We start from the raw sequence: 141,499 nt of genomic DNA on the forward strand, positions 1-141,499 counted from the left end.
GAGTGCTTACCGTGTGGCAGTGACTGTCAAAGCTCATGAGATGTGTTAGCTTGTTTCTTCTTCACCAACCACCCCTATGAGGTAGGTGCTATCAATATGTCCATTTTACAGATGGGGAAATTGAGGTAGACCCTGGCAGAAAGTTGGAAGGCTGGGATTTGAACCCCAGTAGCATGGCTGCAGAATCTGCAATTTAACCACAGGGCTGCACATCCAGCTTAAAGCCCACTAGTGATAGATAGCTTTCGGACTGGTTTACAGAGGCAGATTTGGGATTAGGCCTGGAGTCAATACCCAGAGCTGACACCAATGAACCCCAGAGGCCAAGCCTCCCCCAAGTCTCTGTTTCCTCCTCTGGAAAGTAGAAATGATGCCTGCCTTGGCAGTGGGGGTGAGAAATGCTGGGTGAGAAGGTTCTGGCACATGGCAGATTTTCTTTTCTTTTTTTTTTTTATTAAATATTTTATTTATTTATTCATGAGAGAGAGAGAGGCAGAGATATAGGCAGAGGGAGAAGCAGGCTCCATGCAGGGAGTCTGATGTGGGACTCGATCCTGGGTCTCCAGGACCATGCCCTGGGCTGAAGGCGGTGCTAAACCACTGAGCCATCCAGGGATTCCCCCCAGATTTTCATTAAATAATTATTATTATGACTTTGGCAGCCGAGTTGGGGAGGGGTCTGCCCAAAACTGAGACTGCAGACGACTATCTCTTCAAAGAGAAGCCCAATCTTCCTCGGCTATGGGAGCACAGGGGAGGAGGGACATCTAGTTGAAGGGATCTGGTGGCTTCAGAGGAGGCCCCATAAGTGAGTGGTTGGGACTCTGGCTTCAGAGCTCGGCTGACTTGAATTCAAGTTCCAATATCCAGCGTGTGCTCTCTGGGTGGCCTTACGGAGTTGCTTAACTTGTCTGCAAGATGAGAACACTGATAGAACTTTCCTCGAAGGGGTGTGAGAATGGGTGAGATCATTCAGGGAAAGGAGCACTGTGCACACTGGCTGGCACATAGTATGTGCTCAGTAAAATGTGGTTGCCATCAGCGGCCGTGGGAGGGGGTGGTAGAGCAGTGGCCCCCAGCAAAGGCGTCCATGTGCTAGTACCCAGAACCTGTGAGTATGTAAGGTGACATGGACAGGGGGGTTGTGCTTGCTGCTGGACTTGAGGTTGCTAGTCAGCTGACCCTGAGATGGGGAGATTATCCTGGCTTGTCAATGTGGACCCACTGTAAGGTAATAAAATTTGAGTTGTTTAAAGCTGCTAAGTTTGTGATAATTTGTTATCGCAGCAAAAGGAAGCTAATACAGGGTATAAGTTGGTGCTTGAAGACTGGCAGAATGATAACAAGCCGAGGCAGGGCTCAGATGTATGAGAAGAAACTGTACCCAACGGCCTTGAGGCTAGAAAGCACAAAGCATTTTTTAAAAAAAGATTTTGTTTATTCATTCATAAGAGACAGAAAGAGAGAGGCAGAGACAGGCAGAGGGAGAAGCAGGCTTCATGCAGGCAGCCTGACATGGGACTTGATCCCGGGTCTCCAGGATCATACCCTGGGCCGAAGGCAGATGCTCAATTGCTGAGCTCCCCAGGCGTCCCAGCACAAAGCATTTTTGAGGATGGTGGGGAAGTCTGTTTGGTTCTTTGCAAAAATGGACACAATTCTCCATCCTTGCTCATATGCCCTTTGCATTGTAACTGGGTGACTCTCCTCAACAAGAGATGGAGTCCGTCTCCCCCATGCCTCAACTGTGCGCTTGGCCCTATGGCTTGCTTTGCCAAACATCTACACATTCTGAGCCTGGGCCACAGGAGGTTTTATACACCTCTGCACTCACTCTTGTGGCTTTTGAAACCCTGCAATGACCAAGCTCAGGGGTGACAGACAGACTCTGAAATGGCTCCCAGTAATCCCCACCGCCTGAGATGGGTGCCCTGTGTAATCTGCTCCCATTGAGGGTTGGTTGGACCTAGTGCCTCACTTCTAATGAACAGAACGCAGCAAAAGAGACGTATTGGCTCTTCTGAGATTAGCTTACAAAAAGACTACGTGACTTCCACCTTGCTTTCCCTTTCTTGCTGTCTTGCTGGCTCGCTGTTGAGAGAATCCAGCTGCTGAGCTTTAAGTGCCTATGGAGGACCCCACCTGGCAAGGAAATGATGCCTCTGGCCAGCAGGTAGCGAGGACCTGAAACCTACCCAAATCCACATGAGTGAGCTTAAAAGTAGATCTGCCCTTGGAGCCTTGAGATGACAGAAGCCCTACTTGATACCTTGACTGTAGCCCTGTGACAATCCTTGAGCCAAAGATATCCAGCAAAGTGGCACTAGGCTTCCTGACCCCCAGGGACTGTGAGAAGATACCAGTTTGTTGCTTTTGGCTGCGTAATTCGTTATGCAGCTATAGATAACTAATACATCACCAGACTAGTCTGCTGGGTGATGAGTGACATGTGGCCCAGTCACTTCCTTTCACCCAGACAACCACTGGACATGGGAGTGAGGCCGTCCTAGACCGGCTAGCCCTTAGCCAAGCCCTTGGCTGCTTGCAGACATGTGGGTGGGCCAAGCCAGGATCAGCTGTGCCTGGCCCAGGGTAGCAAAAGTTCTAGCTGACCTTGGACTTGGTAGCAAGAATATACGTTGTTGTTTTAAGCCACAAAGCCTTGGGATAACTTTGTACCCAGCAGTAACTGACTGATATAATCTGTGTAGCCAGGGGTCACATGTGTAGCAGGAAATGGGGCTGGGAAGCTGTGTAAGGGCTTAAAATGCAGGGTTTTGTTGCCAGGTTAAGGCATTTGGAATCTTACCAGCAGGCAATAGGGGCAGGTTTTAGTGGGAGAATAAGATTGTGATCAGAGCTGTAGTTGGGGACATTTCTTATGGCAGGGGCCTGCATCAGGGGTAGGGGGCTCACCTAGGAGGCTGCTGTCACAAGGCAGATGAATGGTGATGGAGGCCTGAAATTGGGAAAAGGTGAGGAATGGGAGAGACCAGTAGAGGTAGGATCAGTGAAGTCTGTTCTGGATTGGGTTGGGGATAGGGCAACGGGAGAGTGCCAGTCCAGGTTTTGTTTCTGGGAGCCTGAATGGTTCATGGTGCTGTTGACAAAGATGGGGAAGTCAGCATGAGGGACAGGGAGATGCCAGCCAGGATGGATTTGAGGGTTCAGTGCTGAAGAGGCTTGGGAGATAATGATTCAAGACTGTAAAGGGAGCTTTAGCCCCTGCACAGTGTACCATCAGGTCTCGGGCAGCATAGAGAATGGCACCTTCAGACGGATAACTGAGAGAGGTGGATAGAGGCCTAATGACAAGGGCGTGTGAAGGATCTGGGCATTGCCCAGGAGTGGTGAATGAGCCTGGGCTAGCGATGGGGGGCAGCTGTTATCACCCCCTAGGATGGAGGAGTCCTCCAGGACTGGAGCAGCAACCAGAACCAGGAGAGAGTGTGTACAGAAAGGGCTGCCTTATAGGAGCCGGGCCTCCGGTAGAAGATGCAGATGATACGTGGCAACCCGGCAGGGAGGACATGGGAAGAAGCACTCCGACCACTCCTTTGTCCTGCCTGGGAGAACTTCCTGGTGTCCCCCACTAGTTGAGTCCAACCTGAGGCCAACAGCAAAGTTGTGCGTTGATGCAGCCCCTGCACACCAGCCTCCCAAGATGCGGGGGGTGGGGGGAGCAGGTGAATGGAAGATACCTAACCACCTACCAGATGAAACTTCTGCAGCTTAAGTCAATCGGTGGCCCTGTTCTGCCAAAGGAGATTTGAGGGGATATCTGCTAGGATATTCTTGGGAGAGGGTTCTTGACTTTTAGAAAGGAGAAGGAAGGAGAGCTGTTCTTCTTTATGTCTGCTGTGATGCCTAGAACTGCAGCAGCTATCCTGTCATGGTGGGGGAGCCATCCCAAGTCAAAACTAATCCATTGAGGATGGAAAAGGAAAGAGAGGGAAAGAACTGGGTCCTTGATGACTTAGTGGAACTGCTCTGAGAACCTATCAGAGGTTCTATCTCTGAGGTTCTTTCTTTTTTTTTTTCATGAAATAATAAAAGTTTTTATTATCAGAACCACTTTGAGTTGGATTTCCCATTACTTGCAGCTCAAGGTGTCCTAAAGGACAGAGCTGTTCCCGCATTATCTCTAAGCCCATGTGCAAACCCTCTTGCTTCTCAGAGCTTGCAGGCCAAGCCTTCCTCTTTCCCACTGCTGACTGCAGCAGATTCAATGCAGAATTGCAAATACTTTTTCAATCTGTGAGGAAAAGAGTCAGAAGGAGGCAATGGGCTCTGCTCTGCAGTGCTGCCCCGTTGCTACAGATGATTTCTGTTCCAGCACTGACTGCAGCAGACACATATCCGTGGAGGCAGGTGCAATAGCCTTGCAGATTGTCATAACCAGCTTCAAGTCTACATCTACTGCTTTCTAACTGTGTGACTTTGAGCAAATTAGTTAACCGGAGCCTCGGTTTTCTCACTGGAGGTGGTAAGGGTTGAATTAGATAGAAGAAGAGAACAACGAACAACCCTTACATGAATCCTAGACCTGAGAAGCTGTCCTGCAAAGACTACCACCCCTCTACCTATTCCTTTCGACTGCTGGGTTGGATGTGAGAGAGGTTGGGAAGGGTCCAAAGAGATATCGGTGAGAGAACCCAATCAAAGGAAGGATGTGAGCTCCCAGATAGCAGTGACTTGACCTGCCACACAAAAGGGCCCCCCTCCACGTGTTTGATGTCTGAATGAATGAAAGAATAAACGGGAAAAATAAGAATGAGAGGGTTAGAAAGACAGGGATTTCACCCACAGGGAGACAGACTAATGGAGGGCTTTGTCAAATTCCAAGGATCAATACCTAGGATGCAGATGAGTCAGGAGAGGCTAGGTAATGCCAGTGGTAACAACCAACCCCCTCCAATCCCAGGGGTTTTATAACAACCATGTTTATTTCTTGTTTATGTACTACACAGTGAGTTATTCAAAATCACTCAAAGATTTAGCTGAAGGAAGCTCTATGTGGACATGCTTCTATAATGATAGCAGCAAGGCCCACAAAATGTGGTAGATCCCACACTGGCTCTTAAGTCACCTTCCCAGAAGTGGTTCACTTCACATCTGCTCATATTTTATTGGCCAAAGCAAATCACATGGCCACACTTGAGTCAAACTGATGGAGAAACCCAATCCTCTGTTCCCAGAAAAGAGGACGGGCAGTGTGTCAGCAATCCTGACCCCTACCATCAGTGGTATATAGGTCAGAGGGCCCTTGGGCTGAATGCAGCTCAGATATGGCTTGTTTGGCCTGTTCGCATTTTAAATATTTTTATAAGTTTTCTAACCTATATGATATTAAGATAATGTCATAGATGAATCTGTATAATCCTGGCTAAATTTGGAAAATTGGACTCTTTGGTAATAGGGTGCCCAGGTATATTAATTAGGATTAAGTTGGGTGGATTGTAACAGGAAAACTCAAAATAACAGAAGCTAAAGTAAGATAGATATTTCTTACATGCAAGAAGCCTGGAGATAAATAGGCAACCCAGAACCGGGGCTGTGGATTTAATATTAGGGGCTCAGGCTCCTTTTCCTCTCTGCTCTGTTGTCTACAGTGTGTCACTCCCACTTGCAAAGATTGCTTCATGGTCCATGATGGCTTCTAGCCCACATGTTCATACTCTAGGCTGAGTTGGCTCTCTTTCTACTGCCTTTCCAGAATCTCTGCACAAAGCTTCTACTCACACGTTATCTGCCAGAAATAGTCATCTGGCTATACCAAGTGCAAGGGAGGATGGAGGTAGTCACGTGACTATGCTCAGGCCAAGGTAGTCTTGGGATAAAATTTGCCCAGCTGAAAATAAATCCTCATTCTACTATTAAAGAGAAAGAGCTGAGGTTGCCATAGGCACCTACGAGTCTCTGCCAGGGGTTTACAGTCCTGATTGCCTGGACCAGAAGAACAAATCCTTTGCTTACACTGGGCTCTCCCAATTTGCCACAGACCCCACCGCCCCCTAATGCTTCCTACCCCACTCAATGTCAGTTGCTATTTATCACTGGGCTTGTGCTGGCTTTATCTTTCTTAGTGGAATTAATAAGAAAAAGAAATATTCCCATGTCTCTATTAGAAATCAAAAGAGCAAAAGATATACCAACAGAGACACATGTTTCAAGCAAAATGAGAGTGGAAGCATATTTCTTTGGGGAAGAGAAAAATATTCCTAGCTATGTATCATGCAAACAAGGTGTATTGAAAAAAATCAACTTAACACTATTAAGAAACAGCTGACTTGGACAGCCCTGTGGCTCAGTGGTTTAGCGCCGCCTTCGGCCCAGAGCATGATCCTGGAGACCTGGGATCGAGTCCCATGTCAGGCTTCCTGCATGGAGCCTGCTTCTCCCTCTGCCTGTGTCTCTGCCTCTCTCTCTGTGTGTGTCTCTCATGAATAAATAAATAAAATCTTAAAAAAAAAAAAAAAAGAAAAGAAACAGCTGACTTGCTTTTGCTCACCACTCTGGCCTGGCAGGCATTTTACCGGTTGTACAGCTCCCTGGGAAGACAGTGGGCCTCAGATCTCCCTGGTTCTGCACAGCTCACCCCTCTCTCTCTGAGAGGAGAACAGCCCCATTTTGTCCAACCCCTCTCACCCTTTATTTGGAATGATGTTGCCCTTCTTTGTATTCGGGGCTTATTTTGAGCAAGTTCAAAACCGTCTTGCAAAGTTCAAGATCATTATGGCAGGCAAAAATGCAGTGAAATAGCACACCACTGTCAGTTAATTACTAAAAATCCTTTAATAGCTGACATTATTATAAATTATATACCCATTATGACAGGGACAATTGGGCTCTCTGTTTTTCTTGCCCTGCATTGGAACCCCAAACAATGCCGTCTTGTTGGGGAGAATGACCTGGGTGCACTTGGAGGCAAGTTGGGAGTTTACATGGGCTACCTATGCTGACCACAGCAGCCTGTGGGCCTCCAAAGACCTGTGGGTGGGGGTGAGGCTGCTGCCTCACAAGGCTCCAGAACCAACCCCCTGTCTCTGTTCCTACCTGCCACCCTCACTGCTATGGCCACAAGTCCCTTCCCCATGGGCCTCCCAACTCCCTCTGCCCTGTTCCCCACTCCTCTCCGTGTCTAGGCCTAGCTCAAAGAGCTCCTCCTCCCGGCAGCTTCGCCTGATTCTCCTTCCAAAGCTCCAGACACATGGTAGGCTGGTTCTCTTTTTCTTGATTGATTGATTTTTAAAAGATTTTATTTATTTGAGAGAGAAAGAGAGAGAGAGCAAGCGAGGGGAGGGGCATAGAGAGAGGGAGAGAACCTCAAGCCAATGTGCCACTGAGTGGGGACCCTGATACAGGGCTCAATCTCACGACCCCTGAGATCGCAACCTGAGTCAAAAACCAAGAGTCATACACTTAACCGACTGAGCCATCCAGGTGCCCCAGTGTTTATATTTGTCAGGTGCCCCTTACGTGCCGACTTTCATGATTTTTTACACATGTGCACATCGTGTAACCCCCCTCGCAAACCAAGATGTAGAGCTAACTCAGAAATGTTCCTGTGCATGGGAATCCCATCAGAAGCATGTAACAAATGCAGCTTCTGACCTGACCCAGAGATGCTGATTCAGTGGCCCAGGACGACAGGTTAACTGCACGGGATCTCCAGGTGGAAGGGCCCCCGCCAACCCTTGGAGAAGCCCACTCAGTGCTTTCTGGGAAGGTCCCTGGGTCTTAGGTGGGAGGCATCCTCTGGACCTTTTATGTCAGTGTGTCTGTCCAGCAAGATTCTGGGCCGGGAGTGGCACCCAAGGGTGAATCCAGGCTGGCTACGATCTAAAGCTGCACAAAAAGCTGCACTTTTTAAGAAAAGTGATGTTTGCCCCACTGCCTCTGGCAGCCACTAAGGGTTCGTGGTCTTAGATGTTGACAGGCTGAAAAGTCATCTACTAGACAAGATAGAGTGTCCCCCAGCTCCCATCCCACAGGTGGGATGCTCAGCCTCGCCCCCTGTTAGAGTTACCCGGGGAAGCTGAAAACTGAAAACTAGCCCTGGACTCCCATCAGATATTTTGATTTAATTGGTCAGAGGGTGGGGGACCAGGCTTTAGTGGCTTTAGTATTTTTTTCAAGCTCCCAGATGATCCTAATGCATAGTCGGTGCTGAAGACCCCTGAGCAGAGAGATCTGACTCAGAATTTTAAGCTGTCTTTATCTGACTGTGGTCCGTGTCCTTGAGGCCACCTTCAGGGGTCTTCCTCCATCCCGGGGACAAATCAACCAGTAATATCAGGTGATTATCAAGCACCTAATCCTCATGGCTGTGCTGCATGTTCGCAGGAAGGACGCTGAACTCAGGAAACCTTAGTGATTGCTTTCAGAGCCCTGGTGGTGAGGCTGGAGCTGTGGCTTTGCCTGGCCTGACTGTCCTGGAAGCAGTGCCTGCTTACTGACCACCAGCTATGCCTAGGGCACAGGCCCAGGGCCATCTTTATCCTTTAGGCACAGCAGATACAGGACCTAGGGGCCACAATAATTTTAAGGGACGTTTGGATGTTTTAATTTTTATTTCTTTTTTAAAGAATATTTTATTTGTTTAAGAGAGAATAAGCAGGGGTGAGGAAGGGCAGAGGGAGAGGGACAGACTCCCCACTGAAAGGGAGCCCAACACGGGGATCGATCCCAGAACCCCAGGATCACGGCCTGAGCCGAAGGCAGCCACTCAACCAACTGAGCCACCCAGGTGACCTCTTAATTTTGAGTTTTGTCTGAATTCAGAAGAAAAAAAATGATGCATAATAAATATATAACAACGAATCTAGCCTGGATTACATTTGTCTTTATACCAATACACTTGTAAAATATACTTCTTCATTTTTTTTTTTTTTAAAGGAAGAAATGACTAATGAAGGTGGAAGTGTCCAGGGCCTACGGAAGTTGGAATGCAGCTCTGCACACAGTCCTGGGCTCTGGAAGGCAGGCGTTGGCCACTGTGCCCCTCAGCCCCTTCCCCGACCGAGCATGGCTGGTGCCAGTGGGCATTGAGGCCAGAGATGTTTATCACACACCTGCTGTGTGCCATCAGGTGTGTCTCGGTCGGCCTGGGAAGAGTAGATATTACATAGAAAGGCAAGGGCAAGACAAGACAGGATGCGCTCTCCAATGGTGGTCAAGTCTTACTTTTATCTCTTCTTGGCTTTGTCATGTTGTCTGTCACTAACTAGGTCATGCCCTCTTTGGTGACAGAGTGGTTTCATATGTTGAATTCTACAGCCAACCATTTTTTGTTGATTTATTCTTTTCTTCAGCCAATGTTTACTAATATTCATAATTCAGGTTTTTAAAAAGATTTATTCATTAGAGAGAAAGAGAGCACATGTATGAGGGTGGGGGTGTGTAGGAGCAGAGGGTAAAGGAGAGAGAGAACTCAGGCAGACTCTGCGCTGAGTGTGAGCCTGATGCAGAGCACGATCCCACAACCCTGAGATCACGACCTTGAGCTGAAATCAAGAGTTGGGCACCTGGGACACCTGGGTGGCTCAGCATTTGAGCATCTGCCTTTGGCTCAGGGCTTGATCCCCAAGTCCCAGGATCGAGTCCCACATCGGGCTCCCTGCATGGAGCCTGCTTCTCCCTGTCTATGTCTCTGCCTCTCTCTCTCTCTCTCTCTATGTCTCTCATGAATAAATAAATAAATAAAATCTTAAAAAAAAAAAAAAGTCGGACACTTAACTGACTGGGCCACCCAGGTGCCCCAATTCAGTTGATTGTTTTTTTTTTTAAATACTGGATTTAATTATTTTTGAGTGGCTAATTCTGCCCATGTTGCAGAGATTCAGAAGGTACCAAAGAGGGCAAACCAAGAGGGCTAGAAGCAGGAGAAAGAGGGACATGTCTTTTGGACTGAACCTTGGCCTTGTTTAGATTTTGCACCATGTGTAAGCAATACCTATTTAATAGAATGAGTTAAAACAAGCAAGGAAGCAAACAAAATAACCAAACAGTTATGGGTTGAAAAATAATCCCCATCTCACCTGGCTTCCACCCCCAGCCAAACTCTCCAACCCCACAGACAACTGCCTTGACCCGCTTATCCTGCCTCTTTCCCAAGATAGTTTATGTGTATGCACATGAGACTTAAAAAAAAAAAAAAACGCAAATTGTAGCATACTGCCTGCATTGTTTTTTTTTTTTTAAGACTTTATTTATTCATGAGAGACAGAGAGAGAGGCAGAGATATAGGCAGAGGGAGAAGCAGGCTCCCTGGCAGGACTTGATCTCAAGACCTGAGCCTAAGGCAGACTCTCACTGAGCCACCCAGGTGCCCCTTGCCCACATTGTTGTGCATCATTTGCTATCTTGATTTTTTCATACTGAAAATGGCCTCTTTTCCACAACTGGGTGATTTCCATTATTACTTAACTAGATCCTCTACAGATAAAGTTAGGGTTGTTCAATCTCTTTCTTATAAAGTGACCTTATAGAGCATAATCCCCCACTGTAAGTTATGCATATGTAACTGTGCGTATACATCATTTCACTCCCGTGCAAGCACATCTGTATGGTATCTGTAGAAAGTGGAGCAGTAATGTCAGCAGGTGTGGGCATGGCTCTAGGGAGACAAGTTGGGACCGTTGTATCTATCAAAAATGAAATCCCCACTTCCCAGTTTCTAGCACCTCCTGGGTGCTAGATGAGGGGTCGAGAGATGAGGAGCACTCAGGCTGAGCTCTCAAGGGGCTTTCAGGTGTGGACAAATCACTCTTGGCCCAGGAAGGAGGGATGTAAAAACGCTAGGACTGTGCAAGGAAGATAGCCTTGGCCCTCTCACTGGGGAGAGAGAAAGAGAGAGAGAGAGAGAGAGAGAACGTTTGTTCAGAGAAGGAAGGTCATTCCAGGCAGAAGGATCAGCATGTGTGAAGATTGGATGTCAGAGAGCAGGACACAGGGGAACTTTGGGGCGGTTCGAGGAGCAGTCCCTCTCATGGTCAGGGTCCCTGTGGTGGGAGGGGGATGTGAGATGGGACCTGCAGCCGGCAGGGTCTAGAAGGTCCTTTTGAATGCTCTGGTCATGAGGATCCATTAAAGGGTTTTCAATCTGGGAGCCTCAGGATCAGAGAGGAATGCTAGAAGGCTCTCCCTGGCCATGGTGGTGTAGAGGAATTGCTGAACGCAGACATTTCTTTGAATAAGTTCCCAGTCCCCGAGGGGCATTACATAACTGTATGTATGTTCACAAAATACCTTTGGCCTCTAGCAAATGCCCAGTAGAAACCTGTTGAAGTAAAATGAGCCACATTGTTGTCTGTGGGTGTTGTCTCTCCAGTGAGGGTCCCTATATTCCCCTGAAGGCTGAGGGGGTGAGCCACATCCAGGAGGCCCAGGGTTAAGCCTGGGGCAACGGTCTGATGCCGTTCATCGGAAGTCTCCCTTCTCTGTCAAAAGCTCATGGGACCCCTGCATTCTATTCCTTGATATATCCTGGGTTAGCTTTAATATTAAACATGGACTATATTACAATATAAAAATAAATTTCTCCAACATATATTTTTTAAAATTTTTATTTATTTATGATAGTCACAGAGAGAGAGAGAGAGAGAGAGAGAGAGGCAGAGACACAGGCAGAGGGAGAAGCAGGCTCCATGCACCGGGAGCCCGATGTGGGATTCGATCCCGGGTCTCCAGGATCGCGCCCCGGGCCAAAGGCAGGCGCTAAACTGTTGAGCCACCCAGGGATCCCCAACATATATATTTTTTAAAGTAGGCTCCACACCCAGCTTGAAGCCCAACATGGGACTTGAATTCACAAACCTGAGATGGAGACCTGAGCTGAGATCAAGAGCTGGATGCTTAACTGACTGAGCCAACCAGAGGCCCTTTCTCCATCGTCGTTGAGTCAAATGAACTCTTTGACTTCAAGAGGCCACCACCGCCACCCACCTTGAGAAGGATGTGTGGGTTAGCTACTGGGTGGGGGTTAGCCTGCTGCCCCACAGGAAATCCACAGTCCTCACCCCGACCTCTGCACAACTGCCTCCAGCCCTCTTAACAATCGTGTGAGAGTTGCTGCACTTCACTCATTCATGCCTCCATCCGTCCATCCATTCATTCATTCTGTATTTCTGAAAGCTGGTAATGTGCAGAGCGCTGCCCTCTCCTGCATCATCCATGTGGAGCCAAATGAGAGTAGCAGCTCTAAATGCTTTGCATAGGGGATCCCTGGGTGGCGCAGTGGTTTGGTGCCTGCCTTTGGCCCAGGGCGCGATCCTGGAGACCCGGGATTGAATCCCATGTCGGGCTCCCGGTGCATGGAGCCTGCTTCTCCCTCTGCCTGTGTCTCTGCCTCTCTCTCTCTCTCTCTCTGTGACTATTATAAATAAAAAAAAAAATAAAAACAAAAACAAACAAAAACTTTAAATGCTTTGCATAATAATCTCAGTGAGTACAACAGCCCCTGTGAGACAGGTACAATCATTACAGAGGAGGAGCTGAAATTCAGCGAGCATAGGTAAAGTGACAAGGCCCTGTGTCAGGGGCAGAAACAGAATTCGAACCCAAGCAATCTGACCTCGGAGCCTGCCTTCCTACTTCCTGCACCACATCCTCTGGGCACTTGGGCTGAGACGGCCGTAAGCACTGGGAGAAGGAGCAAGGAGCTCAAGGAATCAGAACCTTGGCTGGATTCCTGGCTTCCCTGCAACTGGCCCTGTGACCTTGAGTGAGTAACCCTCCTTCCCGGGTACTGGGTAATCTCCCCAGCCATCCCTTATCCCTGCCACTTTCTGCTCTGTACTTGTGAAAGGCTGCTTGGAGAGTGGAGGGTGTGATCCATAGGGGGTTCTCTTGGTTCCCTTACACAGCCGACCTTCCTTCTCCCGGTCACTTCTCATGGTGGGCTGCTGAGTCCTACTGTGCCGCAGAACTTAATTCATCTCGTTCCCACCTCGGGCCAAGTAGGTCCACTTTATAGATGAGGAAACTGAGTCTCCCAGAGGCTAGTTTTAACAACCCTGCGCACCCAGGCTCACCCTGGTAGAGATCGACTCCGTGCTCATTTCAGCTACTATCATTTACTCAGCATTTGTTAGGTGCCAGACATAGTGCGAAGAATTTTAATCTTCTGAACTGTTTCCCAATATTTTTATTCCAGGTTTTGTCTCAGGCTTTCCATCTGGAATCTATAACCTGGGAATGAAGATGGCACCCACCTGGTTGTAGGGGTTACCAAAGGAGTTAAAAGAAGTTGCCCAAGGCCACACAGCTAAGAGGTGGCTAAACAGGATTTGAATCCAGGTCTATTGGGTTGAACAAAGTAATGGTGAAGAACCACTTCTCTACTGCCCAAGCAGAGGTTGCCTGGAGTGGCCAGAGATAAACCAGCATTTAATGCATTGGGTCTCTGGTAATGGGTCCCATAATTGTAGACAGGACCAGGAAAAAAAAATCATTTTTTTTCTGCAAGAAAGTAGTAAAAAAAGAAAAAAAAAGTAGTAAAAAAGCAAGCAAATAAACAAGCAAAAGATCCTGAAAATGGGTGAGATTGGCGATTGGTTAAATCAGTGTTCCCAGCATTGCAGGTATCCAGGTAGTCCCTGGGCTAATTTTAAGTGATGCACAAACATATTTTATGTCTTTATTTTTAAATTTATTTATTCATGAGAGACACACAGAGAGAAGCAGAGACATAACCAGAGGGAGAAGTGAGAAGCAGGTGCCCTGTGGGGAGCCTGATGTGGGACTTGATCCCAGGACCCCGGATCACAACCTGAGCCAAAGGCAGATGCTCAACCACTGAGGCACCACGTGCCCCTTATGTACTTATTTTAAAATGATAAATATAACTAGCACATTTGTGACTCTGTGGATGTTATTGCTTATGAGAAGGCCAAGTAAGAGCGAATTGATTTTTAACATTAAGTAAAGTGTCAACAGATGTGTTCACCGTTGAGATGTCCTCACACACTCAGATATATAACAGCAAATCATGGTGGTTCTATCTTCAAACCGCTGAGCCACTCAGGGATCCTCTGGTTCTATCTTCAGATCTGTTCAGGACCCAACCACCGGTCCTCAAGCCAGGGTGGTCTCCTCCGGACCACTGCAACAATTACCCACTGGTCCCTGTACCCAGCTCTGTCCCCTGCAGTCTAGTCTCAACACGGCCACTAGAGGGAGCCATCTAAAATAAGGCCGCCCATGCCCCCCCCCACCCCCTTCTCAGAACCTCCAGGGGTGCTCCACTTGCTCACCAGGACTAGCCAAAGACCTGACGATGGCCTGTGTGACCCTTCAACCTGTCCCCCCAGTATTTCTCACATAGTATCACCTCTTTGAGGGTCCTGGAGCACGCCAGGCACATTCCCACCTCCAGAACCTTGTACTTGGTGTTCTCTGTACCTAGAACATTCTTTCTCATAAGTAGTGACATAGGGGTTCCCCAGCCACCATCAAGACTTTGTTCAAATGTCACCTTCCCAGGGAAGTGTTTCCTGACCACGTTCTCTGAACCACACCTACCCTCTCTTGGTATTCCTCTCTCCTCTTCTCTGCTTTATTTTTAATGTTGGCACATTTACCTCCCAATATACCATATACCTGGTTATTTTGCTTATGGTCTGTCCTCCCACTAGACTCTATGAGCTTAGGAATTTTTTGTATTTTGTTTACAGCAGGATCCCGCGCTCATAACATGGCCTGGCACCCCATGGGAAGGATGTGTTGAACGAATAAACACAAAGTTCCACTCTTGTACATGTGCATTTTTCAAAGAGGGTCCATAGCAATCACCAAAGCCTCAGAAAGGTTGTCTACCATCTACAGGTGCCCTGACTGCCCCATTAGGGGCCATGTTGGCCAAGTAGATTTACCTTCCAAAGGAGCAGAAAATACTACTTAGCCAGTCAGGCCTACAGTTGTTCTCTCATTATGAAAGTTAATAAGTGGGGGCTTGGTCTATCCGTCACTCTCCCAGGCAAAGTGGGAGAGGACGCATCATTCACCTTGCGAATCCATCTGACTATAGCAGGAGGTTGCCCAGACTCTCTCTGCGATGCTTCTGTTCATAAGCAGTCGCCCCTAGAGCTTGCCTCTTCCCGCCACCAAGAAGCAAGTGCTGCCTTGTGTGATTTCTGCTGTTTCATGCCTTGTGCCTTCCAAGCTAATATGGAAACTTTCCAAGGGCAAAGGACCACATATTCTTTTCCAGGACCAGGTACTAAGAGGCTGAAGATTCAGCTTAAGCAGCCCCAGGTTCAAGTCCCCAGTCTGCCACATAATGGACTGTGTGACCAGAGACAAATTACTTATGCTCTCTGTTTCCTTCTCTAAAAAAACAGGTCTAGTAAGAATGATTACTTCTTCACTGTATCATTTTTTTGGGGTGGATTTGACAAGATAGTTCATATGGATGTTTGACACAGTATGATGATGAGCACGAAGCTTGGCGAAGCGAGAGATTTGAATTCAACCCACCCCACGAATTCTTACCGACTGCCTACTACAGGGCAGGTGTTGAGCTAGGGACTGGTGAGAAGGAATCGGGCAGGTGCTGTCTTGTGTGAATTACCTTCTTTGATGGCACAGGGTGTTCTCATATGGCCTGTTTCTGACTCAGTCCCTCAGCACTGCTGCAGGTGGCTGGGGCCTAATAGCTTCACTATCTCTCCCCACGTGGGGCTCATGTTCCAGAGGCAGAGAATGGACACGGAATTAGGTGGTTATGAATTGTGAGAAGGACTATAGAGAGAAAGCACCGGGTGCTTTGGGAAAATACCAGGATCATGGGAAGGGAGCAGATTTGAAGCTGAGAGGTTAGGACTTATTCTCTGTGAGTTACTTTGTGAGAGAGGTGGCTGCAGAGAGCTGAGGAGCAGCAGCTGGGGTCCCCCTTGCCTCCTCTCCTATACCCCCATGGAACTGGAGCTTGTTTTCCCCAGGGCAGTCTAGGAGGGTGCCCTTAGGCTGCAGCTCACAGCTCTGTCCTGCTGGGCCCTCCCTCACACACCCTCTAGTGGTCACTGTGCACGCCGGTGCTCTGCGGGATGGGCCCTGGAAATCCAAGGACAGTGGAACTGATGGTCACTGCCTTTCCCTTCCGGATACTACTCTGCTAAGAGGCATCTTCCTATAATGAGGCGTCTTTCTCATGTCATTTAATTTTGATAATGGCCCCAAGCGTGATTCCCAGTCCCATTTTACAGATGAGAACTCAGAGGCTCAGAGAGCCGAGGGAGGTTTAGAAAGGTCAGTACTGAACTCAGGCCTACCAGACTCTGGTTTCAGGGCTCCTTACATGGCATCCAGCAGGTACCTCATGGCACCCCACCCCTAACGTCACAGCTCTGCATGAGCAAGAGCAGAAGCCAAAATTTGAGTTCTCGCTCAGAGAAGAAGGTAGCCTTTCCTAAGAAGGTAACCCATCGCCAGCCTGCTGCCCCTGTTACTTTTGCTTCCCACATACCTGCACCATATCCCCTGCCCCCAGCTGGCTGGGTTCAAATTCTGCCTCTGCAGCAAACTAAAATCTTGTGCAAATTGAAGCCTCTATGCCTCTGTGTCCTTATCTGTAAAATCGTGGCAACAACCATACCTACCCCCAAAGTGTCAAGTTGCATTTGGGGCCTCACCCCACAATACTTTGATTCAGCAAGTCCAATGGACCACATTTTGAAAGTGACTGCCCTGGAAGGTCGTGCTTTGGCAACACAGACCCACACGCCACTTTCTAGCTGTTGGGGGTGAGCATTCATACTGGTTTATGCCGGGTCTGGTTTCAGCATTTTAGCACTCTCAACACTATCTTCACGTCAGTGGCAATTTAAATGGCGAGTTCCCGTGCCTCAGTTTCCTCATCTGTAAAATGAAAATGATAATAGAACCCATCAGGATTGTTGTGGGAATCCAATGACTGAATCCTTACAAGGCCTGAAACATTGCCTTGCCCACAGTAAGCAGTCAGTAGGCGGGAACTACGGTTGCTGCAATCCCCAGCCAAACCAGCAACTACCCTGGTAAAAGAAAATACTTTGCATTGCCTTGAGTGTCTCTTAGTATTTCCTCCCCGCCCCCCCCCCCGCCCCGCACCCACCCCGGGGGTTGAGAAATGACCCGAAAGGAAACAGGAGAGGGGCTCCTGGGTGCTGATTACGCAAGTGTTGGAGTCTCTTGCGAAAATCCATCTTGCCATTGACTTGCGATTTGCGCGCTTAACATGTACTATCTCCTGGGATCTTCACGGTCCAGTGAAGAACGCAGGGCAGGCATCGTCATTTTTTCAAACAAGAAGCTGACAGCTCTTTTGATTTGGCCAGAGCGGTTAGGGGATGGGGGTGAGGAAGCTTCTGGGCCCGGTCTTCCTTTCATGAGCACCACGCAGCGCGCACAGCACCTGGCTGCAGGTAAAAACTTAGCAAATGGTTCTGAGTCCTTCCTGCACACACCGCCCTTCCCCCCGCGCTCACGCGGACTTCGCGCCCCGCGGGGTCCTCGCAGGGCCGCACAGTGCAAGGGCCAGCCCCACACGTGGGCACCCGGGGGCGACCCGCGCGCCCGCGCCCCAGCGGCCCCCGCCGGGGCCCGGCGCCCAGCCCCGGGCCAATGAGAGTAGCGGAATTTCTTTCATTCAGTGCGGGGCCGGGCTGCTGCCCGGAAAGGGGCGGGGCGCCGCGCCGGGGGCGGGGCCGCCGCGCTTCGGGGGAGAGGGCGGTGCCCGCCCCGCGGCCGGACCAATCGGCGCCGCGCCCGGGGGGGGAGGGGGGGACCAGGCCTTTTTTCCCTCCGCGCGGGACCAATCCCGACTTTACAAGCTTGAACTTTTGCCACCCTCGGACGAGCGAGCGCGCCCGAGGAGGTACCCCGCCGCGCCGGCTCCAGGGGCAGGAGCGGCCTTAACCCTTCCCGCGCCGGGCGGCCGCTGCCGCCGCCGCGCCCCCCAGCCCCCCCAGGGCCGGGTGGGGCGGGACCCTGCCCTGCCCCCAACTCACTCGTATTTCCCTGGGGGGAGATGTCGCGGGGCGGGGGCGGGGGCGGGGGCGGGGGAAGCACGACCCCTATCCACATCCCGCTCGGGGGTGCAGAGAATCAATTTGGGGAAAGGGGAGGAGGAAGCGCCCGGCCTCGAGGGGGCCCGGGACGGCTGGCGGTCCGCCTAGCTCCGAGGGAGGGCCGGGGCGACCGCGAGGAGCCGGAGAGGAGACATTCCCCGCCTCTTACCCCACCCCCTGCAACTCCCTACCCCGGGCAAGCCCGGTGCCCCCGTGCGCCCAGCGCCCCGCGTCGCCCCCGTGGCCCGGCGCAGCGACCCCCGACTGCGCAGGGGGGTGCGGAGACCTCGTGCCATCCCGGAGGATCCCGCTACCCCAACAAATCAGCCTCCCCCCCTTCTCCCCAGGGACTCCAGCCGGGAAGGCACTCACGCACACCCTTTTTTTTTTTTTTTTTTTTTTAAATTAGCCTTCCCGGGGATGGGGGGTTTGCACCAACTCTAAAGCGCAATGCGTGTTTGCAAGTTTGCGCACACGCCAGGGAGAGGCGAAGCGCCGCGTTTGCATCCAAGCCTCAGTGGGTCCACGGAGCCCTCGCGCCGCTTGCCCGTGGTTTGTGTAACTCGCGCGCGCGCGCGCGTGTGTGTGTGTGTGTGTGTGCGCGCGCGCGGGCGTGTGCGGGTGCTCGCTCGTATCCGTGCCCGCGGCGCAACGCGGGCCCCACAGCGGGCCGTGGGCGCTGTCAGGCTCGGGGCGGGGGTGCCGGGGCGAGCGTGGGGCGGGAGCCCGGGCTCGGCCCGCCCCGGGAGCCGGCCCCTCGGAGCCTCGGGCCCTGCAATGGGACGTGTTCTCCTTTAAGAGTTAAGAAACTTGAAACCTTGTTTGCGCAACAATCAGCGCCGCGGAGCCGCCAAAGTGTCTAGACTGGCATATGATGGGAGGCAGCCAATGACTCCGCGGCGCTCCTCCGGGGGCCCTCAGTGTGCGTTTGAGGAGAACAAAAAAGAGAGAGAGCCGAGCGGGGGAGCGAGCGAGAGAGCCGAGCCGAGAGAAAGAGCCGCCGGGCGCTGCCTCGCCAGACCTCGCAGGGACCGCGGGGCCACCGGGAGGCACTTTTTGCGGAGGGGGGAGGGGGCCGACCTCTGCAGCCGCGGCGCCCCGGGCGTCCGAGCGCAGCGTGGGGCGGGCTGCGACCTCTGCCTCGGTGGATTGCATTTTTAATTAAGGATCCCCAACAGCTCTTTGGGATTTTTACAGTCTCCACTCATGTGTTGACAACCCGCGTTCAGGAGAAACTTGCTCCAAGTGCATCTAGCGCCTGGGACCTGAGACGGAGTTGGCTTTCCGTGCATGCAATTCCAGGATTTTGGTTTTTGTTTGGGGTTTCTTTTTTCTTTCTTTTTCTTTTCTTTTCCTTTTTTCTCCCCCCCCCCCTTCCTTTTTGCAGGGAGTAAGAAGGAAGCGGAGGGTATCAGCAAGCCTGCCTTTCGGCTCCTGCAGGAAGAGCCCATGTAGTTAAGCGCTTGGGTTTCCAAGGCAGGGCTGCCCCGACGCCTCGGGGGGGTTCGGCGCGGGCGCTTTGTGCTCATGGACCAGCCGCGCAACTTCTGAAGGCTCGCCGGCCCATGCGGGGTCTTTCCGGGGCGCGGCGCCGCCTGCAGTCCCCCCTCCAGCGCCGGGGCTGGAGTTGCTGAGCAGCCGGGCCGCCGGGGTCCATGTAGCCGCGGGCCCAGCGCGGACTGCGGCTCGGCGCGCGCGCGTCCCCCGCCGTCCCGGCCCGGCGAGCTCCCTCATGTTGCAGCCCTGCGGCGCCCCTTCGACGACAGGCTGTGCGCGACCTGCACGGCGCCCGGCGGCGGAGCTTCATGTGGGGCTGCGGCCCGCGCAGCCGGCGCCTCGCTGACCGAACGGACCACCGGTAACCGGAGACCGCCTGCCCCCCACCCCCGGCGCCAAAGGATATCGTATGTTCAGGTCCAAACGCTCGGGGCTGGTGCGGCGACTTTGGCGAAGTCGTGTGGTCCCCGACCGGGAGGAAGGCGGCGGCGGCGGCGGCGGCGGCGGCGGCGGCGAGGATGGGAGCTCGGGCAGCCGCGCTGAGCCGGCCCCGCGGGCACGAGAAGGCGCGGGCGGCGGCCGCTGCGAGGTCCGCCCGGTAGCCCCGCGGCGGCCCCGGGACGCGGCGGGACAGCGAGGCGCCCAGGGCGCGGGGAGGCGCCGGCGCGCAGGGGGGCCCCCGAGGCCCCTGTCCGAGCCGGGGGCCGGCGCCGGGGGCTCCCCGCGGGACGTGGCGGAGCCGGGAGGCCCGGGCTGGCTGCCCGAGAGCGACTGCGAGACGGTGACCTGCTGCCTCTTCTCGGAGCGGGACGCCGCGGGCGCGCCGCGGGACGCCGCCGAGCCCCCGCCCGGGGCGGCCCCGGAGGCGGCGGGCGGCGGGCGGAGCCGCGAAGCCCGCTCGCGGCTGCTGCTGCTCGAGCAGGAGCTCAAGACGGTCACGTACTCGCTGCTGAAGCGGCTCAAGGAGCGCTCGCTGGACACGCTGCTGGAGGCGGTGGAGTCCCGCGGCGGCGTGCCGGGCGGCTGCGTGCTGGTGCCGCGCGCCGACCTCCGCCTGGGCGGCCAGCCCGCGCCGCCGCAGCTGCTGCTCGGCCGCCTCTTCCGCTGGCCCGACCTGCAGCACGCCGTGGAGCTGAAGCCCCTGTGCGGCTGCCACAGCTTCGCCGCCGCCGCCGACGGCCCCACCGTGTGCTGCAACCCCTACCACTTCAGCCGGCTCTGCGGGCCAGGTGAGCGCGCGCGCCCGCGGGGGGGCTCCCCTCCGCGCCCCTCGCCGCGGGGAGCCCTCCGCTGCGGGACCCCGCGGGGCTGGCCGAGCTGCGGCTGCACCCCTCTGCCCCACCCCCGCCCTCCACCCGCGCGGGCTGGGCTCCCGGAGCGCGGGGGCCCGGCGCCCACCGTGGGAAGCGCGTCTCCGGCACCTTCCCGAGGCTCCTGCAAACCTAACAGGGTCCGCGTTGGCGTCCCTCCGCGGCCTCGGGGGTCTCCTGTAGGCCGTGGAGGAGGAGGGCAGGCCCGGGAGAAGCCGCACACGAGTGTCATCCAACCGCGCGCCCCCCACCCCACACCCCACGCCCGCCAGGTTTACCCCCAGCCTGTGCCCAGGCCTGTAGCATTTGGTACACCTATGCTCCTACCTATGCTGTACCTTCCTATATCCAGGTAGATACAAGTTGTGAAATTGGGCGTAGACAGTTCATGGCTAGAGTCAGAAGTGTCCATAAATTGCCACACTGGTTCCTTTGTATAGTTTGGAGCAATGCTCTCTCCGAGTGGAGACCACCTTCTTGCCCTGGTTGCTCCCAGCATCCCTTGGGTGTCAAATGTCAGCCCCCCACTCCCCCCCCCCCCCCTCCTCCCCATCATTGTCAGTTCTGTGTCCAGTCTTTCTGGAGTTGAGGGTCCTGGAGGACTGTCCCGAGGTGGAGGAGGGGAGGAAGCCAGGTATTTTATTTACCTCTGAGAACTGCCTCCCTTCTTTGTTCTCTCCCTGGGATTTCCCGCACCACACCCCACCCCCAGTCCTGCTTACCTGAGTGGGCCGGGAGTTCTGGAGCAGAGATGAGGACAGGTGGAGGCTTCTGGCCCCCCTGGAAGCGTGCAGTTCCCCTGCTCTGACCTCTGTACTGCAGGGCTCACACATTTCAGGCCGTGGCATCCTAGGCGTGTATGCACCTTAGGTGGCATTGGGGGTCCTTTGGCGGCGGTAGGGCTGCTGGAAGATTAAAGGCTGTTGGGATTGGAAGGGCTCTGAGTTCCTGTAGCTCTGTCCTCTCTGGAGAGACAGCATCCAGCCTCGTGGTGAGGACAGGGTCAGATCACAGATCTCCGGACTCCCAGTAGGGAAGGGGTGGCGGGCTCAGGATTTGTGTCGGATGTCTTGTTCACATGTGCGGTAGTGGCTGGAGGGGAAAGGAAGGTGTTTCCGTGGTTCCACTGATTGGGGTGGGGGGGCAGCTATGGGAGAAGCAGCACTGATCTGGCTCCCCTGGTTCCCACATGGTCACTCCCGGCCTTTTATTTGAGAGCTTTTGGCAGAACCTGACCCGTGGTCCATGGTAGGCTTTCTCTGCCCCTTTTTCCTCTTCCAGGCAGCTTCTCCTGGAAGTGGCTTCTTTCTCACCCATCTCTCACCCTGTCTCCTCCCTCACTCTGGGGACGGGGGTCCATCCTGTTTCTGGTTGCCTGTCCCTGGTCCTTTTTGTTGAGCGGGAGAGAATTGGTGGCACCCACGCTGCACTGTTAGCAGGCGCTGGCAGGTACTTTTCTCTCTTACCAGATCAGTCTTTCCACAAATATTTGTTGAGCACTTACTCTGTGCCAGGCACCATGCTGGGTGCTATAGCGGGGAGAGTGGAAATATGAGTAGGATCCATGCTCTTAAGAAACATAATCCCCCCCCCCCCCCCGGGGGGAGATGGGGCAGAGATGGGGGAAGAAGGGCCAGGTCATTGGGTCTGAACTCTCAGAGTGCTGTGGGATGTGTAGGTAACAGGATCCCCTCCAGGAGCTCCATAGCTCTCTCTGGAGACAGCTTTGGAGGATGGGTTGGGGAGGTGGGCAAGGAGCAGGAGGAGGAGAGAGCCAGCTGCGAGTCGAGGTGCCAGGCACGCTCAGGTGTGGGAGCATGAAGGGATGCACCCCGCCCCTGCAGGCTTAGAAGTCTACTTAGGTGGTGGTTTGAGTTTGGCACTTGGGTGGCTACAGGTTGAGGGGCGAACTGCGATGGCACAGGTCTTCCCCATGGCCCGGGTCCTAGGCTCTCTAGTAAGCCTGACCTTGGATGAGTAACCTCTGCTCACAGTCTCCCTGCTGGTTAGTGGGTGGCTCTAGGAACAGTCCCCACATCTAATTCTAGACGGAGCATCGGCACTTAATTCCCTTCCTCCTCCCGAAAGGAGGCACTGTTGCAGGGGCTGTGTCTGTCCTCCTGCCTCTTGGCCAGCCCTCTCCTCCCTCTCCCCATTCAGGCCACCCTGGAGGCAGTTGGGAGAACTGATGGTCTGGGAAGAGTTTTCAGTAGGCGCCAGGTTGACCCTCTTGCTTCATCCCCTGCCCGATGGCTTGGGCCGCTGGGACTGAGCACTGGGGAGCCCTTTGCTGCCCACCCCACCCCTGCTGCCTGGCCGCCAGCCTGGCTCCTAGAGCTGGGCGGGTGCATAGCTGGAGCTCAGCCGTGCGCATCCTGATAAGGAGACTGCTCCTTCCAGGACTCTGGGGGAAGAGGGCTGGGGCAGTGGGGCGGGCAGTCGGGCAGGCAGGCAGGCAGACAGATGACGGACAGACACACTCATGGAGAGCAGGCACATGGCTGGAGAGTACACTGGACAACCTAGCAGGCCAACCGAGGGGCGCCCACCAGTCACCCCGGTGCCCACCTGACCCCCACAGGTGCTCAGGTGGCAGGAGACCCCTTTCTGGGCAGTGCTGACCCCTGCTGCTCCCATCCATCAGCTTGCTTTGGGACTTTGGGGCCCGTTCCCTTCTCTGGGCCTCTTTTCCCATGTGTAAAGTGAAGGGGTACACAGACTCCCTGGGGTTGGATGGGCAGATTCCAGGTGAGGCAGGCCTGCCTCCCCTCCCCTGCCCTCTCTCCCACACTTGTCTCAGAAAGTAGGGGTCCTCCCTCCAGGTCAGGCTCTGTCCTGCACCTCCGCTTCCGTGGGAGTCAGACCCCCAGCTCTCCTTCCCTTTGGTGTGTCTTTCTGTCCCGGGAGAAGCCAGTTCGCTGAGCTCCGTGCCTATGTGGACGGAAATGTGGAGAAATACTTTAATCACAGTTCTAACCTGTGTTTATACAGCTCCTTTCTCCTGAAAGTATCCATTAACTTTGGAATAAATCTCCTGCTCTTTGCTCCACCACTTTTTTTTTTCTGTAATTATATTCAGTAAATTACTATTATCCAAATTGCGCCAGGGAAAGAGACAGAGCGAGAGAGAGAACTTCTAAACGACTGGAGGAGGCCGCCTAGGAAAACACAGGGTTCCCAGGCCAGGACTATAGGAATTAGAATGGGCTAAAAAGTTTTCCTTTTATTTGGCCTGGCATTATCCCTTTGAAATGAGATCAATTTCAAGTTGGGCTTCCAAGCCCCTGCCCCGCCCCTCTGGCGGCCCCTCGGCCCGCCCGCCCTGCTCCTCGGAGCTCCTCCTTGGAGGTGAGGAAGGGGTGATAATGTGCAGTTTGCCTCTTGCTGGCGCCAGCCGGCCGCGCTGTTTATCTGGCTGCCGGGGGAATCTGGGCAATTAGGCTCAGCCGGCCTTAAAGCGCCAGGAGCTCCTTTTCTGAGGCTCCCATCCCGGGCTGGAGGTTGAGCCTTCGGGTTCTGGGGAACAGAGGGGACAGGCGCTTGGGAGGCCCCCTCCCCACCTACAGCCACCCCTGGGAGGGTGGCAACTGAGAGGCCCCGGGGGAGGCCTGTGGATCCTTTCCTAAGGGAAGATGCTGGGCTGCAGAGATGGGAGTGGAAGGCATTGTCCCAAACCGAAACATTCCCAGGCACGGGGAGAGGCTGGGAACTCTTCTGGCTTTAACGTTAGGGTCTAGATCCCTAAAGGCTAAGTACCCCCCAGGGGCTCACCAGAGGCGCGTCTAGACTGAGCCGAGCTGAGCACTAACCTTCTGGTACACTCGGCCCCTGGCTGACTGCTCTTCACTTCTAAAGGAAGTTGGAGGAGATTCTTGAAGTTGATGCCTGAGGCTGGAGTGTCTGATGCCTGTCTGTCTGTCTGTCTCTCTCGTCCATGTCTTTCAGAGGGGCCCGCGAGGCTCTAGGAGCTTTCCCCTTCAAGTTTAGAGCATCTGAGTTATTACTAAAAAATCAATACAACTTCTGCAAGCACGAAGGTAGCTAGCTTCTAAGAGGGGAGTGGATAGAGTGCCTGGAGGCAGCCTGCACTCTTGTGACCTTCTGTCTCCCACTTGAGCACCCGCCTTGCCCAGCTGAGTGAGGGACCTAGGGGCTCCTCTCTCCCAGAGCAGTGGGGCCTGGGAGTGTGGCAGTGAAGTGGATGGGCCCGTTAAAGGTCACCCAGTACTGTTTGGAGCAGCATTATTCCTAACAGACCCTAATAGACCCCAAACGGAAAAAGCCCAAATGTCCAGTAGCTGCTGGCTGGCTAACCGAATGTGGTATATCCATACAACGGAATATCATCCAGCCATAAAAAGTGCCGTGAGTGCTGCTGCACAGACGAGCCTTGAAAGCATTCCACCGAGTGAAAGAAGCCAGACACAAAGGGCCACATGCTATTATGTGAACCTATTTGTGTGGACTGTCCAGAGTAGATAAACCTATAGAGACTGAGGGTAGATTTGTGGTCGCCTAGGGTTTGGGGTTTGAAGGAATAGGGACCCTCTGCTACTGGGTCAGGGCTTCTTTGGGGTGAGGGAAATGCCCAGTAATTACATGATGGTGTTGGTCTCACAACGCTGAATATATATACTAAAAACCACTGAATTGTACACTCTAAAACTGTGAGCCTTAGGGTATGTGAATGAGAACCGAGTTGTTTGAAAAAAGGTAACTCACTGCTGGTCCCCAAATGGCCTCCCCCTTTGTTTAGCAGAAGTGAGACGACATCCTCTGCCTCTCCATGTGGCCGTGGATGGGTCCTTTACCTGGGCGGACCTCAGGTACCCTGCCAGTTCAAAAGAGCTGCTGAGCCAGGTGACCGTGTGACGTTATCAATCCCTGAGCCAGGTGACCGTGTGACGTTATCAATCCCTGGGTCTGGGGGTGGGGGTTTGTAGGCCTTCATACTTTTTAACTTGCCCAGGATGGAATTTAGTATTCGGCTTCCAGCCTCTGAAGTTACTCCCCAGTTCTGTGCGAACCATCCTGCTGCAGCAAGTGGGGGCCCGGTCAGGTCCCTCCTAAAAACTCTGCAGTTCCTCACCAGCTGGCGTGATGGACGTTTCAGTACATAGGTTTGCTTTCTGCCTCATTCGCATGAGGACACACCCTGCCCAGGAGTGGCCAGGGGTGGTGGGAGACTCGGGTGGCTCCTTCAAGAGGGAGTTCAATAGCCCTTCTGCCCTCCCGCCTCCATGTTTTGGGTCCCAGATAAACAGCCCCTGGGAGAAATGACAGTGGCCTGGCTCCAGCTGCCTCTGCCCACGGCTGCCAAATTTCACTTTTGGGGGACAGATCTGGGCGGGCAGTTGTCCAGAGCTCCCCACCGCGTGTGGCCTGAGCCGCAGCCAATCAGATTTTTCAAAAGGAGCCCTAACACAGGAATTACAGGCCTTCTGATAAGTGAGTGGGAGAGTGGAAAGGGCACGAGGCCGGGGATCAGGAGACCTGGCTTCTGGCTGTAGCTCCTGGCTCTGCCACCAGTTTGCTGTGTGTCCCTGAGGGAGTCCCCTCCACTGGCCCGACCTCTGTGTTCACTGCACGGCCTCAATTCTCTTTCCCCTGTGGGGCTCTAGCCCTGCTTGCATCTTGCCTCTTGTCCTTAGAGGCTGGTCCTCACTCAAGTCTGGTCTCTAGCCCCTCCAAGGCCTGAGGACCGGTGGGCAAAGTGGCTCCTACTTGTTGTGGGGTCCCGTTTGGGTCACCCCTTTCAGCCACTAGGGCCTTGCCTTCCACACCTTTGTCTACAGAGGCCCCCAACTTTCCATTATCTTGGTTACCGTTGTCTTTGTCCGCAGATGTTTACTGAGCACTTTTGGTATACGTGATGTACTGGGTCCAGCTGGGCCGAAGGGATGTGATTCGGGGTGCCTCTTGTTGCCTGTGTCTTTGGGATGTAGAGCCAGAGTCAGGCCAGGGCCTAAATTCCAGTTCCACCATGAATGATTGGATGGGGGTTGGGTGGGGACACCAGGCAGGTCAGTTTTCTCATCTGTAAAATGGGAATAATGACCATCTTACTTACTTTCGAGAAAGGATGAAATAAGAATAGGTGCCCATAAGCCTGATTAACCACGCTGTTCCTAAGATCCAAAAGAATAAAATCACTTACAATACTTGAAGTTGAAAATGTCCAGCATGGAGAAAGACACAGGGTAGGCATTCAGCAAATGTTTGCTTCTCTCCCAGTGGCTATTCCATGATTCACTTTTCCTTCTCCCAAACTCCTGTCCACAAAAGATTCCCTGTTTCTCGACCTCAGAGCCTTGACTTTGTTGAAATAATTTCAGGCTGGAAAAGCTGGGTGGGGAAGAAGTGAAGCTGCATTGGGTGTATGGAGCAAAACAAATGTGCCTACAACTAATTGTGCCTTATTATAATTGCGAAAAACACTTATTACCCCTTGTGTCATTACTGATACCTGCCTAATAATAGTTATTACCGCTTTACTACCACTGAGAGTTTGTTTTAGTTTGCGATTTGATGGTGTTTAGTTTCATTTAGGGAAAATGAAGGGTCATTTCATTCATGCAAATTGTTACTTAGTTTAGCAAATTGTTACTTCCCCTAAAGCAAGAGGCTAAGGAATTCTTCTGAAGACAAAATATATGTTTTTAAGAAGGAGTATTTTAGGCAAATGAAAGGAAACTAAAAGAAAAACACCGTAGACAACGAAGAATCACAGAGGGTCTGAGCTGGGGGAGGCCATGGAGAGCTTGTGGTCCACCCTGTCTCTTTAGAAGGGGGAAGACTGAGGCTGAGAGCTGGCTGGAAGTGACTGGCCTAAGGTCTCCCGTCTGGGAGGGAAGCTGGGTTGACTTCCTGGGTTCTCGCCAGTCTCGCCCTCCTCCCTGCCCGAAGAATGTCACTTGTAATGCAGCTGATTTGGAAAGGAGCTCCTGCATCTCTCACACTCAGTTCTGATTAGAGCTGCCAAATTTAGCAAATAAAAGGACAGAATGCCTAGTTGAAGCTGCATTGCTGGTGAGCAGCCCATAATTTTTTAGTATAAGTATGTCCCAAATAGTGCAAGGGACATACGTACACTGAAAATTACGCCACGTATATCCAAACTTCAGATTTAACCGAGCATCCTGCGTTTTGTCAGGCAGCCCTAGCTCGGACTTGCCCTGCACCTACGTTGCATTTGTTACAATAACAACAGTTAACTGTTTGTGCAAGTACTTTTCTAGAGTACCAAGAGCCATCTTCCGTGTATCGTCTCCATCTGCCCTCCTGGCAAACCTGTGAGGTCTTTATGATTATCATCCCTATTTTAGAGCTGAGAAGGGAGACCGGCTCAGAGAAGTGAAGTAACTTGCCTGAGGTCACACAGCCAAAGGTGGCAGAGGAGGGATTAAGTCTGGGTCTGAACCTCAAGCCTGCGGCCCTTCCTGCTGGGCAGCAGAGGCGGTGGGAGACAAGAGTTTCCTGGGGGCTGGGTTTATTAGTTGAGGACACCAATAATCAAAAGCTGGCTGAACCCCCAGGTATGAAGTTCCCCTGCCCCAGCCGTGACATGTTGTGTCTCCTGTCTTCCAGAATCACCACCACCCCCCTATTCTCGGCTGTCTCCTCGCGACGAGTACAAGCCACTGGGTAAGTGTGTCCTCTTCTCAGTCCAGGGTCCCAGCCTCACTGCTGAGGGGCTGGCGGGGAGGTGGGGGCGAGCAGCAGGCCTGGCTGCCTTTGAGATGGGGCGAAGTTTTCCAAACACACCTACAGTTGGGCCAAAGCAGACCCAGGCTCTGCAGCGGGCTATTTACATCTTGAAATTCCTCCGCTCATCATTAACCTCTCTGTGACCTTTAAACATGGGCCTGCGGGAGATGAATGAGTTTTGGCTTAAGCACCTCATTGGAGATGGGTTGGTGTTTCTCCCTTTTATTCTCTCCTTCCCCCAACCCTCAGTCGGTTCTCCTTTAGCTTGTGGTCATTAGCGCTGTGACATTATAGGTGGAGCATGGTGTCACTGTTGAGAGGAGTGGTGTGTCCCGCCCCCCCCCCCCATTTTAAGCCAAGATGTTCACCTGGGAGGAAGCAACAGTGGGGACTGTGTAGGAAGCCTGTGTATTGGTGCAGAGAGCCCCTGGCATGGTCCGTCCCCAGGTGAGCTCAGTGGAGGCAGTGATGTCGCTTTAGGCAGGCCTGGTTCGGAGGCGGAATGTGTTTTCTGGAAAACGTTGTGGCTCGATGAGCAGCTCCTATCCTGGAGTAGACAAAGCATGCGGTTTTACAAGTAGCGATGGCTTGTTTTCTGGCCCTGCTGTAGCCTCCAGTGGAGGATCCCAGGGGTGGGGCGAGTCAGTTTGGCTTTACTAGTACCAGGAGAGCCACTTCGTGACCCAGGCAGTTCCCGTGGGATTCAGACTCTTCAAAGTCAGATAGCACGGCAGTGATGCTAATACATTCCACCAAGTGACCACAAGAAGTGGGTTTTGTTTTGTTTTGTTTTGGGTAAAGGCCTCTTCCCAGTAGCCTGTGTCAGCATCATCTGGGAGGTCACTTCCAAGTGTCACAGACTCTCAGGCATCCAGGCCCCCTCTGGGGAGTCAGAAGTGCCCACCGGGGCCCTTCGGGAGTTTGACCTCTTCCGTCTAGGAGGACAGAGGCTGTAGCATGACGGCCTGTGAGTCAGTGGTCTAATGATGGCGATCCCCTCATTGTTTCTCCCCATGGCTGGTCATCCCCTGGTTGGAGGAGCTTTATTTAGTTCTCCAGGGAACCAGAGAGGTCATCTGGTGGGACCCTGGCACTTCAGAGAGGAGGAATCTGGCTGAGGGATGGAGGGGGGCTCCCCAGCTAACGAGCGGCAGCGTTGAGGCAGGAACCCACGAGCAGCCCCCCTATTCAGCTAGGCCATCCCGCATCCCTCCCTCCTGGGCCTGTTTCAGCATCTCCCAAGTCAATATAATTGCAGTAGTTGCTTAGAAAATCCCTAGTTCCATTGGCGGGGCGATCCCCAAATGTTCTTAGTAAATGTAACCCCTCGGTTTAAATGTCAAGGATCAGTGCCCCAAGGAATAGGTCAGCCTGTGATAAAGCAGCAAAAATCAGGACGCCGCCTGGCCCTGCAGAGCGACCATTTGGAAATCAACAGATATCCTGGTTTTTTTTTTTTACAAATGGGACAACTGAGGCCTAGAAAGAGGAAGTGACAACTTGCCGGTGGTCATACAGCTCAGGAGTCTGCACACTCCAGCCCACCATCTGTTTTTGAATGGCTCGTGAGCTAAGGATGGTTTGTACTTTTTTAGATGGTTTAAAAAAAAAAAAGAATCAAGAGAATACTATTTCCTGATTCGTGTGAAGATTATATGACATTCCAAGTTTAGCATGCTGGAACATAGCTGTGTTCACCCATTTCCATATTGTTTCTGGCTGCTTCTATATGATAGTGACACAGTTGAGTAGCTGTAACAGAGATTGTGTGGCTCGCCAGGCTGAAAATTTTATTTACTGTGGGGCCCTTTGCAGAAAAGGTTGGTGAGTCCTGGTTTTTATGACTGATGACAGACATGGGACTCAAACCTGGACCTCCAGCTTCCAGACAGTGTCCCTCCTTGGGGTGGAGCAGTGATCAAGGTTGGGAGTGTTTTTCTCCACCAGCCACTGCGGTGCTTCTGAGGTCAGGGCTTCACTAGAAGCAGTAAATGGGAGAGTTTGGAAGAATGCACACCTGAAAGGTGGAAGCCGTTCCCACTCCCGGGACCCTCCCAAGCTGTCCATGTTGGCTCTCTAGCGGTTCCCTTAGAAATAAGGTTCAGCGTGCGATGTTGCTACTTCAAACAAAAAAGTGGCAGCAAGACTCAGGACACTGAACACTCTGGGAACATTAGATATGAAAAGCAAAACTTAAGTTCCCACTTGGGCATGGTGGGTATTATTTTTATTTTAAGGAGATTTTTCTATCTGTCCTTATTTCCCTCCTAACACGTTTTACCAGCAGATAACTTTTTTGTGCCCTGATAAATAGTCCGAGCTATTTTCTGTATTATTTTCTTTTCCTTGCATTGTTGCTTTTTCATAAACAAAAAGTCAGTTCACTTCTAAGCCTCTGTGATCACATGAGACCGAAAAACAAAATAAAACCGAGAACACCCAGTCAGCATCTGGCAAGTGGGAAACAAAAAACAAAACAAAACATAACAAAACCCCAAATTGGTTAATGTTTCATCTTCCCGTTCCCCAAACCTTGTGGTAGAAGGGGGAAAAAAAATCCTGCAGGATTGAACGGAATTCTAGCTTGCCAGGGCCTTGGCTAACGGTTTCTGTCCTAGGAATCCCCAGCTTGGAGTGGCTCTCCTGAGCCAGGTGGGACCAGCTGAGCCAGACCTGGGCTGAGCTGGGTAAGAAGGTGACAAGCTGTCAGCCTCACAGGACATGCCTTATGACTCTTTCATACGGATGACAGCCCGTGGCTGGTAGCTGAGGAAAAATTTTGCAAGTCTACCTGCCCAGAAAGGCATTGGCTTATCTGAGTAGCAGCTCAGAGAAAACGTGCAAGAGTGTTTCCTTTCCCCATCTCGGTGCCCTGCAGACAGGGGAAAACAAATTCCCCTGTGCATTATCATGCCATTTGAAGTACTTAAAATGACTTATAAAAAAATTAAAAAATAAAGAACACCTAAAAAAAAACAAAAAACAAAAAACAAAAAAAACCAGTCCAGGCATTTGAAAGTTGCTCTATGAGTAGGTTTGGATATTATGGAGTGGAGGAGGGAAGAGGGAAAAAAAGTTAATCTGGGAGCAAATGCTTGAGCCCTTAATTAGAGGGGTGTAAGCAGGATAGAGGAGGATGGCTGCTAACTTGTTAAAACAGAGCTTCCCCAGCTCCAGCAGGAGGAAGGAAGGAAGGATGGAAAGAAGGAAGGAAGGAAGCAAGCAAGCAAGAAGGAACAACTTTAAGAATTTTAATGGTTGTAATTAAGCACAGCAACTATGAATTGTTTAGGGGCTTAATTTATCCTTACCCGTGGAGGCTCCAAGTTGCTACTTGCTCAGTCCCCTGAACTTGGGTTATTTCTGTGGTCAGGGTAGTTGAGACTTTTTCAGGTGCCAAGGCTGCAGGAGTCAGCATTTTCCAGAGAAGTTCCAGGGCTGGCTGGCCTGGTCTCCTCATGGGACGAGGTTATGGAGTAGCATCAGAAAGCGGGGAGGGACATGTTACCCTTTGCAAGCACCCGCGTGCGGACACATGTGCACACGTCCGTGCCCATGTGCACGCACACACATAGACACACGCAGATGCACAAGAAGGAAGAAAAGAGAGGAGCGCGCCCCACAGCCAACTAAGTTGTCTTTCTCTTTCCTCCATAGATCTCTCTGATTCCACATTGTCTTACACTGAAACGGAGGCCACCAACTCCCTCATCACCGCCCCGGGTGAATTCTCAGGTTGGCATTTCTGTCCTTGCACGCTGCTGTGTGTTGAACTTCACAGAGGGGACGGGGGTGGGGTGGGGGGCTTGATGGAGGCCGTTTTGGATTCCTCCCTCCTCTTCTTTCCCCCTTTCCTCCCACCTCTTGAAAGGGAAGACTCATAGTCTTTGTCGCCGGCTTCGTTGGGGTTAAGGACCATCTGTACAAATGAGATCTAAAGATGGTCACTTTGAAAGTGCCTGTTTCCCCATATGTTCACCCGTTGTCTCCCCTTGGCTCTCGTGGAACAGGGGAAAGCCCAGCACAACTCTCCATCCCTCATTTTAGCATGGGGAGCCTCTTCTCCCAGCTGCTGAGATGCCACAACATGCATGTTTGTATACATTTATGATGTGGGTTTCTCCTTCTGTCTCCTCTCTGGGAAAGGCTGGACGGAGAGGGTCAGAAGAGGGGAAATGGAGCGGGTCGAATGAGCTTGGGGGAGGATCTGGCAAGTGAGGAGTTCTCCAAAGGCTGGTGGTCTCCATGCTGCTCCCTGAGCAGTGGATACTGGGCTAGGAAGCAGTGAGAACCCCAGTTTGGAGTCCCCCAACCCGCTGCAATGAAGAGGTGGCCATAGGGATCCTCACATTCCTGAGAAAACCTAAACCAAGCTTTCCTTAAGAAATGAGAGGTTGGTGGTGACTTGGGGGCGTCGGGGGCCAGGAGGGACTCTGGTGCCCAGGTCTCTGGGACCCTTTGGGAGTGTGGTGGATGGGTGTGCTATGAAGATAGCTGGGGCTCGTGGCCTGGGTCTGGGCTGCATGGCGTGACAGCCATTCGGGCCGCAGCTGCTTCCCCAAGTGGGCATGGCTGGCTCTCGGCATGAAGGCCTCTGTTTGTGTGCATCTGAGCTGTCCTTCCCCCGTGCTCGTGGCATAACAGCAACAGCAATGACATAGCTGTTTATGGAGTGTTTCCTGTGGGCCACATCCTCTGCTCAGGCCCCTGTACCTGCGTCATCTTACAATAGCAGTAAAGTGTGACCCAGGTCACATAGCAGCAGAGCTGTGCGCCACGATGCCACTGTGCTCCTGGCTGCTGTTCGTACAACGTATCCTACAAGGGCTGAATGTACCTCCAATTCCTCTGTCCTCTGTATGAAGTTCCGTCATTCTTGTCATCCCCTCCCTGTGACCATAAGGGGGACGCGATGCTGGCTGCGTGCGGCTGCCTGGCCACTTCCCCTGTCTGACCCCTTCCCCGTTCATTCTGTATTCCCCCACAACTGTAGGAGATCGAAGATTCTAGGAAAACGAGAAGCTGGAGGAGAAGGTGACTTGCCCAGGGTCACACAGTAGGGCTCGTGGCACAGCTGGTACGGCGTCCTGGTCTTCTGGGTTCCCCTTGCCTTCTGGTCTCTGGGGGCTCCTCAGATGAGGGTTCTCTTCTCTGTGCCTTTTGGCTTCTACTTGGTTATAATGCCTTTCCTTGAAAGACCTTACCAGATGAGCATAAGAAGTCAACATCTGAATCCATTCTTTTTCTTCTGTACTTGTGTGGAAGGAAGCCACATGTAATTTTGAAGCAAGAGATTTAGCAGTGTTTCTGAATGCTTGATTCTGTGCCCCTGCCAACCCTCAGAATGTATTCAATTTAGGTGGATTGCATTGGCATGGGTAGCCTGGATGGATGGGTGATTTTTTGACATCCCCTGCCCCCCACCCACCCCAGTAATGGTGGAAACTCCCATTTGCCGAGGTGCTTTAGAGCTCCAGGTATTGGGGTGTGTTCACAGATATAGTCTCTTTTGATCTCTGTCTTCCCAGAGCTTGGCCTGATGTGTGGCTCAGGCAGGAAGCAGCAGACCCCAGAGCACCTGCAAGAACCAGGAGAGAGCACCCTCTGGAGGGGCATCTCCAGGGCCCCTATGTCTGGGATGACCACCCAGTCATCCCTGAGCACTGTGATACTGGCCCGTGAGCAGACCCCTGCTGCTCCTTACTGTGGACGAGAGCTGCATGGTCCACATGAGAAAATGTGCTGCCTGGTGGCTTCAGATTCTGAGGGGCTAAGGGAACTGGGAAGGAAGTTTGGGGTTTGTGGTGTGGGGATGGGGGGATCAAATGGGGTTGCTGGGCGTTGGTCTGAGTTCGAGGTTATTTGTCTCAGGAGGTGAGTGGAGCATTCCTCACGTGGTCACCCAGGTACCTGCCAGGGATATCATGCATCTCCTCCCATTCTGGGGGCTCGCGCTGTTCAGCTTTTCCAGCTTGTTCATGCTGTGGGAATCTGAGGGCCCATGGGTTGACACTGCCCTTGCCTCCTGGGAGCTCATAGGGGTTATGATGCCATCACCCTGGAGGACAGGCCCAGGGAGGGAGGCCCTGCAGGGTGAGGAGAAGGCCCAGTGGGGTGACAGGTCTCGGGATGAAGGCAGGAGTCATCCAGCTAGGATGGAATGCAGGGCTTGCCCAAGGGCAGTGCAGGAGGTGAGGTTAGAAAGCTGACGGACAGAATGTGTTGGGCCAGGCCAGCCTGTTTGATGTTCAAGGACAGATAATAATGCTGCTGCTGACAACAGTTGACATTTATTGACACTCATTACTTAGCACTTTGCTAAGAGCTAGTCATCCTCCATTTCATTGACTCCTTATTGCAACGCAGTGAGACAGCTATGACTCCTGTGTTTTATAGGTGGGGAAACTGAGGCTCACTGCTGGGCCAGCTGCCCAAATTCCTGAATTGTAAGTGGCAGGCTCCAGGCTGGGAGCTTGAGCGGTGTGACTGCCCAGCCCTCCTGCCCTGAGGGTCCTGCCTGGCATTCCACAGCTAGGGTTCCCATCCCCTTTGCTGAGACATACCCTGCCAGGGATGGGGGAGGGGGGCACAAGGGAGTGTGATCAAAAAGATCCCGGGGACAGCCTGGCCCTGTTTTAGAACCGGGGATCGGGGTTGCAGGGGTAGCGAGAGGCCTAGAGCTCTGTGCTCCTTGTCACCACTGGACAAACCCTGCAGACTACCCAGAGGCCACAGCGGCCAGCTGCCCCAGCCCCTCTGTCTCCCTGGGTCCTGGCAGGCTGCTGCGGCTGCTGAGAGGCTGGCCCCTCACCTGAGCAGGACGTCTGCAGCCCCAGGACAGAGACCCGTCTTGTCTGCCTTACACCACGGCAGTCCAGTGCCCAGCGTGGAGCTGTCTGTTTTTATCCAGCTCCAGGGTTGCTGCTTCACTTTCTTGGCTGTTGTTGGGCCACTTTTAGGGGGTAGTGGGCATTGTGAGGCACAGTCAATAGCCAGGGCAAGGAAGGACACGTGGGTGGCAGGGTTGGGGGGATGGCAGGAGAGACTTTCTAGTTGTGGCTCTCTGCTGAGTGGTTAACAGGACACTCTCATCTGATCTGTTTATCAGCTCCTAGGTGCATGTTTCCTGCTAAACAGATGACCAAAGCTCACAGGGGACAAGTGACTCCACTAGGATTGCTCAGTGACGGGTAGACACAGAGTTTCTGCTAGATCTAAAGACTCTGACGCCCAGAGTCTTGAAGGCCTAGAAATCCCTTTTGGGGTGACTTCAGATGCTTGACACCCTGGATTCCTTGCCTAACTCAGGGCCTGGGTGCTGCCTCTGCCTATCTAAAGTCCCCTCAGGCTATCCACCCCACCCACACGCCAACCCAGGCATAACCTCTACCTTTCTCTCATTCCCTTGATTTCAGTTTAGTTTGGGGAGGACAACAAGGTTAGCTAGTTAAATTCATACTAAGGTGTGAATGGCTGATTGACAACCCGTCTGGGCAATTTGAAGGTGGACTATGCCATAATTGCAGGATAAAGGGCCACACAGGCATGGCCATTGTGAGGAGGGTTGAGGGAGGAGGGTAGGGTTCTCTTGGCTCCTGACTGCTCTAGGCTAGAAGAACAGAATGAGCACCGCACCAGGAGCATTATGCCCTGGGTGAGGAGGAGAAGCCAGATCAGGCTCTGTGTTTGGTGCTGAGTGGGCGTTGGGCCATTTAAGGACAGCCTGAAGTGCTGTGTTGCTGTAGAAGCCAGGCCTTCTTCACTCCAATGCCATGGGGCCCGGGGTGCAGCACTAGGCCAGTTCTTCAGGGACCAGTGACTCCCCTCTGGTATCCTATTGCAGTGCCTATTGGGTAACTCTTCGAATGCTTTATTGAGCACCTACTGTACACTAGATGCGGTGTAAGCTGCCAGGCACAGGGACTGAGCTGTCCCTTGCTGACCTTGGATGTGAGTACTGGTATCTTGGTCGTCAGAGCATGCTGCGTCAGTGAGAGCGAGCCCCCTCATTTTAAAGAGGGGGAGGCCCAGTGAAGGAGGGGGCTACGTGGGATCATGTGTGGGTTGGGAGCTCAGCTGCATGTGGGTGCCTTTCCTCCACCAATCAGAACGTAAGCTTCTCGAGGGCACACCGCTCATTCTCTAGGATTCCTGCATTCTGTAGATTGACGGAGTTTGGGAGCAGAGGCTCAGAGAGGTTAGAAGAGTGGCTGAGGGCCGCACTGCAGGCATAAGCAAGTATGGTCACAGCCCCGGTGGGGCTGCACTGCTCAAACACCTGCCTCCTTTCATCTCCGTGGTCTCCGGAGAGGTACCCTTTGGGGTCAGTGCGGTCGATGCCCCTTGTCAGCGTCGACGAAAGCTGGGGGAGGAGCACGTTGGCACAGTGCTGGTTCCTGCGCCTTCCTCCTTCTCGGGCCCAAGGTGCTCTCCTTGGATACTCCCATCTAATAGACTCTAGAGCTGCTTGTTCGCCAAGGTGCCCCATTCAGGTCAGGCTGTCTGTGCTGAGCCTCTGTAGCCTAATCGGCTGAAGAGCATGGGCTGTGCACCCCTGGGGCCCTGGGTTCAAGTCCCAGCTGTGCCCTTCCTTCCCTAGTTGTGGGACTTTGGTGGCAGGCACTTAACCGCTATGAGATGATGCCTGTGAATCAGCCAAGGCTTGGCACGACGGCTTATGGTAGATGTGGCCGTGACAGCGTGGCAGCTGCTGTGCTTATAGCTGGAAGCACAGATAAAAAATGACATTATCTCCATTCTCACGGTACTCAGATAGGTGAAGACATGGTAATAATAAGTGGTAGAAGAGGCAGTCTAGGGGAAGAAGAGATTAGTGATTGACCCTTGGTGTGGTAGGGAGGCAGTCCTGGAAGTCTTCCTGGAAGAGGTGATACCCAAGTTGAGTTTTATGGGATAACTAGGAGTCTACAAAAGAGACAAGGTTTGAGGGGAGTAGACGTGTTCCAGGTAGAAGAAATAGGAGGTGCCAAGGTCTGGAGGTGTGAAAACAGCTTCATGCTGAAAAAGCAAAGAATTTAGAGAGGTTAGGAAGCAAAGCCTGTGTGACAGTTAGAGCCTGGGTGACATTGCTGTCCCATGACAGTGCTCATTGCCCATAGGTCTAGGGGTGCTGTGTGCCAAGTGAGTGGTTTAGGAGGGATCGTGGAGGGTGGGGGAGTTTTAGCTGCAAAGAGGGTTTCATTTGGCTTTGGGAAGCAGGAAAGAAGTCTTACCTGGAGTTCGAGGCAGATGGTACCCTGACAGAGTTAGACTTGAACCCACATTGGTTCAAGTGGGGACAGATTCAGAGCTGGCTTTTGGATCAAGTGGTCCACACTTGCCCTGCCTACCCCGCAGGTCAGGCTCCGACCTGGAGGTGGTGGGCCAGGACTGACGCTGGACTCCCGGGTCAGGACCACCTTGCCATCTCCAATTCAGAAGTGGCCCCGGACTCCTTGCCTTCTCCCAGGGCAGGGTGGGGGAGAAGGACATTCACCTCTGAGTTCACCGTGGGCAGCATTTGGGACTTGCATCAAGCCTCTTTCATGTGTTTTTGTTTTTTTTTTAAGATTTTATTTATTTATTCATGAGATACACAGAGAAAGGGAGAGAGAGGCAGAGACACAGGCAGAGGGAGAAGAAGCAGGCTCCACGCAGGGAGCCTGATGTGGGACTCGATCCAGGGACTCCAAGATCATGCCCTGGGCCGAAGGCAGGTGCTAAACCACTGAGCCACCCAGGGATCCCTCTTTCATGTGTTTTTGTTAGTTTTGACCAACCAACCAAAGTGGGGAGGGGAAAGCTGCCTTCTCTCCTTTAAAACTCCTGGGTGTGTCACAAAAGGACCCTTCTTCCTGGGCTGTTTGTTTGGCGCTGGAGTAGAGGTGGCGACCGGTGAAGGGCAGCCGTGACAGAGGTGCCTGCAGCAGCCCTGGAGGACCAGGCAGCTGTGGAGGGGTCCGGCCAACCTGGCTTGCCAAGAAGCAGTGTAGGATGGCAAGCAGCACACTGGAGTGGCTTCCAGGCTTGGCTTTGAGCTTTATCCAGTGGTGTGATCTGGGGCAAGCACCTCACCTCTCTTGTCTCAGTTTGCTCAGCTGTATATTGGGCCATTGGGCCACTGATCTCAGGGGCTCCTTGGTAATGATGTGTTCCAGGCAGAGAGTACCTGCTCCAGGGCCACAATGGGTTGTGCATGGAACTGGGCTTCCGGCCTGCAGTAGCTTAGCTTCCCATCATTGGCCCAAAGCTACTGTGCCTGGGACAAGGCCATGCAGAGGCCATGCAGAGGCAGGGGCTCAGTGTCCTCCCGGCTTTGGAGCACTAAACCTCAGGGACTGGAGTAGGGGTCCACTTGACTGATGAAGAATCCAAGGCCCAGAGAGGGCAGCTGATGTGCCCAAGATCACATGGCTTTTATATCCTTTGGGATCCCTGACAAAGGACCCCAGGGCCAGTGTGTTTCCTGATGCTGGGCTTTGGGATGACAAGTCAAAATATTGAACATTTATTAAGAACCTACTGCAGGTGATATAAAGCAAAGAAAGCCTGGACCTTCCCCTTTAGGATCTAATGGTTTAGAAGGAAAGGTAGACAGCAAGCAAAGAATGCTGAATGATTACGTGTCCTCAGTGCTGTGGAGATGTGGGCAAGGCTCAGCACCAGCAGAGAAATGAGGGCAGGGGATGCTGTTGGGGTGGGGACGGGGTGTTCAGGGAAAGCATCAAGGAGAAAGTGATCCCGGGTTGGGTTTTGTAGGGTGGGTAGGAGTTCACCAAGAAGACAGCAGGATATAGACAGCCTGTCAGATAGAAGGAACAGCTCAGGCAGAGGCAAGGAGGTGCGCAGTAGCCTGTGTGTTCTGAATTTGTTTGTGGCTAGAATATGTGAGAGATGGGGGAATAGGGAAAGATGAATCCTAAGAGATCATCGTGAATCTGGAAGAATGGACTGGAACAGAGGGATTGTGATCATTGGGATCAGAGGAACCCCGGGATATACTCGGTCCTGAAGGGGCCCTGGACCTTGTCTGGCATCCAGCGTGGGGCTTAGCCCATAGCTGGAGGTCACTGTAGAATGAATGAAGGAAGGAAGGAAGGAATGTTTTGGTTTTGGTTTTTGGGTGTGTGTGTGTGTGTGTGTTTGTTTTCCCTCCGCCTGGGACAAAGAGATCCAGAGTGAGAGAGGACACATAAGATCCTAACACACATTTGAGAATCACAGTTAACGCAGAGGCTCTGTGCCAGGCTCTCTCTAAGTGCCATGTATGCATTCATTCGTGAATCTTCCCAACAGCTCTGTGAGGTAGCGACTTTTGTTAGCCAAATTACAGAAGTCACTGAGGCTCAGAGAGGTTATCCAGCTAGGAAACAATAGAAGTGGTGATCTGGCCCCTGCTGGGCTCCCCGCCTCTGGCACGGCTCCCCCTGCCCCCTGGAAGATGCAGGACTGACATAATTCTTGCTTCTCTTGGCACATCTGTGCCCGCGGGTACCTGAGATTTGGCATGAACAACTATCACCAGGTCCCAGAGCCGCTCGGCTCATCGGATGGTTGCCGGATGAATAAAAGAATGATGAGTGGCATGGCAGGTGGGTGGGTTTCTGAGGGGTGTTGTGGAGTCAAGGGGGCATCCTCTTCCCATCCAGGGTGGTTTGGCTCGAGCTGGAGGCAGCCAGCACCCCCCACCCCTTCCTATACCTCAAGCGGCCTGTGTCTCTGGGAGAACCAGCAGGTTTTCTGAGCAGATCTGAAATTCAGAAAATGCACTTGGTTGCATCCAGCCTAATCACAACCATCTGTATGCCGGGCTCTGTGGCTCGCCCTCCTCCTGTCCCCCTGGCACGCCTTCCCTGGGCGTCTGTAACAATCGGGAGCCGCACTCGAAAGTTTCCTTGTCAGGGTAGAGTCTTTGTTGCCAAGAGCTCCTTCTTTGATGCAGAAAATATATCCTGAAGGTACTTTGTCAGATGTTTTTATATTAAACATTCTCCCTCCATGGCCCTTGGCTGCCAAGGGAAGTGGAGATGCATCGCTCTCCTGGTTGCTCTTTGTGGAAAGAATTCCTGGTGTTTATGGGCCCTTTCCCCACACCACCCCAGTCAGGGCCTGGCACCCTCGGCCAGCGAGGGGAAGGCCTTGGGGGTGGCATCCCTGCAGAGCAGAGGCTGCCCTGGCCTGAGGGCGGGATGCTACCCTCACCCCGTGGAGGAAGCTCCTGGGTTTGGCAAAACAGAGGTCTCCTGTCTGGAGGAGGCATCAAAGCTACTGCCCCAGACTGCAAGGTGAATCATTGCCAGGACTTTAATTGATCTTTAAAGGGAGAGGTAGGAGCTCAGAGATGGGAGCCTGGAAACCATTTTAATCTCGGAGTTGTCCAGGGTTGTGCCAGCATGGGACAGAGCTGGGGAGAAGCGGCTGGGCTTTGGGCCTTCCGTGCCAGCTGGGGGAGAAGGCGGGGAGGTAGGCTCCAGCACACAGCCTGGGCTCCCAGCGGGGGCAGAGAGCACCTGTTCTAGCGCCGGCCCTGGCCCCTTGGGCTGAGTGGGCTGAAGCAGGGGCACCCAGAGGCACCTCCGTAGACAGGCTGTCTGCATCAGGAAGTCCCAGGCCGTGTCTCTCTCCCCCTCTGCCTGTCTCTGCTTACCTTCTTCTGTCCTCTCGTCCGCCGCCTTACATCTGGCACCAAGAAGATATGCTCCCCAGCTGCCGTGAGGCTGTGTGGTCTTCTGCAAAGCATGCATCTGCTCTGGGCCCTAGGGTCTGCCCAGCTAGGCTGAGGGGTGTGGAGGGTCCTTCCAACCCACCCCCAGAGTTGCAGGAAGAAGAGGGGACCCTTTATAAAGCAAGGACTCCAGGCTTCTCTCAGGGGGCAAATGCTGGGAGTAGGGTTTGGGGGGCTTGACTGTGCCCGGCTCAGGCCTGGTGTGCAGTAGGTACTGGGATTGTGTCTATGATTCACAGAAGGGCCCCCAGAGGGCTTAGAACAGAACAGGTTTCACAGGGATGCCGTGGTTTCTCCACACCCCTGGACTCACTCAGCTCATGTTGTCTGTCTCAGGCTCAAGGAAGCCCTGATTTGGGTTGGCGGAGCCCTGCTCTTTGACCTGAGAGAGGAGCCGAGGATGGCAGGGAGGGCCCGTCTCCTCCTTCCTGGCTGCTTAGCTGTGTCTTGGCTGCCCACCCTCTTCCTCATGGAGCAGAGGCCAGAGAGAGCCCCAGGGGCTTCCTTCTGAGTTTAATGGTAGTGCCACACTGGTCTGGGGGCCAGGAGACCCAGCTCCCAGTCCTGGCTCTGTCCCATATCTCTTGGTGGTCTCAAACAGCTTTGGCTTCTCCATCTGTAAAATGGGTCAGTTGGTATATTGGTCCTAGACCCTCTTTACGCATTAGAGTTCCCTGAGGAGGTTTTAAAAAGCCCAGACTCCCTTCCAGAATGGTTGGGGAGGGTCAGGCCATCAGGATTTTTAAAAATTCCCCAGGTAATTCTAATATGCAGCCAGAGCTGAGAACCCAGTTCTAGGAGCGCCTGGGGGAGCTCAGTGGGTTAAGCATTCGGCTCAGGTCACTATCCCAGGGTCCTGGGATCAAGCCCCCAGTTGGGCTCCCTGATCAGCCGGGTGTCTGCTTCTCCCTTTCCCTCTGCCCCTCCCTCTGCTTGTGCTCTCTCGCTCTCAAATAAGTAAATAAAATCTTAAAAAAAAAAAAAATGACCCCACAAAAGAACCCAGTTCTAGAGGGATCTAGAACATCCAGGCCATCTTCCCATCAAGGCAAAGCCTTTTCTATAGCAGGCCCCCAGCCTATACTTGATCACTTCTGGGGATGGCTACACATCTTAAAACGGGTGTCGTAACTTCCCGTTTTCAAGTAAGAAAACCGAGTGTGGGAGGTAGTTCCAGGGACTTGCTCAAGTCACTCAGACGTTCGCTCAGCTGCTCCTTGAGGCTGGTGTAGTTTTCGTCTTCTGCAGTCAGGTGGGTTCTCTGATGGCTCAATAAAGCTTGAGGCAGCCCCACTGCCCTCCGCGTTGCCCTGACGCCTCCCTTGGTGTGAGTAGCTTTACTAAAAGGTAAAATGGGCCACTCAGCTCTGCGCAAGCCTGCTTCTGGACCTTGAAGCAAGGTGTGGAGTGAGGTGTGTCGATGATGGGATGCTTGGGCACCCAGCAGGCAGGGATGGAAAGCTCAGGCTTTGGGGCCAGACAGACCTGCAGTGTAAATCACTTAGCCTCCCTTTTGCAGCCTTACTCCACTTCTCACAAGTGGGCACCATGGAGATCTCGTGTGTGTGGTGCCTGGTGCGTGTTTGGTGTTCCGTAGGTGATAATGAGGTGCCCCGGTGACCGAGTACCAGCATGCAGGATAGGATTGCATGAAGCAGAAGGTACCCAAGGTGGGGCCTTCTCAGGAAACAGAGCCTAATTGGAAAGATTGGGGGGAAAATCACTTCCTAGAGAGGCAGGGTAAATGTTGTTTCTTAGGGGAACAGTGGAGGCTGGGAGATAGCAGCTGCCCAGGGCAGCTGCAGGGGATGCTGGGAGTGGAGCTGGGGCGAAGGTCAGATGGAGGGTTTCACCAGGTCACAGGGAAGAGGGCACCCCAGGTCACGGGGCTGATGAGCAGAGGCCAGGTGATGTCAAGATGCTTCTCTGGGAGTGGTCCTCGCGGAGCATTCGTAAGTGAGGCCCATGGCAGGCCCTTGACATCGCTTTGGGGATGGCCAGACTTTTCTCTGTGGTGGGCCATGGCTGGGTGCCCCAGATTGATTGATGGATGGATAGACTGTATCCTTCGAGGACGGGTTTGTATGGCCCAAGAGTGTAGAGTTTTGTTTGTGTAATGTAAACTTTTTATTGGTGTATATAATATGTGCGCGGAAAACCGCATATATCACAAGTGAACGGTTTTTCCAAACGGAGCATATTTGTGTTACTGTTGCCCAGATCAAGAAACATAACGTGACCTCAAAAGCCCCCTTTCATGTGCCTTTCCAGTCATTTCCCACCCCACCGCTCGCTCCGCATGGGTAACTGAGCTCTATTCTGACTTAGAATAGGCTAATTTTCCTGTTTCTGAAGCTGGCACAAATGGAAACCTATACTAAGGGCTTTTCTTTTTTTCTTTCTTTCTTTTTTTTTTTTTTTTTAAATTGAGATATGATTGACATATAACATGGTATTGGTTTTAGGTGTGCAGCATGGTTTTTGATGTACGCATGTATTAAGAACAATCACCACGTAAATTTTGTTAACATTCCCAACCACGTAGTGACAATTTCTCTTTCTTGTGATGAGAACGTCTAAGGTCTACCCCCTTAGCTACTTTCAAATACACAATCCAGTACTGTTAACAGCGTTGTACATTATATCCCCAGGAATATTTATCTCATGACTGGAATTTTGTCCCTTTGGACCACTGCCCTCTACCCCTCTGCTTCTGGCAGTCACCAGCCCTGTGGGTTCTTCTTTAATGCAGCAGAATGTTCCTGAGGCTCATCCGTATTGTTGTGAATACCTGCGATCGCTCAGTCGTTGCTGGACTAGTATTCCATGGGCGCGTGCCATGGTTCTCCTAGGCTGATGTATCCATCTGGGTACTGATGGGCACCTGGGCAGTTTCCAGTTTTTGGCTCCTACCCATGGCGTTACAATAAGTGGACATAAGGACACATATCTAGCTGGGAGCGGAATCGCTGGGCTGGGCATTAAATGTGTGGTTAGCTTTATTCCATGCACTGCCCGGCTGTTGTTCCAAGACCATGGTGTTCAGTGAGAAATGCTTCTAGGATGAACAGTCGGTTCATTCCACCCATTTTACAGCTGAGACCGGAGAGGGGCAGTGCCTGGCCTTGGCCGCACGCCTCCCAGTGGATTCACCCTACCTCCCTGCTTCACCCCTAAGGTAGGATTTTAGCTCCCTGCCCTTTCCAAAGGCCCTGGGCGGTGCACTCTGGGAAAAACAAAAAGGAGAAAAGAGGGAAAGGAAACCAAACATTGGAAAAGAAGTGTGTTTCCAATAAACTGGGCCTTTCACCAGTAGCCAAACTATTACATTCCTGTACCCCGGGAGCAGTCGGCCGGTTTTGCCGCTCTGGGCTGTAAATCTTGCTGGGCGTTGGGCTGGGACTCTCGCATCGTCCCCCGGACACACAGACAGGCAGTGTCCTTCGGGGCCTCGGATCCTGGGGCATCGGGGTGACATGTCGTTGTTTGCGTGGTCTGGCCGTGCCCCAGGGGGGGCTCTGGCAACCGGGGAGCCTAGCCCTTCTGAGGGAGCAGTGTGTGAGTTACCGTAAGAGATTTTCTCTGCCCGCCCACCCCCTCCCTTTCTTGGGTGCTTTGATGGGTTGGAGGTGTTTATAGGCTTGATTCATGACCGAGTTACCAGGGTTTTCCACGGAAATAACTTATTAAAGGGGCCGTGCACACTGCGACATTGAAGTCTGCAGAGGGGCGCGCATCAAAGGCGGCCCTCCAGAGCCAGGCAGTTCCACTGGCCGCTGCTCAGCCCCGGCCCAGGAGGGGCAGGAGGGGGCTGGGCCTCGGCTGCAGGAAAAACACTTGGGCTTAAGAAAACACTCCCCAGACAAACCCAAATTCAGGTCCACGGAAAAAAAAAAAAAAAAGAGGGGAAAGTGAAAGCCCAGCATTCCAGGCCAGCCCTCCATCGGACCCTCCTGCCCAGATGTGGGGACATATGTGGGTACCTGGCTGACGCATGGTGCCCAGACTTCTGCTATCATGCCTGCACCTCCCCTTGGCCCCAGGCTGTTGCTTGGAAGGCAGTGCCAAGGCGCGGGCTGCCTGCTGCCTTTTGCCAGGGATGGGTGGGGGAGACGTTAGGGGTGGAGGGATCTTTGGGTTCTCCCCTTCCTGAGAGCGCCCTTCCTTTGACTTAATTACATCTGATTTGTCCTTTGAGGGCTGACTAAAAGCCTTCCTTTTCCAGGAAGCCTTCAGGGATTGGAAGGCCCACAGTGGCTTCTCTTTTTTGCTCAACTTTCAGTGGTTTTCACCTCCATACTGTTCCCTTGCAGGGAGTCGACTTTGCTTTGAGTTTATCAAACCTTGGCCCCAACCAGACTGTGTGAATGCCTTCTGGGCAGGACCTGGGTCTGCTTCTGCCCCTCGGGGTTGTAACCACGAAACCGGTGACCCTGCTGCCTGGCATAGCCTACCTCGTGCAGGAAGAAAGACATGGCTTGGAGTCGTTCCCTGAAACTCAATCCTGGTTCTTTCACCAAAATAACAATTGTAGTAGAAAGAGTAATAATAATGGCCAAAATCTGAGGGTGAAACATGTGGCAGGCACTGTACATGTTTCTTGTTCCTCATACACTTTCAGTAGATATGGCCTATTACTACGTATCCCATTTTACAGATGAGAAAACAGAGGCTCACAGGGGAGAAGTAATTTACCCAAGAACAACAAGCTAATTAGTGGCAGTGGGGTTTGAACCCAGATCTGCCTGACTCCGGAGCTTGTGTCCTTGGACAAGTCACTACCATTCTCCGGGTGGGACCACACCCTCATTCTGGCAGTGAGTTCACAGACTGCTTGGAGAAACCAGACGAGCCCTCATGAGGCTGCACAGGATTTATTTTTTGTTTTGGTTTATTGAGATACAATCTGTATACAGTAAAATGTTTTCAAAGTGTTCTAGGAATTTTGAGTTATGTAACCACTGTCACCCAGTGAAGATATAGAACATTCCCATCAGCTCCAAAAAGTTCCTTGGTGTCCTTTGTGGTCAGCTCTTACCCCAGCCCCTAGCTGCCGGAAACCCCTGATCTGATTTCTACCTCTGTAGCTTGGCCTTTTCTAGAATGTCCTACGGATTTCATCATACAACACGTAGTCTTTTGTGGTTTTTTTCTTTAACTCAGAAAAATGCTTTGAGACCCAGCCATGTTGTTTCATGGATGGACATTTGGGTTATTTCCAGTATTTTTGTCTATGAACATGTGTGTTCAGGTTCTTGTGTGAAGGAAAGTTTTTTTTTTTAAAGGTTTTATTTATTTATTCATGAGAGACAGAGAGAGAGAGAGAGGCAGAGACAGGCAGAGAGAAAGGGAGAAGCAGGCTCCATGCAGGGAGCCCGATGCGGGATTTGATCCCGGGTCCCCAGGATCAGGCCCTGGGCTGAAGGCGGCGCTACACCACTGAGCCACCCAGGGATCCCCTGAAAGAGAGTTTTCACTTCACTTGGGTAGATACCTAGGATTGGAATTGCTGGGTGTATGGTTAAAGGAATATTTAACTTCACAAAAAAACTGCTCCACTGTTTTCCCAAATGGTTGTACCATTTTGTAACCTCACCGGCAGCGTAGGAGAGCTCCAGTTACTCTACGTCCTGACCAGCGCTCGGTGGGGTCTGTCAATTTTTTTTTTTAATAATAAATTTATTTTTTATTGGTGTTCAATTTGCCAACATACAGAATAACACCCAGGGGTCTGTCAATTTTTATTTGAGTTATTCTAATAGATGTATACTGGTAGCTCTTGGAGGTATTAATTCACATTTTTCTAATGATGAATGATGTTGAACACCTTTTTCATATACTTATTTGCGATCTGTGTATCTTTGGTGAAGTGTCTGTTCAAATCTTTGCACATTTTTTTTCTGTTGGGTGGATTTCTTTCTTATTGAATTTGGAGAGGTCTTTATATATTCTGGTTCTCTGTCCTTTAAAAGATACGTGTTTTGCAAATACTTTCTCCTAGACTGTGGCTTGTCTTTTCATTTTCATAATGGAATCTTTTGAAGAACAGAAAATTTTAATTACGCTGAAGGTCCAGTTTATTAATTGTTTCTTCTCACGCTTTCTGTGCTGTATAACTCTGCCAAACCCAAGGTCAGAATGATTTTTCTCCTGGGTTTTCTTCCAAAACTTTTGTAGTTTTAGGTTTTATATTGAGGTTTTTAATCCATGATAAGTTACTTTTTGTATAAGGTGTGAGAAAAGGGCCTAGGTTCTGCATGCATGTATATGTGTGTATGGAAGTCCAATTGTTCTAGTCCCATTTTTTTTGAAAAGACTACTCTTTTTCTTTTGAGTTATGTTGACCCCTTTGTCAAAAACCAGTTGATGTTACGTGTTCTCTTTCTGGACTGTGTTGTGTTTCATTGTCTACGTTGCCTTTCCCTTTACCAATACCATGCTGTCTTCATTACTGTGGCTTCATAGTAAGTTTTGAAATAAGTAGCATGAGTCTTCTGACTTCTTTCTTTTTTTCAGAGTTGTTTTGGCTCTTCTAAACATTTGCATTTTTATATTAATTGTATGATCAGTTGTTGATTTCTACAAAAAAGGCCTGCTGGGATTTTGACTGGGATTGCGTTGAATCCGTATACTATATACATCAATTTGGGCAGAATTGACCTCTTGACAAAATTGAGTCTTCCCATCGATGAATATGGCATACCTCTAAATATATTTAGATCTTTGATTTCTCTCATCAGTGAATACAGATCTTGCCTATCATTGTTAGATTTTTACCAATGTAATTCACATTTCTTGGTACTTTTGTAAATTATAAAACATTTTCCAATTATTACTAATATATATAGAAACACAATTAGTTTTTTTTTTTAAGATTTTATTTATTTATTCATGAGAGACACAGAGAGAAAGAGAGGCAGAGACACAGGCAGAGGGAGAGGCAGGCTCCATGCAGGGAGCCTGATGTGGGACTTGATCCCAGGACTCCAGGATCACACCCTGAGCCGAAGGCAGATGCTCAATCACTGGGCCACCCAGGTGTCCCAAACACAATTGGTTTTTAAATATTGACTTTGTAAGCACAGGATTTTAATGGCTTGGGTGCTGGTATTGGGTCCCATGTTTCAGAGGAAGAGTTGCAAAATGGAGATTTTTTTTTGTTTCTCCTGGACTCTCAGGAATATCACCTCTGCCCAGTGACAGTTCCCTAATATGCTCAAGTGTGAATTTATCCTACTAAGACATGTGGCGTCTTGGATGAGTTGCCACAGCCTCAGTCTGTGAAATGGAAAGCAGTGGAGAGGACTGGATCAGATGACTTGGTCAGATCCTTTCCAGCTCTGAGCTTGACGCTCACACAAACTACAGGGTGGGAGCTTGGGAAGGGAGCTGAGTCCGGATCCTAGGGAACCCTCCCTTTATTTCACAGAACTGAGGGGGGAGGGGGTACTTGCCTGGGGTGGTCATACTGGGGCTGACACTGATGAGAGGATGGGTCTCCTGTTCCCAAATCCCAAATCCGGTCCCTCACCCCTGATTCGGATGGGAAAAAACAGCCCAGCAAGGCAGCCCAGCGGGAGGTGACTCCACAGCTGGGAGGGAGGGAGAGGCTGGGGAGGAGGCCATCAGTGCTGGCAGCCATGAGGCTGCCAGGAGCTGTGACCCTCAGAAGTGGCCAGTTCACGTTTGGCTGTTTTCAAAGTATAAAAGCACCGTGCTTGGAAATGCGGGTTTTGGCTGACCTCACCCCAAGTGTGGAGTTTAAAGGCCTTTGTAACTCTTTGGTTTGGAACCGGGTCTGGGCATGGCTGAGGAAAACACTGGAACCCATTAGCGCTCGTTCCAGTTGCTCTGCCTCTAGGAGAGGGAAGCAACCTCCTCTCCCCTTAGCACTACTGACAGCCCAGGAACCTGAAGGGTACAAGCAAGGGGAAGAGAGGAAGGGCAAGGAGGCGAGTCCTCGGCCATCGAGGACCCAGCCTGGCCTCTGTTGGATAGTGCCAGGAGCAGCTCAGCATTTAATGCCTCTTTGCCTCATTTTTCCTGGTACCTTTCTGAGTTATCCCATTTTATAGTTGAAGAAACTGAGGCTCAAAGAGGTTTCACTTCTCTACCAGACTCACTCAAGGAGCAAGTGAAGGAGCTGTGACTTGAATTCAAGTTTTCTCTGAACTCCAAAGCTGGTGGGATGGGGAGGAGCTGCTAATGGGCACAGGCTTTCTGTTGGGGTGATAGAAATGGCCTGGGACTAAATAGTGGCAAGTGTACTCAGTGCTACTGAGCTGTACATTTAAAAATGGTTAAGTGATTAATTTCATATTAAAAAAAATCTGGTGTGCCCTTTGACCCCACAGCAGGCTCGTTGGTGTGGGTGAGAGTCTGGGCCCTGGCACCTGGGCCTCCTGGTTGGTGGGACTGCCCGGGCTCCAGGCAGAAGGTCAGGCAGGGGCTTTGGCCAGCTGAGCCACAGCCGGGTTGGCTTTTGCACGCCGTCCCCCTCTTTAAGGTTAGAGAGAAACATAGACCCTGGCAGCCTCCCCAAGAGGATGCTGGGACACTGTCCCAGAGCTCTTGATCCACACAAAAGAGGTAGGACCCAGGGTGACCGTGGCTTGCTGGCCACCAAAGCCATGCCATAGTCCAGGACTGGGCTGGAGCCAGAGTGGCTGCCCTGGTGCCCGCTTGGTTGGCCTCTGGTCTCTGTCCCTTGGCACCGCTGGCAGTGATGGCTCTTTCCCCCACAAGAGCCTTCCCCTTTGGGAGGGAAATCGGGGAATGAAGTCAAAACCTAACTGCCCATGTTTTTTAGAGATGCATAATGAAGGATGTTGGGGAAATAATTTGAGGTACTTCGGCCAAAACAAACAAGCAAATCACTAAATAAAAGGGGCTACACGAAGCCATCTTGATCATTGTTGAAGCTGAGAATGAGTGCAGGTTGGGTTCTGAGAAGCAGAACCTACGATGCGGACAGACGTGGCTCATGGGGTGGGGGGCATGTTTTCGGGAGAAGGGGGTGAGGGAGGCAGGATGGGGCGGCGGCAAGGACGTGGCCTCCAGCTGGAGTCCAGCCTCAGCCTCATCCATGGGGAGCTCCAGAGCCAGGACCGCACGGCGGAGTTGGTCAAGTGGTGAGCCACGGGGTCAGCCTTCTGTTCCCACATCAGTCATTGGCTGTCAGCACGTGTGTGTACGTAAGCACGCGTGCACACACGCAGACACACACCCATGTTGGGAGGCTAATAAACACCTGACCAGGATGATTCTCCCAATAAGGGGCACCTGTGAGCCATTAATGGTCCTGACCTCCCAGTAGCCCTGGGTGGGGCAAAACCAGCACCCACTGCATGGATATATGGGAGTCTCTTGTGACTCATCCTTCTGCTTTTGGTGTATGGCTGAAAACTTTCATCATGGGGGAACAAAAAAAGAACTCCCTGCTGAAACAAGCTTCTGAGAAGCTAGGGAGAAAAAGGGAGCTCCCGCCCCTGCGTGCTGGCTTTATGCCAAGCACCTCACTGCCTTCCTTCACCTGGTGATCTCTTCAATCCCTTTGGGGTAGTCGAGACTCAGAGAAGTTAAGTAGCCCTAGGTCTAGGGCTGCCAGACTAAGCAAATAAAAACACAGGATATCCAGTTATATTTGAATTTCAGATTAACAGCAACAACACCTTTTGGTGTAAGCGTGTCCCACATTGTATCTGGGGGGGACAAGTTATCTGTCGTGTGCTTGAAATTCAAATTCTAATGGGGCGTCTTGCATTTTACCTGTCTAGGCCATGAATCTTAGGAGGTAGGAAGCTAAGATTTATACTCAGACGGGGCTGAGACTAACGCTTATGTTTTTCATCCCCAATGGGTCCAGCACTAACAAAGGATTTTCCGAGACGGCATCCTGCCCTGGCCTCATAAGGGTGCTGCTGATGGCAGAGCACATTAGAATCATTTGGTCGGCTCTGAAAAATTCTGATGCCTGGGCCCCACTCCAAATCAATGCCATCTGAGTCTCTGTTGGACACCTCTACCCCCAGTACTTTTTAAAAGCACCCCCGGTGAATCTAACATGCACCCAGGGCCGAGGATCATTGGCCTGGGTCCCCAGCTCTCCGTGTGCATGGCTGTGGAAAGGAATACACCAGACACCGAGAGGGGGCCCTCTGGTGCCTGGAAAGGACCCCAGAGCCCCTGCCCTCCCTTGGGCCCAGGAATGTGTTTGGGAGACGCAGGGAGCCCGGCCCTGTTCGTCACCTTCCCCAATTCGGCATCCTCCCACGGCTCTCTGCCACCAGCAGGCGGAAGTTCGGCCTGGCTCACAGGCCCTGCCCCAAACTGCCTGCATGCTAGGCCTTGCATGGCTCCATAGCTTTCCTCTTTTCTCAGAATGCCCTGCCGGTCTGTTTTTATTTACCTGGCCAACTCCTGTTCCTTTCAAAGGTCCAGGTCACGTAGGACATCCTCTCTGGAGCCTGCCCTAGCCCCCCACAGCAGAGCTGGTCACCCCAGCCTCCATCGGCTCATGGCAAAGACACAGTGATAGGGGTTCACTTCCTCGCAGGAATGTGCAAGGGGTCTGCTTGCCCCTCTCACTGCTAGCTGGGTGCTTGTCCCTGTCGGATGGTGGTGCTGGGTGCCGTGAGGTGCTCGGTAAATGGGTGTTGGATTGGAGGGAGGAGGAAGGATTTTGTTGAGGAGGTGGGGTCCCATCTTTCCTCATTACTCCTCTGTCCCCGGGAGGGTCCCCTCTTCCCTGGCTGACGCTTACGACCATGTGCCTGGAGCCTAGGCTCTGTGCAGCCCAAAGGTAAACAGGTTTATAATGACTCGAGGGGAAAAAAAAAGCATGTGAGCCAGGAAGTTGGGTAGTGCCAGCTGTAGGCCTGGGTAGGTGGAAAATTAGGCCCCTATGGCAAGCCCTGAGCCTTGGAGCTGGGCCCCGGCGGCCTGGGCTGAGCCTCTGCTTCCCAGAACTCCTCTGGATAAACACGGAAGGAAGTGAGGAGGGCAGCCTCCCCCCTTCTGAAGCAGGCCAGAAGGAGGCTGAGCGGCTGGGGAGGCTGGAGGGGGCCAGGACCCCACTTAGGAGAGGCCTAGGGCGCTTGCTCTTTTGGTATTAAAAGAATGGCTCTTAAAAAAAATTGTGGTAAAATACACATAACATAAAACTTATCGTTTTAACCGTTTTTAAGTGTGCAGTTCAGTGGCATCAAGTCCATTCATGTTGTTGTGCAACCGCCCCTGCCGTCCATTCGCAGAACTCTCTTCATCTTGCAGAAGGAGGATGGCTTTTTAAAGCCTCCTATTAAATTCTGTTGAAAATATAACTGAGAGATGATTTTTACAGCACTGGCCAGGGAGATGGATAAATAAAAGAGCCTCCTGCCCTCAGGGACCTCCTCTGTTGGTGTGACCCCCGTGAATATTGGGGGGGGGTGTGCATGCAGCAAGGGTCACAGCAAGCCAGGATGTTCCGAAGTAGAACAACAGCTCCCCGTTACACGGCCACCTCGCTTAGCTTCCTCTCTGTCCTCGTGTGTGTATTTTCACACCGTTGTGATGCCGTGGCATACAAGGTGACATTTTCTTTCGCTGCCTTCCTCAAGGACCATCACATGAGAATCGCTTTTCCGGGTTGCACCCCCAGGCTTCCAGATGTTTCCTGGCAGCCCTGCTTTGCCCAGGGAGTGGTTCTATGTGGGGGCTTTGGCTGCACGTGGGGCCAGAGGACAGGTTCCGATGATGAGCTGAAATGCAGAGGAAGCAGGCCCCTTCTTTTTGAGCAAGGTCCTGGACAGTGGCTGCGGGGCATGCTTAGGTGGCATCTTGGAGGCCATGCAGGTGAATCCACAGGCATCAGTCTCGTGATCCTGTATCACCCGTGGGGAGCCAAGGCCCTCATTTGGCTGCAGATGGAACCCAGATGTGGATCCCCGAAACTGGCATCCTTGAGGACACAAGAGATGGCTGGTGGATGTCTGGCATTATGTGTGCATCTTCTCGGGGTTTCAGGTTGCCACTCACAGGGCCTCCTGCAGAGAGAGCCTAACCCCGGCTGTCTGTGTCCCAGTGTGGCTCCCTGGTCCTTCACAAGGAGGCAGAGGCAGGTGGCGCTGCTTCGGGACCTGGGGAGGGGGGGGGGAGGGTGGCGGGGTGCAGCACTGAGGGCCTCTGATGAGGGAGGGGGCCGGGGAAGGCTGCCAGCGGCATCATTTTGGTTAGCTTAAAACACACCTCATGGCTTTTGTTTTTCAGAGAACATATGGCTCAGTATGGAAAATTTGGGGGAAGCATAGAAAAGTGCAAAGGGAGGCAGGGAAGGGACCATAATCCTACCCTCCAGAGAGAATCACTGTTAATATTTGGCTTATTCTGTTTAAATTTTTTTTTCTGTTAAAAAAATACAATTTTGTATCCTGCCTTTCCCCCGCAGCATTATATAAATATTTTCTTGTGTCATGAACACTCTCCATAAACATGGTTTTTCATGGCTGCGTTCTATTCCAGCCTAGGGATCTGTTAGCTCTGACTTAGCAGCTGGTAAGTTGGACCCCCTGGCCCCCCAGGTGGGAAGATGAGCCCCAGCTGTGAGGAGGGCCCTGCCCACAGGGTGGGCTGTGGCTCTTGCGCCTTGAGCTCTCTCCGGCCACTTTGGGCTGCACTGCTCCCTGCCCGGGGCCTGACCCCAGGGAGGTGGACATGCAGCATGGGTGGCATTAATCACTGCCTCCGGGGATCTCTGGGTGGCTCAGCGGTTTAGTGCCTGCCTTTGGCCCAGGGCATGATCCTGGAGTCCCAGGATCGAGTCTTCCATCGGGCTCCCCACATGGAGCCTGCTTCTCCCTCTGCCTGTGTCTCTGCCTCTCTCTCCCCCTGTATCTCATGAATAAATAGATAAAATCATAAAAAAAAAAAAAATCACTGCCTCCTTTGAGCTTCAGAAGCCCTCGGCATGAATGGTGTGGCTCTTCCAAGAAGCCTTCTCTGGTCACCCCAGTGTGGGGTGGCAAGTGGGTATCTGCCCTCCTCTCTCAAATGCTGGGAAGGAGGAGCCTTCACACACACTGCCCAGATTGTGTGCGTGCGCGTGTGTGTGTGTGCATGCGTGTGCGTGCATGTGCGTGCGTGCGTGCATGCAAGGTGAGCATCAGCCCTGCTGTGCCTGGCCTCTCCTTCCTTCACCGAGTGCTGGCTTTAGAGGAAGGCCGTGGCATTCACTAGCTGTGTGACTTTGGGCAGGTTCCATAACCCCTCTCCGAGTCTTGGCTTCTTCGTCTGTCAAATCAGAGTGATAATGCCCTGTTTGTTCGGTGGTCGTGTGAAGGAGAAGACGTAATAATATATCCCCGGTGCCTAGTGCTGTCCTAGCGAGTACGGTGGGTGCTTGATAAGTGGTGAGGGTGATTCTGGGTCCCAGCAGCTCTGAGACTGTACTGTCCTGTCGTCTCCCCTTTCACCCGCAGGAATGAGCGGCCCCATGGGGAACGGTTGACCCGAACGGCAGTTGACTTAGCCACAGTTGAGTGAACTATCTTTGCTCCCTGTTCCTCTGCCCACGCTTTGGTTGGGGAAACTGAGGCCACCCTGAAGTTCTGCCTACACTCCATGACTCTTGGCAGATCCCTTGAGGGGTGGCGTAGGAAACGTCTTTGGGGATTCAGGAACACACTGGATACATCAGTTGGTAAGCCAGGGAAATTAGCAGTAACGAGCTCATTTCGATAGCAATGAGCTGAGTCTCCCTCCAGCTGCCAGACATTTATGAGGCTGGCTGGGTGCCGGCGGCCCAAGGCCTCCAACGGCCCTCATCCCTCTGCCTTCCGGCTGGAAATAATTCGTATTTAAAAAATAACAATAATAAAAAAAAATCTCCATCTCCTCCGGCTCTCTGATTCCTTCAAGCCCAGGTGGGGAGATGGGCGTCTTTGCTCTGTGAACTCCATGCGGGGCTGTAGACAGGAAAGGTCACCTGGCTTCCCCTCCCTTATCGGCCAAAAGGTAGGGCCGCTCTACCCATCTGAGCAGAACTGCCAAGGGGCTTCGCCTGGCAGGGACCCTCTCTGCGGCAGACCCTGCTCTTAGTGAGGAGAGAGTTGTTAGGATTCCAGGAGGATCCTGCAGCAAGGGCTTTGGGTCTTTTTCCTGCTCCAGGCCTGTTTCCCCATCTGTAAAGAAAGAAGAGATTGACAGGAGGATGTGTAACTTTGAGACCCAGCCTTATATGGAAACCGGAGTTCAGGGGTTGAGAGCTTCCAGTCCTGTCGAGGAACCCTAATTACCCGGGGCATGGGTTAAATGCAGATTGCCAGACCGACTGAGTCAGAATCTCCAGGGCAGGGCTCAGCAGTATACATTTCTGGGGCAATTTTGAAAATCAATATTAAATTAAACCAGCATACAATTCACCACGTTAAAGTGTGCAATTCATTGGTCCTTGGTATATTTTCAGTGTCATGCAACATTGCCACCATGGAATTCCAGAAGGAATGTACATTTTTGAATAGGTGCCCCCAAGAGATTCTGTTGCCACCCATCCGTCTGGGTACCTCTGCAAGTGAGCATCCCTGAGGGGTTGACTTGGACCCCAGGGGTATCAGGCAGTGAGGCCACTCCCTGCTGAGAGAATCTGGTGTTCAGGACCTCTGTGAGCTAAGGTGGAAGGGTCTCTGAGAGGAGGAGGCCAGGCCAGGGGAGAGGGGGTCTTATCTCCCCACAACTTCTGAGGGGAACACAGGCTCTTCCCCCATCTCTGGTCCAGTGTACCTCATACCTTGCGAGCCAGGCAGTGCTCACTCAGATCTGGTGACTATAACTTCCAGCTTGGGATGCTGAGGGCGGCTGGAGCTGCACAGTGATGGCCCATGGGGCTCCTCCCACCCCAAGGACACCTTCTCCTCTTTCTCAGCCCACTTCTGTGGGTGTCGGCATCCTCTCACTGCCCTGATCACCCACCCCTGCTCCGGACACTCAGGGCTGAGGTCCTGGTCCGTGTGAGCCACCCACGCCACACCCATCCTCTACAAACTGCCCTCCAAGCAACTTGGGGCAGCTGGGAACTTCACCCCCTAGCTGATAGGACTTTGCAAGGGTCACAGAGTCTGGGGGTAGGGGCAAGTTCCTGTAGTTTCCACCTTGTCAGTGAAAGGGACAGGTTCTTTCCCCATGCACCCTCAGCTTCCTGTAGACGGCACAGGAGGCTCTGCTCTGGCTTAGGATGTGTCTAGTGGTCTTGGGCGGGTCACGTCCCTTCAGGCAGCGAGATCCTGCACAAGGGCCTCTGCAGCCCTGAGCTTTGTGGTCTTAAGGCTCTCTGGGGACTCAACCCATAGCCCTCTGGCTGGTTGACCCTTCTTCTGGGGAAGGGGTGGCTGGATGGCTCTATGCCCCTTGTCTGATGCCTCTCACAGCTCTCAGGGTCACAATGGGTATTTCTGACCCAGTCCACAGTCAGCACCTCTTCCTGAGCCCCCAGCCTGACTGAAGGAAGCCCCCGTGGGTCAGTAGATGTGGCCTTTGCCTCTGTCCACTGGCCTCCCTGGCCCAAGACCTGGCTTTGCTTCTGGGCTTGGGTGCTTTTACAGAGTTCCTGCCTGACTCATCTGCACTGAAATTCTCTTTCCTTGGAGCTCTGGTGGGTCTGGCAGTCCCTAGAGGCTGTGCCTCCATGGTTAGTTAGCATGTGGTGGGCTGCACTCCTGCATGACCTTTGCCTCTTTGGGCCTCAGTTTCTACATCGGACATAACTGTTCCTTTCTAGCCCTGCCCCTCCATGAATTACCCCTGCCCTGGATGCACCAGCTCCCCGGGGAAGGCCGAGTGAATGGATGGTCGTACCCACCAGCCAGAGACCCTGCAGGGCCTTATTCCCATGGGATCCTGAGAGTCCTTTGCAAGTTTGTAGTGAGAATGTAGCAGCCGGGTTTGCTTTCTTAGAAGGGTTGGTGGCTCTGTGGTAGGCCAGTTTTCTCCCAGGGTTCCAACCAATCCCCCACTCCCAGCCAATCCCACAAGGTTGACTTGGGTGGCATTCTCTTGGGGTGGCTGGTGGTAGGACTCGGATGCTGAGCAAGAGGCCTCTGGGCTGGCATGGAGTCAGTTTCTGCACCTGTAGAATGGGTCTCTCCACCTGAAAGGGCTTTTGTGAGTAGGAAATGAGATGATACCTGCTGAGACCTGAGGAGATCCTCTCTTCCTGGCCATCAACATCACTGATGTTCTCGTTATATACAGAGGAGTGAAGAGGCTCCCAAAGGCATCCAGTGGCTTGTTCATTCTGCCAGTTAGTGAAGGAGCCCGACCCACGTTTTGCCCCATTGCAATAGCACTTCCTCTTTCTTTGCTTTTTTTTTTTTTTTTTTTTTTACATAACACATGATTAACACAGCACATTTAGAAAATAAGCACGAAGGAAACACAAGTTATCCTTACCTCTACCAACCTGAAAGGAAATCATTATTTTTTAATTAGCTTGGAATACTCTTTTTCTTGTCATTCTCTTTGTTAGCAAAAGACAGGCAGCAGAAATCGGCTGTATACTATTGCCAAATGGCAAGAAGATAGCCACGCAGAGTGCATCTAGCTGTCCCTGTGACAACACCGAGAATGTCTATAATTTGGCAAATATTCTGTGTGACTTTTAAAGGGCGCTTCGTATCTGTCTCACGGTTGTGCAATACTCACCAAGACCCCAGGTCTGGACATGTAGGTTGTCGCAGAGATTTTTTTTTTTTTTTTTTAAACTATCATAAATACTGCGGCTTGGCGAGCATCCTCGTGCATATGTCTGTGTGCATCGGTGGTTATTTAGGATAAGTTCCTAGAAGTGGGGCTGCTAGGTCAAAGGCCATGCAGTTAAGGTCAGAATGCCCTCCGGAAAGGCCGTATCCGTTTTCTCCCCCAGCAGCCGTGGAAGAGAGGGCCCGGATCTTGTAACTCACAACCCTTTGCTATTTCCAAACTGTGAGCCCAGAAAGAGTTGGAAAAAAAAAAAAAAAAACAGAAAAACAAAAAAACCACTGCACTGGGAGCGACTTCCTGCCAGAGGAAGGGAGGCATTTGGTAAATAGTCCACTCCCAGTTTTTGAGTGGATGCTCTGAGGCCTGCCTTCGGGCCAGGCCACTTGGGAACCTACAGAAAAGCCGAGAGCTGCTCCGTGGTCCCATCCACTGGGCCAGGGGAGACGGTGAACACCTGAAAGGCCACCGGAGCCTGAGCCCTGGCCATGGGACAAGTTCAGGCGGAGGGCAGGGCCACGGCCGCCTGGGCCACCTCCATCCCTAGCATCTGGTCCAGTGCTTGGAAGGGACGAGACGTGCGGTGAATATTTGTCGAATCACAAACAGCAGCTTGTTACCAACGGAAGCCGGCGTGAGCTCTTTGAAGTAGGCTCTGAGTCTTGTTCACAGCTGGCTGTACTCCGCGCCTAGAACAGTGTCCGTTCTCCAGAAACACTGGCCGGGCGAACGAAGGCTCCGTGGGACAGACAAGCCCGAGAAGGTGGTGAAGGGGCAGTCCAGGTCTCCGTGAGGAAGGGGGACGAGGTGTCACTGTGCTGCTGCTCATACGCCCCTCGCCTGTCTCGTCGGTGCTAGAAGGCACTGGCCAGGGAGTCTGGTGCTGGGTTTGTGCCCCAACTCCTGTGTCCCCAGGGTAGCTGGCCACCTGTTGGAGCCTCAGTTTTCTTGAGGGACCAAACTTTGTTCTCAGGGCCTCCTGTGGCTCTTGGGCCAAGGATCTGGGCGTCTGTGGACCAGATGGAGTCAGGGAAGGGTGGCATTTGGCAAGACATCGGCCCCAGACCTCCAGTAAGATGGGAGCCCCGCAGGTGACCTCTGTCCTACCCTAGCCCTGCCCCAGCCCTCAGCAGGGCTCTCTCAGATGGCTGGTGGCCTTCCCTGAGGAGTGGGTATGGAAGTAAGGTGATCCAGCCCTTCTCCAGTGGTGTCCCTCTGTTTTGAATAAGGTGGTGGACTGTTTGAGAGAGGCCTCCTTCTCCCCCTCTCTCTTCCCTCCCTCCCTCTCTCCATCCCTCCACCTGATTCCCCACACTCCCCCTCTGCTTAGGCTAAGAGAAGCTCTTCCTCCTTTTACTTTGCCATCTTGGGCTTGTAGCCTCAAGATCTGAGTGCTGAGCCCATTTGGTTGGTGAGGACACTAAGCACCAGAAGAGCGAAGCTTGCTGCAGCACCAAGCCCCTGGTGCAGCGGTGGCCCTGGCACAGGGCAGAGAATCAACCCGGGGAGGCTGGGACTTCAGCCCAGCCTCTGCCTCCGGCTTGCCGTGTGACGAGTCCTGTTTACTCTCCGGGCCTCAGCTCATCCACAGAGCGAGAGTGGGTGTGTGGTACATGAGCTCTTGAGCTCCTTCCCACCTCTGCTTCTCTGTCTCTAGGTGAGGATCATGCGGCATCAGATGGGGAGGCCCCTTGCAGTGCCTCTGGGGCCCCGTGGCACCCCCACCCCTCCCCTGCGCCCCACTTCCTGCAGCCACTTTGGAGCCAGAGACAAAGGCCCGCTCTGGGTGGAAGGTGCGGCCAGTGGGGATGTGTGCTGGTGCCTGGCTGGCGGGTCCTGATAAGAGGCCTAGGCTCCCTGTGAATCAGCAGGAGGTGCTGGGAGCTGGGGGAAGATAGGGTACGCTGGCGCCTGTCTCTTCTGCCTCTGCGTGCCCCCTCTGGGACCTCCCCAAGCCCTCTTGGATGGTGAGAGATCCCGTGGCAAATGCCAGACCTATAGAGAGAGCCTTGTGTAACTATGGTGACTCCTGTCCCATTATGTGTTTGCAAGGCTGGGGAATGTTCTGGCCCCAACAGACTCGAGATTCAGAAGGCCGTGGGACCCTCGGGTCCTCTCCTGGCTTGCAGGACAATGTGTAGGATGGGACACGTGTGGGTTTCTGGAAGTCAAAGGTCTCCCTTCCCGGTGAGCTGTTTGTTCCACATCCTCAAGGACCCTGACTTCACCCTATTGTTCCTGCTGCTGATAGAGAGGTTCCAAGCCTCTCTCTGGGTCTGTGCTGGGGTGGGGGTAGGGGGGTCCTGGTGTTAACAGCAGGGGGCCGGGGGTTTGGGGTTGGTGTGTGTGCACCTGCTTGTGAAAAGGCATCCGCTCACTTGTTTGCTTATTCAGGGAAGATGTCATTTGGGGACGCTCTCTTGCTATGCGGGAGGCTGAGATAGTGACTGCCTGTGCTTATGTATCTTGAGTTTTGTCCAACTGAGGTTCAGCTGTTTCTGGCTGTGGCCAACTTCATGCCCTTGGTGGGCATGGTGGTTAAACTGCTCAGGTGGCTCGTCAGGGATGAGCCATTCCGGTGACCCCAGTGGTGAATCCAGCATCTCCCCACTGGGGATTCAATGAGACAGTTGAGTCAGTGTTAAGTGTGAAGAATTGAATTCCCCAGAGTTGGCGTTGGGGTGCAGAGGTGATCCCAGAATTCAAAGGCACTGGCTCTGAAAGATTAATCTTGTTTTAAAGCGTTAATAAGGGAAGGCTATATTCAGGCTACTTTCTGGGAGATACAAATGCATTTGGGTGTTGAGTGTGTCAGTTACTGGTTTGACAATAATCATAACGCAACATTCCTCTGGCCTGGTTTTCAGTTTACAAAGAACAATTCAATGATCCAATTGATCTTCTATGAGAGGCTCCAGCTGGGAAGACAAAACTCTTAGCTCCACTTGGCAAGTGGGGAGACTGAGGCTTGGCAGAGGGTACACAGTTTGCTGAGGTCATGCATCCAGCCGGTGGGGTGTAGATGAGCTTGGGCCTCTGGCTTCCAAGGCCTGGCCCTTGCTGCCACACACCCCAAGAGCCTCATCTGCCCCCCTGCCAATGAGCCCATCCTGGTTTTTGGCCCCCTTGGTGAGCAGGAAGCTTGGACCGGACTCCTCGACAACCCTGTGGAGTGGCCGGCCTTGTTCTCTGGGGTGTTCCCCAGTGGTTGAAGGACTTCACAGCCAGGGGGCTGGAGATGCTGTTTACAGAGCCCACCGGGCCGTTGTCACCCTCCCACCCATCCGCTAGCTTTGCTGCTTCACCTGGAGATTATTCACAGCAGATTCTTAATTCTGGGTTTGTTTTGTCCTGACACCTGGTTTCCCTCACGGTCACAGACTTGTGAAAAAGTTGAAAAGTGAGTGGCATGAATTTGGTAGAGGTTGAACAGAACACCCCACCTTGGAATGCGGGGTACATGCAGGAGACTTGGAGGTCATCAGGCAGCAGGGGTTATCTCCAGTGGTCCCTTCTGCTCCAGCCACCAGTTCCTCAGAGGATGGACTGCAACCATCCGACCTGTGTGGGGGCCACGGGGTCACCCTTCTCACTCCTGCAGACATGGCCAAAAGTTTTCCCTGAGGGCTTTTTGGGTCCTCCCCCTCCCCTTTACCCCAGCGCTAGGCTGTGTTTGGAGGGCACACACAGCCACCCCCATAGCCTAGCTTGCCCCCCCTGCATCCAAACCTCTCCCCAAATCATGAATCCTGCCTGGGTTCCATAAATCACCCTAAGAGCACATTCCTTGGGGGATTTGTAAAATAATCAAAATATTTGGGGAAAAGACCTTAAGATTACTTATGGCTATTAGTGGGATCCATATATTTTGGCACCAAGCATGGCTTAATTGAAAAAATATGTGTGCTTGGTGATTTCTTTCTTTCCTTTTTTTTTTTTTTTTTTTTTTTTTTATAAGGAGTAAGCCCAGAGAGAAGGGTGGTTAGGGAAAAAAAACGGAGGAATTGAATATCAAAAGGGTTTGTGTGGAGGAGCTGTTTACAGAATTGTGGAAAATATAATGCTAAATGGAAAGTAAGCCCTTGCCTATATAGTCTGGGATTATTAATAGAACTGAATTACCACGCACATAATGAACCTTTTAAGAGACCTGGGACAGCTTTCCCCGTTGCAAAACTAGTTTCCTTCGAATAGCACCATTCACGCTGCTAAGGGCATTGGGTTACAACAATAAATAAAAATGAACAGTGCCCTGAGAAATTCAAGGAATGCACCAACGTTTCAGTGATTTAGTATGAGAAAACACTACTTAAACATTTAATTGAATCGCGTACTTTCATCTTTAAAATGTGAGCGTTTGAACTGCCACCTGAGTCTTTCTCTTCGCTTCATTAGATTGCCAGGCTCCTGGGGGGAGGGGTCGCGCTCCTGCCCCTCCCCGGGCTTTCCCCCCTTCCCTCCCCCTCCACTGCATCCAAACTCACTTTTGCCCAGATCATCAGGAAAAGGAGACTGGGCTGGGAGTTCCCTTGCAAAGCTGTAGAGAGAGCTGTAGAGATGAGGCAGGCTTTTCCAGATGCCCTGACTTGGTGTTAGCTTTCGGAGCCTGGGTAAGTCACTGCCCTTCCCTGAGACTCAGTTTCTCCTCTGTTAAAAGAGGGGCTTGGATTAGAGAGCTTCTGGATCTTTGTCACAGGACACGTGCCTGGTGCTCAGGTTCCCCAGGTGCTAATGTTGTGCCTTCCTGGTGAAAGATGATTGGCGGAGGAGCTTCTAAAGGCCCAGCCGGGTCTGGGAGGTCAGGGACACACTGACCACTGGGCACCTCCTGGGGCTGGGCCATGTGCTTGCTACAAGTTGCCTCATTGGATCCTCTAGGATTAGGGACGTTATGATTCTTTTTTTAAAAAAACAATGTATTTATTTATTCCTGAGAGGCAGAGACATAGGCAGAGGGAGAAGCAGGCTCCCCATGGGGAGCCCAATGCGAGACTCGATCCCAGGACCCCGGGATCACACTCTGAGCCAAAGGCAGACGCTCAACCACTGAGCCAACCAGGGACCTCATGATTCTAATCCCGGGAGGTGGCCTGGGCTGACACCTGCTGAAGGACGCCGTGTCCCAGGGTTGAGTCTGTGTGTGTACCCCGTCGTTCCAAGTTCCAGACAGTGGAGCTGGCGAGGGCCTACTGATGGGTTGGGCTCCGTGTCTAAGAGAATCGGGGGAGATCATGGGTCTCCCACACATGTGCCACCCTTGACCAGGTGCTGTCCTTCGAGGTTACTGTATGTAAATGAGAAGCACACATAGGCACTTCCTAGACTGTTCACTGCAGGCGGGGCTGTGGGTCTCTCCTCAGAGTTTAGCCAGTGGCCCTTACGGAGTGCCTGGCCTGCCCAGGGCCTGCTCTGAGCTGCTGTGGGGGATACAGAGAGGCTGTGCTCCACCTTGCCCTCGAGGGGCTCCTCGTGATCTGTTTTTGCACTAAGAGGAGCTGTGTGACCTTGGGCAAGTCGTCTGTCACTAAGACTCATAACCTCCATCTGGATGCCTAGGAGCCCCCCCCCCCCCCCACCAAATACCTTTTTCTTGCTGAGTGTCTTCATGAACTGTTTTATGTCTTGCATCCCAGCTAGAGTTGAGTGTTTCCATGTGGCCAGTGACTACTCACGGAATGAGCCGTCCCAGGTTCATTTTGTTCCATCTGTAGGCGTCCCCCAGGAGCTTGGCCTGTGCCTGGCACGGAGGGTGCAAAGCAGAGAAGACCTGACCCCTGATCCCGTGGCACTTCCTGTCTCTCTAGGAGCCTGGGCTTGGAAATGGCTCCTGCAAGCTATGATTTGTTTGGTGCCAGGGCAAGGTTTTCTTAGCTTGGCTATTCCCAGAAGCAGACCCTGAGACAAAAATCTGAGTGCACAGTTTATGGGGGTAAAGGGTGGGCTCAGGAAACAGTAGTAGGAGAGCGGGGAGGGGGCAGGAGCATGAGGAAGCCAGGTAGTGTGTGGGCACTTGGAGCTGAATCCTGCTGCGAACTTGGGGGAAATAAATCCAGCTCCCCTTGAAGTTATCCCACCCGAGGGCCGAGAGAGCTGGGGCATTCGCCTGCCAGTCCTGGGGTATTCATTTCTAGCACTTCCCAGTCGGCAGGCAAAGCAAGGACCCGGTGGCCAGGGCGTGGCTTTGGACAGAAGCAGGTGTTGGCATTAGGAAGCCAGGCCGTGCGCTGGCTCCGTGAGGGCCTGGGGGACGTGGGCAGAGCGCCAGCAGAAGCTCAGCTCATTTAACCGGTGTTTACTGAGCACAGACTATGCGGCGGCAGGTGGGATGGGGTCTGTCGCTGCCTCTTTCACAAGAGGACACTGAGGTTCATAGAAACTAAGACTGAAACCTGGGGCTCCGGAGGGCCTGGGCCACACTGCCTTCCCTGACAGGTGTGGGTGTCAAGGTCAGTGCAGATTGCAAAGCCAGCCTGGGGGCGGGGAGGAGGGGAAGCCCTAGCAGGGTGGGGAGATGGACCAGCCGAGTCCCCTGGCGAGTCCCCTGGCGAGTCCCCTGGCGGTGGCCCTCACCTCTCGGGCAGGCTGCTGCATCAAGATCCTGAGCTTGCTAGGGCCCTACGCACTCAACTGCAGCTCCTGATTCGCGCAGGAGCGTCTGAACCCCCCTGGCCCTGGCGGGGTAGCAGTGCTGGAGGGGCTTTGGCTGCCAGCCAGCCCAAACCTTTGTTTTGTTGAGAAGAGGAAACGGTCCGGAGACACCAGTGACTTTCCCAAGTCACACAGTGACTTACTGACAGCTAGAAGCTCAGCCAGGCCCTGGATGGCCAGCTTGCTTTTCTTCCCACTCCTTCCGTAGCAAGCTGCTGTGTGAAGTACGCTTTATTGTAGTCGATTATAAACAATAAAAATCTCTTATATTTAGTGGTGCCTTTTTTTCCTTTTTCTTTTTGGATGGTGCTTTTTTTTTTTTTTAAGACTTTATTTATTCATGAGAGAGACACAGAGAGAGAGGCCGAGACACAGCAGAGAGAGAAGCAGACTCCCTGCAGGGAGCCCAACGTGGGATCCGGGGACTCCAGGATCACACCCCAAGCCAAAGGCAGATGCTCAACTGCTGAGCCATGTGGGGGTCCCGCTTTTTTTTTTTAAAGCAGTTTACCTGGGGCGCCTGAGTGGCTCAGTTGGTTGTGTGTCTGCCTTTGGCTCAGGTCATGATCCCGGGGTCCTGGAATCAGGCCCCACCTTGGGCTCTCTGCTCAGCAGGGAGTCTGCTCCTACCTCTTCCTCTGTGTGCGCTCTCTCGCTCTCTCTCGCTCTTTCTCAAATAAATAAAATAAAATCTTAAAAAAAATTTTTTTTAAATGAAAGCAGTTTCAAACTTAGCTCTTCATTTGCTCCTTAGGCAAACTGTCACCGCCCACTTCCAAGCTGGAGTGATTGAGGCCTAGGAAGCTTGCTTGGGTCGTGGGATGCTCAGGGCAGTGATCGCTCTGCCATAAGCAGGACTCAAGTGGGTCAGGTGGGTCAGGTGGGTGCCAGAAGCCTTCTCTGGGAGGTTCCCTCCCTGCTCTACAATAGACCGCAGATGTTGTTGCAGGGAGGGTTCTGGGGAGAAAGTTGTGGGCTGATGTTGGAAGACTGGGGTTCGAGGCTTCTGCTGGCCCTGGCTCGCTGTGTCACAGTTGGGAGTCATGTCACCTCTGTGCTCCGAGTTCTTTCCCGAGGGTAGATGGTCTCACGTCACTCCCTCCTCCCGCCGTAGCTCTAGCCTCTTCTCTCAAAATGCTCACAGTTAATGGAAGCAGATTCCTAAATTAAAGATTACGTCCAGAAATGTGTGATAAAGGTCTGAACAGATTGCTGTGGGATCCCAGCAGGAATTGCCTAGGCGAGTGTGGGAAGGCTTCATGGAGGGGGTGATGTTGCACTCTGGGCAGGGGGCAAGTGAGAGATACTCCAGGGAAGGGGTGCAGGGGATGACAGTAGCATTTGCCAGTCATGTACCAAGGATGCCATACTTTCTGCATGTGTCTTACGCAGCCAACCCTGGGAAGGTTGTTTAATTACTACCATTTTGCAGGTGAGGTTCTCGGCCCCCAGAGAGGGGAGATAGCTTGTTTAGGGTCTCGGGATCAGGTTTTAAAGTCCCTTGGCTCCCTCCTGCCTGTCCCTAGCCTCCCATGCCACTGCGACAAAGGTGCCAAGGCCTGATCAGACCTTCCTGGCACTTTTAGCATCTTAGATCTGCAAGAGGTGAGGCTGTGAGTGGTCCTGTAAATAGGGCATGCCCAAGGTGGAAGGGGACAGTCCCAGTGCCCACCTCAGTACCAGCCACCTCGTCCCCATAGCCTGTCCTGGTGTCATCCTAGCTGTAGGATCTGGACGGATTTGGGCCTTCTATGAGTTGGGCATCTCCAAGGAGCCCCAGAACCCTTAGCACCATCCCTCGGGCACATCTCTCCACCTCTCTACTCCTTCCTTGGCTCCCTTGGGAGCCTCTGACATATGCCAGGGGCAACCAGGTGTGGCCAGGGTGGCCTCGGCATGCCTGCTCCTCTTCTAAATCCCCGGGCAGCCTTTTCTAAGGGTCTGGCTTCATGGGCCCGAGTTGTCGGGCCTCATTCAGCTCAAGACTTCATCCCACAGGCAGGGTCCCTGAGGCTCTAAGAAGGGAAATGACTTGCTCCAAGTCCTATCATACTAGGGACTGGGCCAGATCCGTGGCTAGGAGCAACCGTGGAGGACCTCTAGCCCTTCACCATGGTAGGATGGTTAATGGGATCCAGTATTTGCCCCCACCTTGCACAGCTCAGGGACCCTCCATTGCAAAGGTCCTCACAGACTTGAGGAGGAAACTTTAAAAATTGTCTCTCTTCTTCTTGCAAGGGCTTCACCACTCTTTTGGAGATTTGTGGCATAGGGGTTTGCTGAGGGAGAGAGCCGCAGCTGGCCGAGGCAAAACTTCCATTTCCTCGTCTACCTTCCTGGTACTGCCTGCCTTCATCATCAGGGGGTCCCAAAAGGCAACATGTAGGGTGCTTGGGAGCTCACGCTCCAGGGCCACAGGGCAGCCTGGCCCCTCCCATGGCTCATCTGTCCTAAAAAGGTAGGAATAATGGTAGTCTGACCTCATGGGAATGAGTTAATAATACAGGAATATAGTAAATGCTCCATAAGTGGGTAATATTGTTACCCAGTCCTCTGAGACACACCCCTCGTCTCTGTCCATCTGGCTCTGTTGTGTTCTCCGGACTCCCTCAGCCGCTGCCACTCTTACGGAGTGGGCTGGCCTCATGCTAGTGCTCTCCTGAAATTAAAGACTGGGGTTGAGCTCTCACGCCTACTTGCAAAAAGCTCAAAGTTTGCCAGGCTGCAGGTGACACTACCTGGGGAGTGGGCGGGCCCTCGCTGCCCTGCAGGAAGCCTTTTTTTTTTTTTTTTTTTTTTAAGGATTTTATTTATTTATTCATGAGAGACTCACACAGAGAGAGGCAGACACAAGCGGAGGGAGAAGCAGGCTCCCTGCAGGAAGCCTGACGTGGGACTCCATCCCGGGTCTCCAGGATCATGCCCTAGGCTGAAGGCACGCTAAACCGCTGAGCCACCAGGGAAGACTCTTAAAGTGGACGGGGGTTAACACTTACTTCTTCCTGGACCAGCTGCTGCTTGCACACAAACACACACAGTGCACTCGATTCCTCATGGGACGTATATAACGGGCAGTACTTGGCAGGAGCTCAGTAAATGCTTGTGCCCGCTTTATTCTATGTCCCTCGGCCGTCTTATCAGGTGGGTGCCTTCTGTGCCAGGTGTTGTAGGGTGATGTGGGAAAAGGCCTCCTAGCTGTTGAGCACAGAGTCGGGCATTTTATCTAGAGTACCTCCTAATCCTTACAACCACGGGTTGGGGGGTAAGAATGTAGTTAATTATAGTCCCCATTGTACAGGTGAGTTCACTGAGGTTCAGAGAAAAGACACATGTTGTTGCACATTCACTGAGGTGACAGTGCAAGGGTTAAAGGTCTGTTTGAGACAACACTGCAGGGGATCCCTGGGTGACTCAGTGGTTTAGCACCTGCCTTCGGCCCAGGGCCTGATCCTGGAGTCCTGGGATCGAGTCCCACATCAGGCTTCCTGCATGGAGCCTGCTTCTCCTTCTGCTTCTCTCTCTCTCTCTCTCTCTCTGTCTCTCATGAATAAATAAATAAAATATTAAAAAAAAAAGAAGAGAGACAACAGTGCAGAGGACAAGATGAAGGCTTATGGCTCCCTGCAGAGGCAGCAGTGAGTAGCAGTGGGGCCGGCAGGGGGGCTTCTGTGGTTTGGGGGTATCGTGTGTCTCATCTTACCAAGGAGGTAAGACTTGGGGCTACGGGTGGCCTGCTTTGTTCTGATCCCCAATCCCCCCTCTGCCACTCATGTGCTGTGTGACCTTAGGCAAACCCCTTTCCCTGTCTGGGCCTATAAAGATTACACACTCATTCAGTCCCTCTTTGGATTTTCTGGAAACTCTGGCAGCAGATCAGTTGTGTGCAGAAAGGAACTGTCTCTTTATTGGTTCCAGTACTGTCCTTGCTCTTCAAAAGCTCCTTTGAGGTGTGGGGATCACGGCTCAGCCCTTGAGGGTCACCTTCATGTCGAGCGGCCACCACCAGGCCGGGGATCGGACAGAAATTCCTGTCACAGGAAGGTGCCCAGCGGGCTGTCATGGATTCACGAGCTCTGGCAGCATGAGTGCAGGGCCACACTCACCCCGAAACCCACAAACCACGGCCACTCTTGGTTGCTGGGCCTCAGTTTCCTCTTTTGTACCAGGAGAGGAGAGGGGATGACTTGGATCTGTGGTTTTCAAACTTTTGGGTGCTGCTCCAAAGCACGAGGGGTGGAGTCGCTGTACTCTTAAAACTACCTTAGATCCTGGGCTTAACAGAGAGATTCTGTGTAGGGGAGTCGGGGTGGGCATTCCACTGCTAAATAAGAAAACACATTTGAAGAACCAAGTAGATGATCCCTTCCCGACCCGGTCTCTTTTATGATGAACATATTATTCTGCTAAGCTCATCCTTGGATGAACCCCCTGGGATCCGCAGAGCCGGAGGACGGGGTGCTGGGTGGAGGATGGAGGGCAGGATCCTGAGTATTACGGGCCATATCCGGGATTGCTTACGTCTGTGAAATTGCCACAGCAGCCATCTGCTTACCTGCAGAAACGGCCCTCTGGGCTCCACGTGGAAGAGCCCACAGCACATCCTTGGGCTTGTGAGTGCTCCGTGTTTTACCAGGTGCTCACCAGTCATCTCCCAGCACCGGCCTGGGCAAGCAGCCACTGTTTCCGCCCGCCGGCCCCCTCCTCCCCCCCCATTTTAGGGATGAGGAGCTGAGGGCCAGAGGAGGAGGAGCCCTGGCCCAGGTGAGGGTCTGGGTGAGTGGCAGGGCAGTGGCAGTACAGGACGGGTAATCCCTCCTCCCTGGGTGCACGGGGCTTGGCCCCCACCTCCGTATGGGGCTTCAAGCCAGGGGAACCCACAGTGGGGTTAAACAGAAAGGCCTCCTGGAGGAAGGAAAAGATTCCCAGAGTTCTGTGCTTCAAGCCATTTTGGTAAAAAAACCTAATTAGAGGTGACAATGGTGACTTTGTCTGTGTGCTCACTTTTTCCCCCTCTTCCCCACACCTCCCCCTTCTCTCTGTCCCTCATTTGTTACATCCATGGGAAAACTAGGTAACGTTATAATTACTGAAAATATTGTGGGTCCGTGGAAGCTAGGGGGAGGGGCGTCCCTGGGAGTGCAGGAGGCCCTTCTTTAAAAAAATTTTTTTTTTTTTTTTTAGGTTTTATTTTATTTTTTTCCTTTTGTTTGGAAACGGAGCCCTTTGCAGTCATGCTGTCACAGTTAAAATAAGGTTTAAATTACAGGCCAGCCCGTGGCTTTTCCCCTTTCTTTCAGAATTTTTGCCAACTTGCAATTTACTTAATGAAATCCTGCTATTCCGTTTAACGGGGATATTTTTTGCAGATGTTGATTTAACTTAGCTTTGCAAAATATGTGAACTGTACCGTTTCTTTTCCTATTTTTAACGGTCTCAGGATTCTGGTTCAGCAACTCCACAGGCTTTGCCATGCCAACAGCGGTGTTTACTCCCATCCCTTGAAAATATTTGTTTTCCATTGCTCTGTCCGCCCTCCCCTCGGTCCCACATATCCACAAAGGGGAGGGGTCCCCTGCCGCAGCAGCGTCTTCCAGCGGAGGCGCAGTCAGGTTTCGGAATGGTTGGAATTGGGCTGATGGAGCTGGAAGGAACATCGGAGCTTCTTACAGTCCAAACCCCTTGTTTTGAAGAAACAGACACTCAGAGTGGGGAAGTGACTTGCCTAAAGTCACACAGCAAATTAGGAGCAGGGTGGCTTGAGGCCTAAGCTGACTCCTCTGCACAGAGGTGAGAGTGGGGGACTGAGGGCTCTTGCCTTGTGGCTCTTTTGGCTGTTTCTGCTCCCCAGGAAGAAACTTCTTCCCCCAGGGAGCTTTGGGCCTGGAGCATCCTGTGCTGGGAGGGAAGTTCTACTTCATGTCTATCCGAGGCAGCTGTGACACAGTGGGAAAATCTCCCACGAAGAGTCCTGAGACCCTTGGGGCTTGGGGCAGAGCTTCTGCTGCCGATTAGCTTCTGTGACCTGGGGAAATTGCTTAATCTCCCCGAGCCTCAGTTTCTCCTTCTGTACCGTATGGGTGAGAGTCTCCCTCCCAGACCGTTGTAAGGGGAGGAGGAGGATGTGAGAAGGTCTAGCATAAAGCACAGCAGGTGTCCAGGGAATGCTGCTGTAAAATCCTCGCGGACTTTCAACTCTGGTACCCAGAGTAGGACACCGGCGGAGAGGTGTCTTTGGGTGTCCAGCGTCTGTGTCAGAGACGGCAGGAAATGCCCCTTCCCTTTCTCCTTTGGGGACCTCCTCCAGCCACCGTTTCTTTAATGAGGAGTCACCCAGAATGACAGGGACTTGTGTGGCGTCAGGAGACAGTGGACAAATATTTGGCATCTTGGGGCAGAGGCCCAGAGACGACAGCACAGCATGAGGCCAGGGCAGCACTCCTGATGGCTCCTGGAGGGGGGAGCATCTCACCCCCTGAGGGGGGCCTGTCCCCCACTACCCAGGGCAGCACTCCTGATGGCTCCTGGAGGGGGGAGCATCTCACCCCTGGGGGGGGGCCTGTCCCCCACTCCCCAGGGATCACTCCTGATGGCTCCTGGAGGGGGGAGCATCTCACCCCTGGGGGGGCCTGTTCCCCCACTCCCCAGGGATCACACCTGATGGCTCCTGGAGGGGGGAGCATCTCACCCCCTCGGGGGGGCCGTCCCCCACTCCCCAGGCCCCTGTCAGGGCCTCGCCCACAGCCTCTCAGAGGTCTCCGAGGTCTCATGTGGCCCCTGCTCCGGGAGGGAGCCCCAGGCCATCCTGGGGGCGGGGCTGGCAGGAGAGCAGGGGCAGTGGTTCAGCGCAGGGGGCGCGGGGCTGGGCCTGCCCGGAGCACGCATTCCGCACACACGCCCTGGATGCCGGAATGTCCGCTGAGCTGGAGGAAGTGCTGGCAAGACAACAGAGCCGCGGGGAGCGCAGTGGGCCGGGCACTGGGGCCGGGGCCCTCTGGAAACGTGGAGATGGCCTGGCTGGGGCCAGGGCGGGAGGGCCGCCGCCTGTGACCTCAGGGAGCCGCTTCCCAGTTTCTGGTCAGCCTGACGGAGAGGCCCGGAGCCTCCCTGCAGCAAACTGCCCATTATATAAACTCCATTTATATAAAGTTGTTGTTGTCTTCGTATCTGCGAGTGGAGGTGGTGGGAAGGAAAGTGTGACTGGGACTTTTGTTGACTCTAGAATTCATCATACGGATCCTTGTGTGTTCATGACTCTTGGTCCTTTAAAGCTCCTTTCTGTCGTTAAATATAAAATCGTGTGTCATCGCGCAAGTAATGGACTTACATTCTCTTTATATAAAATTCAAAATACACTGATAAAGCAGAAGTCTTCCTTTCTGCACCCCCCCACCCCCAAATCCCACTTTCTTCCTGGGAGTTAACTACTCTAAACGACAAAACATGGTAGATTAAAAAAACCAAACAACAAACAAAAAGCAGGTAACAAACGTAAGGCAAGTTTAGACACTAGCGACAATAGATGTAATAGAAGCTCTCAAGTATATGCTGGATTTCCAGAAGAGACACACCTAAACAAAATTATATAAGAAGGTCCAGGGGTCCCTGGGTGGCTCAGAGATTGAGCATCTGCCTTTGGCCCAGGGCATGATCCTGGAGTCCAGGGATCGAGTCCCACATCAGGCTCCCTGCATGGAGCCTGCTTCTCCCTCTGCCTGTGTCTCTGCCTCTCTCTGTGTCTCTCATAAATAAATAAAATCTTAAAAAAAAAAAATAATAACGAAGCACCTTTATACACCTAACAGCGTAGCTTTGAAATATCTAAATCAAAGATCGACAGAAATCAGAAAAAGAATTTGACAAACCCTCAGAAGAATAAGACTTTATCACACAGGGCTTTCAGAACTTGACAGATCCAGTGGACAGACACAGAGAATCGTGAACGACACTGTAAACTTGTTGATATATATGTATTTTCAGACCCTTGTCTCACCGTACTATACCAGGTCTTTGCTCAACCCTTGGATTTTTTAAACTAGAGCGGTCTGTCTTATCTTAAACGGGCTTGACAAAGATCAGAAGAAAAAGCTCCAGAGCTTCAGCACTGCGTGCTTTGTGCAGTCCTAGATTCCCACTTAGAAAATCCACCTGCCGCCTTGTATTTGTCACTCCCAGGTGTGGCCACCGTTCCTACCCTTAATGAGCCAGTGGTCTTTGGGGGGGGTGGGGTGTGCACCCACGAAACAGCGGGGAACAGTCAGGTCCCTGACCCTCCGTGCCCACCTTTGCGTGGCTCCTTATGCCTGCACCACGACACAAGTGCTCAACACCAGTTGGATATTTGAGATCTTGTATGGTCTGGCCCTTGCCAACGTCTGTATGCTTTTTTCTCCATGAGCCCTACTGTGTTGTGTTGTCTGGCCACAGGAGACTGTTTTGCCTTGTCTTCTCCTGCCGGAGCACCTTGGCCCAGGCCATTCCTCACCCTGGAGCACTGCTTTCTTTCCCCTTCCCTTCCTTTCCCCTCCCCCACGCTTGGCTGTCCACCCCTAGATGGATTTGGGGGTCCAGCCTTCTTTGCCTCGTGCCCCTCATTCATAAATGAGCATTCTAATGCCCTTCGGTAGCCTCATGCTCTCTTCCCTGGACTTGGAGTTCTTAGGGCAGAGGTGCAGCTGGTCTCCTGATCCCCCGGGAGGACAGTTTTGTGCATAGTGTAGGTTCTGGGCAGTCCCGTGGGAGGAAGGCAGCATCTGTGGAGAGCCTCGCTGCCTGCTGCACTCCTGCTGGAGCGGAGAGAGAGGCCAGACTGAATGTTTGTGATTCTGGGCACCACCTTGGATTGGCCAAGAGGCCTCAGGGTCCCCCTTGTCTGCGAAATGGGGCACTAAATACCATCACCTCCTAGGGTTGTTATGGGAACTAGGTGTGCCTGGCACATGATGAGCTTGTAGGACATGTCAGCTATTAGCACAGAAGTCTCCATCTGACAATTCTTTGTTGTGGGTGCTCTTTTTTCTTCTTTTTAAAGATTTTATTTATTTATTCATGACACACACACACACACACACACACACACACAGGCAGAGACACAGGCAGAGGGAGAAGCAGGCTCCATGCAGGGAGCCTGATGTGGGACTCGATCCCAGGACTCCAGGATCACGCCCTGGGTCGAAGGCAGCGCTAAACCGCTGAGCCATCCAGGCTGCCCTCTTTGTTGTGGGTGCTCTTGATCCCATTTTGCAGATGGGGAACCCGAGGCCCAGAGGGGCTGAGGCCATTTTTTGGGATTTGAACCGAGGTCCTTGATTCCCAGTCTCACGTGGAGGTGCACACTGACTGACCCGAGGCTCTGTCCTCACACACACCCAGACACAGAGTCAGGGCCATCCGCGGTGGCTCCAGAGTGTCGCCTTCCCTGCCGGTCTCCCGGCCTGGCGCTGGGACCGCCACGTCCGTCTGATGCTAGGAAGTCCCGTTTGGTTCGGTCTCCTTCCTGTCCCTGTCATTCCTCCCTCGAGGAAGCCAGCTCTCTCACTACATGCCAGGCTGGTGAACCCTCCACTCTTGGGACCATGACATATCAGCCAGAAAAGGGGCCTCTTAAATCTTGCAAAAAAACATAGGTTCCCGGGCTCCACCCAGGACCCATGAATCAGAATCTCCAGGGGCGGGGCCTGGGAATCTGGACACAAGGGCCCAAAGCAGGAGAAACACAGGCTGTCTTAACCCTTTTAGTTTTCAAGATAGGAAGCCAGGCCTCCGATTGGGGTCTGCGTTGCGGGGAGGCCCAGTGAACCTGGGCAACTAGAAAGCCCTCTCTGGACCCTTACCTGGCCAGTGGCTGCTGCCCCTTCCCAGGACTGTCCCCACACCTCCTTCCCCATCCCCCAGCCTCGAATCTCCAGCAACCCTGTACAATGGAAGTGGTTGCGAATGGGTGTGCAGAGACCTTTCTGGAAACGCAGGCTCTGCTCGCAGACTTCCTGTGTCTTACAATGTTATCTTCAGAATAGGAAACTTTGCCCCATTTTTGCAACGCACATCCTTTGCCTGAGAGTCTGTGGTGGTGCCGGCCAGCCGGGGCGGGTCACTTCTCAGGCAGAGGCGGGGGTTGCTCCGACTGCGAAGCAAGGAAGGACTCTCTCCTTGTTACCCACAAGAACAAACAAACAGACCCTTTTGCAAAAATAATTCGTGTTGGCTGGACTCATCAGGATTATTTGTTCCTTGAGCTCAGTGGTATCGAGGACCGAGGCTTTCCTCAGAGAAAGGCTTTTCCTAGCTCTGCGGCCTGGCCCTGCTGCCTGACCTCTGGCAAATGATTTCTGCTCTCAGAGCCTCAGTTTCTTCTTCTGTAAAGGAAGGGCGTTGGGCCGAATGGGTCTATAGCCCTGACATTTAGCAAGTCCCCAAGAATCCTGATTTCCCCTAACGTCCTCCAAGTTTCGCTTTGAAAATAAGCATGATGGTGCTGTTAGATGGTATGTTCCATGGCCCTCTATAATTTTCAGAGTTTCCACCAATCCAAGAGTGGCGTGCCCCCTTTACCCTCAACTCCCGGACATTCACAGGACCCATTCGACTGGTGGATGGCTTCCCCAGGTGACAAGGTCCCCTCTGAATTGGGACCAGGGACACAGCCCTCAGAACTCACGGTGGGTGGGGCCTTGCACGGGCTTGCAGTTAGCTACAGGCCCAGGCTGGCGCTCACCTCCTATAGGCCAGCTGCAAAGAATGTTTATGCTGTTTCTTTTACTCCTCTCCAACTGGAAGTCTTAGGGAGGGCTATTTTGGTTTGAGGGAAGAAATATGTGTGTAGAACCCACTAAATAACTTGGAACTGACCAGAAAGAATGATGTTTACAAAAACAAGAGTCTCTCTGATTTCCTTTGACATCTCCGTCATCTCGTCCTCACTTCAGCCTCCAGCACCTCCCTCACCCTGTTAGGACCCGGTCCTCCCAGGGAGCCTTGTGTCGCGGCCCCCTTGCACACAGTAGGCGCTTAGGGAGCACGGGGGAGGAGCCAGCCTGCTCAGCAAACGGCTCTCCTCGCGTCTCTGTGGTACTTCTGTTGGCGGGACCCCAAACCCACAATGAGTGGTTCCTGAAAACATCCGACCCACTCTTTCCCCTCAGGGAATTTGCTTTCAGGGTTTCAGGGTGGAGCTCCACATGTTTGGGGCAGCTCTCGTGGCTGGGTGGGAGCGGTCAGGAGGGGGCGCTTTGAGAAGGTAGAGAGGCTCAGACTGGCCGGAATGACCCACTGGGATGTGGTTCTTGGTGGGTCTTTGTAAGTAAGTGGGTCCATCTGCTGGTTTTACCGTAACAACCAAGAGGAGGGCAAGGGTTGAACCAAGTCGTGCTCAGATTCCAAACGTCCGGACGAAGGTCCTCCGTCTGTGGGTCCATTACAGAGCCCACGGGGTCTGTGGCCAAATGTCCATCTGGCGGCAGGATGCATGCGTGTGCAAGCCCCTGCCTCAGTGTTTTTGTTGGTTTGACTGATAACAATTTCTGAAGCCCCAGAGGGAGGGGCAGAGGAGTTGGCGCAGCAGAGAAAAAGCACCCACCAGTACGCCCGGCTTCCCTGCCCCACAAGATGAGTCCACCCCAGGGGACGCAGCCAAGAGGCCCCTGCTAGCCTCGGGAGCCCCTCCGAGGCTGGCTCCATCGCCCAGCGGATGCTCTCAGGGTCTTGATGATGCAGAAGACATCTGAAATGCTCACAAGGCCAGGAGCAGTAGGCCTCACGTGGGCGGCAATCCCAGGGGGCTCTGCGGAGCCCCTCCAGAGCTAGGAGACAGAAGGTGGAGGGAGAAGAAGAATCTTCTGGCCTGGAGGCCAGGCCTGACTCCCTGCCAAGGTCAGTGCCACTTCAGGGGCTCTGCGTTCCTTGGGGGGGGCGGGCTGAGGCTGGCTGGCCGCGGGGTAGCGCCAGGACAGAGGCACCCCAGGGAGACTGGCGGCTCTGGGTCTCCCTGGCACGGCTCTGGTCCCCACGTGCCCGGAGACGCAGGCGGTTGCTCCTGACTCGGTGGCCTTGGGGACCCGCCCGGCCGGAACCTGCCATTCCCCGGTCAGTGCCGCCTCCCCGACTTGGCAGGGCCGCCTGCTGGAGCTGGAGCGGCCCTCGGTATTTCCAGCTTGGCCCCCTGCCCGTCTCTCTGGGGCCTTGCAGTCTGTCCCTCGCGGGCCAGGACCAACACGCCCTCGCAGCTTGACGGCTTCCCAGCCTCCCCCGGGGCCTCTTCCTGCCACCCCGCACTCCTGGGCCTATCTGCGGGCCCCTCACCTTGCCTGCTCCCCAGGAAACAGTATTCGTTGAAAATGCAGCCGCCTCCCCAGTTGAGAGCAGGGGAGCCTGGCTGATGTGTCAGCCACCAAGGAGGCCAGGACTGGCCTTGGTTCATCTACTGCAGTGGCTGCCCGAGGGGTTTCCGCACGGGGTGAGGCCCTCCCCTCCCGCGCTCATGTGCAGTTGCCCTGGTTGGCTGGGGCCCTGGGGCGCCAGGGCCCAACGCCCTAGGAAACATTGCTTCTTTAAGCTGGGTGCGGAGATAACTAGGTGGCAGGGTGGCGTGCTGGAGCTGAGGGCTCCACGCCTTCCTGGGCAGCCGCTGAGGGACCCCGGGGTGCTGGGGGTCCAGCCTTCCAAGTGGCTTCCTCTCCCAGATACGTGGAGAGGGAATAGTGGCAACTTGGGGACTCCTCACCGATGCAGGCAGATTGGATTGGGGGGGGGGGGGTGATTGCAAAGGCTGCTCTCTAAGAAACCAAGTTTTGTGATTTTCAAATACCACAGACTGTGATGCTAACCGGATAATGTTTCCCGTTGGAGGTCATTTAGAGATGTGCTTGAGTGAACAGATAAGAGCGATTTGTAATCGGTATGCCAGTTGTTTATACAGCCCTCGTAGGATAAACAGTTCTCCCGAACCTTATTTATATTTTGCATTTGTTTATCAAAACTTTTTTTTTTTTTTAACTTCAACCCAGCTGCTTTCGGAATTATTACAAACTCTGGATTTAGGAGTCCTAATTAATGGTACTTTATTGTATGTGCACAATCATTTATCTTGGCAGCATGCGTGCTTTATCCAAGAGCCTCAGCGCTGAGGGTAAGGGAAGCAAAAAGTGTTCCTTCCTCCTTAGAGTGTCAACGTTATGTGAAGACTCCAGGGACAGATTGTCTGTCTTTATCAGATCAAAAACAGTGTGCCAGTGGAGGAAGAAGAAAAGGAGGAAGATGACCAAGGGATACTTGTTGGTGAGGTTGGCATATCGTGGGGGTGTGTATGGGGCCAGTAGAGGAAGGAGAAAAGGAGGAAGATGACTTAGGGATACTTGATGGCACTTTCCAGCAACAACAACTGTTCATCCTTTTTTTTATGATCTGATGTGTTTCCTCTACCATTTTGGTCCTTCACTGGTCTTTATGGCTCACTGTCGACATTCAGCCCGCCAGCCAGCACTGGCATCAGCCTGGTAGCACTACTTCTCATTAGGAATTAAAGGTCCTCCTTGGTCCAAGGGTGTGGCACTGGTCGTAGAAGACCCGTGCTCTGATTTCACACCTGGATCTCACTGTCATGGGGGTGGGGCCCAACTTCACACCAAGGATGGTCATCTTGTTCTGCTGATGCCCAGATTTCTTGGGGCGTTGCCATGCAAAGGCCTCCCAAAGACTTGACCCAGATGAAGAGAGGCCCATACTTCCATACTCTTCCGCACCGTGTCTGCAGGTGCCTGAATGACTTTAACAAACCTGAGCTCAACTGTAGCGTCTCCTGCCTTCAGTCACCCAGCTGCCTGCTCTTCTCCTTCCTCCAGTGAGGACAGAGCGAGGGAGCAGGTGCAATTAGAGGCAGCACCTTCCTAGCCTCTCATGGCCTCTCAGCTTCAAGTCTTGGGGTCTCCTTTTCTGGCCAGTGAGAATTCTCAGGGGTGGGTTCACCAGTTACCTTCTTCCTGCACGTGTGCACACGTGCACACACACACAGCAACCTTGCATGTCTGGGGGAACATCTCCCCATTGCGCAGATAGGAAACCGAGGCGTGTCAGGGTGTTATGGTGATGGTGGCACCCAGCTTGGGGTGGAGCTGGAAAAGAAGGAGACTTCTGGGCATTTGGGGTTCACGCTGGTATTTTTAACTGGTTTTAAGCGCCCTTTCTTGCAGCGATGGCCACAAGACAGGGCTGGGATGTTGTGCGAGGCTTGATGCGACTAAGGGCCTGGCCCGGGAGCTCCAACTGACTGAGGAGGAAGTGGTTAGGTGGCCAGGAATGCAACCTGCGCCTCCCAGATTAATTAATAATTGAGAGCTGGCCCCCAGCCAGGCGGAGCTGCGAGAGATACAGTGAACAAAGAGTGGTTAACTACAGTGGGGGAAGGAAAAGTTTGACTTTGCCTGTGGCTAAAAGGGAAATTCACAATGGCCGTGATTTATGGGCTGAATTACTTGGGATCCTCCTTAGTGGGCCCAACTTGGGCATGTGCTCCAGGAATGCAGACGCTGGCGGCCTGCAGGGCCATTCGTGCCCACTGGAAGGGAGGAGGAAAGGGTGGGGGGCAGTGTGGCCGGCGCCAGCCTCGGCGGAGGAGGCGCGAGGCACACCCGTGGGAGACGGCAGGGAGAAGGACTGCACCGGCCGCCTGGCGGGGCTCGGGCTGGGCTAGTTGAGTGCCCACCGGGACATGCTCTTTGAGGAGGAACGGAAGGAATGGTGGGTGTGGAGGAGGAGTCTGGCTGTCCTGGGTTCCAATCCACACTAAATGGCCGTGTCACCTCCCTGGGCCTCCGTTTGCTCCTCGGGGAGATTATACCTGGGATTGTCATCAGGGTTAAATGAGGTTGCAGCACGTAGACAGTAGCTGCTCCCTAGCAGCTGGATTCCCATAGCATGACTCGAGATGAGGTGTCAGTGACAACCCAGCAAGGGCAGAGGGTACCTGCAGCAACCGAAAGGGTCATTACTTAGCAAATCCCTGTTAGGGTTCGCTGGGCCCATGCGTGCCAGGCATGTGCTGCTAGTTAGGGTAGACCCGATTATTCAGCCTCCTTCCCCAAGACTCCCTTCGTGCCTGCCCGTGATTCAGGAAAGACACTCGTCTCTCTCACTAGCACTCAGGTCTCCTCAGCTGCAAACAGCCCCCCAACAGGGGGAGGTAGTGCTAGAAGGCACTTGGGCATTGCCATCAGTTGGGTTCAGCCCAGATGTCTTCTGGGCTTCTTGTCTTTTCTGGAAGAAATCAAGGATTAAGAAGTGGATCGTGGCAAATAAGCCATATGCCCCGCTTAGCTGAAGTTAGCCACTTGGGAGACCAGGTGAAGCACATCGCTCTCGTATCATTGATGCGTTGACCTGATTCCTATAGTGTGAGCCCATGTGTATTCAGACACAGGTTGAAGGATTACTTTGAGAAATAGAAGCTGTTACTGAGGGGATGGCTCACCTTCCCAGGGTGCCTGGCGGGAGGCAGTGACAGTAGAGGAGCGCCTCCAGCCTCAGAAGACATGGACAAGCCCTGATCCCGCTTCCTGGTTAACCCTGGGCAGTGGGGCAGTCAGCCCACCCCTCTGAGCTTTAGATGCCATAACATAAAGCGGGGTCACTTATGAATGGGCTTGGAGAATTGGAAAACCCTCCATAGTTAAAAAAAAAAAACAAAACAAAACAGTATCCCACTGATTGGGGGATAGAGCCACTTTCTTGGCCTGGGTTGTAGGGGCTGCAGGAACCAAGCTTGGCCTCCTGCTATTGTGGAAACGAGTGTCAGACTTGGGTTGAAACGTGGGGCCAGGTCTGTGGGACCGTGTCCACGTGCTAGCCTGACGGGATGGACAGACAGACTGGCTCCCTCCCTCCCCTGCACCTCCAGCCCCAGATCAAACAAGCCAGCTCTTTATAGGCAGCTTGGAGCTTGGGCAGGGACGCACCGGGCAGCTTCAGCTGCTTCAAGCCGCACAGTAGCACAGCCACAAACCAGAGACCTGGTCGCAAGGTGAGCTTCTGCCAAGCCCGTGGGTCATTTTGCAACATTTTTGCAGGGAACATTTAAATCTCATGTTACTGCATTCTTCACGGCAACTATTAGTATTTAATTGTGGCTTAATGATCTCTCCAGTCAATATTAGTTTTTTGCTTATTACAAAGCCCTCCTGTTTGTTCTAGAAATATACAAGAATGATCCAGGCAGCCCTCATTTTAAGAGAACCCAGCGGGCAGGACTCTGTATTCACCGAAGAGGTGTGGTTTATGTACTTTTATGTCACAAAAGGATATTTTAAAGAAAAGGATTTAATGCGAGGATTATTTTTGAATTGAATGCCCCTGCCTCTGGTACTTTAATTTGGGGGTGCTTATCCTAACCTGCTGCTTTAGTGTAAATCAAGGCAGGTGTGTTTGACGTGCAGAGGTCACGTGACACTGTCGTTGGTAAATAACAACAGGCCAGTATTAGATGAGGCTTATTTTTGAGAGCTATGCAAATAAGGAGACAAGCCTCCCACCCTGTTCTTTGGCTCTTCCATTCAGAGCCATGCCCTCTGTTCCCTTCACCCTCATAGACTTAGCAAGCCAGAGAAGTTAAGTCCACCCCCATTGCCAGACGGATGACTGTAGGCTGTAGGCGTTTTGGGGGAGGGGGAGCCCTGAAACCAGCCTTGCACAGAGCGAGCTCATCTGGGATTCCATCAACCAGGCTGGTTCATGAGGATCAGCAAATAGGAAGGATGCCTCTCCCTCCCTGCCTCGGTGTCCTGCCTCTGAACATCAGGGTTGCCCCCTTTCAACCTTTTTTCAAACCCAGGGGAGACCCATATATTTCCCAGCCACCCTCCCAGCTCTTGGATGTAAAAATCCACCCAGTACCCCATCATTGAGAGCACTCTGTCAGGCTCATGGTGTCGGGCCCAGGGGGAGAGAGGCAGAGCCGAGGGCAGCGTAATCCCAGGCCAGCCTGCACGGGACAAATGGGGTGGAGACGCATGCCCTCCTGATGACAGCATCAAATAGGACGTGGTCACACCCAGGGACTTGAGGAAGGCTTTTCAAAGGAGATGACATAGGGGTCTTGATGTTTGAGCAGGAGTCTGACCAATGTTGGGGAGGAGGGGAGGAAACTGTTGTTAGGACCTTCACTGACTCGCTTTGAGTGAGGTACTCTGCAAGAGGAAGCTAGTACTCAGCAGAGACACCTTCCTGGCATGCAGCGTGTGCCCCGCTCGGGACCTGCACTCAGAAGGGGCCTCTGCTCAGTTTAATGCACTACCTTCACTGCTAAAATTCTGGATAATTTTTTTAAGGAGGCTCCACGCTGGGGGTTGAACTCCCATCCCTGAGATCAAGACCTGAGCTGAGATCAAGAGGCGAAGGCTCAACCGACTGAGCCACTCAGGTGCCCCTTGAATAATTTTTGAACAAGGAGCCCTGCATTTTCATTTTTGTATTGAGCCCAAGAATTTTGTAGCTGGTCCTGGCACTCAGAGATGTAGGCACCTACCCACAGTAACAGAGCTGTTTGGATTTGCACCAGTTCACCTCTCCACCGCCCGTGGTCTCAGGAGCCTGCCAGATTGAGCGAGAGTAGGATGGACAGAGTAGTCCCAGAGTAGGGAGTTAAGGCACAGGGAGCTGAGGGACCCCAATGGCGGGAGATGGCGGGGCCAGGGATTTGAGGGGCCCAAGCTGTGGGGACCTTACCTGGTTATGGGCTGTGTCTGTACCAGCATTGGGTTCCTGCACCTGCGAGCTGAGATGGGCTGATTGAGGGCGATTTTGAGGTACTTTGTTTTTCTGGCTTTACATTGGGTCCGAGTAGAAGTGTGGGGGCAGGAGGTTTGCCAGCAAAAAACGCCAATTGTATTTGGGAAATAAAAGTAGAGGTGCCCCAAATTCTCCCAGTTCTGGGAGCCTGCAGGACAGGAATGTGCCCAGAGAGGGGCTTCCCTAAAGCACCTGCCATCTGCCGCATACCGCACCCCTGCCCCTCTGCTGCATGCCCAGGCTGTCCGCTGCGCGCGCGCGCACACACACACACACACACACACACACACACACACACACCCGGCTGAACCCCCACAGGGCCGATTTTGTGCTCTGTGGTCTCGGATTCAACGGGGGAGTCAAGGTTGAGTTGAATCAGTGAATGTTGGCACCTAAGGCCTGAAGATGAAAAAACCTAGAACCCTGAAGGGTGGGGAGGGGCTTGGTTTGCCTGTGAATTTGGGAATTCAGGCCATCAACCCTGCCCACCTGCAGGCAGGGAGGATTTGGGGGCCCCTTCTCATAACCACCACCTCTCTGCTGGGGACCGAGGTGCCCAGCTTTATTATCTTGCCCCAATAGTGTTATTTTAGAATCTTTCCAGGGGCAATATGAAAAGCAAGGCTTTCCCACCCCAGTAGGTCTCTGGCTAAGAAAACAAACAAACAGATTCAGAGTCTGACTTTGTGATAAGACAAAAGAGGACTTGGAATGGGAGCAAAGTTCAGCAGCTTTTGTTGCAGAAACTGGTTCCTTCTCTAAAAGTGTGGGCTGATTTTATAAGCTGCTTATCGCTGTCTCTCCCTTCCAGACACTTCTCCGACCTTCCCTCGCAGGGCACAGGGAACCTGGATTCACCCACCTGGACTCTGTCCCAGGCCCTGCTTCCTCAGGGTCTTCTGTCTCGGCTCAGCTGGCTGGGTTTCCTTGAGGAGGGCCAGGCTGGTCCAGGCAGGTACACCGGTGTCCTCTGGTCCCCGGGGCTGATGGCAGCCTCGGTGGCCCTCTGAGGCTGCAGCTGCCTGCAGGGTGTTGTCTGAAGGGAGCTTGGACCACAGAGCACTGAGAGCCAGGGAGAAAAGCCGTAGCTCCCTTAGTGCAGGGAGACTGGAACAATCTCTGGGCAGGTGGGAGAAAGAGATGGATGCTGATGGTAGCAGGCCCGGCGTGGCTCCTCTGCTGGGTCTCCCTGCCTCCCCTGGAGCAGCAGGTCCCAGGAAAGTGGGGGCGGGGACGCAGAGTAGGCCTGTGTGTTAGGGCGCCGGGTGGGAACTTGTTTTCCACCAGGAGTGCACGAGGAGTTCACTTTTCAGGACTTGTTTGAATACTGCCCGAGATAAAGGAATGGAAACCTTACCCACCTCAGCCCGGGCTGCCACTTTGTTCCGCCAGAGACATGGGGCCGGGCAGGCCAGGGTCAGGGCGCCAAGGCTGGAAGAAAGGCCTTTCCCTAGAGAAGGCCGGTTATGGCCTGTGGCCACCGACTATCCTTGCACCCCTCGTCCCATGCCCATCCAGGGCAAAGGCTCTGGGGAGCACCCCGGAGAGCAGAGGGAGCACATGAGGCAACAGGAAGGGCTCAGCAGAGAGTGTCAGGCTGGCCAGCCAGGATCCCCACACTGCATTGCCGTGTGGCCCCTCCATCCCGGGCTCCGTCCTCTGAGAAGGGGGAGTGATTCCACCTCTTGGACTTGGGAGTTTCCAAGGAGAGAATGGATGAAGTGCCCGGCCCCTCCCCGCACCCCCAGGGGCTCAGCCTGGGTTAGTAGCCCTTTCCCAAGGCCACCATTCTGCACTATAGCCTCGAGAAGATGCTCACTGGGTTGTGGAGTGGTGGGAGTGTGTGGCAGAAACTATACTTAAAAACTAAGAAGGTATATGTGTTTGTAGGACTACGCGGGGGGCCACTGGTAACTGTTACAAGGTATGCCCTATGAGAACCCCACTGCCCTCCTGGTTATGGTAAGGTGGGCAGCACACGATGGGGTGGTGGCCCCCTGCACTGCCGCATCTAAAGACTGTCTTTTTAAAAGATTTTATGTATTTATTTGAGGTGGCGGGGGTGGGGGGAGGCATAAGTATGGGAGAGGGGGAGGAGCAGGGAGCCCGATGGGGGGCTCGATCCCAGGGACCCGAGATCTTGACCTGAGTCAAAGACACTGAACCTACTGAGCCACTCAGGCGCCCCCAGGGACCCCTTTTAATATCCAGTCTTTATAGAGCCCTCCCCGCCAGCTCCTAGCGGCCCTGGCTAGGTTGTTCCCGTGCAGTCCCTGTCACATTACCCTGCTGTCCTAGGTTGCAACCACAGGAGTAACGCAGAGTCCACCGTCTCCGAGCCCAGGTAGTCGAGCTCAGATCCCAGCTTTGCAACTTCCTAGCTGAGGGCTGAAGTTCGGGCCTGGCTTCCTTCATCTTGAGATGGGAACGAATGACTGGGAGGAGTGGTGGGAGTGGAAAGTGACTTGCCAGGATGCGGAAATAGTGCGTTTAAAGTGCTTCATATTCTGCGGCCACTAGGTAGAGGTTCATTAAGTGATGGCTGGTATATATTAGGATTATTAGTATTACTGGCTGGTGTCTTTTATTATTATTATCCCTACTACTGTTATTCCCCCTTGATTCTCAACTCCATTGGCAAGTCTTATCTTTGTAGATATTATTACCTAATGTGAATACCTTTATGAACTACGGAGCTGACTCAGTCAGTTAAATAATATATACAAATAACACATAATAGAGATAAGATTGTACGGTGGTTAACAATATTGGTAAGAGTAAGGACAGCTGTTGTTTACGGAGGGCTCATGTTGAACCAGGCATTATTGGATGCCCTTGACATGAATCCCGACAGCCCCACGAAGTGAGCAATGATTGCATCCCCATTTTTCAGATTAGGAAACTGAGGATCAGGGTGGTAAAGTCGCGTGCCCCACATTTCCCAGCGGGTGAGTGACAGAGCTGAGATTCACAGGCAGGAAGCCTGTGCTCTTAAATCCAGCCCTGTGCCGGAGACCTGAGGGGTCCCAGCCGGAAGGCGTATTTCCACTGTGCCTTGGCACGGCACTTTACCTCTCCTGGCCTCCGTTTTTGCATCTGCAAAATCGTCACTTTTGGCCACCCCGGCTGTGTTTCCTGGCTTCCCTCCTCCCCTGCTGTCATCCCCCCTTGGTACTCCCATCGTGTCCCTGTCTTGGGGGTAAAAACCCCGGAGCAGAGCAGCTGGCCGGCCTACTGTCTGCAGGGTGGTGGCAAGCACAGTCCCCGGCCCCAGGGACCAGCAGCTGAAAGAGCCCCTGAGGTGGACTCCGTGCAGGCGGCAGCGGTGGCCAGACCGCCCGTGATGTAATGACCGATTAGGAACTTCCTCTTGGAAGCCTGGCTTCCTCTAGGAGCCAAAGGTGCTGGAGCTGAGGTGGGGGGTGGGGAGGGGCGAGTGGGAGCGAATAAGAGGAAACTCCTGTCAGCTGAGCCCTGCTTTTGGAAAGAGTTCAGCAGAGAGGCTCGTTCTAAGCTGTTGACCATTAACATGGCCCCGTGCACATTCCTTCCCGGCTTCTACTGCCAGAGCCCAGTGGATAAAGGACCAGTCTCCCCCTCCCTTAACAAAGGAAAAAAAAAAAAGAGCCTCTAATTAATGCTGCATCTCTGGACTTGCTGCAAAACCCAAAGCCATTTCTGCAGCTTAAAATGACAAAGGAAGGTTAAGTGGAAACTCCTTTTCCCCCCTTAAGTTTGATTACAAAAACTACTTATCTAATGGGCAAACAGGGCTTTTAAAGGGGTGTTAGGTTAACCAGATGCAGGGCCACATAATTACTCCCAGGCCTGGGAGCCGCAGATGAAAAAGCTGCCGGTTGGACGGGAACTTGAAGCCACAGGCATGACATGGGACAGAAGAAAGGAGCTTTCCAGGAGGGCAGGAGGCCCCGGTGCGGCCCAGGAAAAGGGGGTTGGAAGAGCCAGCCGCTGGGCTCCTCTCCGGCTTCCGCCACCAACTTACTGGGTGACCCTGGGCAAGTCACTTCACCTCTCTGGGCCTCTGAGTCTCCCTTCCTGGCCCTCAGTGGGGTCTGGGTCTGTCCAGCGTTGCTCTGTGTTTATTTGAGGTCGGCCTTTTCCATCCAGCCTCTGGAGAGGCAGGGAGGCTGCTGTGGCCCTGAGCGTGTGAAGCAGCAACAAAGTTTAAACACGGAGGAGTATGGGCGGCCCGGCCAGGCCCCTGGGGACCAGGAGGACTCGGGGCCCAGCCTGCAAACGCTCCGAGCCCTCATGTCCACCTCTCTTAGAGCCAGAGACTTGAATCTGGGCACATCTCTGGTTCCCTTCACAGGATGGCCAGGTCCGAGGCCCTTTGGCCAAATGGAAAGGGGGGGATCACGAGGAAGACAAGCTGCACTGCGTGTGCTCAGGCTTTTGGAGCGTGCGGCCCACGGGGGAGCACACAGGAACGTTCCTGCCCTTTGTTTTGATAGAAAACTGCTGATTCGAAGAAGCTAAAGGCTCTTCTTGGGATTTCAGCTCTCCCCGCCTCCCCCAGGCTGCAGTGGGCCCCTTGTTGCCCTAGTACCCCCCGCCCCCAATTACACGTTGGGCTCACAGCACACTCACTGGGCAGAGAGGCCAAGAGGAAGGCATGCCAACCACCCGATGGGCTGGCTCCAGCCTAGGGGAGAGGGCCTGTTGTCCTCTTGCCCACCGCAGGCGTCCACCACCCTCTGGTGGCAGGAATGTGGGTACCACCGGGAGGCCGGGCCACCCCTGCCTAGTCTGGAAGCGCAGGGGCTGTCCCCTGGGCCACCACAGAGCCCTGCTGAGGCCACTCCAGGACAGCCACGGGGAGCTGGCCTGGCAGCACATTCCCTCTCTCTGCCTTTTGAGTCCTTCAAGGCATCATACCTGCAGCGAAATGCCCAGCTCCTCGGGGTACAGGTGGTGAGTTTTGACCACGCATATACCCCCGAGTTCCCATTGTACCAATCCAGGTACATCATCCCAGGACGTTCCCACACGTCCCTCCCCAGTCACCTCTGCTCCCTGGAGGTAATTCCTGGTCTGATTTCTATCCCTGTAGGTTAGTTTTGTCTACTCAAGAATGTTACATAAATAGAAACAAACAGCCTATCTTCTGTGTCTGGCTTCTTTCACTTGGCGCAATATCTTTGAGATCCATCCGCAGTGCTGCGTGTTTCACTAATTCTCTCGTTTTTATAGGTGAGTGGTGTTCCGTTGTATGGATGTACCTTATTTTTGCGTTTCCATTCTCTTTCGTGTGCCTGGACTGCTAGAACAAAAGTGTCATAGCCCAGGTGGCTTACACAACACATATTTCTTTCTTATGGTTCCTGGGGCTGGGCGGGGGGGGGGGGGGGGGGGTTCCTGAGATCAAAGTGCTGGCAGTTTGGGAGTTTAGTGAGGGCCCTGCTCCCAGTTCCTAGACAGCTGTATTCTCTGTGTCCTCTGATGAAGGTGCTGATCCCATTAGTGAGAGTTCTACCCCCCTGTGACCTAAGGACCCCCCCCCCCAAAGGCCCTGCCTTCAAAGGCACACTGGGGGGTTACGATTTCAGTATCTGAATTTCAGGGGTTCACTAATATTCTGTCCATAATATCCATCCTCCCGTTGATGGACATCTGAGAGCTCTCTGCCGAGTTTGGGTGACTGCCGGAGAGCTGCTGTGAACATTTCCCGGAATCACAGCAATCTCGAGCTCATTGTTCAGATGGGAAGCCTGAGGCCGGGCACGAAGGAAGATGAACTGGCACCAGGCCCAGAGGCGGACCCCTGACCGCAGGACTCCTGACCCCCTGCCCGGGGCCACTCTGCTAGGTCTGCCCCAGACACAGCACCAGACCGAGCCTCCCCTCCACCCCCACCCCCCAGAGCCCTCCCAGCCGGGACCCAGAGCCTGGCTGGGAACTAGGCCAGGCCCCGAGCAGGGGGTAGTGAGCAGGAGTTTCGGTCAGAGCGCGGTCATCTTTGATGTTGTTCACTCGGGTCTGACTCCCTGGTATTTATTTGCAATTAAGGAGCTGGTGCCTAATTAGGTTGATGGCGGGACCACAGCCTTGGAGCCACGAGGAGAAAAAGATCTTCTGCAAAAGACTGTCCCCTTGCACCCTGAGTGGCAGCCTGGAGGAGGAGTGGGGCTTTGCCACCGCGGGGAGGGCAAAGGTTTGGGGGCCCTGCTTTCTCACTCGCAGAGAGCATGTCGGATTGTGGCAGCCACACTGCATGAGACCCGAATCCACACGTGTGTGTATGTGTGCACGTGTGTGTGTGTGAAAGTGTGTAAACAGAGCCACAGCGGCACTCGACTTAGTTCTAGACAGTCGACTTAGTTCTAGACAGTACCAGTACCGTGGGTTACAGTTCGTGAAGGTGGGGGTGGAGGTGGGGAACTGCCATCCGCTATCCTGTTGTAACCTCCCCTGGTGGTGACCCTGGGTTGTGACCCCCGACACCCCTCAGGAGCCCTGGCCTTTGAAGGGTTAGGGCCAGCACTGGGGCCAGTAAATGGACAGCTACGTCTTTCTGCGCCCCATTGATCTCCTGCTGGAGTTTCCCGAAAATCCAAAGATGATCTGTATAAATGAGGCGCTGGATTATGAATAAATCCATCTTACCTGTGGGAGACTGAGGCTTAGGGACACTCTGTGGCTCGTCCATGGCCATACATCCGGCCAGTGGTGAGAGCCTGAGGTCCGTCTCACTCTGAAACCCTTCGGCTCATGTGATGAGCATTAGATTAGAATTCTAGGTTCTCAAGTTCTGGCCCCAGTTCTGCCCTCTGCTGCTGTGTGTGCTCAGGTGAGTCGCCCTGTACCCCTGGGGTGCCATCTGTGTGGCGTGAGGACATTGGATTCAATTAGTGGTTCCCACAGGCCAGTCTCAGGAGTACGTTTTCCCTGATTCACAAGGAAAGAAGAAAATTTCTTGTAATCCACTTGGTTAACTTTGACATTTCTGATATAGGCCCTATCTATTTTATTAGTATCAAATTACACTTTCTTTTGTGCTAGTGGTAGTGGATGGTCTTGGGGTTTGTAATAACTCTACATGTGACAAAATAAAACAGTAGTAACCCTGTACATTCACAATCTCTCCGTTAATGTATTGGTTTGAGAAAGGCCAGAGTGTTGGGGTTCCCTGGATAAGATGATGTCACTGGGTCCCCCAAGCTCTGGAGCCCCAAGACCCCAAAAGCTGGATGGGGACCGGGAGGTCCTGACCATGGTGATGTGCTTATTTGCTGGCTTGCTCTCGGGAGACCTCAGACCTTGTCCACCATCCCTTGGGGCCTGCGACCACCGGCCCCAATCCAATGGGAGCTAGAGGTGAGGGCAGTGGGCTGACTCTTAGGATGAATTTTTATTTCCTCCCTCCTTCCCTTTTAGCATGTTCTAAAAGCACCCTAGTGATACATGCAGTCTTGGGACAGAGGTAGAGAGGACTGAGGCCCACCCTTTCCTACTGGAAAGTCTAGACCAGCCAGGGGCACTGACTGACAGCATAGACACCTGCCCAGGCCTCGGAAGTGACCATACTGAAGGCTGTTGGTGCATGGGAGGGAGGGATCAGGGAGGGCTTCTCAGAGGCAGCAGTCCATCTCCCGGAATTTGCAAGCCTTGGCCAGGAGCCCAGGCGTGATGAAGTGTTACCCAGTCTGCTTAACCAGAGAGGCTGTAGGAGGTGAGGCCTGGCCCAGCCAGTGTCCCTGAGCCAGACACTTGGGGCAGGCTGGGTCCTTGGGTAGCTCTGTGGGGTTCATCTCCTAAGCACAGGATCCGGTCCTGTGAGGAGTACTGGGGCAGGGCTGGGGTGGGGGTAGATGATGAGGGGCATTTGGCCTGGCTGGGGTGGGAGGAGCTAAGGGGTGGGGGACAGGGAGTGTCCCCCTCCCACCCCCCCGCACCTGCCCTGAGTTCCATTACTCTCAACCTCCCTCCTTCCCTCCTCCCCACCCCCGCCCCAATTCTGACTGCCAAAGTGCTTCTTTGCCTTTTACTATGGAGGGGCTCCACCCTGGGGCAGAGCTGCCACTTTACGACTGGGTGGCCCTCTGAGCCTTATCTGTAAAGTGGGGAAAGCAGTAAGTCTCACTCAGTGAGGCTGCTGAGCCGTCGGGAGCGAAGGCCTTTCAGCGTGGGGTGGGGGAGTGACTCACTGGCTGTGGGTGGGCACCCCTAGGACTCAGACCGTGAGAGCAGCCTCGTTACACACAGGAAGACTGCGGGGAGGGGGGGCTTCAGGGGGGAGACTGCCTGGAGCGTGGGCAAGAGCCCCGCTCTGGAGTGTGGCCTGGCACCGATGCTGGCTCTGGTGCTCGCTCGTCTGGACCCTCGACCAGCTCACGGCCCCTCCCTGCGCCTCAGTTTCCTCACCTGTAAAATGGGGTGATGATAGAAATGAACCAAGGCTGCTGGGAAGAAGGCGCCTGGCTGATGGAGGCTTTCGGCGATGCACGTTTCCTCTCCTATCCCCCAGCGTTCTCCAGGCCCAGATGTTTGCCTCCCTACCTCTCCGTGTCTCGTGCACTAGAGGAATCGTCACCGCGTCACCGCTCGCGAGAAGGCTGGCGCTGGGGTTTCACGGCCAGGCTGGGACAGCACCGCTTTCCTGGCACTTAGAAACTCCCAGACCAGGGATCCCTGGGTGGCTCAGCGGTTTGACGCCTGCCTTCGGCCCAGGTCGTGGTCCTGGGGTCCCGGGATCGGGTCCCGCATCAGGCTCCCTGCAGGGAGCCTGCTTCTCCCTCTGCCTGTGTCTCAGCCTCTCTCTCTGCGTGTGTGTCTCATGAATAAATAGATTTTAAAAAAAAGAAAGAAAAGAAAAGAAACTCTCAGACCTGTACCGGATGGATGCCTGGAGAGAGGGGCGGTGGCCTGGAGTGCCCTGGCTGCCCACCTGCTGGGCCTGGCCTAGTGCCTGCAGCTCGGTCACCCCCCACAGGCTAGACCTGTTGCTCTACCTGCTGGCCAAGGGGCAAGGATCAGAGTCTCTTCTCTCCCCACTGGCTAGAACCAGGAGGAGCCTGCAGGAGACTCTGAGGCAAATTAATACATTCCCAGGGGGTGGCCTAGGGACCTGTGTCTGGGACCTCAGCAACCAGGCAGAGGGTGAGGGGCACGCCCTTTGGGGCTGTGCCCAGTCCAAGGCCTCAGTGGAGTTGGCGGCCTACAGGAGGCCCTTGGGGAAGCCGGTTTCCTGCTAGGTGGCTGGGCGGGCCTCCCAGCGCATAGGAGGATCTGAGGGGCCCTGTCACCCTGCTGCCCTGGGGCTTCTAGGCGGGGCTGGGCGACAGGCAGACGGAGTTGACCTCGCCCAGGCTCCTGAATGAAGTTGTTAGTGTTTTCAACCCGGGTTTGGTTGGACTTCGGTCCGTTTCTCTTGGGGCAGACATGCCCTCAAGTGCCTCGCTGTGCTCCCATCACATTCTCAGGAGAACTCCCCGTGCACGTAAGGAGTAAGCCCCCATGCAGGGGCTGTGTGGGAACGTGCCGCCTCACTCCGAGCGGTCAGGGGTGCCCACCTGCCTCTCAGAGCTGTGGGCTCAAAGGAAAGACCAGATGTTCAAAGGCTTCAGAATCTGAGAAGCTGGCCACACATGAGAGCAGCAAGGACGGGGCTCAGGCCCTGGTCTCTATCCGGTCTTAGGTCTGGGGTCGGAAAATTATCCAGACGTGTAGAAATGCCTCCAGCTGGAGGGGAAAGGGATCGCAGCCATCTACGCCACCCCTTGGCTGTCCAGAGAGGAGCAGCACACACCTTGGAGAGAACTGGCCATCTCTGGAGCCCTGCGGGGCAATCTGCTTTAAGGCTCAGAGCCCCTCAGCCTCCGTGTCTCACAGAAGGGGCCGCAGTCTGGGTGAAAATGTGCACTTCATGCCAGGAGAGCCGCCTTGAAGGGTGGGCCGCGGGGGTCACTGAGAAACAAGGCATCACGCTCAGCGCCAAGGCTGGGAACAGTCTGGGCTGGAAGGGGGATTCTGGGGGCCATCTGCCCCACCCCACTGCGCCTTCCCATGCCCGCGTGCCCTGGGAGTGGTGATTTATGCCCCTTCTAACAGCTCAGCCCCTCTCTGTTCAGGTTGAGGCTCGGCCTGGTGGGCTTCAGATCCTGGCGGTGCCACTCACTAGCTGGGTGGCCTTTGACAGGCTGCTGCCGCCTGCCAAGTCCCAGATCCTCCTCTGTAAACCGAGGAGAAGGTGGCTTCGTCGTGGAGTGATTGAACACCCAGTGAGGTCAGGTGTAGAGTCAGAAGTGCAGTGTGCAACACCTGCAACCTTGTGGGTGCACGGTGTTCGGCCCCTCCTTTGGGTGTGTGGGGCAGAGGGGTGACAAGGCGGGGGGGTGTTGTCCCGCCCCTGCTGGCTTGAGCTTGGAAAATTCTCCAGGCAGGAGCCGGGTGTGGTTTGTGTTTGTGTACCCGGGGCAGCGAGCACACAGTGGGTGACTCGCCCTCCCTGTGAGCTCACACACGGCCTTCGGTTCCTCCTTCGCTCACGTGGGGACAGGGCTGTTCTGCACACCCGATGCTGGAAACAGCCCCCACTCCGCCCCTCGTCCCCCCCTTGCAGCCCACCCTGCCACTCCTGCTCCTCACCTCTCCCCCCGTGCACCTGCACCCCACTGCCCCCCACTGCCCCCCACTAACCCCACCCCGCACCCCGTGCCCTGTGCTTGCCCCGCAGACGCCAGCATGTCTCCGGATGCCACCAAGCCGAGCCACTGGTGCAGCGTGGCCTACTGGGAGCACCGGACCCGCGTGGGCCGCCTCTACGCGGTGTACGACCAGGCCGTGAGCATCTTCTACGACCTACCTCAGGGCAGCGGCTTCTGCTTGGGCCAGCTCAACCTGGAGCCGCGCAGCGAGTCGGTGCGCCGCACGCGCAGCAAGATCGGCTTCGGCATCCTGCTCAGCAAGGAGCCCGACGGCGTGTGGGCCTACAACCGGGGCGAGCACCCCATCTTCGTCAACTCCCCGACGCTCGATGCACCCGGTGGCGGCCGCGCCCTCGTGGTGCGCAAGGTGCCCCCCGGCTACTCCATCAAGGTGTTCGACTTCGAGCGCTCGGGGCTGCTGCAGCAGGGGCCTGAGCCCGACGCCGCCGACGGCCCCTACGACCCCAACAGCGTGCGCATCAGCTTCGCCAAGGGCTGGGGGCCCTGCTACTCGCGGCAGTTCATCACCTCCTGCCCCTGCTGGCTCGAGGTCCTCCTCAACAACCACAGATAGTGGCGGCCACCGAGGCAGCGGCCTGCCCCCCCCCTCCCCTGCCCAGAGACACAGCCCCCCTTCCCTCCACGGACGAGACCCCCCTCCCCTCCCCTCCCCCAAATATCATCTACCTAGATTTAATATAAAGTTTTATATATTATATGGAAATATATATTATACTTGTAATTATGGAGTCATTTTTACAATGTAATTATTTATGTATGGTGCAATGTGTGTATATGGACAAAAGAAAGACGCACTTTGGCTTATCATTCTTTCAATACAAATATATTTTCTCTCCTCTCCTCCTTCCTCCTCTGCTTTATTATTATTATTATTATTTGTTGTTTTGGTCTTGTTTTTGTTTCGTTGTGTGTGTGTGTGTGTTTTTGTTTTTGTTTTTTTTTGTTTTTTTTAAAGGAAATGATACAGCAGAGCTAGGTGGAAGAGCCTGGGTTTGGTGTATGGTTTTTGAAATCTCATGCCCAGACAAAAAAAAAACAAACAAACAAAAAACAAACAAAAAACTAATACCAGTCACTCGTTGATAATAAAGTATTCGCATTATAGCTTTTTTTTTTTTTTTTAATGTCTTCTTTTTTAACAAAGAGGGGGCATGCAGGGCTTCAGTGGGTTTCTGGCCTATGGATCCAGCATCCTGAAACTTGATTTCAGTCTTTTACCAGGTAAAGAGTAGAAGTGATAGATTGAGAAGGAAGGAAGCGCATGTGTTTACTGTCAAGGTCAGAGAAGGTTCTGATGCACCCTCCTGCCATGGCCCCACTGTGTCCTCAGGATTGGGGCAGGGGGCCGGGGGGTGGGGGGAGCTAACCCATCCTGGGTAGTCCCATCCTGGGTAGTAAGCTCTGCCAGTTTGATGGAGGAGGCTCAGGTCCATGCCTCCCATCTCTGAACTGTGCACAAGCCAGAAGACATTAACTCTCACCACTCTGGGGAAATGGCCTGAGAAAGAAAGACAGGTCCTTGAGCCCACCTGCCACCTTCAAAAAACCCACCCGAGTCCCAGGGTGAAGCTCCTTTGGGACCTAGACAAGCCACTCTCCCACCCCTCACCAAAGAGCTCAGAACTAGGCCATGGGGGTTGTATTTAGGATTCACGCAAAGGCAGGTTGTTTCTTTCTACTCTATAAAAGGGAAGAGAGTTGAGATTCTAGAAGAGCAAATGACTAGCTCATAACAGATCAGGGTTAGAAGTCACATTTAATGGTAGGACCAGAGCCATATTAAAGCAGTTTTCTCTCTTGAGAAAACTCAAAAAAAAAAAAAAAAAAAAAAAAAAAAAAGAGAAAGAAAGGCTGCCTTGGCCAGATAACTAAGGGGAATGTCACATTGTATATCTTCTTTCTTGGAGATTTACATTAGCATATTAAATGCTCTGAGAAGTCGTGTGTATTATCTGTCGCTGCGTAATAAATCCTCCTAAAACGGAGCAGCTTGAAACTGACATTTCTTATCTCTCAGTTTCTGTGTTCAAGAATGCAGGAGGGCTCGCGGGGTGCTGGGGTTCAGGGTCCCGTGGGCTGCAGTCGAGCTGTCGGCCAGGGCTGCAGGCATCTGAGGCTTGTCTGCAGCCCCACGACCCGCTTCCACGCTCCCTCACGGGGCTGTGGGCTGGAGGCTTCAGTCCCTCACCACTCGTGATGTGGCTTCCCCCAGAGCAAAGGGTCCAAAGGAGAGAGACCAAGAGGGCAGCCGCCGTCCTTTATCCCCTTACCTCGAAAGTGACGTGCGTCTCCTCGCCAGAGTCTACTGATCCCGAGACCCACTCCTGCGAACGACGAGGGAGGGAGCACGAGAGAATGAATGGCACGGGGCGGGGGACCGTGGCCACCGCATCCCCTGAGAAATACACCATTTTACTTTCTTTCCCCAAGTTACTTCCCGATGGAGTCTTGTCCCCACCCCGGCTGATCCTGTCGCCGCACCCAGGCCTCCTGCGCCTCTGGCACGGGCAGCTGCTGCACGCACCGGGGACCGCACACCGAGGCCCTGTCCTGAAGGTGCCCACCGGCGATGCTTGCCTTCCTGGGCTATTCTTGGTGTGGGGTCGGTGTGGGGTCGGTGTGGGGTCGGTGTGGGGGCTGCTTCGGACTCGGGCAGTTAGCAGAGTGTGAGATGGAATAAGGAGCCGGTTCTCGGGCCCTGGTCCTCACAGGCAAGTGACAGGCTAAGGGTGGCGGAGGGGACAGGAGCAAAGGGCTGACGCCATGGGAATGGAAGAAACCATGGGGTGTCCATTGCATGGAACACCCAGGAGGCAGGGGAAGGTAGTCTGCAGACACTCGTGCTCTGGAGCCAGGTTGCGTGGGTTCAAATCCTGTGTCTGCCACTACAGAGTGACTCCAGAGACCTCCCAACGTGCCTCGGTGTTACCATGAGGTGGTATAAAACGGGGATAGGATTGTTCCTGCCTGGGGAGTAGGTTCAAATTGGGAGAAATAAGGACATCACACAGTTCCTGGTCCATCATCAGTGCGTATCCGCTGTTAGTAATACGGGGCTGGGACGGGAGAGGGAGGCTGGAGCCCTCCCATGTCAGGACAAGGAGCTGGGGTGACAGGTGGGAGGTGGGAGGGGGGCTGGTTTCTGAGTGGGCCAGGGAGGGGATCATTGTGGGCCTTTAGAAAGCTCCTTGTAAGGGCTTCCCAGCAGGAGGGCTAGGCTGCAGGCCGAATGAGCAGGCTGAGCCCTGCACCCAGCCTGGCTCCCCAGCACCCGGTGCTCACCAACGCCAGACTCGAGAGGGACTCTTCACTCTCAGAGGAAGTGGCCAGTCACCCCACGATGCCAGGGTGTGGAAGTAATCATCAAAACCCTTTATCAGGGAGCAAGAGGGATAGGAATCAACTCTCCCATTTCATAGATGAGGAAACTGAGGCCCAGAGCAGGGAAGCGCTCCCCTCAATCCCGTACTCATGGATGTCTGGATGTGCCCGGATTGCCTACCCCCGACCACCGGATCTACTCTGTGCAGACCAGATAGGGACACCCTTTTGCCACCTTCTGGATTCTCAGGGTGCCCAATTGGCTGGATGACGTCAATTCTAGAATTCAGCCTCACAGGCCATGCTCTTCCTCAAGGACAACTTTCCCCTGGTTCCCTTGCCAGGCCACACCCTCTCACTCTCCCCCACCGCTCTCAGGCCTGCGCCTCCCAGAGGCCCGACTCCCTCTGCCGTCCAGTACTGTCCAGGCCTTGGTCCTCCTCTCGAGCACTGAGCAGAGCTGAGCTGTTCCACGTGAGGGTGAGCGGGGAGTCCCTGGGTTTTTCTTCTTTTCAAGTCAATAACTGGCAACAGGCACTGTGAGCCCTTTCTACACGCTCAGAACCGTGCACCTGGTGTCCAGGAGCGCCTCCGCGGGCAGGGTCTCAGCCATGCCCCCTTTGCAGATGGAAAGACTGAGGCTTGCACAAATGCTGTCATTTGCTCAAACTCCGGGAGGACGGAACAAGCCCTCTGTGTCAGGGGCCAGCTGGGGGCTCCTCCTGGGTGCTGGATGTCATCGGCTTAGCGGGAGTGGACCTGACCCTCAGGGACAGTGTGCCAGCACGGGGGGCTGATCTGGGGCCCCGGACCATCAACCTCCCAGCTCTTGTCCCAGCCCCATCCCAAGGCTGCAGACTGCTCCGAGGTCCTTGGGTGGCCTGAGACTCCACCTCCAGCCCCTCCATTTACGGGTGGGGAAACCGAGTCCCAGACATAAGAGGCTGAGTAGCCGAGGTCACAGAGTGGCGGCGGGGCCTGCCCCCCTCCCCCCACCCCGTCCCCTCTCCCCCAGTCACAGTAAGGTACTCGCAGTAACTTTGTGGTTTCCCCCAGACCACCCAGGGACCCAGTGACTCAGGCTTTAAAGGAGACACTTTCTAAACAAGGCCTGGTCTCCGGAGAGTGTGGTGGGAGCCTGGTCCCCACGGGCCCTGGGAAGCCAGGGCGGAGAGGGGGGGCCTCACCGCCTCCAAACCCAGGCTCAGGCCTGGAACGAGGAGGGAGGGATTTCCTGCCATTACTAGGCTTTTGGAGATGGGCGAGTCCCTCCACCGCCACCTCTCTCCGTTCCACAGAAACCCCAGCTCCACCCTCCCCTACCTTAGTGTCTGGGGGTGTAGAGGGGAGTGGGGGGGGTTGATCTAGGAGGGAGAGAAGCAGAACTAGGAAAGGGGGGCGGGACACCTGGTGGCTCCGTGGTTGAGCATCTGTCCTGGGCCCAGAGCGTGATCCTGGGGTCTTGGGATCAAGTCCCACATCGGGCTCCCTGCAAGGAGCCTGCTTATCCCTCTGCCTGTGTCTCTGCCTCTCTGTCTCTGTGTCTCTCATGAATGAATAAATAAAATCTTAAAAAAAAAAAAAGGCAAGTGGGGGGCTGGAGATCTTGATTCCTGCTTCAGGTGACAAAACCCAAGGCCCAGAGAAGGGTGTGAGGAGCCTGAGGTCACACAGCAAATTCAGGGCCGAGCTGAGCCTAAACCTCAGGTCTCAGGTCTCCTGGTCAGGCTACTTCCCGTGTATTCGGGCAGATTCCATCGGTGCTCCGGAGGGCAGGCGTGTACCTCTGTTCCCCTCCGAGAACTCCCCTGTTCTGGAAGCCCCCATTCCACTCCCGTCCTCCCCCCACACACGGTTCAGGGGGCTTAGTGGCTGCAGCTGCCTTGTTCGAATTCTGACCGCTGCTTACCAGTTATGTGAGCTGAGGCAAGTTACTTAACCTCTGTGCCTCAGTTTCCCCATCTGAATGCTAATAAGAGTGTTCATCTCCTAGGATTGCTGGGAGGACGACTGCATGAATGCGTGCTTGGCACTCAGAACCGACATGGATCAAACTCTCAGCAAGGACACTTACAAATTAGAGTCACTAGTATAATCTGGGGCCTGGCACAGAGCTCGGGGCGGTAAGGAAGGCTTTGGCTGGGGGTGAGCGAGTGTTAAGAACTCGGATCCAGACCCCTCGACTTGCTGTTGGCATTGGGCGATCCCCCGACCCGTGTGGCCCTCTGTGCCTCAGTGAGAAAGGAAGTCTACCATCCACTGGGACATCTGTAGTCGGGGACGCAAGGGCCTCCCCAGACAGCTGCTGCGGCCTCTTTTTTTTTTAAGATTTTATTTATTTATTCATGAGAGACACACAGAGAGGCAGAGACACAGGCAGAGGGAGAAGCAGGCCCCCTGCGGGGAGCCCGACGCGGGACTCGATCCCGGAACTCCGGGATCACGCCCTGAGCTAAAGGCAGGCGCCAAACCGCTGAGCCACCCGGGGATCCCCTCCTGTGGCCTCTTAGCCGGGCCTCCTGCCCCCCTCCTGCCTGCTCCAACCTACTGTCCACCTGCAGTGATGCTGTGCACCCGGTGTGGCAGTGCCCCGCCTCTGCAGGACGGTGACCTCCCTGATGCCCCTGCACCCTCTGGATAGAGAATCGCCTCTTGGAGTGCCTGGGGGGCCCTAGGGAGTCTGGCGATGCCCCAGCTCCACCTGGCCCACCCCCTTCAAATGGCACACTCCAGACCTCTCTCCCTGGGCCTTTGCCCAAGCTGATTCCTCCTCCTGCCATGACCCCATCTGCCCAGTCCAAGCTCTGGCCATATTGTCCCCTTTTTCTTTCCAGGGAGTCTCCTGGAAGCCAGAGCTGTCTCTTGTCCCATTTGCCCCCCTATGGCACCGGGTCAGCCCCATGTTGAGCACAGACACCCTGGCTGTTTGTGGAATAAAGGGGTCACAGAGGTAATGGATGTGGGCACATTTTATAAACTCTAAAGGACCAAGAGGGCCTCCAGAGGGGGGTGTGTTTACTGTTCTCATGTGTCTCCATGACAACGCCACCTGGCTCCTCCTTACAGACCCCTGAGAACCCTCACTCATCCTTATCTTAGGCCATCAAAGAGATATCCCCCAAATTCTTAGGATATCGACTCAAAGGACATCCAAGCTGAAAAGGCCTCAGAGTGCATCTAGTTCCATCACTGTCACAGAACTGAGGCCCAGAGAGGGGCAGCATGCTAACCAGGGTCACACAGCAAGACAGTGGCCAGTGGAGGCCAAGCCCATGACCTGGAGCTCCATCCAGAGCTGGCCTCTCAGCGATGCTGCAGGGGCTTCTGCGAAGCCAGCATTGGCCTGAGCAAAGTAATTGAGAGGCAAGAAGGCAGAGGCGCAGATCATTTTTTATTTTGCTTGTTTTTATTTGTGGTAAAATATATACATTACATATAATGGGCTAGACTGACCATTTTTAAGGATACAGTTCAGAGGCCTTGTGGACATTTGCACTGTTGTACAACTATCACCACCACTTCTAGAATGGTTTCATTTTCCCCAAACCCTTTCTTTATGTTATTGCGGCAAAGTGAGAGTAATGTAACATTTGCTACTTTAATAGTTTTTTTTACATGCACAGTTCTGTGGCCTTGAGTGCATTCTCATTATTCTGATCCTTATGCTGTGTAATAACAGGGAAATGAAGACAAAGTTTTAAAACTCTCCACCCGGGGATTTTGAGGCTTTTGCCGACTTCTGGCAGCCAGATGACCCAGAGGAAGCTGTGTGCTCCCCTGGCCCGGTCGGGGGGTCGGCTGAAGGTGCCCGGGAAGGGGCCGTCCTGTAAGGCCCCATCACCAGGGATACAGGCTAGAACAGCCTCGCAGCCTCGCTGACTGTTCTCAGAGCAGCTCGTGGTGAAGCTAGTGGAATAGAGATAAAATGCCTAGAATTTCTGGGGATCCCTGGCTGGCTCAGCAGTTGAGCATCTGCCTTCAGCTCAGGGCGTGATCCCAGGGCCCTGGGATGGAGTCCCGCGTCGGGCTCCTGCAGGGAGCCTGCTTCTCCCCCTGTCTGTGTCTCTGCCTCTCTCTCTGTGTCTCTCATAAATAAATAAATAAAATCTTTTTTAAAAAAATGCCCAGAATTCCTGAATGTGCGACTGGAGAGATAGATGGTTTTTTATTTTTATTTATTTATTTATTTATTTATTTATTGGAGTTCAATTTGCCAACATATAGTATAACACCCAGTGCTCATCCCACCAAGTGCCTCCCTCAGTGCCCGTCACCCAGTCACCCCAACCCCGTGCCCACCTCCCCTTTCCATTACCCCTAGTTCGTTTCCCAGAGTTAGGTGTCTCTCATGTTTTGTCACCCTTACTGATACTTTCACTCGTTTTCTCGCCTTTCCCTTTATTCCCTTTCATTAATTTTTATATTCCCCAAATGAATGAGACCATATGTTTGTCCTTCTCCGATTGATTTATTTCACTTAGCATCATACCCTCCAGTTCCATCCACTTTGAAGCAAATGGTGGGTATTTGTCGTTTCTGATGGCTGAGGAATATTCCCTTGTATACATAGACCACAGCTTCTTTATCATCATCTGTCGATGGACACCGAGGCTCCTTCCACAGTTTGGCTACTGTGGACATTGCTGCTAGAAACATCAGGGTGCAGGGCAGATGGTTTTTAATGTGACCCTCCGTGGCCTGGAGGAGGCCTGGCTGAGTGTGCTGTGAGCTCCCCTTTGGGCCTGTTTCCCCTGGGAAACAAAAGGTCTAAACTAGAGGGCTCAATGGTGCCTCTACAGAGCCCCTGCTGCTCACCCCAAAATCTTATGTCCCAAGAGGGGCAGCTGGGGCGGACTTTCAGATTGGACCTGCTGAGAGGCCCTGGGACAGTCCCTAGTAACAGAACACTTACTTTGTTTAGCAATAGTCATAATAATGTTGCCACCTACTGAGGGATGTGCTATGTTCTATGCACTTTGTATCATTGCTTCTAATCCTCATCCCTGTGTGCTAGATGAGGCTCAGAGAAGTTGAGGAAGTTGCCCAAGGTCACACAGCTAGTAGGTGTCCGAGCTAGGATTCCCATCTTGAGATGGTGTTCCTACCCCCTGCAGAACTTCTGAACCTGACTTTTCCATGCTGAGCATGCAGGCTTTGAAGGCAACTCCCTGGGCTCCAGGCCCAGCTCTGCCTCCAGCTAAGTGTTGGGCAAGTCACTTAAAGTCTTTGAGTTTTGACGTTTGTTAGAATGGACATAAAAATAATACCCACCTCATGGGGTGGCTAGGAAGATTAAATTAAATGAGTTTACACTTGTGAAGCAATTAGAATAGGGCCTGTTTGTAGTGAGTAACATTCAGCATTTGTTGAATTTTTAAAATATTATGTTTGTCGCCAGCTTTTTTTTTTTTTTTTCTTTTCTGGTCAGTTTTGTTTGAACCAGCAAATTGGAAATGTTTATTTTTAATAGTTTCGCTTTCTATTTCTCATCACCGAGCAATGAACAAAATGTGGCTTTAGGAATGCCTAGAAAAACACACAAACAACACTGCATGCGTGCACACAGCCCTAAATGTACTTTCTTATTGTTTTAACAGAAACATACCCATGCGTGATCTTTTGTAGAGAGAAAAGTTCTCTTCCATAGGTCACGCAGTGTTGGTCAAGTTCTTTAAATTGTCTGAGGGGATCCTGGGTGGCTCAGTTGGTTAAGCGTTGGCTCTTGGTTTGGGCTCAGGTCGTGATCTCAGGGTCTTAGGGATCCAGCCCCATGACAGGCTTTGAGCTCAGTGTGGAGTCGGCTTGAGATTCTCTCTCCCTCTCTCTCGGCCCCTCCACGTGCGCACATGTGTTCATGCTCTTTCTCTTGCTCTCTCAGATAAATAAAATCTTTTTAAAAATGATCTTAAGATGGGCAGCATTTTGGTGATTTCCTTTTTTTTTTAAGATTTTATTTATTTATTCAGAGAGAGAGAGAGAGAGGCAGAGACACAGGCAGAGGAGAAGCAGGCTCCATGCAGGGAGCCCGACGCCGGACTCGATCCCGGGTCTCCGGGATCACATCCTGGAATGAAGGCGGTGCTAAACCGCTGAGCCACCCAGGCTGCCCAGTGTTTTCTTTTTTTAAGATTTTATTTATTTTTTATTTATTTGAGAGAGAGAGTATGCATGGGGGAAGTGGCGGGGGGAGGGAGAGGAACAAGCAGACTCCCCACTGAGTGCGGAGCCCAAAGCAGGGCTCAGTCTCATGACCATGACATCATGACCCTAAGATCAGGACCCTGAGGTCACGACCTGAGCCGAAACCAAGAGTCGGATGCTCAACAGACTGACCACCCAGGTGCCCCATTCTGGTGTTTTCTAAGTTCACGTGTAGGAAGTAGATCCTTTGGAAACAGTGACCTCGCCCACTCCCGGTTTCCTATCCTCCTCTACCCATGCAGCGGGGATGGCTCCATTCCTGGCCCCGGCAGCAGCTATTTTGACTCTTTAAGAACCCTCTGCTTTGTGCTGCCTCAAACATAATGTCAATGAACGTCAAAAACCACAACAGACCCCCAGGAAGCCGAGTGGCGCCGGGCCTGCCGTGGTAACAGGCCTTGGCTGTCTCCTGGGCTCTCCGCACTCTGGGGCTTCGGGGGGCTGAGGTCTGACCCCTGGGACCACTTGGCCTCCTGTGGGACCACGGTCAGGATCTCTGCCATGCCCTAGCCCTGCTAAGAGTGTCCCCACCATGGTTTACAGGGAAGAAGAGCCAACTTGAGCCGCACAGGGTTTTAAGTTGAGGAACCATCAGTTCACATATTTGGGATCCCATTCTGTCTGAGTCCGAGCCTGGAGAGTCCCAGGGGTGCTCAGCGAGGGGAGGACTCTGGCTGGCCTGGCTCCAGCCCAAGCAGGCAGTGTCATCACACATCTTCTGTGACAGCTTCTAGGCCTTGGGGGTGGGCCCCCAAGGGATCAGAATAAGCCACAGGCCTTTGAAGTAAGTCTGCTCTTGAATTTGCCAGGGTTGGAGAGGGAGGGGGTATTTAGGATCCGAAGTCCACCGAGCCACTAACGACCATCTTAAAACACAGAGATTTCGCCACTTTCTCCGTCAGGCCTTATGACAGGGCTGCTGCCGCGGAGGATGCAGGGCCAGCTGTGGACAGAAGTGGAAGCCTGCAGACAAAGGTTTGAAGCCTGCCTCCACCGTTTCCCAGCCTCTGTGAACTCGGGCACCTTCTGTGCTTCTTTGGGGCCTTGTTCTTCTCATACGTGAGATGGTGAGGGCGTCCTCTACCACGTAGAGACCAAATGAGAAAGCATGTAGCGTTGGGAGACAAGTCTCCATGGGTCTCTCTGGAAATCTTGCAAACAAAGGCACTGACTTCCTTCATTCTAGAATCCAAGGATGCATGACAGCCAACAGCCTTAGAAGATGCCCCTTTGTGCAAAGGGCAGGCCTGGTGACCACCCACTGTAGTAAAAGTTTTGGGTTCCTCCCCTATAAAGCACCCCACCAAGTGTGCAAGTGTCACCCTCTGTCTTTGCACAAGGAAGCCAAGGCAAGTGTGGCGCTCTTGCTACTCTCTGTGCCATGAGTCGTAGAAACCTGTTGTCTCTGACTCAGGAATCTTGGGTCCTCGGCCAGCATCCAGGAAGGGGACAAGCAGACTTGTTATGTCATCAATAGGGTAAAATCTCAGATCCCCAGAGTTCTTGACAGTGACAAAGATGGGTTGTTGGAAGAGGAAAGCCGAGGCCTCACAAGATAGCTAATGGGATTTTGAGGGAAATCCATGAAAATCAGTAGCAAGCATGTTGACCAAATCATACAGCCCCATGAATGGTAAATGACCCTCTGCCTTCTGATCAGAAGGAACTGGAGAGGCGGTTGCAGGCTGAGCACGGGGAAGAGGTGCAGAGAGTGACCCAAACTGTGTCCTGGTGGTGGCTGACTCTCCTGGGTGGTGGCACCTCTTTTGCAGTCTATGGCCAGTCTCATTTGCTCCCCGTGGAAACAGCTGCTGCTAGGATTGCCCCGGGGCCAGAGGGGCTGCTGCTGTTCAGATGGCAGTGACAGATGGGCACGCACACCGGGGCCCGGGAGGGAAACCCACGGCTGCTGTGGACAGAAACCAAAGGGATTCTTAGAACGTTGGCTGGCTCACGGGGAGACAAGAGGGTGGCTGAGGAAGAATCATGAGCCAGCCCCTCTCACCGGCCATCGTGCCAACTTCAGACCCACTCAGACACAAGAAAAGGCCTATTGGCGGGTCCTGCTGCCATCAGGGAATGTTGACTTCTTGGGGAAATTACCCCAAGATACACAAACTCCCAGAGGAAACCAAAGATTCTTAATATATATATTTTTTAAGATTTTGTTAATTTATTCATGAGAGACACAGAGAGAGGCAGAGACACAGGAGGAGGGAGAAGCAGGCTCCCTGCAGTGAGCCCGACCTGGGACTCGATCCCGGGACCCCAGGATCATGCCCTGGAGCCAAAGGCAGATGCTTAACCGCTGAGCCACCCAGGTGCCCGAGACCCAAAGACTCTTAGGTCAGGTTTGTCCCAGTGGTGTCCCCTGACTGCTGTGGCTGTTCAACCTGCGCCAGCTCTGCAGAACCAAAAATGGGGGGCACCTGTCACTCTGCTCCATGGGCAGAAGTCAAGACTGTTCTCATAGCTCCAGCCACTCCCTTGGATGAAGCCCTGTGGATTTTTCCTGTCCTTTAGGTTGGGCCGATGACCTGGCTGTGTCATCCATCACTCAGGAAACTACAGGCTGGTAGATTGAAGACACCCCTCCACAGGGTCACAGGCTATGGGAACAGGTTGACAATGCTGAATGAAGCCTGTGGGTCAGTCCCATAGATGTCGTGGTTAGGGCGTGTTCCCTGATGAGACCTGCCGCACGTCTGCCCTGCCCAGACTTCACCCCCACCCCCACCCCCGTCGCTGCCGGGACCTAGCATCCTACCAGAGGTGGCCAGACTCCTACCCTCAGAGACTGCTTCTCCACCACACACCGGCCTTGGAACTCTTGCCAAGAGCTGACCTGGCCCACTCGCAGGGGGCGCGGTCCCTGCCTGCTTGAGGCAGATTCACTGCCCTGAAACTTTGACCCCGTCTTGTGGCTCTGGGTGGTGCCTCCTTGCTGTTGGCACGTTTCTAGCTTACAGAGGTGATATTCAAGGCCGATCAGCCAACCAATTCCAGCCACACCATTGTGGCCCTTGAAACTAATTGTGTCATAGTCTCAGCTTTCTGGGCCATTTACAGTGTGACAGCCGTGTCCCTCGCCCTCCAGGAGGACCCTCCACAAAGAGCTGACAGTCAAGACATCTGATGACCTTTCCTGCTCCCTTCCATTCGCAGGAATGGTCTTGGCGAGTCAAAGTTCCCAACTCAATTTGACCTCACCTCCTCTTGGTCCGAACTCCTAAGGCAGGTTGGTCATGGACTGTGACTGTCCCCAGAAAGGGATCATCTGCTCCGCCACCCGCTGGGGAATGACCAGGATGAGAAGAGCGGGGGCTTCCTGAAGCCTAGTCTGAGGATCTGCCGTCCACCCTAACCATTCCCAGACATGCTGCTTCTCACATTCCCCGAACAACCAGCCTCGTTAACGAAACCTCTGCTTGGGAGTCTGGCCAAAGGAGGGTGCAAACTGAATTCCGGTTAAATATCATAAAAACGCCCTGTCGCTCTTGTATCTGATCCTTCTGAGAGAAAGGTCTGGGTACAAATAGATGTGATTGGAAAAAAGGTGACGAGCGGGGGCGCCTGGGTGGCTCAGTCGGTTTGGCGTCCGACTCTTGGTTTCGGCTCAGGGTGGTGAGATGGGGCCCGCGTCGGGCTCCAGGCCCAGCGAGGAGTCTGCTGAAGTTTCTCTCTCCCTCTGTCCGTCCTTGCACTCGCTCCTGCTCTTTCTTTCTCAATCTCTCTCAAATAAATAAATAAATAAATCTTAAACAAATGAACAAAAAGCTGAAGTGCAGGATTCACCAGCCACGGAGGAAGAGCACCAACCCAGCCCCCGAGAAGGGAGCGCCTGAGACGTGGGGACCTCCGTCACCAGGGACAGGGCCCGTGCAGCCCTCCCACTCCGGTGCCGGCGCCTTCAGTATCAGACCGCGGGGTGAGCCAGCCCCCGCCAGGCGCTCTATGATTTGATAGTTGTTTTCCTGAATGGTCTTCCCAAACCAAGACGTTATGAGAAGCAGCGCCAGGTAGCCCCAGTGCCAACCCCTCCAGATGGCTGCCCCAGCCCTCTCCCCACACTCCAGCATCGGTGGGGCTGATGAGTGCCACCTGGCGCCTGGTGCTGACAGACAGGACACATTGGACTGCCTAGGTTTGGAGGTGGCCCCTCTAAATGCAAGGTAATGTGTTACACGGCAATAAAGAACGAATGCACCATCAATTAGTTCTTTTGTTTCACGCTCACAGCGATTTTTCGGCATCTGTGGGATGATACCTGCCTGACAGGTGAGAAGCAAAAGCTCAGAGAAGTCAAGCCGTGGCCTAAGGTCACACAGCTAAGTGGTGGGGCTACTAGAGACCAGGTCTACCTGGCTCTTGTGTCCGCGCTTGCCAAGTTCCTCACTAGTTTTCTCTTGTCCGAGGTGCTGGGATTCTTCTGGTGACTCACGGACACTTGGTCCATAGAATCTCATGCCTCTCAGCCTGTGCCCTGGCTCTGGACCCCGTGGTTGGGAGGCTTAGCCAGCTGGGGGAGCATGGGGCAGCCAGTGGGCTCCCTGCTACCACCTCTCCACATGGAGAGGATGGTCTCTGTTTCTTCATCTGTGAAATGAGTCTAAGACCCCAGATAGGTTGCAAAGGACTAATGGACCCAGGAGCAGAAAGTGCTTTGGAAAACTAGACATACTGATGTGCACATTGATATGGACTGAGACATGGCCCAAGAGGAGAGAAGAGGGCTGGGTTGAGGGCCTGGGATGGAAAGAAAGCAGAAAGGGCCAATCAGACACAGGGCCTGGGTCCGCATTCCCATATGAGCTGTCGTTTGTCAGCTGTGATGCCACCCGCCTTCCTGTGTCTGAAATCCTGGACAGTCCTGTGGAGTAAGCGGGTGCCTTTTCTAGACCCTTCCCTTACAACACTCATCTCCTTTAGGGCAGTGGGGTTGTACTTACGTAGCCTGAGCCCCTCGCACATGGGGGAAGCCTACATACACTCTCTAGTGGAACGCTCACCCTGGACACTCACTAACCCTCTTTATATATCTGTCTGTCCCAGTTTACAGATGTGGAAAATGAGGCTCACAAGAGCTTGCCTAAAGTCTCACGGGAGGTAAGGGACTGAGCCAGGGTTTGGGCTGAGATTGCTCTTGATTCAGTCTGGTTGCCTTTGGGCTCCTTGGTTATTTTTTGTGCACTTGGCTTTCACCCCCGGAGAAGCCAAGTACTCTGAGCCTGAGGCCTGTGGGGGGCTTCCAGAGTGCCTGGTGGCCAGGTGCTCCCAGGCTGGACTATCTCTTCAAGGAGGGGCTGGAAGGAGCAGCCCCAGACCACCATGGTTCTGGGTAGGTCATAACCTTTCCGTGACATCGCTACAACTGTCTCATGGTGGGTCCCTCCGCAGGTCTCCAGGAGCTCCTTGTGTTCCCCTCTACACCTCAGCAAGAGGGATCTTAGAATGCAGCCCTTCCCCTGCAGAAAGCTATCTGTTGGCTGCCCACTGAAGTCCAAGCCCTTATGGGATGCATAAGGCCCTCCTTGATCTGCAGCCCTCCCTCCCATCCCCTTTAGGGGAAACCTCTTCCCTAAATAAGAATGTTCCTTAAATGGGCCAGACTGATTTGTGACTCCAAGCCTTGGCTTATGCTGTTCCCTCCTCCTAGATGCCCTTCACCGACTCCATTGCCTTAACTCTCAAACTCCTTCCTGTTCATTTCAAGTAGTAATCCTTGGGACGATTTCGTGTATTGATTAGGAGACACAATGGCACACAATAGCGAATAGTGAGGATTGTCTCTTCCCCTGCAGGCCCCAGCCACCTAGACCCCTTTGGGTTACCTGTTTGTCAGGTGCCTTTGTGTCCTCTCATGTCTTCCTTCCTCAATGCTTCAACTCACTTGTCCTTTCCTCTGGGACCCATCTCCTGATGGCTATTCAGGTGAACCCCAACAGCTGAGTCTTGCACAACACCCAGACTTGCCTCCCATTCAAGTCTTGGGCACATTTCACTGTGATCATCTGTTGATCGGCTGGCTTGGGAGCTGCTTGAGGGTGGTGACTGTGTCCTCCTGGTTTCTGTGTCCCCAGCAGGAGGAAGAGGGCTCAGGTGCACGGTGAATAGAAGTTGACAATGTGGCGCCTGCGTGTGTCTTTAGGTGGTGGCTGCAGAACGCCGGGGGCTGCTGTACTTCCCAATGTGCCCTTGTGCTAGGGAAGGAAGTGGTGCTTGGGACACACAGGGGGTGGTGGAGGTGGGGATCAAGAGAGCAGCTACACCTTCACCTCGCACTATAGAGCAGAAAAAATTCCACATGGATGAGACTGCAAAATGTGAAAACAATGAAACCATGAAATAACTAGGATAAAATGTTGGTGATTTTGATCTCTGGATGGGAAAGGCCTTTCTCTAAGCACAGCGGTAATGGAAGAAATTGTAATGGAAAAGATGTATACATCTGCTCACTTAAGATCAGGAACTTCTGGACATCCAAGCAAAGCATAGATGGAATTAAAACAAAAACAAATATGTAAAGAGCACTTGCAAATCAAGAAGAAGAAAAAAATCCAAAAACCTCAGTAGAAAAAAAAAAATAGGCAGTGAACCTGAAAAGAAAATTAGCAAAAAGAAAAATGTAAGTGACTAAGTTTATGTTCTTTTTTCTTTTTTTTTTTTTAAGTTTATGTTTCAAAGTAAGTAACTAAGAATGTGTGTAACCTCGTTAGAAGAGATTCAGTTGAAATAGCGAGATGGTATTTTTCACTTACTGCTTTACCCTAACTATGTATACGTAAAAAAAATAGTGCTCGACGAGATAAAGCGAGTAGAGCAAGATTAATGTTCTTCTGTGCCGATGACACTCTAAACGGGGTGATGCTCAGGAAAAGTTTCTCAATACAGCTCAAAAGCCTGAAAAATGTTTATGCCCTTTTTTTCCAGCAATTCTGCCTCTGGGGATCTTTCCTGAGAATTTTTGTTACTATTATTATAGTAGCAAAAACTCTAAAACAGTCTAAATATTCAATTACAAGGAATTTCAGAAATGATGGCACATCTATGTGACAAAATATTACACAGCCTTTAAAACTCATGTGTGACTGGGGGCACCTGGGTGACTCAGTCAGTTGAGCATCGGACTCTTGGTTTTAGGCTCAGGTCACAATCTTCAGGGTCCTGAGATCCAGCCCGGCGTCAGGCTCCACGCTCAGCGAGGAGTCTTGCCGATTCTTTCTCTCTTTCCTCCAGCTCTCTCTCTCTAACATAAATAAATAAATCTTAAAATTCAAACAAATGAATCCATGCTTAGCCGCTAATGGCAATTGCACCTGGGAGGATGGGAGGGGTGATCAAGGTGCAACTGGGTTTGTTTTCCTCGACTTTGTATTTTTCTGGATTATTTACCTTAATTGTGTGTGTTTTTTTTAATGAAGGAAAATACCATGTTTTAGAATTATTTTTAATTAATTGGAAAAGTTACCATGTTATAAGCTCGAATGGATAAAAAGCCGGGGATAAACCTACATAGGGTATATGATACATATAGATGATGTGTATATATTATGTATAACATGTACACATATTACGTACACAGATGATATACATATACGTCATATATACGTACATCTTATATAATTCGATGATGCAGCAAGCATTGAATTCAGTCCCTGGTCCATACAAAGCATTGGATGTACGTACGCATACCTATTACTGCTATGGTATTGACACACATATATAGGACATAACTATGAATATTTCTGGGTTGTGGAGTTAGGGTTGGTTTTCACATTCTTTTTTACACTTTCCCACATTTTCCAAATCTTCTGTGGTGAGCATGTATTAGCTTTATTATGTCATGTTAAACTTCCGTATAATTATATAATTATAAAAACAGATTCTCCGCAATAAATGTTGCACCAAAAGGGATTTGGCATTAAACCTAAATTAAACATTTAGAACTGCCAGTGTTCTGCTTAATTGGAATTTGATTGTATGAAATGACAAGGAGGGAATCCTCACTTTTGTATCATCCAGTGGGGCACTTCCACACTCGACTGCCTGCCTGCCCTGGTCCTTGTAGCCACCTTGCAAGGTACTGAGATAAAGGGAACTCAACCAAACATAATGGGAAGACTGTACACACAGGCACGCACGCGTGCGTACACGCACACGTCTGCTGGACCTGGAGCAAAGTCGCAGTGCTGGAGGGCTCCAATCTGCTATAAGCCCCATGTCGTGGCTTTAGATGACCAGTCCTTAGCATGACTTTCTAACTGGGCTTTCTGCCCTCCCATGGCGCAGTAGGCAGCAGTGGGAGTTGGCAGGGCAGGAGGGGCGGAGGGGAGGGTGCCCACAGTCCTCAGGAGGTGATGGGGTGCATCTCACCCTCACTCGGCTTTCAGAGAGGACCCCACCCTGACTAATGAGGCTCTTGCCTTTCCAGATGCCCCATAGCCAACCCCCACCCCTCGTTTCAGCGTTTTGGCAAAGAGGTGACATTTTCTTCAAAGAACAGAAGACCATGTCCCACAGATGCTTCCAGAGTTACTGCTTTTCACTCTTCCAGGCATCGGATTCATGTGTGATTTGTTTTGGGGGTTCTTGGGATACAGAGGATTCTCTGAGCCTCAGCACGGAAACTCCAGTTCACAGACTAAGAAATCCTTGGTGGGGGGCTGGGGGGACAGCACAGGCAAGACTACGGGGTAGCACTACTCTAGACATATGGGTCATGTGCACGCTGGAGGTCAGGCCGCGGAAGGGGGTTTAGAAGACAGTAATAATGATGATAATACCTATTGTATGCCATGTCTGACCTCATTAAATTAGTCCATCATCCTTGTGAACTAGATATCTTTCTGCCCATTTTACGGGGGGTGAAACTGAGACCCACGTGAAGGGACCTGTCTGGATACCTGGCAAGCAAATGGCAGAGTTAGAATTCAAATCCAGGTGGTTCCCTCTCCCACGCTGATGTCCAGAACGTACTTGGCATATGGTGGTCTCTGGGCGACTTGTTTGAAACAGATGGACTCGATGCGTTTCTACTGAATGCCAAGCCCTGGCCTAGATGCTTTTATATGGTATCTCATTTAATCTCCAGAACGGCCTCTGTGGGGTATGTGTAATTACTGCCATCTTACAAATGAGACAACTGGGACTCAGAGGTTTGTCCCAGATCACACAGAGCCAAAGGAAGGCCTTTTTACAGACGCTTTCTGGGGAGAATGAGTCAGGAGCCACCTCGACCCAGGATCAGAGCCCCCAGAGCCCAAAAAGACTAGGGAATGGGCAGGGCTGCTCCAGGGACACTGTCTCCACCCACAGGAGGCAGCAGAAGGTCCGGGGTGACTACAATTTTGGACAAGCCACCGCCCCAACCTCCAATACCCACCATAGAACGTCATGAGAGTTAAATGAGGTCACACATGCAACATGCTTAGAGCGACACCAGGCTCCCGGGAGGCATCTGGCAAATATGAGGTCCCACTTCTCCTGGCCCCTTCCCTTCCCTCCGTTCCCCTCAACGCCCCTGGGGGGCTGGAAGACCAGCCTGGTGCCCATCCTGCCTGCCCCTGACTCACACCCATGTGTCATAAGGGCTTTCGGGGTGAGAGCTGCGCTACTCCCTGCCTCTTGGACCCTGTGCGGCTCCCTGACCCCATTCTGGGCCTTGGTCAGACTGCCAGGGTGGGCTGGGGTCAGGGGGTGCTGACGGGACCGTCTCGGGGAGCCTCGCCAGGTCCGAGGTAGCCCCCCACCCCCAGCTCCCTTCATGCTGAGCCTGGGGCCAGGCCGCCTGCACCCAGAGGCTCTGAGGGGCCCAGTACCTGGTTCACTGCCCCGGGGACCGTCCCTGCAGGCTTTCTCAGAGGGACACCCCGGAATCATCCCTTCCAGGTGACATACCATTTCTCCTTCCCCCACAGCCCCTGGCGGGGGTCCACCCACCCCAGCAGGGGACAGCCAAGTGACTCAGCTCCCCAGCCCCCTCCCCAGACTCACACACTCTCAGCCTTGCTTTGGAAAAAGGGTGGTTTTCATTTCTTTCCCTTTTTTTTTTCTTTTTCTCTTCAAACACTCTTACTTGTCTGTCCCAGGGCTCTTGCTCCCACGGGCACCCCTGGTCTGGGCCAGGAGTCTGTGGCCAGCCTCTCCGCATCCTCTCCTGGTGGAGGGTCCCCCCGTCGGGGCGGCTGTGCAGCCCTACTGTGTGCGGTGGGAAAGAGGCCGGACTCCGGAGGCCCCAGCTGGCCCCCTATTATATTGGCTTCTATTAAATTGAAACACATAGCACATCTATTACACAATAAACCACAGCTATTTCATGGATCAAATTAAGTTTTATTTGGGCAAATTACAACCTTTCCTACAGTCGTGCCTTTGTGAGGCCATTCCTTTTTAATAAAAGCAAGCATTTCTGGGGCTGGCCCGGCTGGACCAGAGCTCCGTGGTGGGTTGGGGGCTCAGGCCAGGGCTGGCAAGAGGGTGGGAGTGTGTGTGTGTGTGTGTGTGTGTGTGTGAGAGAGAGAGAGAGAGAGAGAGAGATGGGAATTCTTGGGGCCCCTCTGGGGAATGGATTTGTCCATCTTTTCCCGTTGCCTCCCCATCCCGAGGTTACCATGGAAGTCTGCAGAGAAGTTCTCATTTAACAAGAAAAAGGCGGTGGCAGGAGCAGCAGCAAGAAAGCATTTCCCGGAATCCAGGAGGAAGCGTGAGTCACCGGGCCTGCTAAGTGAGCCCTGCGTGGCCACTGCAGCCCCCGGCCCGGGAGGCCTGGAGCACAGGGTCAGCCACTGGGACTGCACCGGGCTGCCCGCATAGACATGCCCACTGCCCAGGCTGACGCAGTCTCCAGGAATGCAAACAAAGGCAGTTGGGGGGGGCTTTCTGAGGGCCAGGCACCCGGCCAGACAGGAGGGGCAGGCTTGGGGGAGAGGCCTGTGGAGGGGCCTCTGGCTTCAGGGGAGCCCCTCACTGGTGTCCCTGGAACCCAGGCCAGTGGGATGGCTCCCGGCTCCCGGTGTGACCCTGCCTTGCCCTGCCAGCTCTGGCTTCCAGGCTCTTCATCGGGCAGGGGTGGGAGTTCCCCCGGTTCGGAGGTTCTCAACACGGGTCCCTGAACCAGCAGCACTGGCATCACCTGGGGACTAGTCAGAGATGCAGATTCTTAGGCCCCAGCCCTGCCCTGACCTCCTAAATCAGAAACTCTTGGGGTGGAGTCCAGAGACCCGGGTTGTAACAAATCCTGCAGGCTGTTCTGATGCATGTAGTGATCTGTAAGTCACTCTCGAACCCACATCTGCTGGTTATTCATTCAAAAAATTATAGAGGCCGGGATGCCTGGGTGGCTCAGCGGTTGAGCCTCTGCCTTCGGCCCAGGGCGTGGTCCTGGAGTTCCAGGATCGAGTCCCACGTCGGGCTCCCTGCATGGAGCCTGCTTCTCCCTCTGCCTGTGTCTCTGCCTCTGTGTGTGTGTGTGTGTCCCTCATGAATAAATTTTTTTAAAAATCTAAAAAAAAAAAAAAACTATAGAGGTAATTCTTAAGTAGTGCTAGCTGGGTGCCAGATACCCGGCTAACTGCTTGACACGTGCTATCTCATTTAATTCCCACATCTACCCAGTGAGAGCAGGTTCTGTGATCATTTCTCCATTTTACAGGTGACATAAGTGCCACCTTGCAGCCAGAAGCCAGTTTTCTGGGATCTAGGGGTGATGGAGTGTGCTGGGCCCGATGCACACACTTGGCCTGGGCTGGGGAGCTGGGTTATGTGGCTGGCTTTTCCCTATGTAGCTGGGTAGCTTTTCTTATGTGCCCTTCAGAGGCTGCCCTACCCCCGCAGAGGTGGCAGTGGGGATACAGGGGGAACCAGGCAGGTGGAGGGAGAGAAATGAGAAGGGACAGAAGGAAGCTGGGCTGGAGAGATGTGGGGCCTTGCAAAAATCTTGTCGCTCCAAGTGTGGTCCTGACACCAGCAGCAGCAACACCCCCCAGGAGCCTGTTAGATACTCAGAATCTTGAGCCCCCACTCTAAACTTACTAAATCTGAATCTGCAGTTTAACAAGATCCTTGGGGGTTCCTGTGTGGATTCAAGCTTGAGAAGCACCAGAAGCACAGTAGGAGCACTGGGTGGGGTGCATAGGCATGTCCCCAAGCCTCTACCTGCCACTGTGGTAGAGTGGGGTGAGGGTGGGGGAACAGGAGAACAGGGTCTGGGATCCCTACCAGCCTGAGCAGCCTTGTGGCTCCAGCTCCCCATTAGCACCAGCAAACCCTGGAGCTCGAGGGCACCAGAGTTGGGGGGTGGCACGAGATGTCAATCCTTAAAACCCACACCCAAACCAGTATAGTGTGAGTGTCTCTACCCCTGCCAGGGGTCCTCCTCCCAAGGTCAGGGATCTTCACTTCCTCTACCCTCTCTTCTGGGTTCAAACCCAGGCTCTGCCATTTACTGATGGTGATTCTTGCTGTGAGCGTCTCTGGTGCCTCAACTTTCCTTTCCTGCAAAATAAGAGTAACAGTGCTTCCTAGATCGTACTTTTTGTGTGTGCATAGATTAAATCAGCGGATACACAGAAGTACTTAGAGCGGTACTTGGCACATAACCCCATTAACACAAGCTGTTTGCTCTCAGCCTGCCTTTGTTCCCTCATCTGAGTAGCCCTTGGCCCCCGGGATGGGGGGGTGGGGCTCAGTGCCAAGGCAGGGCTCCTAGATTGGATTCTGGGAGTGACAGAGGCTCCTGTGGGGATGGAAGGAAATGCGTTTGTAGGATACCCGTGATGTGCCAGGCTCAGTGCCAGGCATTTCCCTCCTCTCCAGAGTTGGAAAGCACTGTTCCCTTCCGAATTTACAAAGGATTGAGGCCCCAGAAATGCAGTGAGCAGTCCAAGGTCAGCCAGTGAAGGGTAGAGCTAGTGCTTGGTGGATCTGCCCCAACAGCCTGAGCTCGACTCCTACCCACTTCACCTGACCCCCCTGCTTCTCCCTCCAATGTAGCCCAGTCTGGTCCCACGAGGAGACAGGGGAACCCAGAGGCTCGAACTGGCAGAGAAATGGGGAGGCTGATTGGGTCTGGGGACATGGTTCATGGCTCTTTCCCTAGGCCTCAGTTTCCCCAGGGTGCACCTCCTTCATGTAGGGACCAGGGCAAGTGTGCTGAATGGACCTGTGGTGGGTCGAGCTGCTCCTGGATCTACTCTGCTGGCGCAGTTCACCCATCCCTCTGTTCTGCGACTGGATGGCAGGCGTTTGAGGGATGTGTTAAAATGCCAGCAATGGGGCTACTTCTGGTTTCAGCTCTGATGCATGAAGAGCTTGGAAATTGTCACTCCCATCCTCACCACAAGAGAAAACTGAATAAGCTAAAAGTCAACAGCTTTTAGATGCATCAGAGAATGAGGGTCAGTGGGCAAGCCGCCCCTTGGAAACCTGGTGAAATGGGTGAATACAGAGAGTAATCCCCCAAGATTAGCTCATCTGAAGCAGAAGCCACCAGAGCCAGTAACTCAGGAACACTTAAATAGTAATCTTTTATCCTCCCTTCCCCCAGTGATAATTTCAAAAACACATTCTTGAGGTATGGTTGGCATACAGAAAACTGTACATATTTAGTGTATACAGCTCGATGAGTCTGCACATAAGTATGCATCCATGAAACCATCAGCACCATTTATGCCATAAACATCCCCATCGTCTCCTCCCATTCTCTTCATTAATATGTTATTATTATTCTGTTGTTGCTATTAAATGGTAATTTTGATGACCTTCTGGAAGCAGAGTATGGACTGGATTGGAAGTTACAAACTTGGCCCCCTCCTAGGCATGCCCATACTTTCATGGGCTTTACCCTCAGGAGCCCTATCCAGTTCACATGGTGAAGATCAGAGAAAAACCCCTTCTGTCTTGGGCAGAAGAAATAAACACTTTGAAATATGCCCAGAGCTTTTTCCATAACAAAGACCTACCCTTCAGAAGAAACTGCTTTCCCAGAGCCTTGTCTGATTGGAGGAAAGGACAATTAGACAATCTCAGCTTTTTCTAGCCTTCCCGTCTCATTTAAGAAGAACAAAAAAGGGCTAAGATATGCTTCTGAAGGTCACAGCCCAGCAACTCAGGCCAAGAAAAAAAAAATCTGAGATTTAATGATAAAAGAGTACAGAATGCTTCCCCTCCCCAGCGTTTACCACCAACACAGCAGGTCTTCAGTACTAATAGTGGATTACAAAGGAAAGAGCTGCAAGACGCAGTTTTTCTTTCAGAAGAAGTTCTTAGGGAAACCCAAAGACAGCAGGGCAGGAAGCAAACAGACAAGGAAATTCTAGGAAGCCAAAGCCCCTGGCACCTATGGCTACAGCAAACCTTACACATAGCCTAGCTCCTAACCAAATTAATGGAAAACCTCATACTAAAAGCCTAATTGCCTCAGTTCCTATAACCTGATATGTCATATCTGGCTTTCCACAAAAAAATTATAAAAGGCAAGGAAAAAGACTCTGGAGAGACAAAGTGAGTAATGGAACCAGACTCAGATATCACAAAGATTTTTGGAATTAAACAGATAGGAGGTTTAAAATAACTATGATTAATATTCCAGTGGAAAAAGGAAATAACATGCAAGAACACACGGGGAATGTAAGCAGAGAGATGGAAACTTTAAGAAAGAATCAAAAGGGAATGTGAGAATCAAAAACACTAACAAAAATGAAGAATGTCTTTGATAGGCCCATGAGCAGAGTGGACGTGGCCAAGGAAAGAATCAGTGAGCATGAAGATATGTCAATAGAAGCTCCCCAAACTGAAATGCAAAGGGAAAAAAGAATGGGGGGAAAAAGAAAAGAAACAGAATATCCAAGAACTGTGGGACAATGACAACAGATGTAACCTGTGCATGATGGAAACACCCTGTCACCGAAACTAAGGGAATCTGTCACCAATAGGCCTGTCTTCCAAGCAGTGTTAAAATAAGTTCTTTGAAGAGAAGGAAAATATGTAGGTTGGAAACTCAGATCTACACAAAGGAAGAATAGTATCAAAGAAGGGATAATGAAGGTCAAATAAAATCTTTTGTTTTTCTTATTAAGATTTTCTTTTCTTTTTTTTTTTTTTTAAAGATTTTATTTATTCAGGGACACCTGGGTGGCTCCGTGGTTGAGCGTCTGCCTTCTGCCCTGGGGCGTGATCCTGGAGTCCTGGGATCGAGTCCCATGTTGGGCTCCCTGCATGGAGCCTGCTTCTCCCTCTGCCTGTGTCTCTGCCTCTCTCTCCCTGTGTCTCTCATGAATAAATAAATAAAATCTTAAAAAAAAAAAGATTTTACTTATTCATTTGAGAGAGAGGGAGTAAGCATACAAGCCAGGGAAGAAGCAGAGGAAGTGGGAGAAACAGACTCCTTGCTGAGAGGGAGCCCGATGAGGGACTCCATCCCAGGATTCTGGGATCATGACCTGAGTTGAAGGCAAGTGCTTAACTGACTGAGCCAACCAAACACCCCTTAAGGGATTTTATTTGTTTGTTTGTTTGTTTGTTTGAGAGAGAAAGAGAATGTGCAAGTGGCGGGAGGGGCAGAGGTGGAGGCAGAGGGAGGGGAAGAGAGTCTTAAGCAGATTCCCTGCTGAGCACAGGCTCCATCTCACAACCCTGCGATCAGGACCTGAGCCAAAAACCAAGAGTTGGATGCTTAACCAACTGAGCCACCCAGGTGCCCCTTATTTTTCTTATTCTTAATTGATCTAATAGATAACTGTTCAAAATAAAAATAGCAAAAATAATAGCAAAAAATAAGTAATGGCTGATTATAACCTTTGTGTAAGTGAAATAAATTCCAGTAATGTTATGAGGGGTGGGAGAGAGGGACTGGGAGCATGCTGCTCTTAAATATCATGAAGCAGTATCGTGCTATTGAAAGTGAACTTAGATTTGTGGTAAAGGAATGTTACAAACATTAGAGCAACAACTAAAACAGCTTTTGAAAGAAATTTAATTGATATTCTAAAAGAGGGGAGAAAAAGGAACCATACAAAACCAGACAAGGCAGAAATAAGGGAGAAGATTAAGAAAAGAAACAAGTGCAACAAACAGAAAAGGGTTACAAATGTGACTGATATTAACCCAACTAGATTAGTATCACATTAAATATGAATGGTATAAATACAGCAATTAAAAAACAAAGACTCAAGTATCTATTGTCTGTAAGAAGCCCACTTCATTTATTTTTTATTTTTTTAAAGATTTATTTATTTTAGAGAGACAGCACATGGGGGAGGGGCAGAGAGAGAGAGGGAGAGAGAGTCTCAAGCACTCTCCATACTGAGTGCAGTATGGAGGGCTCCATCTGAGCTGAAACCAAGAGTCTGACAAAGCTCACTTTATTTTTTTTTTTGAGATTTTATTCATTTATTTATGAAAGACACAGAGAGGTAGAGACAGAGGCAGAGGGAGAAGCAGGCTCCATGCAGGGAGCCTGATGTGGGATTTGATCCCGATCCTTGGACTCCGGGATCATACCCTGAGCCAAAGGCAGATGCGTAACCGCTGACCCACCCAGGTGTCCCAAGCCCACTTTAAAAGTAGAGACCCATGTACATGAAAAGAAAAGGAGTGGAGAAAGATATACCATACTAACACTAATCAGAGAAAGCTGGAGCAGCTACGGTAATTTCAGACTAAGCAGACTTCAAAACGAGGAAAACAATCAGCGACGAAATGGGCGTTGCCTCATTGATAAAGGGATGAATTCTTCAAGGAGTTATAATAATCCTTAATGTGCATGCACCTAACAGGAGAACATCAAAGCACATGAGGCCAAACAGTGAAAGAACTGCAAGGACAAATAGACAAACCACCATTATATTTGGGGACTTCACACCCCTCTTTCAGTAACAAACAGATCCAGTGGGAAGAATATCAATAGGGATACAGTTGAACCAAACAGCACCATCAATCAACTGGATTCAGTTTATAGAATATGTCACCCAACAATGGCAGAAGGCACATTCTTCTCAAGTTCACGTGGAACATTCACCGAGATAGACCACATAGTGGACCATATAACCCACCTTAACAAATCAAAAAGAACAACATCAGGGGAACATCTAGGGAATGGGCATTTGGTTCCGTTTCCCAAGAGACCAAGTTACTGTTTAGGGAATAGGGCCTCTGGAGCCCGACAGGCATGGGGTGCAAGTCTGGCTCCGTCACTCACCCGCTGTGTGACCTTGGGCCCGTCACTTCATCTCTCTGAGCCCCAGGTCTACAGAGTGGGGATGATAATGGTAACTACCCCCTGGGTAGGGTGTTACAAGGATGAAATAAGACCTTCCACGGATTTAAGCCTTCCTCAGCTCAAGGTAAGGCCTCCATAAATATTCTCTGCTCGCTCACTGAGCTAGGAAGAGGGAACCCGGTAGGGAGCCCTTGCTGTGCACCACCTCCTGCTGGTCACTGGGAGACTCAGGCCTCAAACACAGGCCCCCCTCCAGTTCACACGGGCCGATGCGTCACATGTACAACCTTGGGGAGCAGGTGTTTCTGACATGGGGCATCTGAGGGAGCCTCCCAAGGACGGGTGTCCTCTCTACACTGAGAACGCAGCCTGCGCGAGCTGAAGCACGGTGTGTTCCAAGACAGGTGAGCAGTCTGGTGTGGGTTGCGGGTCCCAGAAAGGGTCATGGCTGAGAAGGTCAGAGCACAGGGGTTACTTGGCACAATCATCTCATTTTGAAGATGAGCAAATTGAGGCCAAGAGAGGGAAGAAGGGACCCCCCACCCCTGACGGTTGTCGTACTGCTACATGTGTTTCCCTCTGGGACCTGGATGAACTTAGAGAAGGAGAGGTTTGATTAGGGAGAAGGCTAATTTAGTGATGAGGATACTGATGACTGATAAATATGTGTCAGGGACTCCCGGAAGGAAGGGCTTTCCAGGAGATACGTGATTTTGTTCTCGAAAGTAACCCTGTGAGGCAGAAACTATTATTCTCATTTTATAGCTGAGGAAACGAAGGCACCAGTGCTTTCAGGATTTTACCAGACACTGCTGGATGCCTCTTCCACATCCACTCCAGAATGTCTCCCTTGCTCATAGAGCAGCGATGCTGTTCCTCTGACTTCCTTGTCTCACCACTGGAGGTCCCCAGGGGAGGCTCTGGTCTCAGCCAATCATGGAGATTGGTTCAGGGACAGTATGAGATGCCTCCTGGCCCTCCTATGGGTGGAGGGAAGCTAGGCGAGTTCTGGAAGGAGTTCCCTGATTGAGAGAGATGGAGTTTGGTGGAGGAGCGCCATGGAGCACCTCTGGACGTTGTGGTGTTTGCATGTGATGTCGGAACTAAGGCAGCCACCTTAGGTCCATGAGGGGACAAGTCTCAGAAGAGTCTGCCACAGAGAGCAGAGGCAGGAATTAATGGGGTCCTGGAAGATGTGGTCGAGGTGCTTGAATCAACCGAACCTAGATGCCCTTCCTCTCATCTCCTTGACACATGAGCCCTAATATCTCTTTTTTTGCAAAGCCAGTTGCATCAGGGTTTTCTGCTTGTGGCCACTGAAAGCCTTGTTGGTATAAGGATGAACCCCAACCCCCTCCCCATATCAGCCCTGCACCATGTTTCTCATCAATATCCACTGTCTAGCCAGAGTCGATGACCTGCTAATGCATGTTCTCTGGGGCCTCCGGGCCTTTGCACATGCTGGTTTCTCTGCCTGCAGCTTCCTCCCAGGTGTTGGTTGTGCTCACTCTTCTCTCATGAGCCGGCTGCTCCATCACCTTCTGTGCAGAGTCCCACAGCACCCGTCTGTGTGGCCGCCTGCTGTCATCACCCACACTCTCACCTGCCAGTGTATATATCTGCCCCCTCTCCTGGGCTGAGCTCTGGACTGAGGACAAGATCTGTCACATTCATTTCCGTGCCCTCATCACCCAGCGCAGGGCCTGGCCTACAGCACATACCCTCTACGTGTCTGCGGAATGAATAAGGGTGCGGGGCCCTCTGGCTGCCCGGTGCTCACAGGGGGCCTGGGGAGGTGGCGCCCAGCTCAGCAGCAGTCGTAACAGCAACCACCATGCAGCCACTTGCTCGCTAGGGCCGGACGCTGCCCACACTTCATCGCTGTGCCCTCCACGGTGGCACCGGTCACCTGGTTTTACAGATGTGGAAACCGGCTGCGGGGGGCTGAAGTGACTTGCCCGGAGCTGGGATTTCAGTGCGGGTCTGTTGGTCGGTAACGGACTGAATCTCGTGCGTGTGTATATGTATGTGATTGTGCACGTGCGCGCAGGTGCTTGCGATGAGATGGTGAGAGTATTAACACTTTACTTTTCCAATTCTCTCCATATTTCTAATTTTGTTTCAGAAGCATAATGAGGGGGGGAATCCCTGGGTGGCTCAGCGGTTTGGCGCCTGCCTTTGGTCCAGGGTGTGATCCTGGAGTCCTGGGATCGAGTCCCACGTCGGGCTCCCTGCATGGAACCTGCTTCTCCCTCTGCCTGTGTCTCTGCCTCCCTCTCTCTCTCATTCTCTCTCTCTCTATCATGAATAAACAAATAAAATCTTTAAAAAAAAAGAAGCATAATGGGGAAACATTAAAACTATATAGCCAAAGGTTTAGAAAATTAACCTTAGACTGGGCTGTGTGCCTTGAGGACTTCAGTGTCTTTCTTTCTTTTTAAGATTTTATTTATTTATTCATGAGAGACACAGAGAGAGAGAGAGGCAGAGACACAGGCAGAGGGAGAAGCAGGCTCCATGCAGGGAGCCCGACACAGGACTCGATCCCAGGACTCCAGGATCACGACCTGGGCCGAAGGCAGGTGCTAAACCGCTGAGCCACCTGGGGATCCCCGAGGACTTCAGTTTCTTAAAGAGCCTTTGGCGCACAGGGAGCCCACGTACCTCAGTATCCCCAGGACGCAGTCCAGACTGTGCGATGTCAAGGTTTCCCGATGCCCTTACTTCTAATCTGTGCTTTCCTGAGTTTGGAGACACTTTGATTTTTATCCACCTCCCTCCCTCCCTCCTTTCTTCCTTTTTTCTTCTTTCCTTCTTTTCTTCTTTTCTCTCTCTCCCTTCCTTTTTTTTTAATATATATATTTTTATCTTTAAGTAATTCCTACACCCGACGTGGGGCTCGATTGAACTTCCAACCCTGAGATCGAGAGTCTCAGGCTCCTCCGACTGAGCCAGGCAGGCGCCTGTCTCTCTTTTGCCTTCTTTCTTCCTTCCTCTCACTTTCTTTTCTTTCTTTTTTGCCAGACAGGGCAGATAAAGAGCAAGCATTGTTTGAATTTTTCCAGTGCTGTTTAAACTTATTGTACTTGAAAAAAGGCCGAATCATTAGGTTGATGGGGTGTGGATGGGGAGGTGGGAGAAAATTTAGCTCCGAAAACACACCCCCACCCCCTCTCCTTCTTATTTATATAAAGCTTTGTTCTGAAGGCTTCTTTGGGGCCAAAGAACAAGCATACAAACAAAATCGGGTCATAACCATTCTGCTCTCTGCCCCTCGCCCAGCTGGAGCCTGGGTGGAGTCCCAGGACAACGAAGGCCTGGGGAGCACGGGGAAGCGGAGCCAGCGCACCCCGGGAGGGGGACCCCACGCGCCCTGGCTCAGGCTCAGAAGGGCAGAGAAGCAACTGGAGGGAGAGGCCAGACTCCCCTAACCCAGCATAGGGTCCATGCTCAGAGAGGGGAGCCCCCAGCTCTCCTCTGGGAAATGAGGCCACACACGGGCCTGGTGGGAGGAAGGACCAGGTCGGGCCAGGCGCTCGGGCAGCGTGGGCCGAACCAGGCTGTGAGGCTGGGCCTGGGCCCCGGGAAGCTTTTGCAGGTCAAAGAGCATGTGTTTGGAGAAACCCTCGTTCTGCTCTTGGCTTGGGAGCCTCAGGCCTGTGAATCGCTTCTTCTCACCGACTTGGTGTTTCCCCACCTCACGCTGGAGTCCTGTGAACCCCCAGCGCCAGCTTCCGCTTCCTCCAGGCAGGCCGCCAGCAGCCGCCTGCCCGCCCTGCCGTGGGGACGTGGTGGGAGGGACAGACTGGGAGGCCTGGGGTCCCCCTTCTGGGAGGAGGCCCTGCCCTGGACGCGCCAGGTTTTAAGCATCCGGCGTGAGGGAGAGAACAGAACTCTTGGCTGGTGTCAGCAGCCCCGAGCGCCTCTCAACCCGCCACAGAACCACCGGTGCCACCCTCAGAAATGGGACATCGGGCCTGCGTGTCACCGGGGGCCTTCTCTGTGGCGCGGTCCTCGGGGAAGGGCTGGGCTGGCCAGGGGCAGGCGAGCGGGCAGCCGGGCTCTCTCCTGCCAGGTCCACCCTCGGGGTCTCCCCACATCCGGCCCCACTCCTCGACGGGGTTCCAGGCGGTGGCAGCTACTGGGTAACGCAGACCAGATGCAGCCCCTTCCCTGGACAGGCTCGGCGGCCTTCCTCCTCGGAGGCCTTGGGGATATTTGAGACTCCGTGGAGTCTGCCTTTGGAGCTCAGAGTGGAAACCACAGCCCCGTTACGTGAGCACATCTGGTCTCCCTGGGAGGAGAGAGGCGACTGGCCTCGGCAAAGGAGAGGCAAGTCGGGGGGGGACAGTTTGGCCTCCCCGCTTCCGACGGGGCCTGGGAGCCCCAGGGAGGGCAAACCCAGCACGCTTGGCCAGGATGGATGACTGACCTCAGGGGGCTCCCCAGTACCCTGGGGGACAGCAAAGGCCAGGGGCCTCCAGAGGAGAACCCGGGTCCCCTAGGAGAGCTGGACATCCACCGAGGAGCCCCCCACCTCGCGCCACCCCGGCCACCAGAGCCCGTGTGTTAAAAGCTTCTGCGTTTGCCAGACTCATCGTTAAAGAAGAACCATTGAAAAGGAGCGACCCCCCAAAAAAAAAAAAAAAAAGGAGCGACCCCTTCTCCCTTTTCCTCCCCCGGGGCAGACCAAGCAACTGAGTTTGCACCCATGAGTGGGAAATGATCAAAGTCACCGCCTGTGAAGATATCCCGGCTTCTATCACTGCCTCTCTGGGTAACTTTGAGCCAATAACTTATTACCTCCAGCCTCAGATTCCCATTTGCCCCGTGGAAATAATGAGCCTCAGGGACACCTGGGTGGTGCAGTCGGTTAATCTGCTGACCCTTGGTTTCGGCTCAGGGTTGTGCGATCGAGCCCCGCATCGGGCTCCACGCTCAGCACGGAGTCTGCTCGGGACTCTCTCTCTCTCTCCTGTCTCTCTCCCCAGCTCGTTTTCTCTCTCTCTGAAAGAAAGAAAGAAAGAAAGAAAGAAAGAAAGAAAGAAAGAAAGAAAGAAAGAAAGAAAGAAAGAAAGAAAGAAAGAAATACTGAGCCTTGCCTCAAGGCTTAGGGCTATACGATGTGCAGAGAAGAGCCTCGCTCAGTAGAGGCAAGTCAATGTTAGCCCCAAATGACATGGATTAAATCCTCCCTTCCCGTTTCTAAATAATCCACGACCATCAGAGCTGCCCATCAGCCTGTGGTTGGCAGAAGTAACCGAGACAGCGGGGGGCGGCCTGCCAGTGGGCCCCATGGGCCTAGCATCTCCGGGCTTGAGCAGCGGCTGGAAGCTTCCTCCACTCGGCCTCATCATGACTCTTAGGGCAGGAACTGGGGCTGGGGCCACCTGTCAGCCCTTCCAGCCCGAGGTTCTCTCTCTCTCTGTGGGGGAAGGCACAGGCAGGGCAGCGGATCCCCAAACTTCAGCTCAGAGCCCACTCACTTGGGTGCTCTGGGAGGGTAATTTTGCTATTTCTTTTCTTTTTAAAATTTATGGGGATCCCTGGGTGGCTCAGTGGTTGAGCATCTGCCCGTGGCTCAGGGCGTGATCCCAGGGTTCCGGGATCGAGTCCCGCATCAGGCTCCCTGCGAGGACCCTGCTTCCCCCTCTGCCTCAGTCCCTGCATCTCTCTGTGTGTCTCTCATGAATAAATAAATTTTATTCATTTGTTTTTTTAAAGATTTTATTTATTTATTCATGAGAGACACACAGAGAGAGGCAAAGACACAGGCAGAGGGGGAAGCAGGGTCCTCGCAGGGAGCCTGATGCGGGACTCGATCCCGGGACCCTGGGATCACGCCCTGAGCCACGGGCAGATGCTCAACCACTGAGCCACCCAGGGGCCCGACTCTGTGGGATGTAGAACTGACTTGCTTGGCCACTTAGCAACCTCAGTTTCCTCCTCTGTGAAATGGGGACAGCAACTGTGTTAGCTCCCTGGGTGGGGGGTGCTGGTGTGAGCGGTAGGGAGAGTGATCAGTGGTTTGGTCATGTGATCCTTCTACTGCTGTGGGGAGAGACCTCAGGCTCAGGGCATCAGGGATGGGATTGCAGAATGGGTTGTTGCCACTCCCCAAAGATCGGCTCCTAGGAGAAGGGCGCATCCCCAGGTGTGGGGGCTGCGAGTGGGTGGAGCAAGTTCCCTATCAATTTAAGATTTGTAGAAGGAAAGAGAAACGGGCTTGCTCAGGGACCTTGAAAGAGGCATAATGAAGCCTCTTCTAGTCTTGCCAAACCCTCCAATGGGTCTCCATCCATGCCCCCCTTCATCCTTCCTCTCATTTGTCCACGTGTTCATGCAGCCGCTCATTCCACAAATACTCCACGAGCGCCCTCCTGGTGTCTGGCTCTGGGGCTACCATGCTGAGTACGGTGCCTGCCCCCATGGGGCTTTTGCTTTATTTACGTGGGGGGAGAAAGAGCTGCAACAAGGCACACATCAGTATAAACTCCCATTTAACAACTATCAGGGGGGACCCCTGGGTGGCGCAGCGGTTTGGCGCCTGCCTTTGGCCCAGGGCGCGATCCTGGAGACCTGGGATCGAATCCCACATCAGGCTCCCGGTGCATGGAGCCTGCTTCTCCCTCTGCCTATGTCTCTGCCTCTCTCTCTCTCTGTGTGACTATCATAAATAAATAAAAATTAAAAAAAAAAAAACAAAAAAAAAAAACAACTATCAGGAAGGAAAGCTGTTGTTGGGGGGAGTGCCTAGCAGGGGCCTCCACCTGCTGGGTGTCCGGCAGTAGCCTGAGTCCTTGAGGTTGACTCACTGGGTCCCTGCTGTCATTTTCATCTTGGGGAAGGGGGTTTCCCTCTTCCCTTTTTCACAAGCAAAGAAACTGACAGTTTTGTGGAAGTCAAATGTTTTTCTCAAGGTCGCAGAGCTAGAATGGCTGAGTTTCCTGGCTCATCTCCTCCAACCAAACTCCAACCAACCTGGGACAGAATTTCTAGCCCAGTGAAGATAAATCAGCCACTTAGATTGAAAGATCGATGATATTTATGGCCTCACAATTTTTCACCCCTCCCTGTATCCACAAGCTTTGCTCAGTAAATCTGCAATGCTCTCCTAGAATGTTCTGCAGTCCTTGGCGCTGGACTCAGCCCTGTGATTTGCTTTGGCTAATGGGATGTTAGCCGACTTAGCGTAAGCAGGGGCTTCACAAAGTGCTTGCACATTTCCCCTTTTAGCCTTTCTCCTCTGCCACTGTCATGCGAACGTGACAACTAGCTTGCTGAATGAGCCGACCTGTGGCCCTGAGGCAAGTTACCCTGTCATCCCCGCCCAGGCCATGTTAGATCATCCAGCAGACACCCACATGGGAGAGACCCCAGCCAGGATCAGCCGGACTCCACAAACACGTGAGCTAAATGGATGTTTGCCACTGAGGTCCGGCTTGTTTGTTAGGCAGCATCACATGGCAATTGATGGCAGATACTGACGTGTATGAAGCCAATGTGACTCTAGATTGCAGGTGATGAGGGCAAGGCTGGAGGTCTATCCAAAGCCGGGGAGGAATGATGAATTCCCAGCTGAGAGGTCAGGGAATGAGTCACGGAACAATAACACAGAGCTGACTCTTGATGGAGGGGCAAGAAGGTGTCCTAGCAGACGAGGCAGGCACAGGCACCGAGGTGTCCGATTGCAAGGTGTGTCTGAGTAACGGCAAGTCACTCAGTGTGGCTGGCACATAGGAGGCAATGTGGGAGTGAGATTGGACTATCCCAAAGGCCGTTACCAACAATTTCTCCCTGCCTGAACATACACGACGCTCCTCCCAGAAAGAGGAGGGCCTGTGTCCCCTCCCCTTGAATCCCAACTGGCCTCATGACTTTCCTTGATGAAGAGGTTATGGTAGAGGTGACTCTGTGGCTGAACACAGCCACGCCAATCCCATGTGGAGCCAGAGACCCACCCAGCCCCCCGCAGAACTGAGAGGGCGGGCAGTAGAGTGCTGTCATTTCAAGCACTGAGTTGTGGGCTGTTTTGTTACGTGGCAGAGATGACTGAGACAGGTGGCCTAGCAGATGCCTAGTTTCTGGGAGTCTCTGTGACTTCTCATCTCCTCCAGTGCCCTGAGCTCTGTTCCCATGGTTCCCAGACAACTGGCAAGGGCTTTTTTTTTCTGTTTTGTTCTTCTAGGAAAGGTGAGGGGAGTTGTGTGGCTTCCCTAGAGCCCCCCTTTATTTTTTAAGATTTTATTTATGCATGAGAGACAAACACAAAGAGAGAGGCAGAGATACAGGCAAAGGGAGAAGCAAGCTCTCCACAAGGAGTCCAACGTGGGACTCGATCCCAGGACCCTGGGATCATGACCTGCCAAAGGCAGACACTCAACCATGGAGCCACCCAGGTGTCCCTCCCTACATCCCATTCTGAAGGCCTTCACCAGGCCTCTGACCCAGGGTGGGGCAGCCAGAGCAGGTGGCTGTGAGGGCCCCTAGGCCAGGGGAATGCTGTAAATAAAAGCTGGGAGGTGGCTGGGAGGGTACTTAGGTGGCCCGTGAGGAGAGCTGTCCTGCTAGTTCTGGGGGTCTGAGACCTGACAGGCCACATGCTTGAGCGATGAGAGCCCTCGTCCCTACAGATGACATCACCCATAATGTGCTGGTCATGGCAGGTTGGGACCATGGTGTCGGTGCTCTTGAAGAAGAAAGAGAGGCACAGAGGATGGCATCTTGGGGCCAGCGGGAGGAAGCACAGACCCGGCTCTGGGCCTGGAGGCAGAAGAGTGGGAGACTCCGGTGGTACGAGGTCTAGGCGTGGCACCCCCTCTGCCCTGGACATGCTGAGTGACTTGAAGCCTCCATTTCCCCATCTGCCAAGTGGTAATGCACTTCCCAAGGGCATAACGAGGCCTCCAGGTGGTGGGTGGGAGACACACACACGCGTGTTACTGTGGACACTGGGAAGGCAGGGCCTCCCACATGGCGCCACCTCTTCCCACCCTCGCAGGCCTGGGTTGGGGCCTTGGCATCTCAGGCGCACCCCTTCCTCACCCCCTAGCCTCTCCCACCCCCCTGGGCAGAGCTCCGGATGTAGACGCCAGCCAGGGGGCAGCTGCTGGCAGGCCAGGATCCCGGGCATCTGGGACGTGGCCTGAGGTGACGTGGCGAGGCGGGAAGCCCAGGCGCTGGGGCGGGTACTCAGGCAAGACCCCCACAGGCCGGCAGGGACGGGGCAGGCACCGCGGGGAAGTGGCGCCGAGGGCGGTGGCCTGCGCCCAGCTGGGAGGCACGTGCCACCCGATTCAAATGAAGCGCTTTTATCCGCTGCACCCACAGCACCCTTACTAGGGAAGCAGAGCGGCCAGTTGGAGGCCTTGTGATTTGGATTCCCAAAGACACTATCTCCTCTGTCCATGTTGGGGTGGGGGGTAATATTTTCCCAAACCTGTAACATCAGCCAGCCTGGGACCAGTGGCATCTGCTTTGCTGCAGTGATGGAAGGTGGGGTGGGGGCCCGGGGCCTGGAGCATATGAGACACCTTTCTTTTTTCTTTTTCTTTTTTCTTTTTTTCTTTTTTTGGCCTAGTGTCCCCTTGCTGGAACTGTTCCCCACCACCATTAACCACACGTTTCCGGTGGGATTTGCCACAATTATTCTCCCCAGGTGGTGAGCACCTGACCTACGCTGAGCCAATCAGTGTCTTCGCAGAGAATTTGGAATCGGAACCAAAAGACTTGGCGAAAGGCCAGCTGTCTTCACATCTAGAGGCCACGTCAAGCCGGGAGTTGCTGACAGCCGTGCTTTCCACTCCTGACCGGAGGAGTGGACAGAGCCAGCAGACAGCGGCAAGGTAGGAGAGGGAGGGGGCCGGCTGAGCACCCACAGGGCTCTCAGCCCTGACAGGCACCCTTTCCTGAGACCAACTGGGTCCTGCTCTGGGAATCTGGGAGGCCCTGCAGGCTCCTTTCGGTAACCTCCCTGCCTCTCCCCCCAACATTTTCTTTTTCTTGCTATAGCTAGGAGAGTTTCTGTTGCAACTAAAATAATCGCACCTGCTATAAGGAGGAGCCCACTGAGATCTATTTTTATATGACTGCCATTCCCTGAGCCAGCAGCTTCACCTGTGTGATTGCATTAGCTCCTTATGATGACTGTGGGGTAGGCCTTGTTATTTGCAGTTGATAGATGAGAACACTGAGGCCCAGAGAGGCTAGGTGACTTGTCTAGAGTCACACAGCTGCCAGGAACTTGAGTCTGGGCTGGCTGATTCTAGAGGCCAAGTAGACCTCCTCCTGCACACTTTTTTTTTTTTAAAGATTTTATTTATTTATGAGAGACAGAGAGAGAGAGAGAGAGAGAGAGACAGGCAGAGACACAGGCAGAGGGAGAAGCAGGCTCCGTGCAGGGAACCCAACGTGGGACTCGATCCCAGGACTCCAGGATCATGCCCTGGGCAGAAGGCAGACACTCAACCACTGAGCCACCCGGGCTGCCCTCCTCCTGCACATTTAACCCACCCTGTTAGGGGTTGCATTTGAAAGTCACTGGCCTGGAAGTTCTGCTTGGCCTCTGTGCACAGTCCATGATTCTCTGGGCTTATTGGACTCCATTCTATTAAATAAGTTTGTACATCTTGAGAAAGAGCCAATTGGGCTTTAAGTTTTTGTTTTTTTTTTTAAATGTATTCATGAAAGACACACAGAGAGAGGCAGAGACTCAGGTAAAGGGAGAAGCAGGCTCCCTGTGGGGAGCCTGTTGTGGGACTCGGTCCTAGGACCCTGGGATCACAACCTGAGCCAAAGGCAGACACTCAACCTCTGAGCCACCCAGGTGCCCCCAGTTGGGCCTTAAGTTTTCAGTACTGGGCTGGAGGTGGCCTCCTTGGGGAGCCCAGCCAAACCCCTAGACCAGGCTGGCTAGTAGAGGAGGCTGATGCCATGTCCTGCCACAGCTCTGAGGCCTGCCTGTGAGTCATGGACCTGGACAGCTGGGGGCAGAAATGGTTCTCCCCCAGACCCTAAACCTAAGCCAGCCCCTCTGGGATACCTTTCAGGGTCCAGGTGGCCATGGTGACCATTTCCCTATTCTCCCTCACATTTACTTTGCCATGGTCCCATCTTAGGACCCAGGAACTCTTGTTTGGATTCTCTTGCTGAACAGCCATGCAGGACAAAGCTGATGCCTGGGATAGGTTTGGCCCCCCTCCTCCCCAGGGGTGGGTGGTTGACTTTAGAGGGTCCGATAGAGAAAGAAGACCCAACACGGGCTGGGGCACGGGAAGATATGGGTTCCAGGAGAAACAGCAGGAGACTTGGTAACTCCAAGAGGCTCAGAGGAGACTCAGGTACAGGCCAAGCTGTGTAGACAGGCCAGTAGCTCTCTAGAGACAGCGACCAGTCATCCTCACCCTTTGAAAACCTTTTAAAGTTCCCTCATTTCAAATTCTATGAATGTACAGCTTCCCAAAGAAATGGAGTCATACCATACGACATATATAATTTGTTTTTCCGCTAAATAGATTACAGACATTCTTCCAAATGAACAGAGGTCTGAGTCATTCTTGTTAATAGTTGCCTAACAGTCTATAGACTGGGCAGCTCAAAGAAAACTCGGGACTGGTTTCATTGTGAATGTAGATAGAAGAATTCTAAGTAAAATATTAGCAAAAGAAATCTAGCATGACAATAAATTAAAAGAATGCCTCCTAATCCAATTGGAGTTTATTTCAGGAATGCAAGGATGGCCAGTATCGGGAACTCCACCAACTGTATGCATTACATTGACAGACAGTTGAGGGAAACCACGTAATTCTCTCAGTAGATAGTAGAAAAGGTTTGCGGGCTGACTGGCAGCGCTTCCTGATGCAGCGGTAAGAAGGCATCCTAAAGCTGGTCAGGGTATTTACCAAACCCCAATAGCAAACCCATGGGGTTTAACATTTTCGTTAAAGTCAGAGAAGACCAGGCTCTAGGGGCCACTGTGACTATTAATCCATGTTGTCCCCACTCGGGACCCAGGGAGAATGATGGTGAGTGGGGCCGACAGGCAGGGTGGGGAGCAGTTGGTGCCAGAGGCCTCTGGAGAAGATCCGCTCTCGGATGGAGGCCTTCCTGCTGGAGGTGAATTTACCCAGAAGCTAAAGAAGTTTCAACCTCAGGGCTCCTTCCAAGCCTCTGTAATCTCTCCTACATTCATCATTTGGTATTCTTACTCTTACAGTCCTTGGTGGTACCTGCCTCAGGCCCTCACACCTGCACCCTTCCCTGACTTCAGTTCAGCACGTGCCCCTTGGATTTTATTTTATTTCTTTTAAGATTTTATTTATTTATTTGAGAGAGAGAGGCAGGGGCAGAGGGAGAAGCAGTTACCCCGCTGAGCAAGGAGTCTGACATGGGACTCGATCCCAGGACCCCGGGATCACGACTGGAGCCAAAGGCAGGTGCCCAACCGCTGAGCCACCCTGTTGCCCCCTCCCCATGCCCCGGATTTTAATCATTGCGCCACCTCGAATCTGCAGCAGCCAGCCTGGGCCTGGTCAGGCGTGCAGAGCAGACTGTGGAGTGAGAGGGAGGAAAGCAGAGGAGCGTGACTTGTCCAAGGTAACTGCGATCGTCGGCAGAGCCAAGACCAGAGCCTGGGTCTCTCCCTGCCTTGTGTGGGGCCCTGCCCACTTTATCAGGCAACTGCTTGGCTTGGCTTTTGCCCCAGGACATCGAGGAGGTCCTAAAAGCATGAAGACGGTTTAGCTGCGACCTTTGGTAACTGGAGGGCCACCCACATGAGGAAGGATACCCGGGTGGCCTGGGAGCCACCTTGGGAAAAGCCCACTCACCCCCATCCTCTCCTTGCATCCTCCAAGAGGGTGTTGAGTTTCTGACATCGCCGGGGCAGGCTTGGGGCAGCAGTGACAGAGAGAACACGTAACACACATGGCCCCGCGCCTTCCTCTCGGGGGCTCTATTGTGTTAAATGAAAACATCAGCTTGGACAACAGCTTGGACAACAAGGTGACCCCATTTTTGTAAAAAGAAATAAGTGTTTATATGTGTGTATTCACATGGGTGAAAATCTAGAAAGATATATATGGAAAAGTTAACAAAAGTGATCTCCAGGCAATAGAATCCTAGTGGGTTTCTTTTTTTTTCTTTTAGCCTTTCTGTGTTTTCTAATTTTTCTATAATGATTCTCTACCACTTGTGCAGGGGCAGCAGAGAGCGGTGTTTAGGAGTCAGAACTGGGGAGGGGGGGCGCCTGGGTGGCTCAGTCGGTTAAGCATCTGACTCTTGGTTTCCATTCAGGTCACCATCTCAGAGTCGTGAGATGGAGCCTGCATCAGGCTCCACACTCAGGGGGAGTCTGCTTGAGGATTCTCTTCCTCTGCCCCTCCTCCCTACTCACTCATCCTCTTTCTCTTGAATAAATAGGTAACTCTTAAAAATTTTTTTTTAAAAAAGTCAGAATAGGGTTAGCATCTTAGCCCTCCTTCATCCTACGTGTGTGTGGGTGCGCGTGTGTGTGTGGGTGCACGTGTGTGTGGGGGTGCATGTGTGTGTGGAGGTGCACATGTGTGTGAATGCATGTGTGTGCAGGGGGCAGGTCACAGGGCTTCTCTGAGCATCAGGTTATTCATGTGCAAAACGAAGCACAGGTGACTCTTACATGCAATGCACTGCAGCGGGAAATCCTATCCAACCCTATCCAGTGATTGTATTTAATATCATTTAATATCACTAATCATGGGGCAAATTCATCAGAGAAGCATAGAGCGCCAAGGTTCCTGCTGAAAACACTGAACCTGAATTTAGTCATGAGGAAATGCCAGACGATCCAAATAGAGCAAATATTCTGCAAAGCACCTGACTTGGCCTTTTCAAAAAGGCCAATGGCTTGAAAGGACTAAAGAAAGAAAAAGTCTGGAGAATGATTCATTACGGGAGATGCAAAGGATGGTCCTTGATGGATCCTGGGTAGGACAGGGAAGCCATAAAGGACATTATGAAGACAGCTGGGCACATCTGCAAATGGACAGACGGTATGTTAGGTAAGGGTGCCACGATGTTAAACGTCCTGAGTGGCGTTACTGTGTAGGAGCTGTGTAGGAAAATGCCCTCCTCCTCAAGAAATGGTTGCTGAGATACTTAGGGGAAAATTCATGATGTTGGCAACTAATTTTCCAATGGTTTGGAGGTAAAGTAAATGTAGCAAACATTAAAATAAACTAAATTAATTGAATTAAATGCATAGGCAGATGTCCATGATCGCAAGCCACTGCTCCATCCGACCTAGAGCTGCCTCTGCCCTGCCTCCTTCCTGAAAAGCCTCTTTCATTTCCAATATCTCCCCCGAGGCCCCCTTTCCAGAAGAGGTGGCCACAGAGAAAGATGAGGGCATAGCAGGAATCAGACCGTGGCCTTCTCCTGAAATTTAAGGCTTCCCCAGACTCATGCTCCAAACAGCCTCATCCCACCTCCACCCACAGGCCCTGGGTCCTCATTCATCACACAGACATGTCGGGGGACTGTCCCCTCTCTTCCAATTTGCTCACACAGCTTCCTTGGCCTACAATGCTCTTCTTCCTTGGTCCTATCACCTAAATCCAAATTACCCTTCAAAGAAAGCCCACTAGCGCGTGCAGAGACCTACCCCTCTCCTAGCCCAGCGAAGAAGCACCTCTCCTGGCATGACCCTTCTGCTGCTCTTCTAGTCTGCAATAGCGCCCTACTCCTTCTGTTGCCTCCACGACCCTGGAAGCTCCGATGTGCACAGACTAGCTTGCAGCCTCCAGGTGTCTCTTGAGGTACTAAGTGCCCGAGCCCCAGCAGACATGTTTGCTGACAAAAGTTTGGGTGCCAGAATGAATCTGCTACCATTTTGGAGACTAAATGGATGTTAACATCTCCATATAATAGAATACTATGCAGAAGCCAAAAGAATGGCATAGGTTGGCACCGAATGATCCGAGATATAATAATAAATGAAAGAAGCAAGGTGCGCTGCCATGAACGTAAAAGCTACTACCTGTGTGAGAAGAAAAGTGTAAAGGGGCACCTGGTGGCTCAGTGGTTGAGGGTCGGCCTTCCGCTCAGGGCATGACCCCAGGGTCCTGGGATCAAGTCCCACGTCGGGCTCCCTGCATGGAGCCTGCTTCTCTCTCTCTCTGCCTGTGTCTCTGCCTCTCTCTCTGTGTCTGTCATGAATAAATAAATAAAATCTTTTTTTAAAAAGGAAAAAAGTGTATATACAGGACTAGCAAAGGCTGCCTCAGGGAAGACAATGAGGGGCTGAGGAGACGAGGGAGTGTGAAGTTTCGCATTTGTACAGTATGTATGTGAACCTATGAACAAGTTTTATGATTATAATAGAGCTCCCACTCTTTGGGGGAAGTTGAGGGAACCCCAGGAATTGGATGCTGAGTGAAGAGGGAAGAAGCAGGTGAGCATCCCCCTGGGGGGAGGAGAAGCCCAGGCTGCCTGCCTGCGGCTCTTGTTGAAGGACCCTGACACTGAGCCCCTGGCAATGAAGGGACGCAGCAGCCTCCCAGAATCCTCAGCGCCACGGGCATCTCCCACTTATGTGATGTCCCATCCTCTGGGCCTGCAGCTCCTCATGCCACCCACTTCCATACTTCTCCCAGGCTTGCGTCCTCACCGGAAATGCCCTGCCTCCACTTCCACAGGCTAAATCCTATTTGGCTTTCAAGGTCCCCCTCAATTCCCATCTCCGCCCCTTTGTTCCCTTGACGCCCTGTCAGAGGCCTCCCTCACATCATCTTGCTGCCTCAGCCCTCAGTGCTTGACGTAAAGTCCTCAGAGCTGAGCCGGCCCAACTATCAGAGTAGAAGGTGGGAAGGGTCTAGAGAATTCTGGCTCCACTGGGCTTTCTCAGGCCCAGGCCTTCTGCAGCCCAAGCCTTTTGCTTGTTCCTGGTGTTGGGACAAAGGACTGCCTGCCTCAAGCCTACACTTCCCTTCCACCACCCAAGGAGCAGTGGGAATGTTGTGCCTCCTGGAACCCCTTTGCATGGACGCAGGACTGGAATATATGTAACAAGATGCATGTGTTAAAGAAAAAGTATTATTTTTTAAACATTTTATCTATCTACTCATGAGAAACACAGAGAGAAACAGAGACATAGGCAGAAGGAGAAGCAGGCTCCCTGCAGAGAGCCTGATGTGGGACTTGATCCCAGGAGCCCGGGGTCACGACCTGAGCCGAAGGTATATGCTCAACCACTGAGCCACTCAGGTGCCCCAAGAAAAATTATTTTTAACACTGGCTAAAATGATTAAAATAGTATCAAGGAAAGACTTTATTCAGGAACACTGGCATAACTGGTAACAGTATCACAGCAGGGGAGAGAGATCTGACTCCACTCTAGACACAGGAAAGACAGCTGGGGAAGTATAGGCAACAAGCAGAAAAGGGGGGCAGTGGATACAACATCCCCAAGAGCTGACATCAAGGGGAGCAGGCTCTTACTAAGTTGACTTAACAGGATTCTTGCTAAAACTGGGCTGGGCAGGCCAAAGACAAGGCCCAAGGATGAGGCCCAGTCGAAAAAGAGGCTCCGAGGAGCCTGTCTGAAGTTTGGTCAAGAAGAGAGTCTTTGTCACATGTTATGGGATCTTGGGAAAACTCTCCTTTTTACAGGTAAGGTAATGGAGGCTCAGAGAAGTAGCCATTTGCCTGAGGCCTGCTCTAGTCCACCTTCCCCTCCAAAGGCTCAGCCCCGAGGCTCCTGCTGCCTTTGCCCCTTGTCCACAGGCCATGGGGATAAGCCCTGGGCTCCAGCCCTGATGCTGCCACTGACTCATTGCCATGTGACCCTGCTCAAGTCCAGCCCATCTCTGGGCCTCTCAAGATGACCCAGGAACAAAGCTACCAGAGTCTTCTGGCCAAGCCACGGGAGCTGGGGGGAGCCGGGTGGTCCAAGCCTGGGACGGGCAAGGCAATAATTAGCTGAGCGCTGCTCTGGAATGTTAAGTACCCAGCTCTGGAATGCAGCTCCTGCTGGCTACAAATACCACCCCCTCCCCATCAGACAGGCCCTGCAGGGAAGATAAAAATCAGGGTGTGCAGACACTGGGGTCCCTGTCTTCGGAATCCCTCAGCGGCCAGCACTTTTCTCTGACCTCTCCCAGGATCACCCTCCATTTGGAGCTCCCTCCCTCCGAGGACTTTGCTCAGAGTTGGGGGGGGGGGGGAGCGCCTCCAAGATGACCCCCAGGGGCCCTGCCTCTGAGTATTAATGCCCTTGTGTCATCTTCTCTTTGTCAGTGTGGGCTAGACTCCGTGACTGCCTCTAGCAAACAGAATACAGCAAAAGTGATGGAATGTCCCTTGTGTTATTAGGTTACAAAAAGACCATGGCTTTCATTCTGGGCACCCTTTTGCTCTGTTTGAAGGAAGCCAGCTGCCATGTTGTAAGCTGCCCAGTAGAGAGGCCCATACAGCCAGGACCTGAGTGGGGCCTCTGGCCAGCAGCCAGAGAGGCTGGCAAGATCAGTGAGGGACCCGGGACTGCAGTCCAGCAACCCCTGAGGCACCAAATCCTGCCAAAGAGCCTGTGAGTGAGCTTGGATGAAGATCCATCCCTGGTGCCACTCAGACGACGGCAGTCCTGGCCGCCAGCTCGCTTGTGGCTTATGAAAGACCATGAGGCAAAGGGCCAGCTAGGCCATGCACAGTCCTGACCCATGGACACTGTGAGACAATAAATGTGTGTGGTTGTAAGTGGTTGACTTTTGGGGCAATCTGTCAATGCAGCATTGGATAACTAACACGGCCCACATGGAGCAAGTGCTCGCAGTGCGCCCGGCCCCGTCCCCATCATTCTTTCCCCCTTGGCAAATAGGAGCATCCTACCTGGGACTTGACAAGGCGTTTCTCTGGGTCTCCTCCTTGAGCTTCAAACTCAGGTCGCTTTAGGACTCTGTTGGCCAGATGAGGAAACTGAGGCCCCGAGGGGAGACTGACTCGTTCAAAGTCGTACAGAATATTAGTTGCAAAGCCGTGACTGGAACCCAGGATCCTGAGTTAGGGCTCGGGATCTTTATACACCACATACCAACCTGCCTTTCTCCCCACTCCCCACCAAGTCCTGTTCAAACAGAATCCCATGGAACGGGAATGAAAAGACAGACTTCAATGAGTCTCAGCCTGGTTTCCTCAGGGCTCAGGGGTAAGCATTCTTTGGGAGAGCACCTTTGCCATATAAGTTTGGGGCCTGAGACCTTGAGCCTGGGTCCGGACCCTACAGAGAAGCCTGAATGGTCTTGGGGGTCAAGAGAGGCTGTTCATCCTCAGCTCCCAGGGGGACACAGTCTGACTGTCCTCAGACATCCCACATGGAGAAGCCAGGACGAGGTGGGCAAAGTGTGTCCCCCATTTGGCGGGCCAGGACAAATTTGGTGCCCTGCTGTCTCCACCTCTAATGGGGACCTGGGACTGCCAGACTCGGGGGGGTGGTGGCCAGGAGGAAAGACGGGCAACACAAACAACATACTAGACCACTCAGCAGGTCCAGATGCAAGCTCAGAGGTGTACGGAGAATCCACAGTCTGCTTCTCAGCCTACAGAGAGCCCATGTGCGTGGGTAGGACTGCATGGTGCCCCCTGGGGCCTCACTGCAGGCCAGGACACTCAGGGAGAGGGAGACTGTTGTGACTCCACTTCCACTTCCGTCACCAGCAGCTGTGGCCTGAGAGCATCTCCCTACAAAGGAAACTCTGTTCCTTGCTTCAAGGCCCAGGCCCCACTCCCATCAGTCAGAGCCGGGAAGCACCTTAAGAAGCACCTGGCTCTGGGCACCTCAGTGGCTCAGTGGGTGAGCGTCTGCCTTTGGCTCAGGGCGTAATCTGGGGTCCAGGATCGAGTCCCACATCAGGCTCCCTGCAGGGAGCCTACTTCTCCCTCTGAACACTCTGCCTCTCTCTGTGTGTCTCTCATGAATCAATAAGTACAATCTTAAAAAAAAAAAAAAGACATCACCTGGCCAACCTCGCCAATTTACACCTAAAGACTCAGAGGCCCCGGGGAGGGGGCTCCACTTGCTGGGTCCAGGATTAGAACCAAGATTTTCTGACTCTCAGGTCAGTATATAGGGCCTAGGCTAGTACTTCCTAAACTTCAGCTTGGATCAGAATCTTCTGGAGGGCTTGTGAAAACACAGATAGCTGGGTCCTTCCTTGGAGTTTCTGATTCTGTAGGTCTGGGTAGGGCCCAGGATTTTGCATTTCTGACAAATTCCAAGAGGTACCGATGGCGCTGGTGGAGGACCACACTTTGACCACCAGTGCTCTAGACTGGCTCCCAGAATGCTCTCCTGATGGTTCCCCCAAAGCTTGGACAAGGGCAATTTGCAGAGTCCCCGAGTGCCTGTCTAGGCACCATCTCCTCTGAGGGAGGGTGATGAGGCTAAAGGGACGGCAAAAGGCAATGCCCTGTCTTGTTCTTCTCTGCAACGATTTGCCAAGCAAGTTTCCATATTTGCTGACCCAGAAAGCCCACAGATAGAAATGACACACCCCAATGTCTAAGGAAACATTTTTGAAAAAGAGTAGTTTCCAGAGTTTCCGTATAACCATATAAAAATTATTTTACTTTGTTTAGGTAAATCGAGCATTATGTGCAAGGATTTTTTTTTTTTTTTTAAACTACCAATAAGAGGTCAATGGGACCTGGACCAAAACTATGGGAAAGGAAAGGAGCATCTCCATTCTGATGTTTTCTGTTGATGTTTTCTATGCTTCGCCACTAGGGGTGATTTCACCCATCATTGGGTTTTGTCTTTTTGGCACTAAAGCTTCTCTCTGTAGACCTGATGCTTTGGATAGTGGATAATTAGTGGGGTCTATGGGCACAGATGTGGATTTATATGTAGATATGGACTTGGATACAGATACAGCTGCAGATGCCAGTATAGATGCAGATGTGGAAGTGAGGTCCCTAAGGAGAAAGGGCATCCTCCCTCCATCCACCCAGGATGTGGATGTGGTGGGTGAGCCAACCTGGATACATCAAGATGGGAGACAACAAGGTAGGAGGGGCCTGGGTACCTCAATGACCTCTTGGAGTGGGATCACTGTCCCATCCTGGACAATCTGCTCCTAGGTCATCATAGGAGAGAGAAGCAAACTCCGCTCTGACATGGCTCTGACTAATACATCACACTCACATGTTCCCCAGCAGACAACAAGCTCCTTGGGGATAGGGACAAAGCCTCTGTCTCTCTCACCAGAGCTCCCAGAACATAGTCTAGCAAGTTTCAGTTCTGGTTCTGCCCTTCATTGGCAGGCGGCCCGGGGGCAAATGACCTCCCTGGCTATTTCCTCTTCTATAAAATGGGACTGAGAAGCAGTCTCACAAGATTGTCATCAGGCTCAGTGAGATGCTGGGTGTAAAACACTCAGTTAGCTCTGTGCTGGCACATAATGGGAGCTAAATCAATGGTGGTTATTATCAGCTATTAGTTTTCAGAAATCTGATCCTGTCCCTTCCCACCCTGCTTTACACCATTGTTCCCCACTTCCCTTCTGAGAAAGTCTAAATTCCCTACCATGACTCATAAGACCCTCTACGCACCAATTCTACTCACCTCCCTGGTCTCATCACTCATACTTGGGACAACACAGCTGTATAGGGTTGCTCTGGCCCCCCCATCCTCCCCAGGGAGCTGTTCTAAGGTCAAAGTGAAACGGAAGTGATGTGCTAAATCCAAATGACCCTTGAAAATCTTTTAACCTGCCCAAAGGTACAGTACCCAGAACTAGCACCTCTTAGGAAGTCTAAAATAATTTTCCTTCAGGCTAGAAACATGTAGCTATATCTTCACTTGAGCACCAAAGTAGCTGCTTTGTGCCTAGAGCTGTCACTGGACCAAAACTATGCGTCTTTAGTCAGTGAAGTCACATTCGGGATGAACCGTCCATGCCATGCTGCTCCACCATTCAGTCAGTCCCATTCCATGCACCGTCCTACCTGTGAGCCTTTGCACATGCTGTTCCTTCCACCCTGATACCTTTCCTGCCTCCCTCTTGCCTTGGCCTGGCCAATCCTTACTTCTCTATCCGGGTTCTGTGCAGGTGCCACTTCTGGAGGAAACATTCCCGAACCATCTGCAGGCCACCGGCACTTATCTGGCAGGCACAGGTCCCCTAAAACTCCTCTGCCCCACGCAGCAGGCCTCCCCCCCCCACCAACCCTGCAGGGTTGCTCATGGGGCTTTGCTACCAAGTCCTTCCTTCTATCCTGGGCTCTGTCCCCAGGGCCTAGCCCAGAATTGGGTGCCCAGAGGTGCCCAGTAGACGCCTGCAGTGAATGGGCCCACGAGGGGAGGCTGGAGCAGGTCAGGAAGGCCTTTGCTTCCAGCATCTGGCATCCCGGGGAGGGCAGGAAGGGGCAGGGGCCCCGGTGGGGGCCTCTCCTGCCCCATCATCCTCCCAGACCCTCTCCCTGCCCGACAGGGCGCCACTGGCCTGTCCCACACCCTCTCTGCCGCCTGCCCAGTGACCTAATTATTGTTTTTTCTTCCAGCCCCGCGGAGGGGAAAACAGAAATTCCTGGTGGATGACACAGGCCCGGCGGCCGCCTGAGAGCCGAGCACGGGACCGGCTGGGCCGGCTTCGCCCGCCCTGAACCCGCCGCCCGCC

General features: G+C 52.8%; 1 protein-coding gene across 1 annotated transcript; it reads left to right on the forward strand.

The window, feature by feature from the left end:
• Positions 1-19,953: 19,953 nt before the first annotated feature.
• Positions 19,954-95,118, forward strand: SMAD6 (SMAD family member 6). Its single transcript, XM_025472399.3, has 4 exons — positions 19,954-20,773; positions 28,442-28,498; positions 32,219-32,296; positions 93,127-95,118. The coding sequence occupies exons 1-4, from the start codon at positions 19,954-19,956 to the stop codon at positions 93,669-93,671; spliced, it is 1,500 nt and encodes a 499-aa protein (XP_025328184.1). The 3' UTR covers positions 93,672-95,118.
• The last annotated feature ends 46,381 nt before the right edge of the window (positions 95,119-141,499 follow it).

This window comes from Canis lupus, chromosome 30 (genome assembly GCF_003254725.2).
Source record: "Canis lupus dingo isolate Sandy chromosome 30, ASM325472v2, whole genome shotgun sequence".
Taxonomy (NCBI): domain Eukaryota; kingdom Metazoa; phylum Chordata; class Mammalia; order Carnivora; family Canidae; genus Canis; species Canis lupus.

Coding starts and splice junctions, on each gene's coding strand:
- SMAD6 (XM_025472399.3), top strand. CDS start 19,954: ATGTTCAGGTCCAAACGCTCGGGGCTGGTGCGGCGACTTTGGCGAAGT. Junction 20,774..28,441: donor CAGCCGGCTCTGCGGGCCAG/GTGAGCGCGCGC, acceptor CCTGTCTTCCAG/AATCACCACCACCCCCCTAT. Junction 32,297..93,126: donor CGCCCCGGGTGAATTCTCAG/GTTGGCATTTCT, acceptor CTTGCCCCGCAG/ACGCCAGCATGTCTCCGGAT.